The sequence below is a fragment of the Galleria mellonella genome, unplaced genomic scaffold (assembly GCF_026898425.1).
Source record: "Galleria mellonella isolate WM207_F2 unplaced genomic scaffold, CSIRO_AGI_GalMel_v1 utg33, whole genome shotgun sequence".
Classification (NCBI taxonomy): Eukaryota; Metazoa; Arthropoda; class Insecta; order Lepidoptera; family Pyralidae; genus Galleria; species Galleria mellonella.
This window is the reverse complement of record NW_026442079.1, coordinates 1-138788: the sequence shown is the minus strand read 5'-3', so window position 1 is coordinate 138788 and position 138788 is coordinate 1. Positions and strand designations below refer to the sequence as shown.

Sequence of the window (138788 nt, the reverse complement as noted above, 5' to 3'; positions counted from 1 at the left end):
GTATCATGTGTCACATTTTGTTAATTGATTAATAAAACTTTGACATTATTTTAATAATAAGAAGACAATATTTTAAATATGTAGACAGGTACCTAGTTCTTCCTAATAAGTAAATAGATAATAAATATCTTTTTTTTCCTACAACTACATACTGTAAAGAAACATTTCAATTTATTTAAATGAAATTTGGTACACAGGTAGGTGTACATGGGACACTTCATGTACTTACTAATCGACGCGAGCGAAACTGCGGTATTCAGCATGTCGTATTATAAATTCTACTACCCAATGTAAACCAAAATGTAATGTCTATGTCTGTTTATAGTATTGAAGTAGATATATTAACGATATAATCAGTTTTTACTTGATATCTATAAAAAACACACCTCATTAACACATCTCCCTAGTATAGCGCTAATACGGTCGTTTTTCCGAGATTTTCCCATAAAAAAAGACTTTAATTCGATTACGTGAATTTAGCACGCATATTATACTATACCCTGAATTAACAAACATGTAATGTAAGCTCATGTGCAAGATTTAAATATATATATTAATAAAATACAACCACACGTTATTCGCTGATAATAATAAATCTTCTTATAGGTAAAAGAATTTTTAAAGACATGTTTTTCAAAAATAGATAATATTTTCATAAGTAATTTTTGAGTTTACCCATTACAAACAAAAATCATAATTGTCCTCTTTATGATGTTAGTTTAGACTTTAAAGTTTGCAAAAATCTTTTCAAAAGTTTCATACTGAATCACTCCTAATCCACTGAACGGATTTTTAATGAAATTTAGTACATAATTAGGTTAGGTTAGGCCTAACTTTACACAGAATACTTTATATATTATACAGATAAGTAAAGAGATAGCATAATTATAGAGAAAAATATGTTCTAATAGACTAAATATAAGTCACTGTGCGGAACTATGTTCAATTATATATACTTGTAGATTCTAAGTACATATGTAGGTATTCTAAGTTGCATAATAATAACAAGTACATATACAAAATAGTAAAAGTTGTTATTTTTATGCCACTTAAAACACCTATTAAAAGATTATAAACATAAAACTTTGTGAATATATGTGGATATTACAAAATTTGCATCAAATTTAGTACACGAATGGTGTGGCTAGAGAACAATAAAACAGTATGTTACTTCGAAATGTATGTATTTGAACTAACCAAAAACAGTAAAAACGAAATATGTATCACAAAGAACATGAAAAAAAATATATAAAAATACAAATATGTATGTATAGAATCAGGCTCGCTATTCCAAGCAGCAAGCAACAGGTAGGTTATGCCTCCGTACATTGTAATGCCATAAAAGCTAAATGCCACGTACTTTTAGTGATAACAGAAATATATTTTTCGCCATTCCTTCCTTATTAAAAGATGAATATCATATCAAGTGTACAATTATTGGTATATGTTTATATTTACTAATAATATGATTAGATATATATTAGAATATCTTATAATAGCATCTTAATCTCATTTAACTTTTTATTATTAGATAACACTAAATATAAAATTCACACACATGTACGCCCGCGCGCACGCTTGCATTCATGCATGCGCGCACGCGTGCATGCACACACACGCACGCATTCACATACGCACAAAATCACGAAAATTCAATTCTAAATGCATATTATTCATAAGTAGAAGTACCAGAAGAAACTACTGACCTCGTGCAAACCAGTTGTACCCACTATTTTGTAGGTAAAACAACGTTACTTAATATTTGTCTAAAATCTAGTGGACACTACTTTAATATTATACGTACGTACGTACCTAGTTGTCGAAACCAAGATAAAGTAGAAAAACAAATATTATCTACTCTAGAACATAGCGAGCGTTGCCTTCGAAAAGTCTTCAAATATTATGATTGGCACATGTATGAATTAAACAATTGGAGTTTGTTCCAATAACAAAATAATTTATTTATTCTTTAAATAGATTTATTTATGCGATTTAGAAAATGCTTTTGGTAAATTGAAACTATTCGTGGTGAAACCCAAGATGTTTTTTTTATTAAAAACCATAAAAGTATTATTTCTTTACTGTGTTTAAAGAAATTTATTAACATCTCTCTACTACAATAAATAAATAAATACCTACTTGACTGCTGCGTTTGATATCATCAATACACTACTTTTTAACAATATTAAAAAATAACTTTTTGTTTTTTTTACAACTTAGAATGGCAAACAACCTGACGGCCCACCTGATGGAAAGTGATAACCGTTGCCTATAGACATGAGCAGTACCATGAACATAACAGAGTATACTGTTTCACCCATGATACCCCCCATGCGTTGCCATTCCTGAGGACTCAGGTGTTATTCCTCTGTACCCAGTAAATTCACGCCATATCCCACCCTTCAAACCGAAATACAGCCAAGCAAACACAATTGCTTCACGGTTGAAACACGAATGGGACATAACTATTAAATAATAAAGGAAGACAAAAGAGAATATAATTCATGAGTACATTGGGTGATTTAGCAGCTTAACACACCGCAAAAAAATAATCATATAAAAAAATAATCCAAACGATAAAATATTTGATAATGATAAGAATTATTTAAAAAATATTTAGTGTATATGAATAATTGTACATTTTTACGTAAAATATATAGAAAATTGAATCTTTAAAGATCTTTCTTCTTTTCTTCTTAAAAAAAATCTAATTACTACTGGCAAAACCCCCAAAGGAGAGGCCTATGTTTAGCAGTGGACAGTTAACGGCTGATATAATGTTGATGACCATAAATCTACACTCATATTCATCATTCATTTTTATACATATAAAATAAATGAATCTCGCATGTTTTTTTTTTAATATGTGAAAATGGAATGGTAATTCCGCCTGCGCTATCAGAATATGCTGGCTGGGTACTAGTGAGAGGTGATAAGTGAAGATGAAACATATCAGTTAGCCAGTCATGATGAATTCATCTAGAATTAATCACGATGGTTCCCATCGGGAACCGCGAGGAGGATGACCTGATGGAGTATATTGCTAGCAATAGAGCTGATACACCCCACTTTAATTAAACTAACAATTCCATCTCCCGTATGGTTATTATTATCACTATGCCATTTTAGGCACTTTTTTATACTAATAAAAGACAACAAGTGATATGAGCGTTGACTTCAAAAGTTAAATATAGTACCTGGCATTATCTTCTTACAGTTGGCTCTATGGGATTCTATTCATAGTAACAATAACATGAGATATTATTGTTACTATAAATAGAGTCTATTTGGGAATAAAAAATATTGCAATGAATCGAGTACACCTCTTTGAGGATTATTCATCCGCTAAACATGTTCAGTTATCTTTTTTTATTACGGCAATAGCAAATATTCAACACGTTAACTGCTGATAACCTGAGGACATCGCCGATACGATTCGTTATAACACAGTTATTCAAACTAGGTATTTAGTATTTAACGCAATTGGGCGTTAAACTATGAATAAACGAGACCCGTCTATTTATTTATACTATGTAAGCAATTACTTATTTATCTTTTAATTTATAAATTTCGTCGAGTATTTAATAGTAGTAATAGAGTACTTAGAAGAGTACCCTAAGAATATTGAAACAATGAGTTAAACATTGACAAAAGAAGGTTGGATAGTAGAACTGTCCATGAATGCAAAGAAAACAAATATTTTTACTAACTCGGATGCTATATGTGTGGATGATGGTAGCTTCAAATATATGACTCATTATGTCTACCTTAGACAAGTCATTTCTTTTAAAGACAAGACAGACAAAGAAACTAATAACCGTATTGCCAACGGATGGAAAAGTTACTGGTCCTTAAAAGAAATTATGAAGAAAATAAAACTAAAGCTCTCAATAGAAACAAAAACATTCAACACATGCATTCTTCCCTGTCTAACTTATAACTGCAGAACATGGGCTTTGAATAAAGAACATCATGAAGAACTACATCGACGCGAAGAGCCATGAAGACAAGCTTGTTAAGAATAAAAAGAAAAACCGTATCAAAAGTGAGGACATAAGGACCAAAACTGGACTGACTGACATTTTCCTACGAATAGATCAACAGTAATAGCGATGAACAGGTCACATATGACGTAGCAGTATGAATAAATGAAGCTTGGGAGTCACAGTTTGGTACCCATAGAATATTAAAAGAAAAGAGGCCGTCCTCAGAGACGCTGGGAGGATGAGCTAAAGTAAACAGCAGATCCATGCTTAAGAAGAGCTACACGAGATAGAAACTATTAGGAGTTGGTGAAAGACTTTACTACAAGAAACTCTATGCTACGTGATATATTATAATAAAAAAATTTAGCAGATTATTGCAAATAAAAGCTTCTTCATCTTTTATTTCATACGTTATTGTTTTGCCTATTTCGCCACATTCTCCGCGTCTGTTAACTATCCGTGTGGAAATCAATTATATCTCCAAGGACTTTGTCATTTAAATTTTCGTACAATACATAATTGTATTAATGTAATAAATAGCAATAGGAAGTGTTAGGAACATACAAATGAGTATGTATTTAGACAACTATAAATATACGTGTAATATACGAACATTAGAAAAGCAGCAAAGAAAAACAGCGATAAATCTGCTTTCTTTAAAACTATGTCAATTATAAAAATATAGAAATAAATAGATAAACACCTAAATTTCTTTATTATCTACTCCAAAAGATTACAATAGTAAATTTAGTAAAAACGCAAAATTACAAGAAAAGAATCACTCTTATCTGATTAATTTTCTTATCATTGGCTTTTGTACGTTACCGATTTTTTCCTAATCATAGCCTGCTGTTGGTGTTATTTATAGATGAAGTAAGTATTTCATGGAATAACATTATCACAAAATGTAGTGGTGTAGCAGTTTAATATATTTATAATAATAATTTATTTACGTAAAAACAAGGTATACTGATGCTTTTTAATATTTATAGAAATTGTTTCAAATTCTAATAAAAAAGTAAGAATGTATTCATAAAGAGGATTTTTTTTTGAGTGCATCAAGACCTTAATAGAATAATAACTCTTGTCGAAAAGCCATTTGTACAGTGTACTCTTAAATTGTTTCAGTATCTTTATATATAACCCAACCCATATTGTCTCACTTTTCGATGGTCACAAATTCGAAACCCGCACTTGCAAACATTTGTGTTCATGCCTATGTTCTTTGGATTCGGCTTGGTTTTTTCTACATATAATATATTCTGATAAATATATTCTATAAAACATATTTATCAATTGGCTAATATATTATCATTTATCCTATTCACTTAATTATTGTAGAAAGCAGTCGGATAAACAAAAATAAAGCAGATACAGGAACGCGGTTTGTCTGTCAGATAAATCCTACTGGAACAGTGGGTAGGTAAATAGCGTTAAATAATTACTCGTGGTCCTTTACCTTACTTTATATCGAATAACGTGTCCCCAAACTCACGCTGGGTGACTTCCTTGAACGACATATCAATATCAAATATACGTGTATATATATATATATATATGTATATATATATATATATATATATATATATATATATATATATATATATATATATATATATATATATATATATATATATACGTACAAATAATATTTTTAACAAGAAGAACAAAAATATTTTAAACTTATTTACTTAATAAGGGAAATTTTGAATGTGCCAGGTTTTGTTTGTTACATTTATTTAATATTCAAAACACTAAAACTATAAGCAATTCTGAGAATAAGATGTCTCATGCTCTTCTCTGCTTTGAGTACTCAACAACGCCGTAATCTAGATAACGCATCTCACTAGATTTAGTTAGTTACATTTATTTTATATTGAAAACACTAAAACTACGAGTGTAATCAATTCTGAGAATATTTATTCTCAGAATTGATTATATTTCTTATATATTATATATATTTCTTAGCTCTTCTCTGCTCTGTGTTTTCAATAATGCCGTAATCTAGATATCTCGCTACAAATGCTACAACATAAACATTTTCTCAAATGATTATTTTCAAATGTTTGTTGAACGTTTTTTATTTGTATTAATTTTGTCATCGATACCTTTGATTGCACAAACCGTCATTTTATTTATAATATGTAATCGTATTTACAATTAGTTTTTGTCCGCAACTTGTTCTCATGGATTTTCGAAGTAGGAAACTAATAAACTGATTGTAGATGTCGTATCAAGATTAAACATAAGCCATATTTTAAATTAGAGCTTCGGAAATATGATTATGTAAATCACATTCAATTTAACGCAGTAGTTTTTTCGTGATGTCGGAACAAATATACAGACAAACATTTTAAAAATTATTATTTTAGATTCTAATGTTTTTATTAAGAATTTTCATATATTTTTTTTATTAAATTACAGTTTTATTATTATTGTATAGATCATCATCATCATCTCAGCTATAGACATTATCGCTGAAATAAACTATATTAACCTTAGAACTTTCATACACCCTAAAAAGAGATTGTACATACCCAATATAAAACTTAGTGTTAGCAAACAACTTTTTTGATACTGATCGACTCTATTTAGATGTATTTAATCTATAAATGAATAAATTCGGTACCTATGTATGTAAATAAAAATCACAGTGTTTGTCTATGACTTTAAAATGTTTAATCTTCTATATATTTTTACATAATATGAATAGCGAACTCGCTTTAAGTCTCAAGTGTTTTGCTCGTCTACACAGTTTACAAGCATACAAGCTTAACTTGCTAATAATAGTGAAAGATTTTAATGCGATCTTTGAATAAATAATTAATATTGATGTTATTTTTTTTAATCGATGAGTATGGGCTGGTATCCCGGACTGCACTATCGGTATATGCTAACGGAGCCACAGCGACGAATGATAGGTGAAGATGATACCAGGTCTGTTGACTCATCGTGACGAATTCATCGATAATTAGAGGGGGGGGGGGAGGCGACAAGGCTAGACGCGCTAAAATATTATCTAATGTTTTACAAAAAATACCGGTGAGAAATAATAACATTATAAATATGAACGTTAGCAATATCGTTTATATATTTGTTACTCCATACCATTAAATGAAATATAGTATATACTAGTATCTTATCTTATATTATATTCGCATATGGGGTCAGCTAAGCTGTTGCACGTTGACCCATCGGGATCTTTTGTGCTTCCCCCTGCCTTATACCATCATTTCTACATAAGAGTAAATTATATCCTAATTTTTATCAATTTAACACATAGAATATTTTATAAACTAATTCACGCGGGCATAGCTAGTAAATAATGGTAATAACTAATATATTTTTTTTAATTAAAGCCCCATTTAAATATACATACGTACACATAAGTGTAAACTAATACATAATACATAACATACCGAATACACTGTAATTATTAATTCCTGTACATGTTGTACCTATTGATTGTTTAATTGCAGTATCTATTAAATTAACTTTCCGCCTTTGAAATTGAATATTTACTTACCACCTACCAAAGTCAATTACGAAAAGTACAGTAAAGGTTTGGCAACAATTTCAGGAGTGTTGTTTACGTTCGTTTCACTGGTCATGGTTGACCATTCTTCGTTTAATTGAGTGAAACGTGTTGGGAGCGGGGGGGGGGAGGCACGTGATGTATTTTCACCTCCGGGAGACGTTTAACCTAGTTACATTCCCGCTTCCCCCTAATGTTAGAGGTGCAAGTACCGCAATTAAGAATCATCTATTTTAGTTAGTGTATTTTATTTTCTTTCTCATTTCATCTTAAAATGAAAGCCGGTTTATTTTTTCATTGAAAAAACCTATTAGTAAGATGTTGCTGGCACACTAGCCAGTCAGAATTTCGTATATATTTAAATTATGTATACAAAATTCTTTTTTTTAATTATTTCCATTTCTTCTATAATATTTTTTTCGGAATATTTTTTTTGTACGTACAAAAATATCGTCAAACGTCGTTATGTTGTTATTGTTGTTGCTTTCTGGTCATGTTATATGCCCATTAATAATTTTATAAAATAAAAAAGATGAAATAGATCTAATTCTTAAATTTCTAAAATGATTGGATACTAAAACTAAGGTTTTCGAAGACATAAGAGATCTCTTAGTAACCTATTGTTCACATATTAATTAGTGCTTACATATTAAGAAATGTAATGTGGAGAAACAAACATATTTAATAATTATCTACAAAGGTAATGTATACTATTACCAAATCCCTTTTCCGTTATTATATTCCTCTGGTTATTATTTTCCAGACCAGAGAAAATTATTTTCCTCTGTGACCCTCTGGTCATAATTTTCTTTAGAACAACAACAATATGTTATGATATGCGTATAGATACAAGACGAAACAATTATTTGAATAAAAACTAAAACCGTATAAAAAATAATATCAACATATATATGAGGCCAGACTTAAATGTACATTATGGCCACAAAGAAGTTTCAATATTCCGAAAAGTATTTTCTAAAATTAGGTCAGCCAGAAAATAATTTGTAGTGAAAACTTAATTACGTCTCTAGCTGATTATTTAAAAAAACTCCATCATAATTTCATACAAACTTGTCGTACATAATTTAAGATTTTGTTCACCTAAAAAACATCGATTCGTGACAAAACCTGATTTAAAAACTAATCTATTAAACCGAATTTCATAAAATTCCTGTGGTGCCAATCTGAAAGTATACCCTTTCAGATAAAATCAATTTTCCAAATCTATTTATAAGTGACGGAGTTTAAGGTACGGATTTATAGGTACACTAGTAATTGGCTCCAACGGCCCTATTACAAGCATTATACCCTATTATGTCGACCTTCGCACAGTTTCCCTGGAAACCATCGTAGTTAAATCCTGGTGAATACAACACAAAGGGCTTACCGACTTGACTTCATCCTTACTTATCAACACTCGCTGGTACCCTGTCAGTATATACCAATAGAATATATATATATATATATATATATATATATATATATATATATATATATATATATACTTAAATTAATTTACGTAAGTAAGTATTCAAGTTCGTATCTCAGATTATTGACATTATGACATTACAATTGTGTACTTATATTTAGTTACCATTGCAAATGATATGTCTAAATTTTAAAATTATCATTTTTATAAGTAAATATAATATTGTACATTAATAATCAGCATAAATATTGCCTTATTAGTATTTTAATACCATTCTATGAATGTATTTATCCTGTATCCTTCCTTGTTTATTATAAAATTAATAAGCGATTATTTTAATAATATAACAGGCTAGACAGCTAAATTTTCAATTTATTCCTCATAAGTCCGAAAGTCTAGTCTCGAAAGTCCTTAATTTTAATATAGGTACACACAATAAATATTATCCACTAGTGCTAGTAGTTAGCAATATTACCAGAGTGAAAATATTTTGCGAATATACAAATTAATTAAAATAAAATTATTATTCAGAAAAATAAATGAAAAGTAAAAGGTAAAATAATTTATATCTACATTTAAATTGCATATTTTATTCCACCTAGAGTTTTCAATTCAGTCGTTGTAATTGAAAAAATTTTAATAAGTACATATATGTAGATATATAGCTCCTAACAAATATTTTGAAAAATATTTTTTTATAATTTTTTAATCAAATGGATAAAGTGATAAATAATTTAATTTAATTTTTTTAGTAATAAATATACTTAATTACTTGTACATATTGTATCGTTCCGTTTATCCTTATTATCACTAGTCCACTGGGATATCTAGCTGCGCATGTCAAGTGAGATGACGACAGTACATATAGATATTTTATTTTTACTTCTTTCGTATTCAAAGTTTTAATTGATCTATTGACTATAATAATAGTTAATATATTGACCCTTTTCATTAGATAAATCGATAACTTTTATACCATACCCAGTAAAATGAGATAAACCGCCTTCTCGAGAACCTTTTGCATATGGGCATAGCAATGACGAGAGACGAAAGCGAGGGATGCGGGGGAAATAGCTGCGAAGCGAGTACTGCAAATATTTATCAGTCGGTATTGTTTAACGATGGATGGTGCCAGTCGTGACTCAGCCGACGAATTGAACTGTCGTGTACGAGGCACCAAAAAACCTCTCTCAAGACGTTCGGAATTTATTATGGCAGCAATGTTGTGGTACGACGCTGATACTAACAGGATGTCTCCATCTTACAATAGGAACTATGGCTCCTATACTGCTGAAATGGTCGACCTGGATGACCAGCCCATAGTCAACGGGCCTCCTAATATGCCGACCATCAATAATTTGAGCGTCACCAGATCATCCCGCGTGCACTTCGGCCCCAAAATAACGAACGTGAATCAAACTGTTCACTCCACCGAAGTAATTAAAGGTAGGTAATTCCAAGAAATTTTTTCCTGTATTTTTTTAAATAGTTTTGTTTTAATTTTTTATGATACTTAGAATAGCAATCGCGCTACTTGAGGAAGTCTGATAATCAGGTGATCTTTGTGCTATCGAAATCGTGACCTTTTTAAACTTAACGATTGTTCCCCTTCTCATTTATCCTGTTCAGACATCAATAGTTAATTCGTAATATTTTTGACATGTTTATCCTTTATACCTTTCTTTATTAACGTTATTTGGACCAAACAATGTGGGATCAGTGTTGTAATATGGTATTAATAAAAGTATTGTGAATATATAAACTTAGTAGATATATTTTCTCGTGAACTAAACTACTTTTATTCCAAGTTTATGGACCAAATATATGTAACTACTGTACAATATTTATACGATTGTAAAATGTTTTTTTTAATAATTACACCCACTTATTATAATATTTTCATACCTATAACATATAAAAGAATCGGTTCGTGCCTACCCAGAATAAGAGCGGAACTTTCAGTTACACGAAGTGACATATTTAATTTAAAAGTAAATATGCGCCTTTTTAATTGATCAGCCCGTCTCTGGAATATATTCATAAACATCCAATATTCATGAATATTAATAACTTGGAAAAACCCTTCCGACGGCAATACTTCAGTTGGATTCGAACTGCTATCCGAGCAGTGTGTTTGTTCCCAATTATATCACGAAATAAATACTTGAAGAGACACAATATTTCTTAAAATTAAATATTTGATAAACATTTTCAACTACTTGTATCAAACAATTTATAATTTAGGATTCACAAATAAAAAGAATATAAAAATGGTTCTAGCTCCAAACGAAGCAGAACTTGTATTATTTGTAGATACTAAACAACTTACAGACATACTTAAATACTTTTTATATATAACTTTATATATAAAATACATAGAAAACACACAAACTAGTAAAAAATTCATGATTGTTTGTTTATTTTGTGCGAGAATTATACCTACTTGCTTAATGCAAATTATTGTAAAATCGAACTGTTTCAAGTACTAACTCGAATGCCTAATAGGTACTCAAATACTTGTGCAGATACTGGAGTACTCAATACTGATATTCCGAGTCAGGTGGATTTGATTACTGACGCGAATAATTAATGAAATATATACTGGAATAATACCTAATAGGTACTCACATAGTTGAGTACTCAATAGTGATGCACAGAATCAAAACAACGCGAGTACTGACTCAAATACTTAATAGGTACACAGATACTCAATTATCCAATAATGATGTCCTATGATATTGAATACTCAACAGTCATGTACCCAGTCAGGTTGACTCAAGTACTCATTTGAGTATTGACTCTAATACCTAATATTTACTCAGAAAGGGGGAAGGGAATTGTTAGTAATGCGGACTACCAGTTCCACTGCTAGCAGTATACCTTGTCATGTCGATCTGGTCGTGACATTGTTAAGGGAATCTGGACGTGGTCCCCCTAGAAACCATCGTGTTGAAGTCCAGACGAATTCATCACAGTAAGCTGACCAACCTGCCTTTTCATTCTCACCTATCATCCCTCACCGTTGCTCTGCCAGCGTATACCGTTAACGCAGCCAGGGTTAATATTCCATTATCTTACATTAAAAAAAAATAATTGCTCAGATGCTCAAATACTCAATAATGGTGTGCCGAGTTACGTTAACTCGAGTATTAACTTAAAAACCTACTGATTCCAGTACAAGATTCCATTACTGGCGGTACTGGAATAGTAAACGCATGTTTATTGTAAGTTTTGGTTCCTGTATCATGGGCACGTTTTTTTACGTAGATTTTCCTCTTGGTCTTCTACTTAGGTTTCATCGGGTATATCTTTTTTGTATCTAATTTAGCGAATAGCTGCTTTAGGTGTCTTTCTGCATAGAAACAATAAACATACTCGTCGCACGGCTGTTAGTATCGGTTGCTGGTCTGAATCCCCAAATTCGATGATGAAATTAGATTTTTTATTTAATGAGCACAAAAATATTCGAACCCGATAAAAGTTGATTTAATACATCATTTTTTTTGAGGTAAGCTTATATCTATAATAACTTAAAAATTAAATATATATATATTATTCTACATGAATACAGGATGCGAGTATTTGTAATACTCCAATACTAGTTACGTGTCTATCGTAAATATTTGTTTTAGTTTATTTCCTCTAATTACCAAAGAATTTTTTTTTAAATAAGTAATAATTCTTAATAATATCTTAAAAAAATAAGCTTCAAAAACCAATCAATTTCAATGGAATTCAAGTCCGTTGAAATTAGTTATGTACCGATGTAAGCCGACTCGAAAACTGATTCGAATGCTAATAGGCATTCATATACTCGAATTCCGATACTGTGTTAAAGTACTAACTCGAGTACCTAAATATACTCGAATACTCAATAGTGATGCTCAATAGTAAGCCAATTTCGGCAATTTGGCTTACTCGTGTACTGACTGGATTACTGTCTCGATTGCCTAATAGGTAGGTAATATTAAAATGGTGACTAAACTATGTACGTGCATGAAAGATATTTAAGAAAAATTTATACAGCGAATATTAGTAACACCATTAGATACCAGAACAGTGTTTATTTAGAAATTTTGTTTGTCAGTATATTTCTTAATTCCAACATTACACAAAAATTACTGCATCAAATTGAATGCGATTTTGACAGACGTATTCCTGAACACTGTATATTTTGATACGATATAAAGAACTAGTCTATTTCATTAGTTTTACTTCTGAGATCCACGCGTACAAAGTAGCTGACAAAAAATAGTCTTTATCACTTCAGAAATTAATCAAGTTAGATAAAATAACTATCGAATACTCGAATACAGTCAAGACCAACTTGGCCCACCACTAATTCAGATTGTCAGCTTAGCAAACATCGTTTAGGAATTATGTAGTTTTCTATATTATAGTTTAGGTGTAAGATGTTATTAATGTACACTTACTTATCCTTAAATAAATAAGAAAAGAAAAGCAAGAAATTTATAAGCTGACTTACTGATAGCGCATTCACTTGTTAAATTATTATGGAAAATACAATATTTTTCTAATTTTTCTGCATGTTTTTTAGGGAAAATAGTTTAGTTGTAAATGAAAGGATATTAGTTTGTGTGTTAAATTGGTCCGACAGAAAATTGAACCCGGAACCTCATTAGAAAAGCAATATACCTACCACTGTGTTACGTAGATCGTCAAAAATTAAATTAGTCCTGTGCTTACAAATTTTTTATTTTGTAAACGACTGCAAAATAGGAAATGTTTAAACATAACAATAACAATAGCTATTGGATTGTTTATTATTTGGTCTTTGTTTTATTTACACTAATTATGTACTTGAACCTGTTTATAGGAAGACCTTTCTACATTTTAACAAAACAAATTTGTTTTTCTTCTTTTAATTACCGAAGTTAGGTTCGTTTTCAAACTTCCTTATTTAAACAGTACCGTTCTATTTACAATTCGAAAAAAAATATCTTTATTCTTTGTTCTACCCAAAAATGGTAAAAGAATATATTTAATTTTAAAAGTAATGTACAAAGGCGAGCATATCTTTAATAAGAAATATCTCTCATCTTTACTGGTATAACGTTAAATTGCTACTACGTAAAAAAAAAGTATTTTCATGGTTTGTATCTTACAATGCGAACATACATGTCATTCCAAATTGTATTTACATAACTCTTAAGAGATCGACAAAATATAAAGGATTTACTAAACAGCTGTAAGTGTGCATAATTATCACATTCACATTTACAGATTCACATTCGCACATTGACATTCACACAGTCACATTCACACATTCATTTGCCAGGCGAGTTGGCAACCGCAGTTATGGCTTTGGTTATATTTAAAAAAAATACTGCTGCCAATCTCTCGACCATAAGCTTCCATTTTACAACACCCACTGGAAAGGAAAAGGTGGCCTATTCTATACTAAGACCACACACACATTCACATATTCATACATTCACGTATACATATTCATATATTCATATTCACAAATTGACATTCGAACATTTACATCCACGCATTCACATCCACACATTAACATCCTCTCATTCACATCCACACATTCACATCCACACATTCACATCCACACGTTCTCATTCACACATCCACATTCACATCCACACATTCACATCCACACATTCACATCCACACATTCACATCCACACATTCACATCCACACATTCACATTCACACATCCACATTCACACTTTCACATCCACACATTCATATCCACAGATGCACATCCTTACATTCACATCCACATATTCGCATCTACACGTTCACATCCACACATTTACATTCACACATCCACATTCACACTTTCACATCCACACATTCACATCCACACATTGACATCCTTACATTCATATCCACATATTCACATCCACACATTCACAATCACACATCCACATTCAAACATTCACTTCCACACGTTCACATCCACATATTCTCATTCACACATCTACATTCACACACTCATATTTACACATTCAAACTCACATATTTACATTTACTTTCACACATTCACATCCACATTCACATTCACATATTTCCTTATCTCCTACGTAACTTGCTATAAAATATGTCAACAATACACATTTTTTTTCCAAAAATATTTTTTTTTAGCATTTAGCCTAAATTTGTATTAATTTTACATTAGCTAGTTTATAGACAGATATACTATATATAGACAGACAATGGTTATAAAACAATGTATCCTCATTTAACAGACGTACCTACTTATTTATCAGCTAATTGAAGTAAATTTTTGTTATCGCAAGATAGACGCATGCATTGCAGTTTGCAGATTTTACTTGAGGTATGAGTATATCGTAATTCTAATTGGACTGCGCGTATTTGACCTTGGGCTAAATTTTCTAATAACAGAAAGTATATTTTAGCTTGACTATAACTTAATAAGCTTAACTATTTTTTTTTTTTTTACTTTTTCGGTTGAAAAAGTTTTCAACACATTTCGTCATTTATAATAGAAATAATATGTATGTTATTAATCCTGTTAATATTAATTTATTAATGTGGTAAATTTCTAATAATGCGCCACTACTGAAATATGCCCAAAAAAGAAGACAGCGCTTGAGCAGCTGAATTAAACTGGACGATTTTTAATGGAGTTTTATTTACAGATAGACCATCATATTCAAGATTGACACAAGATTTGTTTTATTATAGTTCATATGAGCAATACGGACATACACGTCGCTTATGATACAAAGGCAAAGGCGTTATCCTATATTCTTTATCAAAGAAGCGGTAATAGATGCGTAGTACTTACTCAAACCGCTTGACCGTCCACAGAGTCCTTTACAATTACATTGAATACTACAGTAGAAAAATTATGTAAAACAAAACTCTATATTACAGTCCGTCGCAACAATTATATTAATACCAAATTATAGTCTGTTTTCATAAAACTTAATGCAAAGGTAACCAAGTTTTATTAAAAACATTACAGAAATACTTTTTAAATGGAAGCAATTGAAAGATTCAACAAATTTTATACTGTGGACATTAGTAGTCTGATAGCTGGGTCGTTTATTAGTTTCCATTTTCATTCAATTCTATTACATAAAACAGATTATAATAATGCCTTGGTAATGTTTCAGGCCGTATACTAGGCCTCGAGTTGGTGTCAACTAACACTGCCCCACGACTCCGATGTACCGTTGCCGTCTTCGTGTGTTGGGCGCTCCTAGTCGCCTCTGCTCTTGCCTTCTGCATTTTGTATTTTGCATTGTACAAACACCAAACCCTTCTAGATATAGGTAAAAGACATGTTCTTTCATCATTCTGTATTGTACAATTATTAAAAATAATTACTAACAAGCTATTAATCAATATATATGACAAATTTATCCATTAACAATAATTATACCTGCAGTAAAAACGTTCATTTAGATTTATCTTCTTATAATACAGTAGAAAGTATAATATTCTACTCTTTTGTATAATATTGCACAAAAATATTTCTAATTTTCCACAAATTGTTATATTGAATTCTTAACAAATTTTACCCTTTTAAGGTACTTTCAAAAGTTTATTTATTGTGTTACATTACACATGTTCATCATAAACATAGTTACCTACTTCTGTATTTTAACAGAATAATTATAAACCTTACGTAATGAAATTCAAAATTTCATATACCCAGTGTTACTCAAAGGTGCCTCATTGTTATATGCAGGAATTACGTAGTCACGGATAACATAATACTATTATGAAGGATACATCAAAGCATACTTCTATAGTTATTTTGTAAAAGCTTTGTCTTTCTGAGATATTAATTTCACTAATAACACTCGCTTACTAACAAGTTAAACTTGCTTATAGTTGAACTACTTAAGTATCCTTTTAACTATGTACTTCAGACATATTAAAGGATATATATAATACATCAAAAGGACGTTCATTCTTAACAGCAGTATTTTTGTTGTTGAAACACAGATTTATTTAATTCTAGACAATTTTAACAATTCAAACATTCACTAACTTTATAAAATCAATTTTATAAGCAGTTATAGCTTTGACTTTTTCTTTCTAATTACTTTTTTCTAACTGATTGTCAGACAGGCTGAATATTATATTATTTTTAATTCTTACTTAAAATCAGATTTATTTGCAGTCATTACCTTAGGACATATAATAATTATTTAAATTTCAAATTAAATAAATTACTAAAATATTATATTGCTATTTTACAAGCACAAATCTTACATATAACGTTCTTCTGACTAGGTATAAAGGAGCCATGGTATCTTCGCCGTGACGATTGGCAGGCTATGCCCGCATATGAAATTGAATTTCTTCAATTGCCAGTCCAGTATGTACTTATAGGGCATTCAGCAAGCAATTACTGCACTGAAAAGTACTCCTGCATACAAAAAATGCTTGACATCCAACTAGACCATCTCCAGAGGGACTTTGGAGACATCGGTCCTAATTTCCTTTTGAGTGGCAACGGTCTACTCTTTGAAGGGAGAGGCGCAAATGTTATAGGCGCTATGGTCAAATCGTGGAACACTAAAATGATAAGCGTTATGTTTATGGGAGATTATAGAAAGGATCCGATTTCTGAAGCTCAATTCAACCATCTCAATATCCTTCTTGATGTTCTTCTGGAGAAAAATGTTTTACGCTCTGATTACACCATATATGGAAACTGTCAAGTCTCTACTCAAACTATAAGTCCAGGTCCAAACGTCATGAAGAACTTGCATTATTTAAAGCATTGGAACTCTTCGAACTCAAACTTATGTTTGCCAGGATGATGTAATTTTTATGATTATAATTAATATATAATCTTAGAATTTTATTATGAATATTTGAGAGATAAATCGCAAACATGCACAAGTTTGTACATCTGATATAACCATGTAACAGATGTTGTTTCTCTTTTGATTGGCAATGCCTATGAAAATAATATCCAGTAATCGAGACGCCATAGAAATAAAGGATTTACTTAATTTATCATACTTTTCGTGGAACAAGAAAATACTTATGGAATTAGGTAAGAAAATTGTCAAAGACTTCCAATGAGACTTGATTAACTTTCCCTATACCACTTGTATTGCAAAATATAATAAAAAGAATTGAATATAAACCATCCACAACTGTCATTTATAAATGTACAATATCTTATATGTATATATTCTACATATAATTTAAATAAAAAATATGTTTATATATGTATATTAACTTTTTTAATTATACATATATATAGATAATTCCTTTACTAGACCTTACTAAAGGGTTTTCAATAAGGACGGGTAGATGTTGAGACGGAATAAAACAAACTGTGTATGAAGTATTAAAGAAATAGATTTTTCTATTTTAAAGATCCATGTAAGCCATTATGTATGGAATATAATATCTTTCAAATAGCCGTCGCGGTTCCACATGGTAGCACAGATCCGAGTGGTTCAATTTTTAATGACTCTTAAGCATAAATTCAGGCCCGGACCAAAATCCGTACTAAACAATAACTTTTGTGGATATATTGCCAAATAAATAATTTAAATGAATTAATTAATAATGAATAAAAGATTGATCAACTACGGATGTAGATACGTAGATACTAAAACACATTTACTGCCTGAGAAAGTAAATTGGGTGCGATTGCCATTTTTTGTGACCTATCTAAGGGTTTGAATTGTGTGCATTGCTGAAAAAACCAGTTTTTTATAGTGTGAAGGACAATGTTTTAAACTTAATCAAATCATATTTATCAAACAAAAAAAGTTGAAGTAAATAGCGATACATCTAACGGGTGGCTTATGTCAATGGGTGTACCTCTGGGATCTATTTTTGAGCCATTCCTATTTTAAATTTAAATTAATGACCTCGCTTTTGTCATGTCATATATTGTTCGCAGATTCTTTGATTTTTTTATGTTGACATATAGACCAAAAATTATGGCTATGTAAATGCTGCTCTAAATAAAGATATTTTACATTTGAAAAATTGTAATTACAACCTTCGAGGACTTAATTGTAAATACATACTTTTTTAATGGAAAAGAAATGGGATGCTAACCCCGCCTGCGCTATCTGTGTGCATTGACAATATACCAGTGTCTACCCAGCGTCTACTCAGCTATTATTTCTCATACAGTATACTGACTGACTGACCCATACATTAACGCACTGCCGAAACCGCTGGATCTAGAATATTGAATTTTTGCAGATACTTATTTTATTAAGCGTAGCTGAAAAATAATAAAGAACATAATTTTGAAAATCTAACCCCTAAGAGAGTAAAACGAAGATTAAAAGGTCATATACAATTTCGTCGTTTAGAAGTAAGAGGCGCGAAATTTTAAATTAGCTCATGGTTTTATAAAAATATATAACATTTATTCGCTTTTAAAGAAATTACCCCTAAAAAGGGGTGAAATAAAAAATGTTTTTTTATAAGATTTTTATTATAAATGGACCTAAAAATACGAAACTTTAGTTTTAGACTTCTGATTAGATATAAATAAAATACAGTGTTTACGGAAATTTTGGAACTGGAGAAAGTAAATTTGTATGGAAATTTTGTTATTTTAATGCTAAGACGTGTGAAAGATAGTGATTTATATAAAAATTCGTACGCATATTTGTTAATTTTAAGTTAGGAAGGCGAAATTTGAATCTTGTCTTTTGCTAAGAAATAAAATGGCTTATCATTTTTTAAAATACTACTGAAGGTAAAGAGGATATCTCCAAATATGAATGATACATTATTACAAGTAATTAACAGTTGACTGGATTTGAGAAAAATAAATTCTGATTATATATTGAGTAAGTCAACTAAATACAAGGCAAACAAATAAACGCGTAATGTGATGGACGAACTCGTGGGCAACCACTATAATTCGTAGGCTGTAAGGGAAAAAATTATTCCCGCAAGCAAAGGTATAATATATATATATATATATATATATATATATATATATATATATATATATATATATATATATATATATATATATATATATATATATATATTAAATAGAAGGCCTTATGAATATAGCTATCTATAATGCGATAATATTATATTATCTATAGCTATGACTTATAATTGTGCTTTCGGTTGTCACTCTTAAGATTCTTTTAGTCTTTGAACGCTGAATATGATTCTAACCAACGCCACAATGTTGCGCATGGGTTTTCCCTTATTTCATAAATGAGTAGGTGCATATTTTATACTAAATTTGCACTATTTGTCATACGTACGTGGAATTAAGGTAGAAAAGTAGATTTATAACAAAAGGTTTCGATAACAGACAGATATGTCAACATTTGTTTCTCTCCAAAGAAGCATCATGGCCATTATAGCGTATTCGTAGCGTTATGACCTTGGTAAAATTAAAATCGTTAGCATCCTTTGACGAGAGTGCTCCATCAACGGAACTGAACTCTTTCGCCAAATAAACAACGATTGAAAAAGACAATAAATTTGAGATTCTACAATTTTCGTTTCACTAGATTTCTATATTAATATAATTTAGGTACACTGAAAATAGATTTTTAATTTTACGTATCATTAACGACTTTAAATCCATACTGTAGAGTTGACCAGAACCATAATACCATATTACTTCACCATCCCGCATTTTCTCAAATATAAAAAAACATTAATATTTACTAAACCTTTATAGGAAAGGTCTATATTCAGCAGTGGACTAGTGTCTGATATGATTATGATAGTTACTTACTAAATATTTCCCATTACGTACTAAGTAACAAATTAACAAGGTACCTTCTATTTAAATTCTAGACTTTAAATCATAAACTATATCCAAAGTCTAACATATAAATAAAAATTAATATAAATTAATATTGCATTCAATTTACTGCATAATCCAATAATCTATGACCTTATCACTGATGAACGCCTAATAATAAGATAATAGCGTTGGTGTAAGTCGAAATTAATGCTGTTCAGCACAATATAGGCGTAAATACAAATAATTTTAGATATCTTACCAATTAAGTTAATGCCATAAAAGTATATAGTAGTGTATTCACGCATATAATTTCCCATGTGTATGCGCCAAAGGGCCGTGTGGTCACGGTATAGAACAGGCCACCCCTTTCTTTTCCGTGGATGTTGTAAAACACGACTAAGGAACGGCGAGGAATGGGTAGCAATGCGGTTCCCAATCCGCCTGCCAAGCATGGCGACTATTGGCAAAACCCTCTTAAAGTTTATGTTCAGCAGTGGACGGTTAAGGGTTGATATGATAATAAACCAATATCGCCAAAACATACATTTACCAAAACGTACTTCAAATCCCGCATAGATTGAGTTAGTAACAAGATACAGTTGTCACTTGTATTTAAAATATTTTGTTTTACGGCTAAGGTGAACTGGGTCACTCGCCATCTTCGATGCTTACTATGTATGGTACCGGAACAAGAATGCCCGGTCAACCAATGATATTTAGACGAGGTCAGTCTACTGGTTGTACATTGTTTTTCAAAGGGGGTAGCGCGATAACGTTGATGTCAACCTGACATTGTATATTGTCATCAATGGGGACTGGTGTCCCCATTGATGACAATCCTTATTACTCTTTTTCATATTATGTTGCGTTGAAGCATATAAGAGTGAGCATTGCATGCTCTCACTGCGCTGGCTGTTGCTTACAAGTCGTGACATGAGCGCCGTCAGGTTTCCTCTGAAAGAGGCGTAACTGCATTCACACTACTATAAACTAATAAAATATAAATTTATACATATACGTTTTTAATACATTTAGACAGAAAACAGAACACGTAAAGTTCTATAAAAAGAGTAACTTAAAATATTCTTATACTTTTCTTTCCCGTCAGGGGGTTCTGGTCTCCCGTTACACCTACTGCCGGCGCCCATAAGTCATTACGTATTGAATGCAAGCCGTTACCGTACCAATGTAGTCATTATTAGTAAATCGATGGATACATTAGTGTTACCAGGATCAATAATTAATAATTGTATAATTATTTCAGCGTACCTTTATATTACAGATTTACCTATGTCAACGTATCTGTGCAATATTCTAAAGAGCACCACCCTTACAGAAAGGTTGTCATGCATCGTTGCAACCGTTGCTGTAATAATTTGTATTATTGTCCTCATAGTCTACGTGATGACCGGCTTTAAAACTGGATCAAATACTGTTGATGTCGGTTAGTATATCATTATTTTCAAAGGAGTTTAAAAAGATTATTATTAGAATTTTTCATTAAACTCCTTTTTGCACACAAAGTCTTTTTTTAAATTATTTTTTTCATTATATAAGGCATATTTTACAGCACCCCATGAATGGAATATCACGAAAGAGATGTGGTTGGCACATCCATATAATTATACGGAGACTACAAAGGAATTTCAACCAATAAAGCTTGTCATCATTCAGCACACGGTGAGCACCGAATGCCACAAATTCATCCGCTGCGCAGCTGAGATAAGAAACATTCAATCTTGGTACCTTCGAGAGTATAACTATGATATACCGTAAGTATTCTCACATATAACGGTTAACCGCCAATAATTCCGAACTAATATGGACAAAAGTTAATAAAATTTTAAATCGCGTAATTGCATCGCCTCGAGTTCCGGACATGAATTTAAGTTTCACAAAAGTCACAAAAATACCCTACTCGTAGTTCATGATAATGAAAATAAAAAGTAAGTTAATTGTTTGTAATATACATTTTAAATATGTTGATGTAAAAATTATTTCTCTATGTAATATAGAAAATAAGGGAGATGAGTTAGAAAAATGTCTATAGGAATTTTATGAATATCAGCTAGGAAGTATAACTGTCCAGATCTATAATATATTTTAATCTTTTAAGAACTTCTTTAAGGCGTGCACTTTTAGGCACATAAAGACACATAAGGGAGCATTTTATCCGCGGTGTATTTTTCCTTAACATTTATCTCATCTTTCTAAGTTTTTAAGTGCTTTTAAGATACAGAGGAATAACACCTGAGTCCTCAGGAATGGCAACGTATGGGGGGTATCACGAGCGAATCAGTATACTCTGTTATTTCCGTGATACTGCTCATGTCCATAGGCGACGGTTACCACTTCCCATCAGATGGGCCGTCAGCTTGTTTGTCATTCTAAATTATAAGTAATTATATATATACATTAAATAGACAGTAGGTTAGCCCCTTACCACATTTCAGCACATATGCTCGGCTTTCTTCCGTTCTCGTAATTGTAGTAACAGGCGACTAAGGGAACGTAATGGTCGAGGAATGTGCAGCAACGTCCATCTTAAAACATCACCAAAACGTAACTGCAGTTGCAAACCTGACTACTAAGCGTGGCAACAATTAGAAAAACTCCTCTTTTGGGAAAAGCCAATGTTCTGCAGTGGACAATTAAGACTAAAGTAATAAATAAAATGCTGTGCAGAATGTAAACATTCACAACAACTCAGAGGCGCCATAACCACATCGACAACACTCGACTAATATTTGCAACTTGGTTTATTTTCGATAGTGGTATACAATATTAGACAGCCTTTCGCGTTACATGATTAACCATGTAAACGATGATGATGACGATTACATGATTAACCATGTAAGCGTTACATGATAAACCATGTACCGCAGGTAGTGTGTACCTCCCACTAGATGGAGTGACGACCTGAAATGCGTTGCAGGGAGTCAGTGGATGCAGGTAGCTCAGGACTGTTCTTTATGGCTTTCTATGGGGGAGGCTTATGTCCAGCAATGGATGGATAATGGCTGAAATGATGATGTACCGCGGGACCGGTATTACCGCCAAACCATATCCGATAATAGATTAATGTGTATATATAGGCACTATTCAATATAGTAGTATAATATAGATATATTTGGCTACCTATATTCTTTCGCGTGAAACAGTTTATCACTATACTCCAGGTGCGATATTTACCCGTTTCTTCAGTCTAATGCATTGTTACCCAAACAGGAAAACCACTTATAAATTACTTAATTCATTTGTTTATTATAATGTATGCAATAGCATGTCGAGTGCGTGATTCACGGTTTTAATCATTGCTTATAGGTTTCTGAACAGATAATAAATTCAATTAACATTGACAACGCAATCCTGGGATTATTAAATTCAGAAACATTTTAAGGAGATCCTAAATGAGTTGAAATCTTAAAAAGTCCTAAACGTTTTGAAAAACGTTACCTTTAAACATCCTGTGTTTTAATTAGAGAAAATGAAATAGTGTCTCTGCTTGTGCTATTTGTGCACTCTGACGGAAAACCAGTAACGGATGGTAGGTGAGGATAATACAGCTTAATTAGCCCATCGTGACGAATTAAATAATTATTAACCAGAGGTACCACATAGAGAACGACATATCGCTAACAATGGGCCAATTGCACAAAATTACTAATAATCCCTTTTCCCCTCGACATTTTATCGGATAGAGCTATCAGAAAGTAAAACTTTTCAACCTCAATTATTTGGTGTCCGTCTTATCCACTCGATGCTTTGGTCAAATGAATTCAGACAATAGCTAACGTTATTCGATCTTTCATTATTCAAACTAACGTAGGAATCCTTTACATATTAATAAACACCTAGGCGATAGTTACTACTTGGCACCATCCTTGAAATGTGATAGTTGATTCATAGTACTTTTACGATGAAGAGGAAATTTTTGAGATCTTATAAACATTTCTTTTCAGATATAACTTTCTCGTTGGAAACGATGGTCGTATATATGAAGGACGCGGATGGGGCATTGTAGGAGCCCATACTAAGTTTTACAACCGTTGTTCAGTTGGCATTGGATTTATTGGTAAATATCTAATTAGTAAGTAGTAAGTACACTTAGGTACGATACAAAATTACATAGAAACTATATAAATATTTTTTTATTACTATATTAATAGCTATTGCAAGATATGGCCACTTCAACTTTATTTTTAATTCGATACCGATAATAATGATAACCTAATTCTGAATTTATCTATATCTACATTTATTATAAACAATGATTATAAAGAAGTACAATTTGTTCGTATCAATTTTAAATAAAAACATTATTTTTTCTCGGCAATCGTCTAACTGAATTCTTACTTTAAAAGAAGATGTTATATTATTTGAAACGCGGAATCATATCCTATATTGACACCTCAACATAGCGATTTCAACAGTCGTCAATTAATATGGGGCCAACACGGGAATAATTCTAAAAAAAAAAATGACCAAATCAGAGAGCCTACCATGAAATGTTTTCCGAAATTTCGGAGCCAAACGAAACACAAATTTGACGTTAAAATTACATAATACATGCCGTTTGAAAATATTAAAAATGTTAAAATATTGTTCTTTTAGACTTTTATGATAGGATGTATGAAGAACGAAATGTTAAACTTCATTTATTGGTCCGATTTTGGTATAAACAAAAACACGAAATAGAGTCCGAAATTTCGGAATTTCATTCATGGTAGACCCGCAGTTCACAAATGGTGACGTAGTTGCATATGTAAAAAACCTACAAAATATAGTCCCGTGAAATCCAATATCAATCAACAATATTCACGAAACTGGATCATTTCCCCGAAGGATTATCCAATCAACTACCACTTTTTAAAACATTCAAATTTCATAATAATAAAAACCGAATAAGATTAATTAAAAAAATGACAAAGAAAAATAATTATTGCGCCTTATACCAATCAATCATTCAAGTGATTGTTCTCTATATATATGTATATGAGCTTCTATACCTTAATATCAATATACCTTGATCATAAGATGTTTTTTAATTGTTTCCGTTCTTTTTATCGATGATTATCTATGGTTAGTTGACCAATCCTTATACTTATACCAATCCTTTAGTGTAGTCAATACAAGAGATAATAAAAGCAAGAATATTCAACAGGAAATATGAGACTCCCTCACAGTCAACTACAATGACACTAGACGCATCTCCAACAACACCACCATCTACTAATCAAGTCCATGCAAAAATCTCTAAAGAATTAAAAATGGCTAGAAAAGAGAGTGGAGCTAAATTTATATCCGCTTGGCAGGTAGTTGTCAACCCCCCTGCCAAGTGTGGCAACTACAGGCAAAACTCCCCTTATGAGGAAGACTTATGTCCTGTAGTAGACAGTTAACGGCTGAAATAATAATAATAATTCCACTTAATAGCTGGCTCCTGTTGCCAGTATCAAATCCCTCAAAGGCCCTGATTAAGAGCTTTCTAGAAAACTGCTTTAAGAAATTATTTTGAGTAAAAATAATATGTGTGTATATAACAAGGACCCTCATTGGACATTGCAAACTACACAAGCACGTTGCCCAACTAGGCAGATTTTATCCCAATGAGGAAGAAACGTCGCAGTTCTTAATGTATGGTCATAGTTCACTCATACATAAATAATATATCTCCTTCGGAAAACACTCTCAACATCCTGAAAAGATAAAAAAAATCACTACATAAAAATCGCTACTAATTCCTATCAATAATAGGAATTTTGATATACAAAAATCCTATTATTGATAGGAAATTAGCACCGAACTTTAAAAAAGGCGAGCACAAAAGATCATGCAAAGGTCGCAGTATCACAGGTTTTTCTGCCTGAAAAAGCCCGTCTTTCAATAATAACAGTAATTTATTCCACTTACGATATAGTAACCTTGTTTACTTTCTGTTCCAAATGATCTTGCATATAATCTAAATATTTCACCTGTTCCTGTGATTACAAAAATACTTATGTACAAATTATCTACGAGTAGATTTAATTAATATTGACAAATAGGAAGTAAATTTACTTTTTAAATTAATTTAAATTACTTTATTTTATGCAAACTATGAGACTGATTAAGAACAGTCTGTCTGGTATAAAAGAAAAACATAATTTGTACCTCCTACCAAGCTTGCCAACTACTGGCAAAACCCCACAATAGGGTTACAAAAGGCCTATGTTCAGCAGCGGACAGTTAACGGCTAATATAGTAAGGTATGGTATACCTATTTGTGTTCAGTTCAATTTAAACCGTTATTTCGTGTGTTGTATAACTATAAAAAATATAGATAACTAATATTACATTGATATTTAATTCTATATTGCCTTTTATTTGTCTTAAAACTACCTATGGTTAAAGTACAACATATGTCACATCAAGGTACACTAGTAATTCTATACCTTGATCAAAATACTCAGTTTCCACTCAATTAGTTGCTTTTTAAAATATCATCAGCGTAGTCTTCATATTTTTAATATTATAAATGTTTTAATAAAAAATGTGTCAAAATACAGCAGCTTACGGTTTTTGTTAATTTAATTATACTATTTATGCAGAATATATAAGGTGCCTTATTAAAATAAATATATACCCTTGTGTTAAGTCGCTAAGCATCCATTCTTCTCACTTTGTTCCCTTAACCTTATATCACCTTATACTCGTATCTAGTTAGGGTCGTATCCCTGTGAGATGGTCGCTAAGACAACCAGTCCTATGTTGAATTTTTGGCCATATTACCTTGAGTAAAGTGAGCGTGATTTCCCCCATTTATTAAAAAGAAAAAAAACTTAATTTCTTCTTCCTTATCTTTTTTAACCGACTTTTAAAAAGGCAGAGATTCTCAATTTTGTTATATTTAATTTTATTACCTCACAACTACATAATTTATTTTTATCTGAAACGATATCCTTTTAGATTGATCTCATAGAAATTTAATTAATATCTATTTAGTAGTTTAAGTAGTTTTTGGATCAAAATAATTGGTTATGCTGTAATTTATGTCGGTGTTTTTTTTTTGTACAAAATCTACTTGTTATTTCTGGCGTAACAAAACAATATTATTATTGTTGTATTGTACTGTGTAATAAAATCTGTTGTGTATTTTAGGTGACTACCGCGAGGACGCAGGCACTCAACACACGAAAGTTACACAACTGCAAGTGAACAGAACCTTGATGTTTTTGGAAGCGTCCGTTGAAGAAGGCCACCTTGATCCCAACTATGTTGTGATGGGCGCTAAGGACCTGCAAAGCACAGAGAGCCCCGGCGCAAATTTGTACAAAGCTATTCAACAATGGCCACACTATGACGACAACAAACGTTACAGGAATAAGACTTGTGAGGAAATTTGGGTAATGATGGTAGAAAATTATTAAATCCATACCTGCGTAAAGCTTATTAAATCTATATCATTTATCATATAGTTATGTATGTAGTCTTTAAGTCAATATCATTATTTGTTGTTCATTATTAAGAGCATGAATGATAAAAATGTAAAAAAAAAGATATACGTTAGTTGATATAAGATGTTATTATGTAATTGCATGTTTATTGATTCTATTTTAAGATAGTATTATAGATATTGCACATCGTGTGGTCCCGGCGTAGAATAGGCCACCCCACTATCCCGTGGGTGTCGTAAGAAGCGACTAAAGGGAATTTAATGGCCGAGGGATGGGCAGCAGCATCCCTTTTAAAACATCACCACAGCCTCACTGCGATTACCAGCCCACCTATCAAGCATGGCAAACTACTGGCAAAATCTCCCAATAGGGGAATACCAGTAGAACAATGTTTGACAGTGATGATGGTAGATATTTTACCAATATACTAAAGGTAGACTTCATACTAAAGTAATCTGCATGGTATCTCTACCCCACTCGTATCACTGCCGTGAAACAGCTGTGTTTGGTGGGATATGGCAGCAAAATTACAGGATACGGAGACATAACGTCGTAGTCCTTATGAATGGCAAGGTCAAGGAATCATACAATGGTTTCATAGTGTATTCTGTAATGTCTATGATGTTGGTTACGTCTATAGGCGACGGCTACCACTTTCCATCGGGTGGGCTATCAGTTTATTTCCCATTTTAAGTAGTATTAAAAAAAATATGATTAATTAATTTAATTTAATTTATAAAATAAACTAAATTAAAATTTAATTAATTTAATTTTTTATTTACAATTTTGAAACAAACTAAATTACGTTTTATTAAACCAGCTGAACTGTGGCTGTGTCAGTGTGTTCAATCTATTGTTACTTATTAACGTAAATATTTCTTTTTAACAAAATAAGTAATTTAAAAATAAGATAACGACCAATATAGACATCGGCAAATAACAAAATCATTAAAAGATACGGCAAGATATGAAATAAACCCAATAAGAAAAAAAAAATTATCGCACAGTCATACGAACACAAGTAAATTTTGTTCTAAAAAAAACCATTAACCATTGATATAATTTCTATCAGAATAATCTGAAAGTTCTTTCAGATAAAAAATAAATAAAATCGGTTTATAAATAATGAAATTCTGAGTTAATAATAAAAAAAAATATAATCTAATTGAGGTCCTCCAGCGCTATGAACCTACAAAGCACTAAGAAATACACAAGGCTATCGAAAATGGACTTACTAGTGTACCTCACCAGCCATCATAGGTCTAGGTACAAAACTGGCAAAACTTACTTGGAATATCAATTACCACATGAGTAATGCATTTATGTATATTATACCTTTTGAAGTAGTCAAGTAATTTTAAGTAAATGTTAGTAATGTTTAGTAATATTCATTCTCTTTTTTGGTTTTTTTTTTTTTGTAAACTCAACTTTTCTTTGAAAAGCAAAGCTGAGTTTCTTGCCCATTCTTCTCAGCGGTAATTGCATTGTGAATGGGCGGTAGAGTCAAATTATTAAATATTAATTATTTTTATTTATCTATTCTAAAAATTACAACTATGACATTATGACAATTTTAGATATACTTAGAGCATAAAAATATAAATATATTCTATTACATGTTATATAACTGTTGGTTCATATATACCTAAAAAAGAAAAAAAAAGTAGTAACAGTAAATCTATTTTTCGATGTTACATATCTAAGTATAGGTAATTGTTTTAATGTTTCAACGATTTTATTAAAAGCCGTGATAAGATTATTTATCGAATAAAACAAATGAGAAAAACACATTTTTGCAATCTTATAAGCAAATCGAGATACATATTTCGAAAAAAATAATTTAGAAAGCACTACATGAGCCATAGTGCTAACATTGTACAGAGCTGTTTGATAATAATCTTACTACAGCATAGAATAACTGTAGGTTAATTATATAAGAAAAGATATATAGGTTAAAAGAGTTCCCTAGTTTTAGAAGTTGCGTGTTTTTACGCAAGCGTTGATGTTGAGGTTCTGGGCTCGAACCTTGGCCTAAGCCGCCGTACACTGTCGAGGGATGATAGGTCAGTTTTAGTCAGAGACGATTGGTATTTTGATTACCAGGAAATGCGTGTGATGATCTTCGAGGCGATCTTTGAGATGGTTTTGGAGGTGTTCTCTGAGATGGTTTTTGAGGTGATCTTCGAAATAATTTAGAGGTGATTTCTGCGATGGTTTTTAGGTAATCTCTGAGATGGTTTATGAGGTGAACTTCGAAATAATTTAGAGGTGATCTCTGCGATGGTTTTTAGGTGATCTCTGAGATGGTTTATGAGGTGAACTTCGAAATAATTTAAAGGTGATCTCTGCGATGGTTTTTAGGTGATCTCTGAGATGGTTTATGAGGTGATCTTCGAGATGGTTTTTAGGTGATCTCTGAGATGGTTTATGAGGTGATCTTCGAGATGGTTTTTGATGTGATCTTTGATATGGTTTTTGAAGTGATCGTTGATGTGATCTTCGAAATAAATAAAGCAAGTGAAAAAAGCAGATGAGGGAGAGCATGACATCATTAAGGACGCTGGCATTTGTGGGCACGCGCTTTTGCGCATGCCGTTTTCGAGGCAATAGTAGTAGCGATAGTTTTCATGACTATGATAGATTATTGATGAGGCTCTCCTTCGGGATTAAGGTCCATGCAATGTGTTGCATTCCACAATTGATTGCTGTATGGATGTATTGATGAGGTCGTATTATGAACATCTAGATGGAACTAAAAAAGATAAGTGTGGGAAGATTATACTTCAATTAACTTCCATCTGTGTTGTGTGTTTTAAAAATAGGAATACTATAATTATTGGATTTGTTTGCTTATTCGAGTCCAACTAAATTACCTACGTATTAATTAAGCCAGTCAATCTTTGGCTGTACGTGTGTTCATTATTTAATTTAGTTGGATTCGAACAGTAAATAGAATATAAGTAATTATTTATACTATTCGAATTTAGCCAAATTATGTACGTTCTTATTAATCCAGCCAAACTGACTGTGCGTGTGTTCATTTAGTTAATTTCGTTGGATTCGAAGAGTAAAAATATTATAATACTTGAATATAAATATATAGATTATAAATTAAGGCAGCCGAACTGCGGCTGTGTGTGTTCCATATGTTTTTATTATTTGTTTTATTTGCTAAACAACTTCGACGTTTCTTTTTAACAAAAACAACAAATAATAAAAAAATATATGACAAGAAATATTGTAGTAACATAATGATCTCAGTAAAAGTCATACCAAGATTATTTAACGATAATAAAGCACTAACCAAAACAAAAAATCCGTTTTCGATTTTCCGTTGCAATTCGAACAGTAACATTATAAATGAAAAATATTCAATAGCAGAATTAACCAGTATATAGAGCATTATAAATAAGTGAAAGCGATGTAACATTTGAAAAAATTGAAAGCCAGATTTAAATAAAAAAGATCATGGATCACATTAAAAAGATAGTATTTAAAATAATAAAAGAATAATTTATTAACCTTTAGTAAACAAATGTCAATAGGAAGCCGGAGTGTGATCGAAATTATTGGCATTCTTTAAGGAATACTACAAGAGAAACTATTTTTTTTTTTTCTAAATAGACATTAGCTGGATATGAACAAAAAAATTTGTTGATTTACAACTCATGTTTTTCTAGAAAAATGTTTTGTTTCACGGATAGAACGCTCTTATAAGCATGTTCATATTATATTAATATCATCTCGTATTAAATATTACTACCAACATTTTATTCTAAAATATACTTAATTGATAAGTAGTAGTTAAGTACTTAATAAGCGCTACAACATTTTGTATTATATAACGCTGTGGATTGTTTTTGTTACCAGAGAATTAGATATAAATTACAACAATAGCTTCGTCAACCAAATCTGAATTTACGACCTCTTATACCAATGTAATAAACTATTAAACTACGACAATGCTCTCAAAAATAAAATAAAGGGAAATAAGGTTTAACAGCCAAAAACCTCGCCCCTCACTTCTGCAAGACCTTATAATGAAGCTAATTATAAATGAAAGATAACCTAAAATATATAACAATGCATTGCACGAGATTGCTTATTATTAGTTAGGCTTAACTTACAGTTGTAAAATGAAAATATATACTAATTATGGTAAATTTGGTTTGACCAAATAAACCAAATATAAATTTATGGTTTTCTATATAATAGAAACGATAAATGTATTCATAACAACGGATGCGATCCGAAATTATTCTATATAATACTATAAGTGTCAGCCTTTATCAAGAAATCTAGCTGTCAAACAGTATTGCCAAAGATGTGAGTAAAATCGAATTTGTGTTTTCTCGATATCAGGGATTTGATTTCTTTCAATCGATTCTATATGGAGTTTCTTGTACCGAAATAATCCTATTCAAATTTAGTGTTTTAGATTTTAACCTAATGAAATTGTTACCTACAATTCGGACAATATTAGCATTTGTACATATTAATATTTTGTACTTTATATCAGCATAATTTAAAATTATATAATTTTATGATATAAAAAATATGACCTACTTCAATCGTAATATAATTAATATGGAAACTAGGCATCCACATAAAAATAAATTCTATCGATTACAAAAAGATTCACAAAAATCCATTCAAAATTAGTATTGATATCGAGTAAAATACTTGCAAATAATCAGAGAAACAAGAAAAAGACATTTTCGTTACTCACATTTTTATTAGATATTTTTAACGAATTTGAGATTACTATATTTTTAACATTAATATTTTTATTAAATAAGAAAAACTATTAGCTATTGTGGCTATTATTTTTATTAAAATTAAATATTATTGAAAAAGTAAATTATTTTATTCAATGTTATAAAATAATAAAAGTAAATATTTTTAACACTAATTTTCAATATTTTTAACAAATAAGAGAAACAATATCTTTAATCAATATATTTTTTAACGACATCAAATAAAACTAAATTACATAAAACATATAAACGCAATAAGGCGCGTGTCAAGGACAAACATTCACTAGAATAAAAATTTTACTTAAATAGATTTCAGGCGTAATTTTGATTAAATCCAGGCTCTTTTCGGAATTGTATTAAATCAAAACGTACCAAAACCAAAACTCAGCGTATCACTAGGTATAGAAATGAGATTAAGTAAATTGTGCCAAGAAGTTTGCAGAATTTATGCACAAGTTTCTCCGCTGTTATTCGCATGGCTTTCTCATTCGGGACATAGCACTGCTAATATTTCAATAATTTTTTCATTGCACGTCACACCAGCTCTTGACGAAGGGTTACAAGTGGACGCTGCTTGCGTCAATTTTCGTAAGGCCTTTGATGCCATTGACCATGATTTTCGTCTGGAGAAACTCGCAGCAACTCGAAAATTATAGTAATTCTTTGCCAACAATTTATACAAAAGACAGCAGTACTTGGAATATAAGGAGCAAGTCTATGAGCCTTACTTCAAATTCTCTGAAGTAAGCCAAGGAAATACCTTCGAGGCCTGGAATTCATATTCATGATTAATAAAATATAGTAAAATGTCAGTCGGACTGCATTTGTCTTTTTCATTGTCATTGGAATTGCTGAAAAGTTTAAAACTATATTGCTTGTAGTACTTTGTTGATTTGGGATCTACCCTGGATGAGCATTGTTATAAAAATAAAATATTTTCATAAATAAAAGATGTTTTAAGATATTATTAATTATATATAAGATTTTAATATTATATTATTCAATATTTTAATTAATAAGAGAAATTATATTTTTAAAATTAATATTCAATATTGTTAACGAATTAGAGGAACAATATTTTTATTCAATATTTTTAAGAGAATTAGAGATAGTATATTTTTAACCCTAATATATATATACAACAAAAAAATAAACAATATTTTAAACTAAATATTAGTTAAACCATAAAAATTAACTTATGACGATTATTAAGTATTAACATTTAACGAATAAATAAATTCAACCATTACACCCAACTTTACACAGTAACATATGGTTGCCTATAAAAACGGCCGCAAGTAAATATAGCAGCATCTAGTTTTATTCTACATGATGGTGTTGTATAATAGTAATAGGGTCTAACTCCCTATAACCTGTATTACAAAGTGTGATAAAACCTCCACTAAACGTAAGTTTATTCTTTTTCCTATACGACATCATAAAAAATAATAATTCCCAACTGGCAGCCCTAGGTTGCGCCTAACCGATAGCAAGTAACCCGGATACATTGTATTTATTATATTTTAATTCATCTTTCATTTAAACAAGTTTTATAAAAAAATCTTATACCTGTAAAACTCTGCGCCGGAATCTTAGGTTATTTCATTTGTATAAATAAATGCATATGATGAATGTTTTATCTTTAATAAAAATAATACGTTTATCTACATTTTATAATAATTTGTAATGGCAATCTAACTCTCTGGATTACAAACTAACTTTCTGCAAATTTTCACCAAAATTAGTTACTATTTTTATATTTACTTTTTCCTTTGACAAGTATTGAAAGGAAATTATAAAGATAATGGATATGACATTCACATTTTGGTTTTAGATATGCATTCATCCTTGTTTCACTGTATAATTAGGTATAAAATAATGAAATAAGTAAATGTTATTCAGCATTTAATCATAGAATAATATTAATATAATTTCGGAATTCGTGATTATTTTATTATTGAATCAAAAATTATATTAATTACTTATAAGACTAATCGGTTACAGATCCTAACATGTTAGTTACTAAATCTTTTGATTTTTCATTAAACTTCAGTTAAGTATTACGTTACATTATTTTTTTTACGTATGAATTTATATTCATAAAAATAAAATTGTTGATTCTTTTTAAATAGGACAAATACTTTGTTATATTATTTTAAATATTCTATGAATATAACTAATAATACGAATTTCAATGTACACAGAGCGACAAAAGTTTACAAATCGAAAACCAATCAGAGGCCTCACCACATAGTACGTAATATATTATTCAAGGTAAATCTGTATAAATTGAATATTAAATGTTGTACATTGGTTAACACAACAGATTAGAATAGCCCGATCGATTTGGCCAATAGTCCGATAATCCAATTAAGGATTTTAGAGAGAGAAAATAAACAGAATATCCACTAAACGCTTTATTATTAGATATTAGTCAAATAGTAGCTATAGTAGTAGCAGTAGTAGTTGTTGTAATTAATCTAGTGGAATCAGTAGGTATAGGAGTAGATATAATTACACAACTCAACCTATCCCCTAACTAATCAGAGCTATACTGAAGAACAAACAGACATACTCAAATTAAATTTTTTGGGAATACATATTGAACATAATAAAAATCGGTAAAAAAACTTTTAAGTTAAACGGTTTTATTTTATGTGCACTGAAAACTACAAAATAAATAAATAGTTACTTACCTATCAACCTACGTAGGTGATCTCGGTCATTAATATCTCTGATGGTAGTGGTTGTCATAGCATGAACCATGTCAGCGGCCGAAAGGCAGTTCATGAGAGAACACTGACACCAGGGTTTGCTTGGTAGGTAAACTAAGCAGCCCACACTATAACAAGTAGGTATTTTGACCTTCTAGTTCAGAAATATTTTAGTACTAGGCAGAATAGCTTTTAGGCATATTAGACTAAAATAAAAACGTGGGGCCCATTAACTATTTCTGTATTACTTTCTACTATACTAAGTGTGGATTGCATTGACTTATTATAATCGTCATCATCATCATCCTAGCGGTTTATCCCGGTCGCATCCGAAACCTCATAGCTCCGGAGTCCAGGGTCCGCTGAATCGACTTACTATAATCGTTACTGGAGGTTTTGACCATCAATAACCAGCCGTTACGGCTTCACCAGCGAACGCTGAGCTCATGATCTACCAAAGTATAAGATATGCTCTGCTATAGGTATGATTTCAGAGGGGCCCCACGTTTTTATTTTAGTCTAATATGCCTAAAAGCTATTCTGCCTAGTACTAAAATATTTCTGAACTAGAAGGTCAAAATACCTACTTGTTATAGTGTGGGCTGCTTAGTTTACCTACCAAGCAAACCCTGGTGTCAGTGTTCTCTCATGAACTGCCTTTCGGCCGCTGACATGGTTCATGCTATGACAACCACTACCATCAGAGATATTAATGACCGAGATCACCTACGTAGGTTGATAGGTAAGTAACTATTTATTTATTTTGTAGTTTTCAGTGCACATAAAATAAAACCGTTTAACTTAAAAGTTTTTTTACCGATTTTTATTTTCTTGTTTTTAGTTTTTAGTAGTGAAATTGTTTACCGAATATTCCTCATTCTATTTAATTCATTCAGTGCATCATTATTACATGGTTTCTTACCTGAAAATTTAGTACAATCTAATTCCTCAATACATAGCCCTTCCAGAGACTTGACTCGACTTAGAGCCACGTACGCTTGTCCTTCCTCAAACCATTTTGAGCCCAAATATACCACTGCATGGTCGACGGTGCTGCCCTGCATTTTATGGACGGTGAATGCTCATGACAAAACTAAGGGCAACATCCTTTTTTCAGCCGTACCATAATTGAATTTTGCTGGAAACTGTATGGCTTTAAGGTAAATAACGTGCATGCCGTCTGTGCCAAAGTCAATTAAAACTGATGATATATCTGTTTCGTACATTTGGGTTCGACGGAACTGAGACCAAAAAATTTCTGTAATGTGGCCTATAGCGTCATTTACCAATCCTTTTGTAACGTCAATGTTGGGCCGCAACATTACTTTTGCACCTACAAATATTTCAAGTACTGATGGTAAGCCTCCAGTCTTATTTATATTTGTTGGTATTTTTTATTTATTGTTACCATGTTGTTCCCACAATTAAGGGGCATTTTGACGGTCGACCCCCCCCCCCTCGCAGTCCAGTAAAGGGGCAAGGCTTAATATACAACAAGATGCGCCCAATCTTGAGGGGGAAGCGCTTACGACATTACATTTTTATCCACCCTAATGGCATACAGTCCTCGGCACGTTTTAACCTATTACCTTAACTTGGGTGGTATAACTACCGCTTACTAACGAGGTATCTAATTACCTATTTTTTTTTATCTACCCCTCTAACGTCACACAATCTTAGACGCAACTGTTCTCGATACGACTAATCATGCCCCCACCTAATACGCCATTTTGTAACAGCGTCCATCTTGAATTTAAAATTTTGACATAATGACAGTATTCTGCAGTGTAGTCCTATTATTTGATACCCATATTGTGGTGGTTGTGGAAAAATATGTACCTAGTCCGCCATATGGGAACGGCGTCCATCTTGAATTTTAAATTTTGATATAATCATCGTGTTTTACTAGTGTAGCCCTTTCATTTGATACCCATATTGCGGGGGTTAAGGAAAAAAATATGTAATCCGCCATTTTGTATCGGCGGCCATCTTAGATTTATAATGTTATTGATTTTATTATATTGTATTGTCATCTAAATTAAATGTGTGTACCAAATTTCAGATCAATCTGACAACGGGAAGGTGCTTAAATTCCAATTTCTAATTTTGACCCAAATAAATAAATACCGTACAGGTCGAGCTAAATAAAACCGTTTAAAAATACTCAGCTCGATACAGCAAACATACTTGAATATTTTTTTTTTTAGAAATACATATTGTACATAGAAATACTCAAATCAATACGGTTAAACACATGAATATCATCCTTATCGTTTTGGTTTTCATCAATCAATTCTATGGTGTAGGCCTCCTTCAATCTTCTCCTTTTTAATCTATTTTAGGCAATCAAAGTCGAATAGTACCCCGTTAGTCACCAGGTCATCTTTCTATCACATCTATAGCCTCACTATGGGGTTTTTACAATCCCATGGTCTTCACTTCAGCACATATTTGCAATATGAATCAGGCTTCGAGCTAAATATTTTATAAACATAAAAGTTTATATTGTACAGCGATCGAATCTGCTACTATTGGAAGACATGTCATTGATTAAAAAGTGATACCACGAATCGAAATAGTTCAATATCCGCAATAATTGCTCTACTGCTCCACTAGACAAAGTGCAAACGAATCTATCGATAGAATCGCTTCGGTCAGCTCTCACATGAGAAGAACAAGACGCACGTCGCCACCCCATTCAGTCTAATGGGCTCACTAGTGATAACAATTCTGTCAATAGATTCATTTATACTTTGTCTAAAGCGGTTGGTTAGTTGGTTCTTCTTTTTCTGTACTTTGTCGCTCTGGTTAACTCTCTATATGTTATAGATGTAAGAAAAAAAATAAAAAAAAAGTAGAATCCTAATATATGTGTTAAATGTATGTTGAGTTTTTATTTTACTATAGTCATTATTAGGTACGTCTTATTACACAGACAATTAGAGAATTTAACAATCATAATTTTTTTGGTGCATGCCTATAACTATACTGTTTGAGTAAAACTATTAAATGTAAAAAAAAAAATAACTAAATACTGTTTGTTGATAAGCACAGAAGAATATTTAGAAGTCGAATCTATCTTCAAAAATTATCTGTGTTGCTACCTCTGTCCCACTCTGTTTAGGTCTTGAAGCAGATATATTTAATGAAATATGGCAGTAAAATTGTACGGAAACATAACTACTCCTAACATAACATCTCCTAACTACTTAAGGAGTAAATTCCAGTATCTTTTTGAAACTCACGAACGTAACCATCGTTTCAATAATACTCTCCAATTATCTTTCCCTTCTCACCGTAATGGTTACGTTTCAAACTCTTTTCTCCTACATTCTTCACGACTCTGGAACGCGCTTCCTGATTCCATTAAGAGACTACCGACTAAACCGTCTTTCAAAAAAAGCGTTCGCGCTCACTGTCTTACTTTATCCGAGCAGTAAGTGCTTTATATTATTCTCAATTTCGTGCATAAAGTATATAACATATATGTGTAAGTATATTTATTATTCATATATATTTATTTATTTGTATATGTAATTTTAATATGTATGTATATCAATAATTAGTAGTACCGCATTCAAGTATTCTGACACTTCCCTATGGTTGACTGGGAGAGAATGCTTTTAGCATTAAGTCCGCCATGTACACATATTTGTACTAATGAATAAATAAATAAATAAAAATAACATCATACTTCTGAGGTATGTCAATGTATAAGAGATACCAAGAGCATCTTAGTCTAATATGTGATATGTTTAGTTTAGTTTATAATATCTAAGGTTATTCATGTTTATATAAAATGCATCGGTTGCTTCTTTCCGTCAGATGGGCCGTCAGTTTCTTTGATGTTCTAAGTATTATAAAAAAAATTGTGATGAGTTGAATCGATTTATCTGCTTTTAATTAATTTATTAACTTTTTTAAATGGCAAAAAGAGGGCAAGGGGATGCTATATATAATAGTAACGCTCCATGTTTATGGAGATATAAGTAGTAAAACAGACAAAGTACATGAGACGATGCATGAGAGAATAATTGATATGTTAGAAGTGGTGGAACGAAGAAGAAAGGCTACTCGATTATTACTCATGATCCATTTACTAGTCCAGAAGTACTGATATAGAGTAAAAAACTTCTGAGGGAGGCAGCCAAGAATAGAGACTTATTTTGTCAAAGAGAGTAAAAGAATTTGTAAAAGAATTTGAATATGTGACTCCTAGACTACTCTGAATACGACTGAAACAGTGATCTAACCAAAACCGCAATTTTTCTCCTTCGCGCTTATGATGCGGATATGTCCGGACTACTAAAGATCAGAGAGAAATTCTGGGATAGAGTATGGGAAAGAAAATGAAAAGATTGTTATTATAGTTGACATTAATAGTTAGGTGGGAATTTTTAATGATAAATGTGAAAAGACTTTAGGAATATTTCAAGATAAAATAATGAATGAAAATGGTGATAGTTTATTAGAAGTATGCCTGGAAAGGAAACTTGTGGCAACTAATGCTTTCTTTATTTACAAACTGATTCATATATGTATATACATGGCAAAAACAATCTGAGAGAAGTATGATAACTTTTGTAATTAAGGATAAACGGTTGAGAACATAAGTGAAGGATCAAGAGCATCGTTGTACAAATGTCGGAACTGACCACTTTTTGGTAATATCAAAAATAAGTCTTATTATTAATGATATTACTAAATTATTATTTATTCAATAATGTCAACATGCCCCTAAGCTAGTGAATTTATTAAGTTAGTACTATAGTTGCTATATTTTGGGTGCATTGATTAGGGGAGACGAAAAGTGTGAGGGAGATATTGAAAGAACAGCAAAAAGGGAAACACTTGCCTTTCCATAATTCAAGGACTACTGACACCAACACTTGTGTATGGAAGCAAATCGTGGGTACGGCAAATGTAACATGAAAACCAAACAAACACTAAAGAGATGAGAACTCTGATAAATATATGTGGTGTTACTTTAAAAGTTAGAGTTAAAAATAACGTGATTAAAGAAAAGTATGGATTGAAAGACGATGTAGAGAAAGCGATGTGACGTAGCTTTGACTATTTAGAAGGAGAGTGTGGTGAAATAAGAATTATGTAGGAGATTTATCGCGCACAAATTAACGTTGATAAACTTGATGTTGGTAAAAAATGTCCTAAAACTGAAATGTCCTAAAATAGACGACATGCTGAAAAAAGGTAAAAAGGTTGATAAATATGCAAAAAGCAAAAAAAGATTGCTTCAATCAAAACATTCGTTTCATCAAAACAACGTTCCAATTTTTGTCCACCCCAACGGAAGTCAAGCGTGACATATATGAATGTATGCATGTAAGATTAACTTAAACCTGAGCAAATTTAATAAAGTTCTTTATATACTTACACGTTATATATATGAGCACATTAGTTTATATATTTGTGCATAATCAAGCTAGCCATGTTTTCAACATACAAAATTTTTGGATTGGTTGCTCAATAATACCTATTTCTAATAAAAATTTATGAGATACTAGCTGAATTTCACGCTTTCGCCCTCGAGGATCAGTTCATAAAGTATTTTGTGTGCTGAGTAAGGATATAACTTTCCTTGTATTAAATTTCATTCAAATCTTTTTAGTAGAACGAAGATAATAGCACAAAACCATTTCCTATTAATGCTAACTATTTTATAATAGTTGGAATTCGTGAAATTATAAGCTTCGTGTTATTTCTATCAGTTTTTAATTAATACACTACTTGTTGATCAACCAAATTGAAATAATAATACAAAAGCAAAGGTCATACTGCCCAACGACTTGTTGCGTTTACCGACATCCAACAATGCAAACTCTGTCTAATGCCGTATAGTATTAAAGTGCGTCATCATTTGTACGGTTGTGAATAAATACGGGTATTACCTGCGTAAGTGAACTCAACAAACTTTTTATTTTCACTGATACATTTGCACTTGTAAATACAAAATACTCAACGATAAATCGCAATGATATTGGACAATTATACCGTTACTGGTAAAAACATTTGCGTACTATTTTCAAAACAATTTTAGCTCCGATTTCAAGGACAGTTAAATTAGATACTAGCTCAAATTATTTCCTTTCACAAATCCTTTTGAGGCAGAAAGATGTAGAATTAAAATAAAAACAACTAGATCGCAATGAAGAAACGGGCCCTGATGTACCTACAAAATTGTTCTATAGACGATAAGCACAATGACTTCGTTAAATTCCCATTGTACATGTATATGAGCATCGTAATAAACAATTTAACGAGCACAAGTCCCGTGAGGATCGACTTAAGTAAATCATGTAATACTCTGATCTAAAATACTTTTAGGGTGGTGGAACCTGTTATAGCTTTGTATTCATGTGTCTCGCTCACACATCCAGCGCGTGTCTACTGCCATTATTCTGAAAGAATTGTGCTTCCGAGCGTACTTTTAAATTCAGAATATTCATTTATATGTACTTATATTCTTTATTGCAGTCAGAAATTCGGTAATAATATAAATTATTGCAAATAATGTGATCAAAGGTGAACAAACTTATCTCTAAAAGAGACCTCTTCCAGTTAACCGAACAGTGGTATAAAAAATCTTGAGTGAGCATCAGTAGTGCAATAAAGCATTGAAAACATATATTTAAATACTACTAATAATACATTTATACAAAAAAAAGCAATTATACTTACATAAATAATAATATGTAAATAAACAAACCTAAAAATACAAAATTCATAAATATTAAATGTATGCAAATTAAATATATCTGAACACAATGATGACGATCTTAATCATACTACAGCAGATAGGTAAAATAATTTTATTATTCTTTTATTTAGTCGAACATTAGTAGCCACTGATTTTTATTTGGATCCCGCAAAATAAGGACCTTCATCGTCAGATATCATCATCAAACATTATTATTCACCAATTCGTCTCGCTACGAGTACTTATTTGTTGCCAAGTATCCAGAACCAATTCAAGCAGAATACTTTGTGTCTGGATTACATAACATTATTACGAAGAAGACGATCGAGTAATCAAGATTAAACTAAATAAAATACAGAAAAAGGACCGATACATATGTGAGCTAAGTATAAGATAATCTACGTTAACATGGCACGCCCCTCCAACTTTATCATTCATAGTGTATGACCATATACAGACACAGTGCTCCGTTTGTATTTATGAGGAAACATCATCAATAGCGGTCCAGTAAGAGAGCATTAAAGGAACTTATTTTTCTTACAGTAGCTTTACGAAGGAGTCTCGTCAGGGTAACTTTTGAGGTAAGGCGGGGACGGAGGAGTATCAAACTACAAAACAAAAGACACAAGCTTGCGAGTTCACCGCTAAGAAAACCCCATTTGTTGTGGCCCCACAGCTCCAGGGCACGTCTCTTAACATCTCTAAAAGCATTGGGATCCTTGGTGTCGACATCTCTAGTGACGTACAGTTCCGTGGCCACCTCGAAGATAAGGTGAAGCTTAATAGAGCGAAGCATTACTTCACGCCGGATCAGCGATTAATGCTTTATAAATCGCAAATCCGCCCCCATATGGAGTATTGCTGTCACTTATGGGCGGGAGCACCTAGATACCAGCTTGAACCCTTCGACTCAGTGCAACGACGAGCTATGAGAATTGTTAATGATCCCAGGCTTGCAAGCGGTATCGAATCCTTAAGTCTTAGGAGAGATTTTGCCTTACTCTGTATGTCCTACTGCTTGTACAACGGATTGTGCTCAGAGGAATTATTCAATATGATGCCTACGACCATTTTCTATCATCGTACGGCTCGCCATCGACAGGGAGTTCACCCTCATACTCTACAGCCCAAATGGTCTCGTACAACGCGGTTTCAGAGAGGTTTTCTCCCACGAACGCTCAGGTTATGGAGTGAGCTCCCTGCCGAAGTTTTCCCAAGAGACTACAGCATGGGGTTCTTCAAAAGTGGGGTAAAGAGGTTTCATCAGGGTTGGCAACGCGCGCGTAATACCTCTGGTATTGCAGGCGTTCATAGGCTACGGTACCCGCTTACCATCAGGTGGGCCGTATGCTTGTTTGCCACCTCAGTCGTATGAAAAAATGGCGAATGTTAATATTTTTAATTTTCGGGTGCATTATGGGAAATTTCATGCAAAAATATTCTACTTTTTAAATTCATAACACAATTATTCAGAAACGATATTCGTATCAAAAATGTGAAAACAGGAATATTCAAATTGAGAATCTCCTCCTTTTAAAGTCGCTTAATAATTGCATACATTATTAAGGGCAGTTAATCATTGTACGAAAACTCCTTACACAGTGATATTATATTCTTGATCGAAACCTTGTAAATATTTTTACTCACACATATTTAATTCATTGAATTTTGGAGGTGCGTGTCGTGATATTGTAAACCTACAAACAAGGAATTACATAGAAGAAATGATAAAATAAAGACTGTAAATGATATCGTTGCCTGTATTCTTCTTATGCTAATATTATTAGCAAAAAGAGGACGTGAGATATACTGTAAGTTACTTTTTTTATCAATTCGTAGTAGGCTAGTGTATAAAAAATGCTTGATATGGTAAATATTTAACATTTTTTGTTGTCATGCTGAAAACATAATAAAATAATGAATGGTCGTATACACAATACTGTAACCACTATAGATACTTGAGTAAAAACAAAAATTTTATTTTCAACCTTATTACAATGTAAGAGAAGTAAATGTTACAACAGACGAAAGCAATGACAGTATTTTAAAACACCTCTTTCGTTAAATATAGCCTGAGTAGTGGTATACAAAATATTATTACCATTATACATCCTTGAGTTAAAATCAAAATTTTATTTTCAACCTTATTACAATGTAAAAAAAGTAAATGTTACAAATTTTTTGCTGCAAACGCCGATTTTTGCTCGTCAGAATTCTGAAATGTTAAAACTTCTCTATAGGTATAATGTAAAAAACTAACATAAATCTTATCTATTTAGCAGTTACCAGTACGAAATTTGCATTTACCTACTTTATACCATCCTACTATGTAATAATAACTGATTTAAAGCTTAGCTAATACAAAGTTTTAATTAATCAATTTTATTAATCAATTTTTAATTTCAGGTCATCACGAGCTTCATACGGAGATGATGCTGTAAGCTATGTGCAGCTTAAGCGCGATGGCAAATTATGTATTATAAAGTGCAAAATATGTCCCGAGCACAAAGTTCATGCAAAACTGTATAGGTGCATAGTTGTTGTTAATGAGGAAGATGAGACTGTGGACTGTGGTTGTAAGCATGCAATAGCATTTTTAATGTGGGTTTATCGCCGAAGCGAGGAGTCCTCATGCACATCTGTTGAATGCTACTGGAAAAAATCTAAATTATCAAGAGTTGGTAATACCATAAAATATATGACGGCCAAAGATTTATCTAAGGACACCCTTCTCATACTGTCAAACTCATCTGTTTTGCTGAAGTTTTTAGAAGAAGGAAAGAACAGGAAAATTGAGGATTGCGAACTCCTTAAGTATCAACCCACATACAATGCGAGTGTAATACAGGCTGGTTCAATGCATCAGCTTGTGTGGAAGTTTAAAGAGAAATGTGTAGATGATTTCTTAAAAATGTAAAGATATCTGCATCTTTAATAATAAAAGTTGAAGGGGAAACAAGGGAATAATCCAATAGCTCTCTTTGGCATGAGCTGCGGTATGGACGAATAACCACATCAAGAGCATTTAAAACCGCTGTAAAAAGAATAATGGTACACTTGTGTCTCTAATATTGGGGGCAAAAATACCTGATACTCCATCAATGAGACGTGGACGTATCTTAGAAGCTCAAGTAGACTGTGGAGGTAAAACTGAAAAAAAAATTAATAAGTGCGGACTAATATTAAATGCAGATTACCCGATGATTGCTAGTTCTCCAGATGGCATATTGAAAGATGGCTTAATTGAAATTAAATGCCCTAATAGTGAAAGAACTTATAAAAATTACATTAAAAATGGTGAAGCCACACAAAAGTATTATACTCAAATGCAAATATAAATGTATTAAACTGAAACGAGAAATTGTTTTTTGTGTGGCTGATCCTGATTATAGCCAAAATAAAGTGGTTGAGGTATTTCAATATAATCCAAAATATATTGAAAATAAAATCAAAAATTTGTTGGATTTTTGGAAAAACAATATTTATTCTTTATCATATAACAGTGTAGAACTAAAAACTAAAAATACAAAAAAATAAAATTGTTTTATTTTATTAATGAATCTTAGATAGATAGGTATATGTATAGGTAGATGCAGATGGTACATATAATGAAACATCACTATCAGACTGCTCTGCTTTGATAAATATATTGTAATTTTGCCGAGGCCCGACACAGGTCTTGAATTTATAATTTTCATTGGTTTGAATGGGGATGTGCAGACAGATATTTGTGATGGTTTCAAAAATGATACTGCCTTTTCTATTGATTTTATTTTAGTTTGGACAGCTTTACTTCTGAAATTGTGTGTTACTAATACTTGAACAAATTTATCTGCTGTCAGTGCAAACAAAGCTTCAGGTACATCCTCTTCCTGTAACTTTTTGAAAATCTAAAAATAAACACAATATGGTCATAATAATAATGTCTTAATACATGTTTCAAACTGCAAATCATTTGTTTTGTTTGTTACATACCTGAACTTGTTGAAGTATCCTTGATAGATGAACTTGATGTACTACTTATATTTTGTTCTGGTTCACTCTGTGATTGTTGACATTCTTTGTTTTTTCAACATATATGGTCATTTGATATCGCTGCATGTACGTTTCTTTCTATTTTCTTGGCATTCGAATTTCTTTGACATACAATCTGGCTTCATGCGCACTTGTGAGATTTTTCCCATAATACGATACTCCATATAATTAATCATATCATTTGGAAAATAAAACAATACAAAAAGTATAAATTATTTCATTTTTTCAACAAAAATAATGTTATAAATTTTAAAACACAAACATATTCAAGTCCTATCATTTTATAACTTATGGTTACATAACCTATAAATTTTACTTTATATTTACCAATAGATATATTAACTTGGCTTAATACTTACATCAAAATGTTCTTCAGAGAAATAGTGTTCAGTCATTTGATATATTAGAAGCATCTTGCCTACTTGCTATTTCTAACCACTTTTTACGTATTTGCTTATTGTTAGGAACGTATATGAATAATTTATTCGGTGTTTTTATCGTTGTGTTTTACATTGGGGCATTGCACAGTATTTATAATATGAGAGAATCATTATTTCTGAATAAAAACAATTGACTGTCATAAACAAATACAAATGTTTTACGAGGCGTGACGTCATTCAAAACGCCATGACAATCTTGGCCTTTTTCGATGTCAATTTTGAATTCATTACTAAAAACGCAAAATTCCTTGGTAAAATGGCTTTTTTTTTTAAATAATATATTTTTAGGGTAAATATATAAGCTATATTTTTAAACTCATTTCCAAATTTTGTCAACTAGCGTCTTAATAAAACATTGTTAAATTCATTTTAAGATAAAAAAAAAACTTGTACTGAACTTAACGTCAACTTGTGATATTAGTACAATGTGCACCTACTTACATAAATACCAGGTCACTCACACAACTTTTTATGTATGTGAGACTGGCCAGTTATAATTTATTTAAAAAAGTTATTTATAATTTATTTAAAAATATGATTACTTATATGTAAAAATAGGTACTTTATAAATTCAAAACTTCCCTCCACATTTTTTGCGAGCTTATTAAAATTACCGTGTCTCATTGAAAAATGGATTTGCGTCGAGAACATTTTCGCGCAATGATTTTTAATATTATATATATAATTATTATAATATTTATGTAAGTATGTGCCTTAGATTGTGTAGATAAAGTGTCTTTATACAAATGGTTTGATAAAAGTAGGTTAAATTTTTCTTATAATTGTGTGCATAGACTTAGTATATTGTTAAAATGGAAATATTTCAATAAAGATTTCCATTTAATTTATGTCAATCAAATACCACCACTTCCTTTCTCTATCCACGACCTCTTATTGCAAGGTGGTAGATCATAACATTTTATCATAAGGATTTTATAAGAGGGTACATTGATTGGTAACCCCGCTTGCGCTATCGATATATACTGGTGAGGCACCATTGAGAGATAGGTATGGGTGAAAATGGTATGGTAACCCCGCCTGCGCTAGCGGGATACGCTGGTCAGACAGATAGGTATAGACGAATGCAGTTGCATACAGTTGTCTCATCATGGTATATTTGAGAAACAAAGATCATAATAGGTATCCTTGCTTGATAGGGTCATTGCTAGAATAAATTTGTTATAGTCCATTACCAACAATTCCGTCGTTATTATTTATTAATTAACAGAAACAATTGAAGAATCCTAGAATGTTTTCGATTGATTATTTAAAGAATACTCTGTCTATGAAGTACGTTAATGATAGAATACATTGCATAATATATAAATCTATCATTAAAAACTATATCCCTAAATATTTTGCTTGGAATTACTTTTTTATTATCATAATCCATATTCTCTGTAAAAGCTTAATAATTTATTACATGATTAACGGTTAAGTTCTTAAGCAGAGCATTTTTATTTGCAATATTAACATATTTCGTGTTATGTAAACTCTTAAAAAAAATTGCTCGTCAATAATTATGAGTATTAAATTTTCTATACACTAGCCTGATGTATTTTTCGTCCTCTTTTTACTAATTATATTTGCGTAAGGAGAAAGAAGGCAGCCATATGATTTACAGTTTTTATTTTATCATTTCTTCTATGTAATTCCTTATTCTTAGATGCCAATCCCTAAATTAATCGATGTGTCAAGTTGATAGCTGTCATTGAGCAGCGACAGCAGGTTCCTTTCTCCCATTTCAGTCAGGGTATTGACACAAGAAAATTGCGAAATTTTTGCCTTACACAAAGATTGTTTTGTTTTTAAGCTCAACTTTAACTTTATCCATCTCATAGACTCAGTATGACGTACATTTTATAATCTAAAATCTATCTGCTTAATTTAGAAATGTTGAAATAATTTTTGTTTAATAAAAATTAAAAACATATCATGATGTCCGCAGCCGCACGTTTCCAAAAAAGAAACAAAGGAGAAAAATATAAATAAAATATATATAATAAGGCAGAACTTGTAAGAAAGGGAGGTACAAGAGTACAAGTTCTGTCTTTATATAAAGAATTTTTGTCATGAATTTAAAATGGGAATATGAAAGATATCGATCATCTATTAATTTAATGGAAATTTATGGACCTAATTTGCTCAAATTCTAATAATTATTCTAAAAATAGTAAAACCAAAACTAAAAGTAACGACACTTGGAAAAATAAATAATGATTAAATATGTACTATTTCTAAATATAAATAAAAGAACAGTGTCGCTAGAAAGTTTAGTAGTGATCCAGAACTAGTTTAGTCTGTTTCGATAGTTAATGGAAGGGTAATAAAGTTTTATCATAATTATCACAGAAATTTCAATTGAACAAATTGAAACCTTCATTCGATTGATTATATTTGACATTTGCAGACTGTTTTATAATCGGATCTTATTTGTTTGTTTACCCTAAGTTCTATTGAGACCAATCAGACGATAATCTGCCGTTTTTATAATGGTTTTCTTTATTGATAATGATTTAACATAATAATATAAAAGTTCATCACATCACAGAATACCATATTCACAGCAGAACTAAAGTCATTGTTACTCTATTATAAAAATTGAGCATATTAATTCAAGAAAAACTGACTGGTATTTCTCTGTATGTTGTATGACTACACTGCTTAAAGCACTGGCAACGAGTTTTTTTAAATGGTGACCCTGTACAAACAAAAGCAGTGCAAAGGTGATCCTGAAGTGACCGCCTCAAAATTGTTGTATAAAATCAATTAATGCAGGTGATATTATACATTGTGGTCTAATATGAAGACCTATTTTCAATGGTAAACTGTGGCTAGAATGATGATAAAGTTTATAATTGATAATAATAAAATTTCATAATACATTACGAAATAAAAATTTAGATATTAATCTACTGATAAAATTAATGTGGTGACATTAATGTCACACCATTAATTTTATAAATTAATTTACTTGCTTTCAGTTTCCTAATCCAAATTATGACAAATTTATAAGTGGAATTTTGTTCTCTTTACACAAAAAAAAAAAAAAACTTGTGGAAATGAAAGAAATTAAATTCCACCAAGGACCAATAATCATCAGCTAACACTGATGTGTGACTGTGTTATGTGACACAAGAGTGGCTGTTTTTGAGCCACTGTTATTCGACAATACAGGTATGTCGAATAAATAATAGAAAGCATTAAATGGTATAATCACATCATTTATTAATAAATTTAATCTTATTGCATGAACGATATAAGCTTAGGAATAACAGCTGGCAACGCTGGTGTATCTCTGCACCCAATAATAAATTGATACGATTATGTCCTGCGCAGATGAGAGACAATTTGTCTGCAAGCAATTTCTCTTTATGTTTGCCTTGTTGGTTCAGGCCTTTCTGTCCGATAGAAGACAATCTTCAGTGTACATTTAGTCACGCCATAAAATTATCTAAAATCGCATGCTACAACGAATACGGGCAAGAACAAACAATACCAATAGGGAAATTTCCGCATACAAGAAGTCCGACTTCTGCGCTGACATTTAAACAAGTGTGTACAAGCTGAGTTCGCGATACAAGCCGGCGACTGCAGCGAGTACAAAGCACTGGAGTTGATAAATCCTAAGTCCTTGATGGTACGGCAACAAAACGATCGCCTGTCGAATTTCGTGGTTTTCATACAAAAACGGTATGATCTATGGATATCACTATCAGGTAAGTAAATGATGATTGTACATGTTTTAGTGAGTACCAAGGTCGATGGAGTTCCTACACACACAACCTTCACATTTACAATTTGAGACAATGGGCCAATTCTAATTCGCCATTTCTTTAAAGCTATGTCTAAAATTAAAATTTCAAATCGATATCACAGCGAAATCTTTATTATAAGGACCAATACGAACTTATTTTCTAATAGATTTCAATGAAAATTATTACGCTTTTAGTTCATGATTGTCCAGAATTTTTTTAGAACTATCAAACTATAATATTAGATTAAGAAATAAGAGAAATGGCGCCTCAGAGCGTGGTGGGTTGGGGTAAAGGAAGTGCGATCTGATGGAGACAGGAACATGGATGTATAGTATACTATTACTTATATTAAAAATATATTACTTAACAATCTGTTCAATAGTAATAGTACAATTATTTGCAGTGTACTAACAATACCCAAGAAATCATTGTTAAGTCATTTGATGACATTTGAAAAACAAAGATCAATGTTTACGACCCCAGGATAACTAATGAATAGATATTGAAGCAATATTTCACATAAAAATAATGAAAAGCCACAAAAATTGACAGTGATTACAATCCTTAGCAGGGTGTCCTCTTAAAGCAGTCACTAGTGACTATCGCACTGTTCCAACTCAGTAAGCAAGAGTACATTATTTAGATTTTAAGTTGTGTATTATATAATAAAATATGCAAAGGCGAGATTTTTAAAGTAATGGCTCGCGAGAAACTCCACTTTTCAATATAATTATTGAAAATTATCTCATACATCACACGGCTTAAAGCCTAAATTTAAATGACAAGTTGCTCTGCCTGAGTGGTGCGGTTATGAGTAACTATTTCGCGATAAGAAATAATATACAAAACCGTCTACTTTCCTTCCTATATTGACAGCCACGGCCCGCCCAGCCGCCAGTCGCTAAACACATAGTGAAATGGACACCACTATTATTAAAAATCCTGATAGATAGATATATGAGGCGTTTGCAAAAATATAATTAATATGAAGTTACGCCCCGCGACCTTCACCGCACCAATCCACCTCGAAGGGAATTCATTCGCAAAAATTTTGATGTTTTATCACAAGTCTGAGTGAACTGTACAGGTGTTCTAAACATTTGGCGTTTGATCTATGTCTAATTCTTACATTCAGATGGAAAATTAAAAATAAACTCTTATGATTATTTCAAAATGTGTATTCAGAAAGGCTAACTTTTAAACATTTTTTTCTTACATTTTGGTATCCAACCAGAGGTTTTTTTAGGCACTGATTTAGTTCATTTCGTTATTGGTTTGCCAAATTCATAACTACAAGAAAAAAAGTGTGAGATGATTAATGATGAATATTCTAATATTTCTTTGTCAGATCTATTTCATTTTAGTCTGCCAAGATTTCAGTATAGTAGTAATCTGACAGTCACCGGGGTAAATGTTTAAGACTAGTAATATAATAATACCTATACCCGAAGATCCGGGACTTTCGTACGCTACAACATCAATTAACCAGATTATTATATTTTTACTATTACTATAATATGGTTACATGAACATATATATGTTACAGCAAACACAACTTGTTGTTTTTAAAGCACATAAGCATAAAACATTTGTTCAAAATTCCCGCCTTTTCTTTGGGTTTTTAAAGTAAGCATAATAATATTACACATCATATTTCCCAAACAAAACAATTGAACAAGAATTTAACACTAAAATAACAGCATATAATACCAGTGACTAATAAATTAATATTTTACAATGAATAGATACGATGTTTCTATATTTAGGTTCATAGTAAAAATGTATCGAGCAAAGCCCGCCTTGCCATAATTCAAGGAGTACATATTTTGAAATAACGCAAGAGGATTGAATTGTGAGGACGGACAGACCAACTTAGGTATAAAAAAAATCTATTAGCTGTTGGCTTTTTTTATTTCAGTGTTAAATTATTTTTCAATATCGATATATAGAAATCACATTCGCTACCAATTTTACACAAGTTATAATTAATTTTTTTAAAAATAATATACTTTGTTGTGAACAAGCATGTTATCACTTCATTATTAACTTTAGATGCATATGGCACAGGAAAATTAAATAAAAATAGAAAAAGTTGCTGCAGACTTGTCCATCTCGGAAAGTGGGGTCAAAGGAGTATCATAGTACCCTTATTCACACACTACCACATTCATTCATAACTTGGACAGTTTTTTATATGTCGAAAAATATATCACAACAAACAGAATTATTTCAGCTACTTCTTACAATTTGACAAAAACGGATTGTTTTTAAACCAACTGAATCTAGCATATGACCCCTCGTTCTGATGTGGACTATTTTTTACACCCATTTTAACTTAATAAACTAATGTCAAATTTCAGTAATTTTGCAGTAATTTTTCCCATTTCTTCTTTATTTCCCCATTATTTTTTATTGGTCAAGTAATGTGAAGTATATAAATTATTTATTTATTTGTTTAGTTAACCAAATACAAAAACATTGAATGTAATGGAATATCGGTACATATAGATATGTCATGACCAGATCGTAGAATTGATCACTTCATGATGTAGCCGATCATTTTATGAAATTGGTGTATTTCATGATATGCAAAATACCCACTGCCTATATCATGATATAGTCTAAACTAGTTTGCAATCAAATCGCAAAATAGTTACATTTTTGTTTTTGTTACACATCATAACGGCAGGCAATTAGATGTGCCAATTTAAGATAAAAGTGAAATGAAAGGTCGTTATTATTGATGTAAAAATCCATACATTGGTGAATGTAATCATTTTATGTGAAAACAAAAAAAATATTTTAAGCTTTTACTAAACGAAACCTAACCTAAACTACCTTTTTGACCACTAATACGAACAACAGATACTAAACATGCCTAAGGTTTATATCTATTTTTGTCTAATGTTAGGAAAGTCATTCAAATATTGTAGAAACTCTACAAATGGTCAAATACAACCAGTAGTCAGCCAATAGTGCCAGTAGTGCCGACCAGTAATCAGTTTTAGCTGGCCATATCATAAAATACAAACATTTCATGAAACGGTCAATCATATCAGCCAGATATAGTTATTAATTTACAGGCGAGATTACTATATCAAAGAAAATCAAACTATACACATTCCGTCCGTAATTAATACATGAGGTTACATGAATGTTCACAACATACAGTAAATTATAATAATCTAAAACCAATATCATTATTGTAATAAATATATTTTCAGTCTTTGGTTCCATCCCAGTGCATCGCATTGTTTTTATATAAATGCTTTATATCCGATTATTTTACAATAGCTAAGATACAATTTTGTTCATCTATACAAGTATAAATTTAGCTATCGTCACAATTATTAATTCTGGCGACACATATCAGATGAAGTGACCGTTAGGGAGTATTATGAACAAAATAATTATTATAAGACTAGCCGTGTCCTGTGCGGACCATATTTATTTATATATGTTAAACATTTTTATTGCACACGTATAATTTTCATAAATCACAGTATGTTCCGCATAAAGAGATCGACTAAACGTAACAAAAATCGTAACAAACATTTCATATAATGTACAACAATTCGACAGTAAACGGGACGCGAACGTACGCAGCGTAGTGGGCACGCTGCCACAATTCTAACCATTACAACTACGTTACACAAATATTTATATCACTTTGGGCGAAGCGATACTGATATTCAACATAGCTACAACACTTCATATGCTATGTGCCGACACGAAGGCAATCGTATTGAACTTGGCAGACCATAATAACATACGTAGCTCAGGAATGGTACAAACGGAATTTTGAACAATGTGCATACTTTCGCAACTTAAGTTGGTTTGATTATTTTGATATGTTATTTACGTTTCAATAAAAGCCTAAAGTTTGTGGATAACATTAATTTTATGGAACAGCAGAAAATATATTTTTTTTTTAATAATTGTTTGCGCTAGGTTAGATAAAATAACGGTTCTAAATGCTGGTTAGAGAAATTGATAATAATCAGTCTCACGTGAATACAATAAAAAAAATTTGAAAATCAAAAAAGTTACAGTTTCACCTACATAGGTATAAAATGTTGAGGCCTGGTATCACTAACACAGCTGGTCTCACTCTGCTAAAAGATCTGGAACAGAAATTGTAATAATAATTTATTACAATAGTTATTGATACCTAAGTAAATAAATATTATATATATTTAATAATATAAAATTAGGTTTCATACCAATAATATATAATCATAATTTATTAAGTTTAAATATTTTATGCATCTATCTAATGAATAGTAAATCCTATGATATCCTAGGCAACCTACGAGTAGACTGGTTTTTTTAACAAAGCATAATGGTTTACATTAACTCATCCATATATTGACCCAAAGTCTTAGTAATAATTCCAGACTGAAAAATTCAAGCGTAATCTTTGTACCAGCCATACGCCGTCTGATTCCCGCCATAGATGGGCCCACCCCTTTTTCCCGTGAGTGTCATAAGAGACGACTAAGGGAACTTGACGATCGAAGGATGAGTAGTGGTGTACCATAATGATTTAAACATTACCAAAAGCCTAACTGTGGTTGCCAACTCGCCGGCCAAGCATAGTAACTATTGGCAAAACCCCCTCATGGGTGCGGCCTATGTTCAACAGGGTACAAGTAAACAACTGATATGATGATTTGTACCAGCAATTGGTCGTCGGGGACGAAAGCCGCGACTGCCGTCGGGCCCGCGTGGTGGTCGGATCACGATCACGCGAGGACCAGCCGCTTCCTCCAAGGATGCGGTTCGCAGTCGCGACAGGAGCCGCTCTGGTCGCTCAGTTCTCGCCTTAGTAGGCGCCTTACTCCTGTCAATATAGATTTACCAAATTATTATATGTACTTAGTTAAACAGCATAGCTGGATCAGATTTTGTCTACTATCTGAAAGGGAAAATAAATCTTTAAATTTAATTATATTCTAGATTATAGATTGTTTCCAACCTCTTATTAAGTCTTAGTTCAGGTTTATTCGAATTTAGCATACATATAACTAGGTTTTTACTCACTATTTAATAAGCATGGATTTAAGTATGAGACCCAATTGAAAATACCATTACTAGACAGGGCATCTAGATAAAATAAACATAAAATTTTAAGTTAGACCTACAGAAATACAACTGTAAGAACTGATTCCAATTTAGTAGTTTTTGTGCGATGCTGGAACAAACAAATAGACAAAACTTCTATATTTTTTGTTGTTTTGGTATCTAATGGGTCTTACGACCCCTCATGTTAATCTTTCTTAAATATCTCCCATGTCTATATGTATAGATATCGTCTACATGCATTTTTATTATATTTGTAAGATAATTGCTAAATTTTATAGTAGTTGTACCTTTTTCAGATAATACTATGGTGTAATCATAACTCTTTATATTATTAAATTATGTAAAGTCCTGACAATTAATAAATTGTATATTATACCGTTCGTATCCTCGCAATAGATTAATTAGAAGGCAGAGAGTAATATTACTAAATGGGGATACTTCCCCGTGGTGCCTCTTGGAAGCCATCTCCTGGTTAATTCTTGTTGAATTAGTCACGATAGCCCAAATAACGTGACTGCATCCACACCTATCATCACTCAATGGTATCCCGCTAGCGTATACCTATAACGCAGGCGGGGTTACCATTTCATTTTCTCCCATTAAAAAAAAACCTGAAATTCCTGAGAACAGTCGTTTTGTGCCTCCGTACCCCGTAATTATACTGCTGTTTCCCCACCTCTCAAACCGTAATACAGCCATGCAATCATTATCACTTCTATACAGATATATTCTGGTGTATATACTAACCCGATTTTGACGACGTTGCAAGCCGACGACTTTCCGTTCCTAGGATTGGTGAGCATAACAAATTCGACTGTGTCGCCGGGCTGGAGATCAGAAGCGTTGCCGCGAACCTCAGACATGTGGAAAAACAGCCGCCGATTGTCTTCTGACTCTAGATACAAGAATCCGAACACGCCTGTGAACAATTTTTTTTTTTAATAAATTGTAATTTTTCAATTTTATATCTAGCCGTTATTTATTTAAACTTCAATATACAATTAGATAAGTGTATATATGGCAGACTTCACACCTAATGGCATTCTCCAGATTGCGTTGGTTTGGCCATTATGATTCTATTCAAATCTACTAAATAAAAGTTAATTTTAAACTTTTGTGTTGTTTACACATATTTAAAATACACTATCGGGACTTAACGCGATGACCAACACGGAAGTAAACTGAGAAATAAAACTCCTTGAATATGTTCATTTTTGTCGCAATGAAATAGGTACTAAATTGATAAAGAATATTTTAATACTTTGTAATAATATCTTTCCTTGCTTCCAACTCCACACTATTCACCATTTGTTTTTAATCAATTTACAGAGTGTGACATTAAGAAGAGCATTATTTCTATAATGTCTGATACAGTAGGTAGCGATTGCATCAGTCACACGATGATCATTCCGATTCTTGATGAAATATTGTCTATAATTTGCTTTATCCTAAACCGCTCCATTAAAACTTGTGTTTTTCCAAAATGTTAGAAAGAAGCACAAATTATTCCCATTCCAAAAAAGAACAATCCTCTGATTTGCGACCTATCTCAATCCTACTATTCCTTTCTAAAGTGCTTAAACGCCTTATTCATACTCAATTAACAAAATTTTTTACTCAAAACAACCTATTGAATCCTTATCAGTCTGGCTTTCGACCCGGTCATAGCACAGTAACAGCACTAGTCAAGATTACTGATGATAATCGATCGGGTATGGAACACGGCCAAATGACCATTCTCATGCTTCTAGATTTTAGCAATGCGTTCAATACCGTCGACTTTGATATCCTACTGGAACTTTTACGCTCTCTTAACGTATCTCCGCCTGTAGTTGAATAGTTTTGTGACTACTTGTGTGGACGCCGGCAGCGAGTACGAATTGCTGATATATCTTCATCTTGATGCGATACGTTTGCTGGTGTTCCGCAAGGTGGCGTCTTGTCTCCTCTCCTTTTTTCAGTTCTTATTAACTCAATATCTGACCAACAACCAATAACTTCTCTCTACTATCTACATGCAGATGATTTACAAATTTATACTCGGGCTTCTATAGATAATTTAAACGATGCTATCATTTTAACAAACAAGGATCTTAAACATATAAGTGATTGGAGTAAGGCTTTTGGACTGAAAATAAATCCTTCCAAATCTTAGGCAGTACTAGTAGATAGTTCTAAGTTAATACATAAGGTCGATCATTGAACACTAGTACCTATAAATTTTGGTAATGAGGTTATCTCCTTCAGTGCATTAGTGAAAGATCTAGGTATAATTATAGATAGTTCCCTTACTTGGCGGCCACAAATAGAATCTATCAGCAGGAAAGTTTTCGGATCTGTATGCTTACTTCGTAGACTACGTAATTTCCTTCCTACTGCTACCAAAATTGCGCTATCCCAATCTCTTTTACTCCCAATTCTTGATTATGCCGATACTTATGATCTGGATCTTGTGGAAGATCAACTTAACAAACTTAAGCGTCTTCAAAATGTTTTTATCAGGTTTATTTTCAATCTTAGAAAATATGATCACATTTCCGAGTTTCGCACTAAACCCAAGTGGCTTCCTATTCGTTTTCGCCGGAATACTCACATTCTTTCACTGCTCCACAATATCCTTTTTAACTCTTCTTTCCCTTGTTATCTAAAGAAACGGTTTGATTTTTTACATTCCGTCAGTTCTTTTAATCTAAGGTATTTTGAGGGACTCCAACTGAAGACTCCAATACACCATTCTAGTTTTTACGACAAATCGTTCACGGTGCAAGCTGTACAGCTGTGGAATAGTTTACCAGTTTCTATTCGAAACATAAAATGTCTACCTAGTTTTAGAACAAAACTTAAGGATTTTTATTTAAGTAAGTTATCATCCTCTTAATTTGTTTATTTGTTGGGTTAGCATACTTATTTCTTCAGATATATAAAAATTTATAACTTTGTTTCTTGATCTTCATCGTGCCTCCAATCAAACTGTTTATAATTACTCCTCTCCATTCAAAGGTTGCCTGGAAGAAATCGCTTTTAGCGATAAGGTCGCCCATTGTTTTCTCATTGTAATTATTTCTTGTAATTGTTTATATCTAGAATAAGTTTACTCTTGTAATCTTTTGGAGGAAACAATAAAGAGTATCTATCTATCTATAATAACAACTATTACACTTTTTACTGGTTCTCCGGTGGCTCCCTATTCAATAAAACCTCTTTAGTTTATGTGTGCTCAACTATGTAATCTTTCCATAAGTATATTTTGCTTCAAAATGACACTAAAATTAATTCTTTAAATTAAGAAATAAGTTTAGAGAGTGACACTTCAGAATTGGGACCAATAGATATTAAGACATACCTTTAATAGCATCAACTGTAGCACGGCGTTTCTTCCTTATTGGCACTATATTGGTAGCCCGCCCTTCCATATCTGCTTGGAAAGTGACCGGGTCGCCTACTTGCAATATTTCGCGTTTACAAGCCAGCCCCATGATTCCGAATTCGTACGTAGTCCCTGCGCCCTCAACTTGTATCATTCCTGTGAATGAACATATTTTATTATAAATATTACATTTTATTGCTTGCGTGTATAAATAAAAGCTTTTTTTTTTTTTAATAAAGACAGTGCAAAGAAGTACAAATATTAGAAATAAAAGTATGTGATCGAAAATATTTTAAGTTTCCTTTTATAATCTCTCGTAGATCGCCTTATATTTATTTCACATATAAGATCAAATCAATATTTGTCATAGTAGGATACATTGTGGGAAATTAAAGAAGTTAATGTCGTTAATTAAATTTTTTAAATTTTTATTGTAAAGATAAAAAAAATATAATGTGTTTCCACCATTGACACAAATCATATAATCACAGCAAATTGGCATGCTTAAAATCAGTTCACCACAATCACTTTGATGAACAGCCGCTCGCGTTGTTTCTAACAAGTCAAAAAGTTGTTGTTGTAGTATGAAAAGCATCCATACTCGACAATTTTTTTTAAAACGTATCTCATGCGTGCTCAATTGGATTGCAATCTGACGATACAGCAAGCAACAATAGAACGTTGATGCGAACATCGACAAGAGTACGTGTTACGACTCTAGCCGTGTGTAGACGTGCATTGTCGTGCATTACTCAAATCTCCCAACTGCCTTCGCAACGGGATAATCACGTCTGAAACAATCTACTCCGCATAAATCTGAGCATTGAGGATCTGTCTACGTTTAACAAAGCTAGTATTTCCGCAGATCCAAATACTTGCCAAAAACATTTTATTCTCCCTCCATATGAATGAACTTCCTAACAAAATTTCAAACGTTATTGACGTCCAGAGGTCCTCCAAACTCGAGTATGTCTTGTATCCGACCTCATTACAAAACAAGATTCATTAGAAAAGCAAACAGATCGCCAGTCTTCGTCCTCCCAATTTTTGTGTTCGCAAGCCCATTGTTAATGAATCCTATGGATGCAAGGTGCTATAGATGGAGCTCTCATCAGCCTTCGGAAACGCAGACCCACTTTACATAAACAATTTCAGATAGTTTGGTCGCTTATTGACAAGCCTGAAGAGCTGTGGAACCTTGTAGGCAATATCATGGCGATCATAGTACGATTCCGTCGTGCAATATTTTGAATGTACCAGTTCTGTCTGCGAGAGATGATGCGAGATCGTCCTCGATGTCGCTCGGCTACGCTTCTTGTAATACGATACGTCCAAGCTTATGTGTAGTGCCAATAACGACAGGCACAATCCGTTGCCTAGAACCAGATTGCTACATTCCGATGGCTCTCATCTTCTCTTCTCATGTCAAATGATATCGTTGCTCCATATCAATGCATTTTTTTTTTCAGTTCCGATGTAAAAATTGTAATGGTTTTATCGCTCTTACACACTTTTATAATCATCTTTATTGACAATTGTCATTTTTAATCAAAATTTAAGGAAAATTCTTTATTCAAATAGTGAAATTAAAACTTAAAAAGAATCAATAACGATCCAAACAAGTTACAATAATAATTCTAAATTGCGGCGATATAACTATTGTTCACGGTAAACAATTTGCATAAAACTAAGGACTAATGACTGAGCAAAATTCGCTATTGTATATAAAGATGTCTTTTTCTGTTTATTAACACGTAAAGGACAGGATGAAACTGCTCTCTTTCCTAGTTTCCGGGATTTTTTAAAGGGAATTAAATAAACATGAATGTATGAATTTAAAGCATTGTAATTACAATGAAAATTTATTAAATTCAATTATATTTCCCATAATATTTCATAACAGTATTTATAAAAGTGTTTAGTATTTTTGAGCAAATGATATACAGTAAAACATTTACCTTTATGCATTGGAAAAAGGTAAATCTACGGGGCTCATCTGTTAAGTATTAATTGACATGAACATCATGTAAACTTACTTTTAAGTTAACATTTATCTTTGGCTTACATTACATGTATGTTTAGGGAATTATAAACCTAATTTGCTCACCAGAATATTGTGGCTGATCAGGGTTAAGAGCTCGCAGTGTTCTAGTCACAGTACCGTTTAGAGTCGGCTCCAGGGGTTTTGCGATGTGTATAGTACCCTTAGGCAGGACACGAACAAGTTCTGCACTAGCACACCCGCCTCCCGAACCGTTGATTCTGCCTAGCATGTACTCCACTTCAGTACCGAGCTCTAGTCCATCAGGATTGCCATCCAAGTTACTGAAATTTAAAATCAAAGTAAAAAATATGATCAAAACAAACTGCTAAACTTGCTATGCTGGACAAAGATATAACTATGCGAGAGCAATTACTATATTGGTTATATGATCTGGCTACAACACCAGAAGAGTCTCATAACGGCTCTAAAGAAATATTAATATTAAACTGACTAGTTTTGACAAATTACCCAATGATACAATGTTTCTTGTATTTTAACTAGCATTTCTAGATTTATTAGTATCTAAAAATCGCTATGCAATATTTGTTTGCTATACACGGATCAAGTAGCTCAAGATTTTTTGTAACAAAATATAAGATCAATGCTCAGCATTGAACAATTAATTTTATAAGTTGAAAAACTGATAATATTATTATTACGTATACCTAAATATTATTACAGTTAGTTATATATCTCATTACTATTAAAATATGGCACGACTATAGTACGGATTAGTTTAGGCATTAAACAATAAATATAATTATCGCCAGGTGATTTAAGTGCACGTTTTCCATTAATATGTTAATACAGTGAACGCTGTATATAAGCGACTCATTTGAACCAATTTCAATAAAAAAAGTTTCTTATTAGAAAAAGTTGCTTACAAGGAAAAATGGAGTATAAAAATACTTACCGTCTGAAAAATATTTTAACTTATTTCTTTTACTAACTAAGCTGAGTAGAATAAATAAAATATAAAGAATGTTGCTTATATAGAACATTCACTGTATATTAATAATTGTATAAAAATACACTTATCAATGTGTACTGTAAGAATTATTAGTTACACAATACTATTCCATTACAACAGAAACATCCATAAAAACAGAGACATATTAGGCTCTAAGTTACACGCCGTATAAATAACCCAGTTTTGAACGGGCGATAGACAGAACTTCAAAAATAATACTATATATAGCTTATATTACTCGCTGATGTTATAACTTTATATAGATGAAGGAATTTTTAAAATCGATAAAGTAGTTTTCTAATTTAATATATTTCCTCTTTATAATATTAGTATAGATTAGCGTATTTCATTTTAATTTGTTCGGCAATCTGCGTATTACGTTCACCACAATAACAATCTACAGATGTCTCCGTTCAATATTACATTTCCTACGACGCTGAATATAATCTTGTCAAAAGGTTAACCTATCACAAGAGAACACATAAGCGCTCAGCATATATTTATTAACTGAAGAGACATCAATCTAATTAAAAATATTTCGCAAAGCTTTTGCAACACAAAAATCAACAATATGCTTTTTATATTAAGCTTTTTAGAACTACATTATATAAAATAGATAATATAAAATATGACGAAGTAAAAGTTTAGTATTTAGATTGCACATAAAGAGCTGTAACATCAAACAGCACTGTCCATTTCGAATATATTACAACTTTTACTTTAAAATTGGTATGAAGAAATAACATCTTAGTCCTCAAGAATGGCAACGAATGAGGGGTAATTTATTTTGCAATGTGTGTAGTGTTGTTTATGTATATAAGCGACGGTTACCACTTTCCATCAGGTGGACGGTCATCTTGTTTGCCATTCTAAGTTGCATAATATATATATATATATATATATATATATATATATACACATATATATACACATATATATGTATATATATATACACACATATATATGTATATATATATACACACATATATATGTATATATATATATATATATATAATAAGTAGTAGCAGTGCAATAAGCATTGCATTGACTAAAGAATGATGTTTACAAATATTTAATCAATTGTGAATACAAGTGTTTTTATTATCACATGACTTTGCTCTGAATATCAATAGAAAAACACATAGACTATAAAAGATTTTTTTTTAATGTTTTATTATTACATCTCGCTAAATGAGAAATTTTGACATTTAACATAAAAATAGTATAGTTTTTGTCATTGTTTTACTATGAAAAACACGATAACATAAAATGTTTTGACCTAAATAGGCAAGGAAACAAATCAGCTTTGTTGACACTGATTTTTGCTTACATTGTAAACTTTATTTAATGTTGTATTAGGTAATAAAACTTCGCGAATATGCCAATTTTATATACTATAATAAAACAAGCATCATATATCAAAATCACGCCGTTCGCATTTGCTTTCATAAGTACAGTTTCAAATTTTATTGCATTGACAACACAAATTAAAACAGAATGTAACATTGTAATATATTATCTAACTGATAAAAAAGACTAGTAACATTGTGTATTTTAGATGTGTACTATGCTATGTATATATACACAGACGCTATGAAAGATACTCACCTAAAATGAAAGAAGACTTCTTTAGTATGATCTGAAGTTTCGATGAAGCCAAATCCATCCTTCAGAGCGGCAATGAAGCCCTGCATGATGGCGCGAGAGTTTGCCGCTCCGTTACTCGAGTTGCCATTTGTCAGACTATGCTGAATTTGCACTGACATAGCAACCAGTGCTTTTGTTCGCTTCACCTGTAATCAATGCACAATATTTACTTAAGATTTCATTATTCATATTGCAAGTTTATTGTTTCCTTACAAATTTACCCAAAGAATCAGTTCGCGCACATAATCACATTAGCATAATGGGTATATAAACGTTTTCAATTATTCGTTCATATTTCTCAAAAAAGTATATATGAGAATGCTATTATATAAGAACAATGAGAAGATTTAAAAAAAAGCAAAAACCATATTAGAAATTTTGTCTGTCTATCCGTATGTTCCAGAATAACGCAAAAACTGCACCCAATCGAATGCGGTTTTCAAAGTTGTGTTCCTGAAAGTAACTTAAAATCTGTTGTCGGAAGTTATCTATTTGAAATCTACGAGTACGAAATAGGTGACAAAAAACTAGTACTATGATATTAAAGTATCACATACCTGATATATATCAAACATAACTTTATCTCCGACACGAGGCAACATCTTTGATTCACATTTTTTAGCCATAAAAGAGATTGTTTTCTTCGACCCATTAATTTGGCATGTGATTAATCCATTAAATTCCTGTGCAACAACAATATTTATAAAGTCATAATTGTTTCTGGCAGATACTCATGACCTTCAGGTCATGAGTATCTGCCTGAACGAATTAAAGAAATAAATGCACTATCACACTTCTGTTCGTAGAACATATGTTCTTATACAACACAAATTTATATGTAAAAAAGAATAATACCTGTTACGTAATAAATTAATGTAATTAAATTTTACATAATTTAAATATTATGGAATTATCATATTCTACACAGCATTTCGACGTTTAACCACAAATACAATTACAATATTAGTATAATGTCAGGAAAACTGATATAATACTAATATTATAATCATGAAAGTTTGTAAAGATGTATATCTATTACTTTAATTCTCGTTTAAACTGCTAAATGATAAATTTTTGTCTATTTATTTATTTAAGGACAATCAAAACTTACATCAACTTAAAATAAGTTAATATTATCAAGTGCTGCCTTAATTATAGGTTTAGTTGGAGATATTGGTATTTAAACATCGATATTAGAAAAACCATTACATTCCAAAATTAAGATTAGGAAGATGGACACAGAATAATTTGTTTATATAACTTGAAATTGCAAATCTTCGTATATTAAAACAAAAAAAAAAACTACTTTTTTCACTACTTACACCAGGTGTAGCTCTAGAGGGACTGGATAATGAGTTGAACAGCTGCGCCTCTTTGGTGACCACACCGCGAACACCGCGCTCAATGAGCGTCTCAAATTGAACAGTACCAGGTGGAAGGTGCTTAATACGTATTGCCGACTGACGGGTGTTCATATTAGAGAAAGTTGCTACTGGATCCACGGTAAATTCAACCTGGCAATATATATACAAGACTGTCAATAAAGAATAAAACACAACATTATTTGTTTTCACATATGACACGTACATAATATTATCATACGTAAATTAAATTAGCAAACATTAAGGGGTCATAATGAAAACAATTATTAATTATAGTACATAGGTGTAGAAGCAGGTGTCGTATGGATGGATAGGGATCTCCTACACCGATATATAGTGGTATGTTAAAAATTAAAAATAAAGAAAACGTATACATAAGCACCAAAACATTAAAATATTTATTTATCATTAGACTCTATTATTTTATTTACCACAATAGTGGCAAATAAGCATACAATCGGATGGTAAACGATTATCGTAACCTATAAACGCCGTCAACAGCAGGGTTAACGCTTACATTACCGACCCTAGAGAAACCTTATAAAGCCCTTTCTGAAGAACCCTTGCTTCAAATTGATGAAACTAATTACATTAATGTACACAAGTTAACTATATAAATAAATAATATTAAAAGTGGCAAACTAAATGTAACGATAAGATAGGCTAGTTTCATCTATTATGTTATATTAAGGGTCGGCAACGCTCACATGAAACCGCTGGTGTTGCAAGCGTCTATAGACTACAGTGACCGTTTACCATCAGACGGGCGATATGCTTGTTTACCACCTTTATGGTATAACATATATCAATTCAAATATGAATTTTTGGTTCCAAGTCTAGAACCAAAAATTTCCAAAAAGGTCCATTTGAGTTTTAATATTAAGTTATTTTCTTACTTAGCGACTTACCTCATCACCCACACTAAGTTTGTGTCCTAAACGAAGAACTTCAGCAAAATGAAAGAACATATTCTGTTCTCTATCAACACAGCGAATGAAACCAAAACCATCTCTCAGCGAACACACCACGCCTTGCTCCCTTCTATTATCAAACAAATATTTACAATTGTATTTGTAATGCATTGTCACACATAGTGCATCAAATAACAGAATAGATTTAAATGAAAATCAATTAACTGATTGCCCACTTATCTTGATACGATACCATCTACAAGTGGTTTATTTTAAATTCTAATTAGAAATAGTCATAATACTGTATACCTACGAGGTTCATTTGAAAAGTTCTTAGCCTAACATAATAATGAAACCACACGATTTTGAGTTTATTTTTATTTTTCAACATACTCTCCTCCGAGCTCAAAACACTTTTTCCATCGACCCGGTAAGGCTTCGATACCCGTTTTAAAAAAATCTTCGTCTAACTCCTCAAAATTAGCGTCCACGGTGGCTATGATCTCTACATTTGAAAAAAATGTTTACCACCTAAAAATTTTTTCAGTATTGGGAACAGATAAAAGTCGGACGGTGCTAAATCCAGTGAATATGGGGGATGAGGTAACAATTCGAAGCCACATTGATGGATTTCTGCTATGGATTGCACAAAGGTGCGAATACGCGCATTGTCCTGATGAAACAAGACTTTTCATCTCAATAAACCTGAATGTTTTTCTTTGATTTCTTCTCTCAAACGACGCAACAGGTTGCAATAGTAATCGGAGTTTATTATTTCACCCTTAAATAATCCACGAAAATTATACCCTTTGCATCCCAAAAAACGGATGCCATGACTTTGCCCGCCGATAAAACCACCTTTGCCTTCTTTGGGGTGGGCGATCCTGCTCTTTTCCATTGTTTCCACTGTGCTTTTGTCTCGGGTGTATTGTGGTGAACCCAGGTTACATCCATGGTTATAAATCTTTCAACAAATTCTATTGGGTCAGCTTCATATAACTCTAAACAGTCGCGAGAAGTTGTGAGTCGGTTGCGTTTTTGTTCCACTGAAAGCAGTCGCGGTACCCACCGCGCAGACACCTTAGAGAATTCAAGTTCAGTAGTAATTATATGATGTGTTCGCTCAGATGAGATGCCTACAGTCTTAGCTATATCCTCGACAGTCAATCTTCGATCAGATAAAATTAAATCACAGATTTTTTTCTTTGTTTTGATCAGTGGAAGCAGTCGAAGGCCGGCCACTACGGGGCTCATCTTGAATGGTCTCACGACCACGTTTAAACTCTGCCACCTAGTTTTTAACAGTCGCATACGAAGGAGCGGACTCACCCAAAGTAGCAGACATGTCTTCATGATAAACCTTTCAAATTCAGGTATTTTATTACTGCACGATGTTCAATTTTATCCATTTTCAAAAATAGCTCTGACTTGACTTACGGTATCACGTGTAAACGAACAATGAGTTACTGTGAATAAACTAAACTGTGCATACTTGTTGCTAAATAATGTAACTACAAAATGAGGGTAGTTATAAAAAAACCAATGACTTTAACCATGTTAGGCTAAGAACTTTTCAAATAATCCTCGTACTTATTGGTATGATTCCTATTTTCACATTTCAATCGTATGAAGTCGCGGCAAAAATTAGTTTAAAAAGCATAACATAATATTATACAATAATGAAAGAGATAACACAAATAGCGCGTATCAAATCTCACACAACCATACTAAAACGTTTTGTATAATTGTTATCGCTCGAATTGCTTCAATCTGATGGGGAGCTTCCGCGGCTGTTTGATTAAAAAGAGCAGCTATCGTCAATGAAACCATAAACAATTGTAATACTATATAAAGTAGTATTTTCAATGATACCGCTAGTACTTCTTTCACAGTACGCACAGATTCTACGTCTACATTTAAAGCTGACCTAGACACGTCTAGACCGCGAGCCGAAGAGATAAATTACAAGAGTTTATGAAATAAGAATTTCTTAAATTGTAAATTACCAATTTCTGCATTGATCTCTTGATAGAATTTTGTATATTATTTATTTATTAAGATTCACCTATATCTTTCTGAATTTTTACGTTATTTAATTGTTAACATAAAAATACTTAAAAATCTCTTACAGGCGAACACCACATGCGCACATTATTAACAATGAAAAGTAACCGTAATGATAAACAGTGCAATAGTATATATCTAAGATTTTCTTTAATAAGTGATGTCTGCTATTAATGGATCCGAAATTGATGTCAATCAGAAACGTTATTTTTTATAATTAATAATAAAGGACTTACCGCTCTCCAGAGACATTGAAAGATTCATCAAGCAAAGAAATATTTGTAGCTCGTTTCAACTGGTCCCGTCTATCTGTAGCAACTTGGAATTGAACCCAGTCACCGTGACGTAAAGTGAACTCGCCACACTGGTCTTTATCGCCAAAAGGTACCTTTGCCAATAATCTTTGTATTAAAATCTTTTTAGTACTAATATTTATCACTTAAAGGAAAATCTAATAAATCTATATTCATAATTTAACCAGTAGATTTTGTGGTTATTTATTATTTTTAATAATTATTAGCAAGCAGTCAAAATTTATTCTCAATCAAGCCAATATGTACCCCATGAAAATTACATTACGTAATATTTGTAACACAGCACCATAGGCACTTGATAATTTAATTTACTATATGAAGTTACAAATTTCATTAGTTTAAATTTTTATATTCATAGTCATATATGTTACCAGGAACTTACAAAATTTGCATGTATACATTGCATCTGACAGTGAATTATAATATTCTAAATACTAACCTCTACTTCAGAGTGGTCAGCAGCGCGATATCTGATTCTGCCTGGCAATGGATCATTTTGAGGCACACGAACCATGGTACCCTTTTCCAAAGGCTTCAGCACTTGTCCACGCATAATCTCAGGACTTACATCCTCAAACACCACAGAACCACTTGGTAATTTTGTAATATTGCAAGCGACTTCTTTACCCTGTTTCACAGAAAAACCAGTATGAAATCAGCTAATATTATTATACCTGCTTCTTGCAGTTTGAATGTACATTATAAAAAAAACTACTTCTATTATAAAGGTGAAAGTTTGTAAGGAAACTCACTTACATGGTTAACTTAGTTTAAAATATTACTTTATATATATATATATATATATATATATATAATAAGCAAAACAAAATAAAATTACTTGTAAAAATCAAGCAATTTAAGTTAATTATATTAAATAAATATAATAAAGTATATATAATGAATATAAAAAAATAAATATAAAAATAATCTACTCACATTTCTTGTTTGTATGATAAATTCTACATCATCTCCCAACATCAATTCCTCTTTAGTTTTAGCTTCAGAATAATGAAAAAATATTTCTTTTACAACATCTGCTCTCTCTATAAATCCAAAGTTTTCTTTCATAGAACATATAACACCATGATATTTTACTGGGTGCACAGGATTTTCAAAGCGGACATGGCAAGCACCAAGAGTACCCCTGAAATCATATACATGTATACTCTCTAAGCATCCAAACATTTGAGCGCTTTTGTAATGCTTACTAATATCATAAATATGAAAGTGAGTTTGTTGCCTCTACTACTAATCTTAATGGCTAAACCAATCACCCTAAAATTTACCAAGTATTATTTGGAATGAAGGACATAAGTTACTTTTTATCCCAGTCCTATGGACAAAATTATGGGGAAAAGTTAATAGTATAAACTATTATATGAACATGAAAATGAATACTACTAATAATAATACTAATATTGAAAGTTGTTGTGGGTAAATAGATACGCTGTAACTATTTACCCACAACAATTTTCAATATTTTTCACTGCATAATTAAATTTATGTTTCTAAGAGAACCTTTGATAAGTTGACTGGAAGTGAATGCCTTTTGTTTACATGTAGTCAATAAATAATAAATAAGTAAAACATATTCATACATTTACACATATTTTGCTCTCCTATCATATTATGATGATAAAATTGTACAAAATCAGTATATTACAAAACCGCCCAATAAAATAAGTCACTTCAATTCAATACAAAAATTATATTACCTTTGATTAGTTGCAATTTGAAAACTAACAGCGTCCCCAGTATGTAGTGTTACATTTCCCTCAACATCGTCCTTAGTGTAAGGCAAGAAGAAACATTCGCCACGGTTCTCGTAGGAAATTCTCCCAGTGTTGTCACCAGAACCCTCTCCTTTAACTTCTGTTGTAACAGTGCCCGTAACACGAGCTTCACTCAATACCTGTGTATAAATTTATATATTTTTATTAATATACCCAAACAGGATTAAACTTTTACTCACAAAAAAAAATCAAATACTAAATAAACATATTTTTGAGTATAAACAGGAAATGTCCAATAGTTGACAGATTTTTTTGTATGTTTGCAATAATATTACCAATTATAAACTGATTCTGGTTATTATTTTTTTTCATTAAAAAATTTTACTTTAAACAATGTCCCATATTAATGTTGGTAAGATTGAAATTAATATCTTTTTGAGTATAATAATAAACATTAAGCATTTGCACATTAAATTAAATTTTTAGAATAAAAAACTATAAATCAGTAACATTATGCTTAGATACTAAACAATTTAATCATAATTATTTAAACAGCTATTAAAGTCAATGAATAACCTACCACTTCAGGTGCAATCTTGGTTACATTTGATGCAATTGGTTTGCCAGTACGTCTATCATAAGTCATTTCAAATTCAACAGGATCACCAATTTTCAGATGTTCAATGTTTCCAGTGAATTGACTAAAGTGAAAGAACAATCGAGCTTGCCTTTCACAGCATTGTATAAATCCATAGGAGTGCTAAAATTTTAAACAAACTGTTACCATACTATTTTGTACAATCATGTGTAAGAAATAAACAATTATAAATTAAATTCTGTGTCACAATAAAAAGCACAGATCTAGTAAAAAGCACTAAAAGAAAGTAATATTTAAGTTTGTTCACAAATATAGTGGAACAATAAAAAATACTCTTACAAGACTAAGCAATTTTATATGAAACAAAATTGGATGTTTAAAAGTAGGAGAAAGATTCACTTGCTTTGTGTAACTTCACATTAAAATAATTAGAATGATAAATAAACAATACCATGGACATTACAAAGTACAGCATCACCCATGATACCCTTCATGTGTTGTCATTTCTGAGGAGTAAGGTCTTACGCCACATAATTTAGCCTAGCTGAAGAGAAGGTATTGTTAGTAATGGGAACTATCAGACACATTACTAGCAATACACCCTACCAAGTCAACAACCTTAGGCCTCCTCCCCCCAACCATTGTGTTGAATTCCAGATGTGTTTTTCACAATGGGCTAATTGACCTGCTTCTGCATCCTCACTTATCATACCTCACCAGCATATGAATTTAGTATAGGTGGTTTCCATACTATTATCACACATTAAAAAACCATGACCTAGTCCAATTCTAACCTAGTAGGATAATTAATTCATTGATTAACATGTGAAAGTGATAGGGAATAGCTAGTTCAAAAATAAATTAATCAAGAACTATAAAGTATATAAATATTATATAAAAATAATATTTATACACTATAGTATCACCCCTGAGATATTTTAATTCCAAATAATTTATGATTTAAGCAGATAAAGTAAAAACAGCATAAATTTATATTGTTTTATATTAATTCATAACCACAAACACTCAACAAAGTATTGTTCAATAGTTATTAAGTAGCACAGCCATAATTTTGTTTTTAAAATATATAGGTATAAAAGTTATTAATAAATTGATAAACAAAATATAACATACCAATAATTTTTCAATAATGCCTGTCTCTCTAATAGGTGGATGGTTCACAGAATCATATTGGGATGCAGTGTTGTTAGATCCTGATGAGAAGACCCCAACAGAATCACCAATAGGACACCCATCCATATTATAATTATTCATAGGGAACCGGTTACCTCCACTTGTCTTATTGACACTATTGAAATTATCTCTTGGTGAACTCGGGTACTCGCTGCTATAAGTACCTTTTAATAAAACAAAATTCTTACAATCTCTTAATATATAAATACTGAAGGTGTTTACACTACAAAAAGATAAATCAGTCATGTTACCATTGCGGTATGCCTGTTTAGCTTGCATGGTAGGATGCTGAAGGTCAAGTATGTCTTGCAAAGGTGACTGGTGTGAATCTGGCGGCTGGAACATTTTCCACTGAGGATTACTGGACATTGTATCTTGATTTATTTTTTTCTTTAATGTAGGTAGAATATCGCAGTATTAAGTATATATCACAGAAAATCGTGTGGTGTTAAAATTTCTATTATAGGTATCAGTAATTTTTTTTTTAAATCAAAAATCACATTTTTTTTAGTCTTTGTGTTCACAGGAACACTATTGAGTCTATAACGCAAAAATCACAATTTATTCACCAAAACTACTATTGTTGAAAATAAAACTACATAAATGTTACACTAGATCCTCAGATGTCTTCAATGCTTGCTGAGTCGGAGCTCTGGAGTACATTAGAATAATTGGTGGTGGAGGTAGGTAAATGTATTATTTTGTTACTATCTATTCTATTCGATAATTCCGATATTCACAAGCTGCAATAGAGACTTCGGTTAATATAAAGATAAATACGTAAAAACGATTTTAAATCAATGCTAAATAGTTACAATGTATGTAGATTACAACAAAGCATCGCGGCGAATTATTGTTCTACATTTTATTATTGCTATCTAGGTAGATATCGGCCGCCCCAGCAGTACGATCTGGGAAATTATAACGCCGTGCGAAAGGGCTCTGATTGTCGAATACTTTAATTAAGGCAAATAACATATCACATACGATACTACACACTGGTTACTAATTTTGACCGGAGTTAATCATGTATATTTTGAAGCAAATGAATACAAAACGATGAAATTATCAATTCTCACCACGACACAGCATAGCACTGACGACATACCGCCATATTGAATGTCAACATTATCATTTTGTTCCGGCCATACGAACTGTAAAATTGAGTCCAAAATACTTACGAATATCATTCATGATTTATACAGGAATTAAACTTACCCAGACTCGAAGGATGATTTGGATTTAAAAAAAATTATTAAAATTTTTTAAATTAATTATTAAGCTGCAATAAGTTTGAGTCTTCCTGCTTCGATGGCTATTGTTTAAGTGAACAGGCCAAATATTATACTATTAAAGAAGGTAGAAGCAAAATAAAATAATATTTCTTACTATAATTTATTTATTCGTAAAATATTTTACAAAAGTTACGAGGGTAGACATCAACTTCTGTCAACAAGATTTTTACTTTGAAGTTAGAAATTCTGAATAGCTAGTAATTATTATCGAATGAAATTATTCATGTTTTATTATAAGTCCAATGTTTAATTCTTAATATTAATTTTACGTATAAATAATAACGGACATATTTTAAGTAGAAAAGAAAGAAAACTCGTAATTTGTTTTATGGCAATATTGTCGGTTAAATGTCACTGTCACTAATTCTGCCATTGTCACTTAACGATAGTGTTGACATCATCGAAAAAGCAATATGTACAGTAAATATTGTGGGTATAATCAAAATTAGCAGGAAACAGTTTGAAGAAGCCGAAGTGTTTTCTGGATTTCTTGAATTTAATTTTCTTTTTAATTATATAAGGATTATTCTAATTTATATATGCGAATTTAAATCATCTTTATTCAAATAGACTTATATACAATCACTTTTAAATTTTTATTTTTTAAATCTATTGCAGGGTTCGGAAAGTTGTTATCTGTTAGGAAGAGCCCGCGAGAAACTCAACAGACACTTACTCTTTTAAATGTCTGTTAACATTATGTGTATTTATTAAAAAGCCCGTGCATGATCGACTAACACCATGCACGTTTGTCATTAAAGTAATCATTTAAAGTATAATAGGCTTTGTTAAATAAGTGTTTTTAACCACAATTTTAAATTTATTTTTATGGTGTTCAATTATTTTTGGTGGCGTTTATTTTTGTGGTACTTCAGAAACATGACATTTTTATAACAATATGCTGCTGCAATAAATTCTGCCCCTGGAAACTATCATGATTAATTCCAGATGAATTCATCATGATGGGCTAACTGGCCTGTTTTCATCTTAATCGATCACCCTTCACTGGTATCCTGCCAGCGTAACCCGTTAGCGCAGGCGGGGTTACCATTGCATTTTCATCCAATAAATACGACGATGAGAAAAATCCTGTGTCGTCTGCAAAGAGAGCGAGCATGACGTTCCGTTCAAAGGCCAGTGTAAAAGGCTGACTTTTAAGGACTAGGACGTCATTAGTATACAACACGTAAGTCGGGGAGATGCAGCTACCTTGTGGAACTCTGGCGGCCACTAGGCGGGTGTCGGAGCAAGCGTCCTCCACCGAAACGAAGAACCTACGGCCCCTGAGGAACGACGCCACTAGTCGCACATAGGCGGGCGGTGTGCTGGTATTCTTGGAAATTATGACGTGTATGGTTAATACTTCCTTCTTTTTATAATGGTCCCCATCCTTGACTGTTTAATTTACAATTTCCCACACACACACAATACTTTAAGGCCTTTGGGCTCGAATAGTATTTTTGTTTGAGTATTCTTAATTAGAATATTCATATAGCTTTTTCACAAAATATTCAGTCCTCTCAGCCTTTTTAGATATAAGTTCTGCCTATGATACTGTTATAACTTCTATTGTAATAACTACAGGTTCTAAATGTACCGGTAATGCTTTCTAATTTCATTATTAATATTTTATCAGAAAAAAAAGACAATACAGGATCTGTTCTCAGTCCCATTTTATTCAATATACACACCAAGAACCAGGAATGATTATTCCTTGATAAATCCGTCAAAATTTTATAGTATACTGACGATTTCTTAGTATATTTTATTGCGAAGTCCGTAAAATCTGCTTCTGCCAAATTATCTAATTAATTTAATTTGTTAAAAACGTGATTAGATGCAAATGGTCTTAATTTTTGTGCAACTAAAATAATAATAAAATAAACGAATGTAGTTTTGTCCACAACAATAAGATCACCACAACAAATTAAAGTTCTTTATGATACCACCTCTTTCTACCACATCTTTATGATTACCAGAGGGAGACTTTGTACAAAAATCGATTGCTTGGGTACTTACTGTCCCATTCGTGTTTCAACCGTGAAGCAGTTGTGTTTGCATGGCTGTGTTTTGGTTTGAAGGGTGGGATATGGCGTGAATTTACTGGGTGCAGAGGAATAACACCTGAGTCCTCAGGAATGGCAACGCATGAAGGGTATCAGGGGCGAAACAGTATACTCTGTTATTTCCATGGTAGTGCTCATGTCTATAGGCGACGGTTACCACTTTCCATCAGGTGGACCGTCAGCTTGTTTGCCATTCTAAGTAGTATTAAAAAAAAAATATAACTCGTACATTCCTATAAGAACTGAAATTAAATTTTTAGGTATCGTGCTAGATAATAAATTAATAGGTCTATCCAACTGTAATTATATTTCCACAAAAATGTGAGCGTAATCTTAACATTCTTAAGTGCCTTGTTGAATTGTGACGAGGAGCACCTCCCTTTTCACTAAAACTTGTGTATAGGAAGTATTCTTGATTATAGAACTTTTTTTGTTAGCACCAGGATTCTAGATTAGGTAGAATCTAGGTTCATTTGCTTTTAAGAAATTGGATTTAATCCAATCCAAGGCCTTGAGGATTATCTCTGGAACAATGAAATCAAATCTAATCAATACTTTACAGATCAAAATCGGTGATCCACCTTTAGATTTAAGAAGACAATATCTATCCGATCGCTTCTTTTTTAGTTGTTTACTGTTGTGTTTGATTATCTAATCATCAGCTTAATTTAAAGTTATCTCAACTACATCTCTTTATTAATTCATTATCTTATTGAAACCATAAAAAACCTCCGTGTTTAATAAAAAGCTTCATAAATATAAATCCATACAATCTCTCTCATAAGAACTAAATAACTTACTCAAAGAAGTATATTAATTAAAATATAAAAATATTTTTGTACTAAATCGGTGATGTGACCGCGCGGTTTATATAAAAACATTACTTTTAAGTATCCATTATGTCCACTGTCCCGACATTATAATACAGAAAGTGACAATTCTTGCTTTTTTGAAGAGCGATTTGAAGTTTAAATTTTGTATAAGTTTGTGACACGAGATTTTAACTTTTTAAAAATTAGGCTGTATAATTATACTTAGTCTACTAACTAATTACATTGAATAAAAATTCAAGTTTGAGTAATTATTAGTAGATTTACAGAAAGTCCAATAATATATATATTTATCTATGATGACATGGCATGTCTCTCTAAAGTCCAAATAATTAAAAATGTAAGTATAATAACAATATTTACAAGGTTTCGATCAAGGAATATAATTATCCTCTGGCTAGACCGCTATTGAAGACGTTTTCTTACAAACATACATTGAAATAAAAAGTTGGAGGGCCTTGCCATGTTAAGGTGAATAATCTATACGTGTGTCTATATCTATATGTATAATCTATATATATGTATAATGGAAAATATTATGAACTTGCCGTGATCGTCGTTTCTTCTCATTGTTATGATTACATCCGAAAGTATTCTTTAGGGAGCGTACGGTGCTTTACATCATAGCGTCTATATCATATATTGAAATTTATCGAATCCGTAGAGTCTGTTAATCTACATAGTAATTAATTTATCAATAATTAATCAAAAATGCCGCATTCGGTAGTTTTGTTCGAACAGTGCTTGTAATTACCATTGTTTAATAATAATTCAAACTGAAAATTTTAAAGTCACATAAAAGATTATAACGAAATTTAAATATCAGCAAGTTTAAAATAGTTGAAGACATGTAGAACTGTTAGTATATTCCAAGCTAATTATTGTATCTCGTTACTTAAATCAATAGAAATCTTTGTTTTTAAGTATAATACACCTCCACCAACAATAAACGAAATGGATCGTTTCCACTAAAGTTAAGGTATCAGAAAAATTTTTAGTTTTAGTTCAAAAATATACCTTTGAATAACTCATAACCATAAAAAAAATTGTTACGATTTTTCAGTTTTGATACCATACCTAGGAACTATCGACATACATATGCTTTTTGGGTCAAGTTGTTCAATTTTATGAACCATCATATCAGTCTTTAAATTGTCCATTGCTGAATATAAGCCACCCCTTTGGTGGATTTTGTTAGTTGACACGCTTAGCAGGTGGATTAACAACTGCAGTTAGACTTTGGAAATGTTTTAAGAGGGATGCTGCTGCCCATCCCTCGCCTTTTCTTAATCACCTCTAATGCACCCACCCACGGGAAAGGAAGGAGTGGCGTATTCTATGCCCGATCCACACGCCCTACTACGCTCATGGAGACATAAAGGACTAATAGTAAGGCTAAAGTGTCAGGGAGCACCATGTGAAGATCAAGTTGACAGGGCATATTATTGGTAATGGGGCCAAATCCCCGTTACTAACAATTCCATCCCCTTATTCATTTATTTAGTTCTCACCACAAACAGTTAAGGACTGAGACAGACAATAAGGGAACTGGTGCCTGTACTAGGCGTTAAATCTGTATTAGATCACCAGAACTTCGAACAAATTATACTAAGATACAGATTATATGATACAGATTTGCACCGACAAGAGGAAACTCCTAAATGGAAAGAAAGAAAGACAGGTTATAAAAAGTTTTCACAAAAAAGGTGATGGTGAGTACATAAAAATCCAAATACAGTGCGTTTACACAATAAAGTTTAACTCAACATGTGTTAGGATTAATAACAATGTATTAAAATATAAGCAAAAAATGTGTGACATGATTGTATGTTATAGAATGTATGTTCGTTCGGTGTATATGTATGTAAGTCTGATGCGCGTGTGTGAGTGTGTGTGTGTGTGTGTGTAAGTGGTTTTACATTAATATATTTTTAAATTACCTACCTATTTTAAAGCTAGTTTTAAAGAATTTTTGTTTTATCATAATTTTGTTTTTGAAGCCAATTTTTAACTGATTTTTTGCACTTGTAATAAGTTAGAGAATATATATAAATTAGATTATACAATTTATTATAAAAAAAGGGGGCAAGATAAGAAAAAATATTTGACAGAAAGTTTTCTTACAAACAGTGCTTTCAATAACAAGATGATTACTTTTTTCCATAAAAGATCAAAATCGGCTTAGGCTTTAATGACGCTAAAAATATACGCTGGCGGGGGAACCAGCGAGAGATGATAAAGGAAGGTCAGTTAGCCCATTGTGATGAACACACCTGATACTAACAATTTCTCCCTCCCCAAGACAATAAGGATTAAGGTCCGTGGGTCATCGTGGGTTCAAAAAAGTATCATCATCTTCCTACCCTTATCCCAATTTATTTGGGGTCGGCGTAATATGTTTTTTATCCATATTAAAAAAAGATTTGGCTATCTAAAAGAAAATGATAACTGTAATCTGTAGACTGTAGACAATCCCGATGCGCTACCATTCTTGAAGACTGGTGTAAAATGCTTTCGTACCCTGAAATTCTACTGCAATATCCCACTATTTAAATCAACACACATCCATGCCTATATATATATATATATATATATATATATATATATATATATATATATATATATATATATATATATATATATATATATATTAGTAACGGAAGCAATGCTTTCAAATTCTGAACCGATTTGAATAATAGTTTTCATAATCGATAATTAAATGCTCTCGTGTTGGCTAAGTTCATATTTTGTTTCGATTTAGATATGTTTTATTTTACTTTTAATTATTTTATTTACTTACCCTTTTGTTGAGAGGACTGTAGATCCCAAGTAATAATTTCTACATGCTTGGACGTGTTTATAAAGGATATTTTTATTATTTAGTGCAATAAAACTACGAACTGCTGAAAACAAAAACCTGGCGATTATTTGCATTATTGATTATCTTTTGCAAGTATGCATTTTTATACAATTCATTACAATGGTAAACCAGCTAACGGCCACCTGATAAAAAGTGGTAACTATTACCTAGAGACACAAGAAACACCTTACGCTGTGATGCACAGGACATCCCTCATACGTCGCCATTTCTAAGTATCAAGACGTTACCTGCGTATCATATATTTTTCAGTAATATGCTACTCTTTCAACAAAATGTAAAAAATTAGGCAACTCGTTTTATATACTTGTTTATGACAATGAAACTAGTTATGAAAATGAATAATAATTTCGCCAGGTAGGTCTTTACAGATAGGATGAAATTTTGACAAAGATTCCAAGTAAAAACCCTAACAAGGTAAAAGACTTTGGTTGCGCCTTTCCCTGTTGTATGTATAAAAGTTTATGGATGCAGGGACTCTTCAATAACTCGTTTATTGTTACTGATATTTATTATGACTATTCGTTTGCTAATTACACGTATATCGAGAGCGAGTGAGTGAAGTTCTTGTCCATCACCGCAGTAGCAGACCGTCGAAGTCTCACTTCGCTCCGGTAACGTTTTATCCCTTTTGCTCAATAGATGGCACCAATAGCCGTTCTAATTTCTTTGAAATCGCAAACTTCTTGTGAGTCATATGATAATAAGTTATTATATACCAAATTGCTAACCTTTTTTATGCAATTTAGAATAGCACACAAATCGTTAGCTCACTTGACAATAAGTGGTTATCGTCGCTCATATACATAGTTCCATGGACGTCATAGAATTCACGCTGACGTCCATAGTATTCTTATGAGTTCCCGAAAATTAATATGTTGCTTCAGTAGCCTGTAATTTCACTGCTATCACCCATCGAGTTTAATCGCAGCCATGCTAGCTCTTCGTCTTGACGGAGTGGAACAGAGATATTTACTTAAGCAGACGACTTTTATTATCTGTCTTACCTATGTCTTCATGAGAGTTTGTCATATAACTCATTTTCCAGGCCGGCAGCAATATCGCTATTTTGATTGTTCGAATAGAGGCACAGTAAACAGGAGCCAGCGAAGTCGACCTCCTCACGATTCCCCCTAGAAACCATCGTGGTTCATTCATATGGAATTCGTCGCGATGGACTAACTGACCAGCTTTCATCCTCACCTATCATTTCTCACTGGTGCTCCGTCAGTGTTTACCGATAGCCCAGGCGAGGTTACCATTTCATTTTCACCCATAAAAAGACCATCTGTCTTGATGAAGTGAAACACAAATAATACTAACTGAGGTTATGTTCAAGTAAACAATGCCTACGTCTTCTAAACTTTATGACCTAAAATTTTAAACACGTAGATAGGTAGATATCTAATCTTTAGCAGAGATAACAATGTATGTTCAATACTGTACAAGTCAGAACTAATAAATGTGAAATTGAATTTATCTAACTAATCAACTAATCATTATGTAATTTGGCATGATTACTATTTGAGACTGATGGCATAGGCTACTTTTTACCTCAGTGACGTGCAGGAAGTTATAAGCACAATTAATGACCGTATGTGGTTTATCAAGTACTATAACTAACGTACTAGACCTATTTTTGCTGAGGTCATGGGATCTTGCGATCTCGATGATCAAGTAGATACCTACATCGTAACGATGGTCAAACATCCATAAATGGGGGGAACTACTTGTTAGTAATAGATTCTAACAGCCCCATTACTGCAATACACCCACCCTATTAGGTTGACCTTCACGCGGTTACCCCTGAAAACAGTCGTGGTTAATTCCTGTTGAATTCATCACGCTGGGCCAACTGCCCTGCTTTCATCGTCACCTATCAGCTATCACTGGTGCCTCGTCAGCTTATACCGATAGCGCAGACGGGTTTACCATTCCATTTTCACCCATTCAAAAAAGACATCCTTAGGTCATCACAGTCTAAAAAATTCACTGTATATAACTGTAGTAATAACACTATAACGTAAGTGAGTTTATTCATTTCTTTGTTACCTCTTAGTCTCAGCATCTTGAATCACCAATTTAGAAGAATTCTCGCAGTACTTGGGATGCAGTAAGTTAGGACTACCTAGCCTACTGCATCCCATTATAGGTCCTAATCCCAGTTGAAGGACTAACATTTATTCCGATGACGGGGACAAATTCACGTGTTTATACTAATACTGCGGGGGAAGGGGATGTTAGTAATGGAGAGATTAGTCTCCATTGCTATCATAATGCCCTGTCAGGTCGACCTCCACGCGGTTCCTCCTAGAAACCATCGTAACTGTCGTTGAATTTACTAACTTACCTGCTTTATTCCTTATTTATTTCTCATTTCTCACTGATGTACCACCAGTGTGGCGCAAGCAGGGTTAACATTCCAATTTCATGTATAGTACTGCATTACTGCTACAACTACACCTATCCCCCGATTTACACGGTAGATACGTTCCTGAGAAAATCGTGTAAATCGAAAATTTTAAATTTTCAATTCAAACCCGTGTAAATTGAAAAGCTTGCAGAAAATGCATAATTTTGCTATTTAACAGTTGTGATTTTTTTCAATATTTTTACGTGTACACAGAAATAAAAATAAAAATTTTCATTTGTTCTAATAGTTCTTATTGTAGCTTCGTTCATGTTATATGATTTTGCAACATCTACTACTCTATCTCCCTTTCGTAAGCGATCCAAAATTTCGATTTTAGTTTCTAAGGAAATAACTTTTCTTTTAACTTCTTTCGACATTATAAGCCTATAATTTTTTTTTAATTTATGTTAATTTATAAAAATCTTAATTATGCACTCACTTGTAATTTACGAATATGAAAAATTAAATCTTTCTGACACTGTGAAACTTTCATTCAAATACAATTTTCCGTAGATAAAACTTTAATTTTATGCGAAGAAATACAGACACAGTGTGCATGTGCAGCAAGTCAGCACATAAGCTCGGGATTCCCCGTGAGTTGTGTACACAGCGCACGTGTTCAAACATTTAGTAGAGTGCGATAAAAACAAAAAAAAACTTATTTGGAAAACCGTGTAAAAGCGAAAACGTGTAAAACAAGTATCGTGTAAATCGGGGGATAGGTGTACTAGAAATAGTAAAAATCAGAAATACGGGAATGACATAATGGGGACTGGCGACTAGTGCTAGCAATTTAACCTGTCAGATCGACCTCCATGCGATCTCTTCTGGAAACCATCGAGCCAATTGATCTGCTTTCATCCTTACGTATTATTCCTCGTTGGTATTCCGGCAGTATAAACCATATTAGCGATAGTGCAGTTACCATTCCATTATCGGAAGGAAAGGGGATAGTTAATAGTGGGTACTACTGACCCTCCAGCCTCGACCTCCAGCCTGTTTCCTCTGGAAGTCAACATAGTTATTTTTTTTTTATACAACTTAGAATGGCAAACAAGCTGACGGCCCACTTGATGGAAAGTGGTAACCGTCGCCTATAGACCTTAGAGCCCTGGACATAACAGAGTATACTGTTTCGCCCATGATACCCCCCATGCGTTGGCATTCCTGAGGACTCAGGTGTTATTTCTCTGTACCCTGTAAATTCACTGCCCTTCAAACCGAAACACAGCTATGAAAACAACTGCTTCATGGTAGAAACACGAATGCGACAGAGTTGACCAAGCAAACGGCTTTTGTACAAAGTCCCCCTCTGCTACTTTCTTTAAGTTTTACGCAATAATATACATAAAGGGTATCATGGGCGAAACAGTGTACTCTGTTATGTCCATGGTACTGCTCATGGTTATATGCGACGGTTACCACTTACCATCAGATGGGCCGTCAGCTTGTTTGCCATTCTAAGTTACATAAAAAAAGTTAAAGAAAACTCACTTGGTTTATCTGTAGCAGCATATATTCGTGATATTTTAAATACTTTGTTATCTTAAGGGTAACGAAGTACTTAAAAGGTAAGGGTGTAATTCTTTCCACAAATCCCTACACGTACTTTTTTTAATTAATTAAACCTAACTTTAAATTATGTCAGTCAGTCGTGAAAAAAAAAACACAGATCATAGACTTAATCTATGATTAAAAGTGACATGACTGTTATCGTTAATAAAAATAAACAATTAAAGAGGATTTTAATTTATTTAATGATAGTAACCCAGATGTGCCTTTGCTTTCAAAACATAATAACTAGTAATTACAAAACACTACAATGAGTTCTTTAAACTAACCTAACTAATTATAGGTAAATATATACACCAGATAAGTATTTATGTAGGTACACATAGTTTGTTTCAATAGGTATTAATGAAAATGTAGACAAAAATTGGGTAATTGATTGTATAATTTCAACAGACTTGGATACGTTTTCATTAAGTTCTTTTGAAACAAATGCACACCAAATCTCATATAAAAATATAAGAAAACTAAAAAAAAAACAATCGTTTTATAGAATGTTATGAGATTTCATATGATATCTCAAATTAAGCAAAGTTTTTTAAGGCCACATATCATTAAATATACTGTTCTGTCTGACTGAAGATTCTGTCTTACTGTAGATATATTAAATAGGTAATTTATTATTATCTTTTACTAAAACTACAGAACGCGGAGACATATTGACGCAATCGAATTGAGATCAAATCGAAATCATATATTATAGACGTCAAATGGACGTTACCTTATTTATACCTTTTATTCAACGTCTGTTCCATATGGTTTCGATTTTTTTCCTTATTCTATTACGTCAAGTTATCCTTACAGTTAATAGCACATTATAGATTTTGATAAAGGTGTTACTTTACGATAGTCCATATTACTGGATAATTGATATTAAGAAAACAAAAACAAAAACCAGCAGTACGCATACTAATGTGTAGTGGAATTAAACAAAAGTATTTTAATCAACTAATCAAATTATTATTAGATTTGTTAATCGTATTTTTTATTGTACTGTAGTTTTAGGAACTTGAATTAAATAATTACCCATTTAACATTACCTCCGTGTATTCTCACCGTTTTACTCTGAGTAATCCTTTCATACTTAGCCACGAATTAAACACTGGACTATTAATTAAAAATAATAATAATGGGTATGTGAATAATAGTTCGTCGGTTTTTTTAATATACTAGTATAAAACCTTAAATTACAGATATAATGCAAAGATAGCGCCTGACCTATCTACATATACGCAGCAAAAGAGCTGTGAAAAGAAAAATGTAATAAGAATTTTATTGAAATCGTAAATTGTGTTACTGTATCTCAAAAACCAACTTTTCAGGATGCATATTTACATAAAATAACAGATATCACTTAGTCTAACACTACAAAATTCACAGTTAATATACAAGAAGCCTAAGTTAGATTGTGCGCTGAAATCCATGCAAATCTTTACTAATATTACTATTTAGTATTTTTTTTAAAAGTTTCCCGTTTCTTCGTACGTAAGTTTCGTGCCTTACAAATTGTAATTACCTGTAGTGTGTTAGAGTTTGATCATCTGTAAACTGCAGGTAATAATAAATAAATAAATTTAGATAGTGTTTAGCGCAAAGATAACCACCCGTTGTGTAGCAAGAACTGTTCTTTAAACATGAACATGCAAAAAATGAGTGGAAGTAAAATAAACATTTAATAACAAATTCGCTTTTAAAACAAATCTGTAACGGCATAAAACAGTATTTGATGTTATTAAAATAATACAGTATCCACAGTAAAATAATTCGGGACGCAAGAATGCTATGAACTATTTAGAATACCATATTTTTATTTTTGTATATATTTTTGATTTTTATATAATACATATGTAATAAATAATATATAGATATGAACGCCTACAAACACCAACTGTGTTAGTTGGTATGTACACTAACACCAATATCAAAGTGTATTCACTTGGTTAAGTTGTAAGCGAACCCCGTGCGAATCCGGGGCGGGTCGTGACCCGCACAATGTAGAAACTGATGTAGTGTCATAATCACTATCACTTCATAATACAAAACAAAGTCCTCCGCCGCGTCTATCTGCCTGTATGTTGGCGATGATCTCCAAAACTACTAAATACATTTTCATACGATTTTTATTTGTGTACACAGTGATTCCTCGATACGGTTTTGTGTAAATTAGTTAAAATATAAGGATGATTATCTTATGAATAAAGTGTTTTTGATGACCCATCATCGAAAACACTGCCTGTTCCATTTGAGATAAAACAATGTATGATAGGATTCTATCTCTATTATAGATCTACGTAAAAAGTCCGGGATGACATATGTTTATCTTTTGAAGACATATATATATATATATATATATTTGTTTTTACCCATTCATTAATAACCGCTATAAAGCGCGCTTATCTAAATCGACTACAGGTAAATTAGATCAAGTTCTTGCGTCACCTCGCTACATGGTAGGTACGCAATGACCTACCATGTACGCGGATTTCTACCGCGACTTCAAATTCCCCACGATCAAGCAATTCATAAAATAGTGTCGACACTACTTCGTTGCCAAAATTTGACAACCCTCCTCTCCTTCTTTCGCAAAATTTCGACACGCACACAAGCACACTCGCAAAAAGGACACCTTCCCTGCCGGCGGAGACGACGCCCCCATCACGCCGTTCCTGCAGCGTCAGATACGTATCTTAGCACATCTCGTCCACACCTCCCCCCTTAAATATAACCGACCTTCAATTCCTCGACAGGGTTCGTAGTACGGCAACCTAATCTAGGATCTGAATCGCTCTGATGACCTTGGGCATACGCCATAACCCATCGGTAACAGTTGACACTTTGTCGCTCCCCTCTTGCGGTCTTGGAATGCCTTCCACACACGTATCTATTCTGCAAAGGAATTGTTAGTAATGCGGACTACCAGTCGCATTGCTAAAAATATACCATGTCAAGTCGACCTCCACGTGGTACCCCCTGTAAACCATTGTGTAGAATTCCTGGTGTATTCATTACGATGGCCTAACTGGCCTGCCTTTTCATTTCATCTATCATCAATTACTGGTGCCCCGACAGCGTATACCGTTAGAGCATGCGGGGTTACCATTACATTAAAAAAAGTACGCATTCTATGAAGCTGTATAAGTCATCAGCGGATAACACATTTAAAGGCTCGCGCCGTAACTCTGCCAACCGGATATGATATATATTAAATGGTGTAGTGTAAAAGGTAATTACAATTATTTAATTTGATAAGGACAAAGTTTTCATTTAAATAGTTTCGAAAGCTCCACATAATTTGTATTCATTTTTTAAATACAAAAATTGCTAAAGAAAGCTTTCTGTATAATATAGATACATGCCCTCGCTTTTTTTGACCCCAATAAAGAGAAACACTTCTACTATACTACATACATCATATTGTTATATCTTAAACGGATTAGACAGCTTGATCGATGAACGCTCTCAGGCGGTTTAATGTTTTCCGACATTTTTAACAATCATCGTTATATTTCAATCAATTTCTACAAATCCTAACCAAATACATAATTAAATCTACCTAAGGAATTCCTCCATTGATAAATGAATATAGCATAAAAATTCGTTGAGTAGTTTTTAAGATTATCGCGAATATACAGACAGACGCGGGGGGGATTTTAGTTTTATAAGTAATTTTCTTTTTTTATTTATTTTCACCATAAAAACCAAATTCACAACTAAATGAAATATCATTATTGTTATTTTTTTTTTAATATTCTTTTTTTATAATTATGATAATTTCATTAACAGATTTTCAAACCTTGAATTAAAAAAAGTATTGTATTGGAAAACCACGAAAATTAATTACATTATGTGCTTACTGGATCGATTATATTGGATCCTTGAGAAAACCGTTGCACTTGCCTTTGTATGAATGTGTAGTATTTTTTTTTTTATTTATTAAACGCGTATATTATAGTTTATACTGATTTTTTTATTTCAGCTAGTTTTATTATAATCTCACCTGATCTTAATTGACGATGAGATCTAAAATGTTACACGCACACTCAAATGAAGCCTATACACTCTAGCATTATAAAACCCCATCTTCATTCGGCGTGTTTGTTTTTAGATCACGCCGGAAGAGAATTCCACTCCTTGATTGTTCGTATAAGAAACGACGAAATCAACACTACCAAGCACTTAGTTTTATCGTTCAATAGGTAGAATGTCAACCGTATAAGGATGAAAAAATCCCTGCGCCTCATTGATAGGATACTAGGTACAATACCAATAAACAAACCATCATACGGCGAATAACGAAACTATGGAACTTCTTAATAATAAGTGCCTCATCTTCTATGAATCTTTTTGCACGTCGATCAATAGAGCCCAGAGTATTAAACTGATATTGAGCAGATCCATACCACAACTGAGGAAAATACTCCATGCAAGACCGGACTTTTGCTTGGTAAAGTGTTAAAAGTTGTCCAGACGTGAAGTGACAGAGGGCATTTGGTAATGCTTGTTGACGCACCAAGCATTATCAAACGCTCGCTGGATATCCAAGGTGAGCATAACGGCTATGCCTTAACTTTAACGTTATCACTAATTTTTTAAGGCATTTGACAGTGCATCTTCGGTGCCTCGCTTTGGAATAGCTTGGAGCTTGGAAAAGCTATATGGATTTGGCTGCAAGGAGCCTTTGTTTATAAAATACTAAAGCAGTTAACTTTTCCCATAAGAGGAAGGGGACCTTTAAATAAGTATAACAGTTATTACCAGCCTTTGGGATAATTTTAATGAATGCTTTCTTCCAAATTAAAGGAAAATAGCTTACAAAAAGATATTAATTGAATACGGCCAACAAAGATGTCTCGATGGATTTCATGTGTTTTTTGGTAGATGTCCACTGTAAACCCGTCCGTTCGGGCTACTTTCTTAGGTTTTATAACTATCAGTGTTTTATAATATAATTCGTATTTTGTGAATGAAGTTTTTTTATTCAACAACTATGGGAAACAAGCAGACATGTAACCTCCATGCGGTGCCATTATTGAGGACTAAGGTGTAAATTCACTGTCATATCCCATCCTTCAAACCGAAACACAGCCATGCGAACACAACTGTTTCACGGTCGAAATACGAATGGGACAGACGTATGCAAGCAAATAACTTTTAAACAAAGTCTCTCTACTTATTTGTTTATTTGTGATTGGTTTACTTTTTATTAATGAATTTATTCCTTTATCTTATTGCATTATTTGAGTGTCATTAGATGAATCGTCTATTAGGAAGAATGTATCAGCTAGGAGTGACAGACTCATTAGATGATTCCATTTTCATCTGTAAGCAGGTTTACACGTATGTTTTTCGCACTTCTCTTCGAGATCCTATAGCTTCTTTCTCACATTATTTATTTTTCTTCTCCTATACAGAACTTTTCCAATTATGGTTACTAGCTTTTACACAAGACTTTGTCCGCATGACTGAGATATATTCACTAACCAGGAGAAAAAATAGCCTATAACATCTCCAGGGTCCTATCTATCTCTATACCAAGATTCTGCAATTACGTGAAAGCGAAACAAATAAATTCACTTTCGCAATATTAATATTATTTGAGGTCAGCAATTGTTCTTTAATATTATTCTGTTTTATTTTGCAGATGATGGGGATGATGAGGATGTATACAATAAGCTATTAGAGTTCAGCCTTTAATTTTTCTATTATCTTTCTGGTTTTGTTTTGAGTTTGAGGTTTCTAAGTCTTGGTGTTTTTGAATATTTGAGATTGCATTTGGATTTATATTTTTTGCTGTTTGTTGGACTTTCACGGTTTCCTGGAACATGGTCGAATTTGCATTTGCTATACTGTAAGTACGTGTTGAGGTGGAGTTAGCGTATCAGTTTAATAATTTCTGTGTAAACCAATAGCAAAAGTCATCAGTATATGATCAAAGAGAGAGCAAAGTATTGGATTCCCATGCCAGTCTGTAATCTGAGAAGGTGGACGGAGCAAGTTATAATATCAATGATGCTGGGTTAGTGTTACCCTTGTCAATAAACATATAATGTTGACTGTGTATCTTCATGTAATACTTTCATGTTTAGTCGGAAGATAATATATATAAGACGAAAGTCTTTAACATCATCTGTATCGCATCCAACGACTAATGGCGTTAATGTTTCCAATAATAATAAAGTTTGATGTATCTATAGAACAATAATTGTTAGCACCTAGATAATGGAATCTTCAATATTAAAAGTCTTGTCCAAATAGACGTCAATAAACGCAAAACGGCAATATCTTATTTTTATGGCGACTACATTTTGAATTGTCTACTCCGGGTTTTCAATTATTTCGATTTCAGGATTTAAAACTGCAACAACAGATCTAACTAGTTGACCATTATTTGTGAGAAGTTTTCAAACGACTCTGTTTTTCCAATAATTTTTAGACGGTCCTGTGTTGGGTGGGCGTCATGCGCTCTATCTGTGTCGTTGTGCTTAGCAATACTAATATTATAAATATAGCGGCAATATTAATAATATAGCGGCATTTCTAGCTGCTTGCTTTTTGCACTCTTCCTATGTGGTCGTTTTGAATTGCAGCTCATGGTAACTTTTTATTTTGGTGACTCGATTTAAACCTATACTTATTAATGTTGACACTATTTATGACCTGCTTTATTACGTCATCGCCGTTTTGACGTGGATCTACAGATTTCAAGAATATTTCAAAGTTTGGTCTGGCAGTGAAAACTGCGTAACTACGCGGCCGCTTATACTTTTTTCGTTTGAGGAAATGGGTGGTCTGATTTATTTATCATGGGAGCATACCATCTAAGGCTTACGTTATCCTTGGACTTAATAGTTTTAATTCCAAGCTTAAGCAGGCTATATATAGGGCAAAATAATGTTTTAAATAGAACCGATCTTGGGGTACCTTGGCACTGGTATCTACAAGGTCTGACGAGCAATCGCCGATGACAACTCTTATTGATCGTCCTTTGCAAAAGTTACGTAATCAGGTTCTCGGAAATTGAGAAAGAAGAAAGCGTTTCAATAAAAATGGTTATGCCAAACCTTGTCAAATGCAGTGAGAGAATTGTTAATTCCCTTTACTACCTACCCCTAAGTAGTAATGGGAATTAACAATCCCATTGCTAGCAATATACCCTATTAGGTCGACTTCCATGCAGTTCTTCCTGGAAAATATTGGGATTGATTTATTGTCATAATAGGCCAACTAACCTGCTTCATCGCCACCTATTATCCCTCACTGATGTCCTGGCAATGTATATCGTTAACGTAGACGGAGTTGCCATTCCATTATCATTTACTAAAAAAAATAAACCCTGTCAAATGCCTTAGAAACGTACAGAGATACAGCGAGAGCCTCATCGTGTCTCTCAATTGCTTCTCCCCAAAGGTGAACTCTAGAACACTAAAAGATCTTCTGGTCACACTTTTAAACATTGCGGATTTTTTACAAAGACATTCATGTCAAAATCTTTAATAATCGATTTATATATAAGTTATCAAATTGTGTGAAACACGGCCACATCAACTAATATTGTAAAAAGCAATCTTTGTAATGTAAAAAAAGGCCAGGTTCGACATAAATTGGAAAAAGCAGTACGATTTTGCTTTTTACAAATTAGATGTTAAGAATTAGCGGTGCTCGAGTTAAATAAAAAGAAGCCATCTAAGGATGGGTATCTAATTTAATGAGATTGTTCTTTATTCATTTATTCTTTAGCACATGTATGTGTACAAGGCGGACTTCATACTAAAAGTATTTATTGATTTATATTTATTTGCATTCTCCCCCAATCAACCTTAAGGAAGTGTCGGAATACACGAATACGGTACTAGTAATAATTGATATACATATAAAGTAAAAATTAAATATATAAACAAATAAATATATATATATATATATATATATATAAATTATTACTATTAAACACTAGAACGCACTTTCGCTTGACATAAGTTCTACTCTAAGCAAACTAGCTTTTAAACGTAAATTGTGCTCCTATTTCTAAAAAAAATCTTTCCCTTTAAACTTAATTGTGCTGGTTACTGTTTAAATCATAGATTGTTATTTGCTCTTCCATTACAGTTAATTGTTTAATATAGTAGTATTTTATGTATTTATTTATGTATGTATTTATTATACGTACATATTTATTTAATATATTGTGTATGTTTATATTAGTCTAATAATAAGTTTATAATATATGAATATATCAAGTATTGCTTTATTTTTCCTCTTTAATAATGCACCGCATACTTATTTCTCGGTCTGCCCAATGGTTGACTGGTAGAAAACACCATCCAATGTTAAGTCCGCCAAATGTACGTAGAATTTTACTGTGCATTAAAGTTTAAATCAATAAATAAAATATAAACAACAAATATACTTACACATATATAAGATATACTTCACACGAAGCTGAGAATAATAATTGGTACTTACTGTTCGGATAAAGCATTGAAGTAAGTATAAACTTTTCTTTTTTTGAAAGACGGTTGTCGGGAGTCTCTTAATAGAATCAGGGAACACGTTCCAGAGCCGTGAAGAGTTTAAGATAATTTTAAAAGAAACTAGTACGATAAGAGTAGATAGAGAGTTGGAGAGTATCGCAGGAACTTAGGGTACGGTCGATAGCTTGAAAAAGATACTGGAAACTGCTGCTTAAGTACCTGGGAGACTACAGGTTTCGAAAAAGATTAAAAAGGGTACAGAGAGTCCTAATATTTCTGCGTTGACGAATGGTAAATCATTTGAGCTAAGACCAATAGAAAAATATTATATAAGGTTAAAGATAAAGCGTGTGGCTTGGTTGACGAGACGGTCCAGCTTTTTTAAAAGATTTCATTGTGATCAGGATAACATGCATCAGCATAATCAATAATAAGAAAAATTAGGGCATGAACAAGACTAATTTTTGTAGCGGTAGGCAAAAAGTTCTTAAAGCGGCATAAGATGCGCAGAGTAGCAACAACTGAGCGGCTCACCTCCGCAACTTGATGTGACCAGCTGAGTGTTGAATCTATGTAAAGGCCAAGATCTTTAACGCTAGTTTTCAAGTGTATATCTAAATTATATATGATTGTCCCTATTTGTTAACATTCAGTTAAACTAGTTGTTTAAAACTGCCAATCAAAATTGTCTGACACTTAGAAGGGTTAACAACTAATTCATATTTTGACGACCATACCAGAATGTTATTTAGATCAATATTAATATTCGCTACAGCTTGATTGAGATCATCTACAGTAGTTTGAGTATATGTCTGAAGATCATCTGCTTTAAAATGGTAATGGCAGCCAAGAACAAGAGAAAGAAGATTAATAAAACAAAACTGTAAAAGTTAATACACATCATGTAGCTTCTCTTATATATTATTATAGAAATACAGATTAATCGCATAAATATTGAAAGGAGGCTAACCTCAAAATAGTAATTTATGTAATTTATCAGAACAGCACTTCGATAGCCCTTCATCCACAGGTAATTACTAATAAATAAATTTAGCAATTAATAAATACTATAAGATCGCTTCGCTTTATTACGATTACTTTCTAATGGCTAGATGCGTTAAATGTACTTTTTTCTAACAAACAGCACACCTAAAGATTAAAAAGCACTCTGCAGTGGCAACTATAATTTTTATTGCTCGCTAATAATTTTTAATCCCAAGTGCAAAAATTTCCTTACGTCGTAAACATACCATTTAAACGCTAATATAATGCATATATAATATGAATAGAACCAGTTTAAGACAAATGTGAATAGACTATTTTTGGGCCCGCGAGCTGCATCTCAGACCATATCATCGCTTTTTATCAGGTGAGATCGTGATCAATAGAGGGACCTTATAATAGTAAAAAAAGTCATGACACATTTCGATTCGCTCACACAGAGTCTTTGTTCTTTTCTATATCATTACTCACACATAGCACCACTTTCGAACCAGCCGTATAAAGAAAATAAGAGAAAAAAATCTCAACACTTCAGTTTAACAACGGCTCCCATTTTCAACATTTTTACTGCGTTATTTCAACTCTTTTTTAAACTGGCATTTATTTGGATACATAGATAAAAATAACATCTTGCTTTTTAATACTTAAAGTAATAAACAAGCTGATGGCTGATGTGCAGTGATAACCGTCGCTTATAAAATAATAAATATAATAAAAATATATAGTCACCTATAAATACACAAATGATAAACAAAATTATCTGTAGATACGCTTTCGTTGCTATAGCTTAACATACAACATTTGTTATCTTATTCTATTTCAAAGTGATTCTCTCTGTATAGATGTATTAACTATTTTTCTAGGCAATTTCTAATATATAATTAATAATATATCTAAGTGTACAAAATCTTATGTATTATATTAATACAATACAATACAGTATACTAATATATTAAATGGGCAAGTGGTTATCTTAAATTATAAAATAATCTACCCAAATAACTGAAAAGTATAAATAAGATTTACACAAAGTCCAAACGAAGGCACCACCAACGTATGTAAACATTTTCAATCCATAACCAAAAACCTGTATTTTATTATAACATCCACTTTTCCATAATACCGATGTCCATTTCCCCTATTTTTAATTACTGGTTCTATTTACTTGGCTTGTTCGCTTTGTTTTTGTCAGAAATAAGCTACATCACCTGGCTGACTTCTGTATTATTGTAGTTTCTAAGAAATATGCTATTTTACATAAAGCAACTATGTATAAAAACGTTTCAAGTATAAAAATTCATGTAACAAGCAACGATTTAAAGAATTTTGTGGTATACAAAAATAGTTAATGCTGTACTTATAATAATAATATATAGCAAAACATCCATAGATTAATAAATAAACAATGTGCAAGCATTGACAGAAAAATAAGAGTTATATACTCGGTATGTACTTTTCTTCATCTGGCTGGTATATGAATTGCATGCAAAAGTTTATTTCATTTGATTAAATTTGATATTTACTAAGTCTTTTTTATATTGCTTTTTAATATTGCATTCAAATGGAAATGTTTAAAGTATGTCATCTTCATCATCATATCAGCTGTTTGCCGTTCACAACTGAACATAGGCCTCCCCCATAGACTGCCATAAAGAACGGCCCTGTACCTCCTGCATCCATTAACAACCTGCAATGTATTTGAGGTCGTCACTCTATCTAGTGGAGGGTCACCCTACACTGTTTACCCGTATGGAGTCGTCACTCAAAAGCCTTCCTTTTCCAAAACATGTAATTAAGTGAAAAATGCTAGATCCTATTTTTCTAATTTAAGTTTTATTCATATGTAAAAATAATTAATTACAACTTATTTATACTCCCACCAAATTTATTAGGTGTATGACATACTTGTCTATCTCGCTGTAACAAGTATGTTATGTTTTCTTTATTCTTCTTTTATATTACTAATCTATAAATTTTATAATCGAATACAAAACTAGAAAAGAATTATTACACTATAACATTCATAACATGATTCTTTCACTTTTTAGATGCTTTTGGTAATACATCAATATCTTCTCCTATCAATGTTATAATGCGAAAGTTTGTAAGCATGGATGCTGGAATACTCTTTCACCCAAAAACTATTGAATGGATTTGAACAAAGTTTAGCACACAATTAGTTTATATCATGACTTAGAACATGTTAGAATACTGTATGCACATAACGATTCAGGCAGCCAAAGCCGCGCGATACAGCTAGTTGTTAAAGATTGCAGGATCGTGAAATCCATTAATTCGCATTTAGTAATAGCACATACTAGTATATCATGTGGTTTGTATTACGACGATGCCAGAATTTTAATAAATATCGCAGTATTCGCACTCACGCTCGCTGGCTGCGAACATGATGGGCGACGATTCGTGGGCGCAGTATGCCTGCAATGGTATAAAGGTGTGACTTCACTTATCTCGAGATGGGCTAAGGGAAATTCATTTCGCTTTAGCTTGCATACAACTTATGTGAGCTAAGCACAGCTATGCAAATTAGATTAGGTTATTAGTGTGAACTAGATGTGTAATAGTTTACCAAAACTATTATGGTAAAAAGAAAACCATTGAGAATTAAATATAAAATAGCTCTGATGCAACTCTATTAATAAATTAGAATTTTATTACAAAAAATAACACTAGTTATTATAAATTGAAAAGTAAAATACCAAACCGATCTTGATGAAATTTATGTACGACCAATCTGAAAGTATAAATCTTACAGATAAAAAAAATATCCAATTCCGTATACAAATGTCGGAGTTCAGAAGTAATGAACATAAAAAAAACAACTGACATCCTCCACCTTTTTTGAAGTCGGTTGAAAATTTACTTTTTATAGATCCTTAGAACAAACAATTCATTGTAAAATAAAATTTTAATTTTAAATATAGAGAATGGTGTTTCTGTGTTGACTGCATTGTCGTGAGTGACTCCGAGGCAGTGTCTTGTAGTTAAAGTGAATTGAAATACATTAAAAAATAAATAAACAAACTTCAAAAAAGATGATAGAAAAACAAATAACTAAATATAAATTGATTACCTATTATAAACTAATACGTACTAATTAAAAAAGTATATGTGCTACATACTGATTTGTTTGAAGTCGTAATCCTCTTTTGAAGTTGGTGTAAAAAATCGCAGCAGCTGTGCGCACTAAGCTAAACAAAGTTCGAATCGTACAGGTATAAGTGTAGTCTTAACTTCAGTCTCTTGTTATATTATAGATTTATATTATACTAGCTTTTCAACCACTGCATCGTACGCGTGGATTTCAGAAGTAGGTATAAATAGTAAAGAAGTACAAATGAGTCAACTTCTAGATGGAGGATCAAGATGAAACTATGTCATTAACTAGATTTTAAGTTAGACTATTAGAAATACAACTGTAAAAATCGCATCCAAATTGGTGTAGTAGTTTTTACGTTGTGCCGGGACAAAATATACTAACATAACAGCATACAAAATTTCTAAAAATATTGTTTTAGCATCTATTGGTCTTATAAAGACATCCCATGTTATTTTTTTTTTAAATATCTTCCAAGTACCTACCAGACATCGTCTAGTTACAATTTGATTATATTAGTAAGACTTTACACCGACTCGACACCTTAGATCTGGAGGGAAAAGTATTGTTAATAATGGGATCTAACAGCGCCATAACAATATACCCTAAAAGTTAGACTTTCACGCGAATCCCCCTTGAAAACTTTCGTGGTTAATTTTGAAATCGTCGCAATGAACTGAGTTACTTTTATCGAACCTAAAATCTCTCATGGTGCACTGCAAGTGTATACCGATAACATAAACGGGATTACCATTCCATCGTCATCCATTAAAAATAAAACACCTTAATTCTGTATACAAAAATAACCTAACTAATACTTCTGTATAATGAGTCCGTAACATGAACCTATATATGATCATAACCTTCTTAACTCCTGAAAAAATATAATCGCCCAGCTTAAAATAATATATATAAAATATATAATACATATAAAATTCATTAAATACTTAATAGTATTAGAGCTTGAAATCTAATAATTTTAGAAATTAAGCTATTTCGCTCAAATTGGTACTAAAACCATAGACAAAACAGTAAAATTTTTAAAAGTTTGTAATAAGACCCTGGATACCGACAAAAAAGGGAAGACTTGAGAAAAGGTACGTAGATTTTATTCTACAAAAAATAACCGACTTCAATCGTAAAAATCCGTAATTAAATTTAACTTCGTAAAAATTAAACTACTGAACGGATTTTGATCAAATTTCTATGGTACCAATGTGAAAGTATATCCTTTCAGATAGAAAAGAACTTTCCATATTGGTTTATATTTATTTATTAGACTGGTTAGTGACGTTCATACATTAAAAAAAAAGATGATAACCTCTTCCTTTTTTGAAGTCAGTTGCAAAAGGATTGAAAGGAAACGAGTTAAATCTTTGTTCAATAATAGGATAGTATAGACATATAACAATTAAATATCATTTTAATGGAAAGAAAATATATTAAATGACAGTCTTCGTAATTTATTTAATAAACTACTAACACGTGTATAAAATTTTCAAAATATCTTGTTCTAATTAACAAACAAAAATTGACGTCTAATCTCAAGTAATGAAAAGATATATATTTATGCAATAAAAGGACACTGGTGGAAATACGTATAGAAGCATATTATGAATCGTCTGATATAGATTTTGAAGAAACTGGCATAGATAAAAAAAATCTATAAGGCCAATTTGTATCAAAGGCAGTTTTTTTTCTTACTTTAATAATTTACACATTTAAAAAATATAAATAGAATTGTTAATTCTATTTATATTTTTTAATAGGCATTATTAGTTTTACAGATTATTTAAACAGAATTGCTAGCAGTTTAAGAGTAGAAACCATGTAATGCCACGGCAAGAACACAATGTCACGGACGGCAAAGACTAGAACGTATACTTTACACAGTTTCTGTGTTCTTAAACCTACCTATCTACTACATCATTATATAAAAATATTTAAATAAATAGCCCTCCCTTATCGTCATATTTATCCTGGTTAACTGCTTTATCATTTTAAATATTCATATACATAGAATCACAAAAAAAAAGACTGGATTTATAGTCTCGTACAAAAATTAATATTAACCATAATTAAAAACAAGTTATTAAAACGGACATACATGCCAGAATCATAAAAGTGAACCATAAGGTATTAATTTTGGGTCAGTAAAATTGATTAAAAAATTTAGAACATTCTAATGATTTTGATTCAAACCGCTTTAACTAAATATCGACATTTGCAAAACGGTGTCCACAGAGTGTCTGGAGCCCGTAAGTCCGATGAAAATCAGCTCTTAAGTGACCTCACAGTTTAAAAACTCACATATTATTTTATTTTATTGTATATTATATTAAATTTATCTATTAAATATTACTATTTCATCTCGGTTTCTATTACATTCTTGTTACTGCAAGTCTTTTTTGCATGGGATAAGTATTTATAAATTATACTTATACCCAAAATATAAAAACTTATTTTTTCGCATTAAATACAATATTTGAAAATTTATATAGACATTGAGAAATTTGACAGCAAAGTTATTGGTTAGTTGCATAAATTATTGCTTAGTTGGAATAAGTGAATGCACAAATTCATTGTATATGTTTTTTTTATAAATAGAAGGTTTGTTTTCTTTCTAATTTCTCAACGACATACCATTTATATGCAGAAACAATATTATATATTAAAAAAAGATCACTCCTTGTCGCTTAAAATGGGATATATTACACTGCCACATATATAGAATTAAATAAATATGATTCACATTAAATGTGATCTCATTGGGTTATGCCTAAATTACAGATTAATTAATTAATTAATTATATTTTTCTAATAGTGAAAGTATATCATTAGCTCAGTATATTGAATATTATTCAACATATTAGATACTGCAATATACCCATAAAACATAAGAGCAAGCACTTTTCGTAAATATACACCAGACAGTTGTTCTTGTTTTCTTGTGTTTTAGTGTATACTGCCTGTGTTGGACACACAGGCAGTATACACTATTTATAAATTGCTAGTAAGTTCTCTACATCTACTCATTTACATATAAAATTGCAATTTGGTATGTAAAGTGCTACTTTAGCTATTTATCATAGTGTCACTGAAACTCAAATTTCCATTAAAACCATAACATTAGTCAGTTCTAAACTGTCAGAAATTAATAATAGTAAAAATAAAACATCAACGACTAATTATTTCATCAATATGTTATACATATTTACATAACCATCATGCCAAATGCTCCGTTTTAAACTGATCTCTTTCACTTCCTCCACAGTCATCAAGCTATTCATACAAGAGCGGTGGTAACAAGTACTTTTAATTCGGCTCTTCATCAGCCTATTTGGTTGAGATATTTCATCCTAAGGCGACCACTAACGACTTCTCTATTCATGCTCGATCTCTTTTATAATTCATTTCATTAATATAATTCTTTCATCCATCCTCTCTAAATAACCAAACCAACACAACCATCAATCAATATATTATATATTTTATATAAAAGATAATATCGACTACCCTGTACGTAATAGAAGCATCGCTGGGGATTTATCACAGAATACTACTCAAATAAAATTATTACACAAATAGTAATGCACTTACAGGAACATTAAACCATTCTATTCTAATCTAAAAATTACAGTAACCACCAATATCACTTTAGCTTTATGTGCACGCACGTATCACGGATTCTACCCGACTGATTGAACACAAATAATGTAAAATACAATGTATTTAGGTGTGTATTTGTAAATGACAAATATGTATTTGTTATGCAAAACTCAGGTATATACGATACAAAATCGCGTGAAAGCGATAATATCCTTACGACTTGAGTGAATATAATAATCACACTAAATATAGAGTATATGTGATTTATTTCTCGTCATGCAACTTTTTCATCCGTCCATGCGTCTGTCACAACGTTACGTAGAATTAACAAAAAAAAAAATTACATTATAACATATCCTATGTTATTTTAAAACCAATCAGAAAACATGGAAAAGTTCCCCTTATGTACGTAGTTCGCGACACGATAATCATAAATAATTAGTTTATAAAGCTATCTGTAAATATCACGGATAAAGGAAAACAACGTTTCTGACTAAAATTTTTTAAGAAATAAACTCAGTTATACAATTTAATTTTAAACCATATTATAGCTCAAAGAAATTCTTAATTACAATAGTAATTGTTAGCAGTTTATTTCATGTAAGAAACAATATGGCTGCGTACATTTAAATAATAATCTCAGACTCTCATGTACGTGTATGTATGTGTACATATTGATGTAATGATATGTATACATCTATAAACACACATACAGTATACGGATCACTCATATATATTTTTATCTAAAAAAATTATATACATGTAAGGAACTCTCAACGAGTGAGTTGAATTAAAGTTTTATTTATCGTATTCCCAAAAAACCGATAACCAAAATGAACTGAACGAATTTTTTCATACATCTCTTTGTAAACAATGACGGTCATCATTCATAGATATTTTTCCATCTGACAAACAACAAACAATCTGACAAACCTCAATCTCAATCTAAATCCTCAATTTACGTCTAACATTTAAATAGTTTAAATTAAATTAACATTTTTAAATAGCATCTCCTACACACTATTTCAGTTATTATACATTTAACGAGGTAGATAATAGTGAATATTGTCTTTCATTTCTAAATATCAGATCAGTCCATAAATTCGTGCGCATTTTTTGGTAAATTTTTAAATTATATATAAATACACACACACATTTTAACATTTTAATCAATTATACGAGAGCTGCCTTTTAAATTGTATCATTTGAAATATCTATTTCACGGTATGTCATTTAGGATCTTCGAGGATTAGCTGCCGCACGACTTCGACATTCTTTTGCGACATGGCGGTTTTTGGATGACCTTCACGTGGCTTGTCACTGATATTAGAGTGTCCACGTTAAAATTCTAAATACCAGCGATCTACAGTCCTAAGACATGGGCCATGCATCACTAAACACAGAAGCGATCTCCTCAAAGCACTGAAGTCGCGATAATTCCCTTTGAAAGTTGTAGAAAATTATGGCATGCAAATTTTCCTTAGATATTTTCATTTTTACAACTGACAAAGGTGACACCTTTGAATAGACGATACAATAAAACAATTCGACCAATCTGAAAACATTATTTTGTTTTCGAAATCTAAATTTAAAAATATGAAAATGCCATATTTTTTTTTTTATAATCGTGGGAGGTTGGCAAACGTCACGACTTAAAAGGCAGCCCTTGTAAACGGGTGATTATTATTAAATAAGAATTATTAATTCTTATTTATTATATAAATTAATTAAGCCTTCATTAATGAATAACATTAGTAAATAAACATTTTAAATTACAAAATGAAAGCTGTCAAGTAGCTTCTTAATCTAATCTTAACCATTAATAGATTTATTTTTAAAATCAGTCTTTTTTGCTAAAAATACAAAATGTCTATTACTTGTCATAATAGACAAATTTAAACAACAGTCGCAAAGCAAACGCTCAGCACAATGTCATATATCAAAAGATAGAAACATTGTATAGTATGTATAAAAATAATGCTTACAAATATTTTTATTATCACACCTGTGTACATTCAGGCACTCGTATCACTATTGCTGTAGGTGTCCGGACCCGATAGCATGACTTTTAATACTGCGGTGAGCCAATTCTTCTTTTTTGATAACTTAGCTATATTCTCATCTAGCGCCTTTGTGGATTTTAGTAAAGCATCCCTTTTCGCCAGTTGTTGCTGATACCTGAAAAATAACAGCGCCAACAAATACTTCATAATTTGCATTATCACATCAATGTACATTCAAGTAACAAATTAGTCAAATACAAATACAAGACAGTACTATATTTTTAACATATATTATGAAGTCATTAACATATGTTATGAAGTTTTAGGGCAAATTGGCTGCGACACACGGACGGGCAAACAGGCACGAGAGTAATCCAATAAAGATTGCATTTTTTCCTTCTTAAGTATAGAACCTTAAGTATTGTTCTTATATTGAAAATATTTTGCTAATTTATTATTAAATTATTCTTATTATTTAATGTTTAGTTATAAAGCTGAAAATTAAATCATAGAAATCGAATTTGATAATAAAATTAACTAAACTATGTACTATTTCAATAGAATTTAATAAAAATATAATTAAAAATTGTTTAAATAATCACAGAAACTTTTAGTAACAAATCGAAACATCAAATAAATTAATCGATTTTTCATTTGTACTACTATCTGACAATATGCCTGTCTTATGCTCGGGTCGTTTATTCGTTTATGTACATTTCCATTAAATTTAATTGAAGCGAACCATATAATTAAAAACTGAATAATTTAAAAGTACCTTATTTTATAAACTTCACAACCGAGACATTCCTCTGGTGTAGGTTCATTATCAAACACTACGGTAGCAGGCACTGAAATTAAATGAACAATTTATACTCGTCAAGCTATATTATTAAAGATGCTACTAATAATAAATATACTATAAAAGATATGAATAAATTTTAGTTTCTTTTTAAGATACTTTAAATAGAAAACACTGACTAATCCAAGTAATAGAAAGTGGTAACCATCGTCTATAAATATGAACAGCACCACAAACACCTCAGAGTGCACTATGATGCCATTGGTACCTCTAAAGAGTTGCCATTGTTGAGGATTACAGTACGTTATGTCTGCGCACCCTGTATTGTCATTGCCATAGGGTGGGAATCCTTCACATAGAAACATAGCCATGTGAGCATACCTGCTTCATAGTAAAGACGTGGCAAGAACAGAGGAATACATGCAAGTGACTTTTAAGTATGCTATACTTGCTAATCCTTATTAATATTATAAATGTAAAAGTGAGTCCGTTTCTTCATTTGTTACCTGTTCGCAACTTTACGGCTTAACCAATTACTATAAAATTTGGTATACACATACTACATACTAAATAAATATGAAAGAGTTTATTTATTACAGCTTGGAGAGTGAATGGCTCAACCAATTTTTATTAAATTTGGCACCCACATTGTAGTTAAGATGGAGAATGATATACTCATAGCCTACGTTATATTCTAGTGACGCAAGCAAAATCATGATTAAAAACTAGTATCGAAATTTATTTTTTACAATCCACAAGGTCAAATGATGGATTTAGTATCGATACAATAAAACAACACTAAGAAATAATGAAAATTTGCTTACAAAATTTATAAATATATAAACTAAGTCCTTCTTTTGGAAGTAGTTTATAAATAAATGACGTATTGCGTATTTTAGGTAGTGTTTAAGTAATCAGATATAAAACAGTTTACTATATTGCCCATGAATGCAGCCGGGATGGCAGATTGTTGGTACAAACGTAAGCACAAAATACGCATCTTAAAACCAAACTAACAATACGATATGCAATACTCAATATTATAATATACTCTAACCGACTATATTTACTTAACACGTCAATATCCTTGTTTTCTTATCTCGCTCTGACATATATGTTATTATGTTTTTTCTCTTTTACATTGCCCATCCACATATATATTTTAAAATCAACAAGACGATTTTAAAAAATATATAAAAACTTGTTTTTACAAATGTTTTAAAGAAACTTATTAAGAATAAGTACAGCATTGAACAACATCTTAAGTTACAGTTAGGTACAAAAAAAAGTACCCCATACCCATCTGCCATAAACTAACACGGAAATAAACCGCAAAAAATTCAGGGTCTCACTACACAGGTACACTGATTTCCCTACTTTTGTTAGCTTGCTTTATGTCTTAACAATATACACGGGCATTTTGTGATCGGTTTTCAATAAATGCTTGTAAAAGGGCATTCATGTTCATTCTTGTCATCCTCTTCAAATGTTTTCATTAGATATTTGGGTTACGGGTATTCAGATTAATAATATAATTAGAACAGAAGTAGAATACATCACAAATGCTAAATCTTCTTATGATACTAATTTGCTAAAACATGAAGTCGTCAAAGAAATTAATGTGAAATACAATGATTGGCATAAAATATTCACTGATGGAGCAAAGTCTACGGGTGGGTTAGGCGCAGCGTTTTGTGATTTAAGTAAAAATCATTTCGGTTGCTTTAAAATCAATTGTAATATGTCTATTATGTCAGCGGAATTAATTGCAATTTTAGAAGCATTGATATATATCTCATCTATCATAAATGTTAAGAAATGTGTAATTTTATCAGATTGTAAGAGCGGATTACAACACTTAATTTATTGTGCATCTGGAAAAAGAGGAATTCCTATTGCTTACAAAATTTTAGAACTCATTCATAAATTAAACCTAAGCAAAATTGATCTAATACTGCAATGGATTCCAGCACACGTTGGTTTACGGGGCAATGAAGAAGCAGATCGTTTAGCTAAACTGGGCATAGAGAAAGGTAGGGAACATCAGTCATTACCACATTTTACTGATTATATATCTAAATTCAAAAATCAATGTCAAAAAGATTGGAAAGAATATTTTAACGAAATTTCAAAAGAAAAAGGCATTTGGTACAAAACTATTCAGGCTGAACCACCACATATTCCTTGGTTTTGTGGAATTAAAATCAATAGGTACTGTATTAAATTAGCTGTTCGTTTACGTTCTGGTCATTATCCATCAAAAAAATTTGCACATATGATGGGAAAGTCCTTGTCACCCCATTGTCAAACTTGTAGTACCATCGATGATGTGCATCATATTCTATTAGAGTGTCGTATTAACACGAAGGAAAGAGAAGAATTCATGCGCCACTTTAACTTAAATAAGTTGAATGTTGGTCTTATTCAAACTATGTTAGCTGAACTTAAACCAGAAATTTTTGAACATCTCTGTAAATTATCGATGCCCATTAATTCTTCTCTTTCCGCGTCTAGGGAAGGTAGATAAAGTTTTGTTGGAGAAATCAGTTCAGGGTACAATAGGACTGATATACCTGAAGAAGGTAAAAGCCCTTAAAATATTAAAAAAAAAAAAAAAAAAAAAAAAATGTAAAAGTGAATCCGTTTCTTCATTTGTTACCTGTTCGCAACCTTACAGCTTAACCAATTACTATAAAATTTGGTATACACATACTAAATAAATATGAAAGAGTTTATTTATTACAGCTTGGAGAATGAATAGCTCAACCAATTTTTATTAAATTTGGCACCCACATTGTATGAATGAATGAATGAGTATACTTTATTTGCATTATACAATATAGGAAATAAACAAGACAATTTACAAACATACCGATACAATTGTATAAGTACAGTAAAGCTTGTAGTTAAGATGGAGAATGATATACTCATAGCCTACGTTATATTCTAGTGACGCAAGCAAAATCGTGATTAAAAATTAGTATCGAAATTTATTTTTTACAATCCACAAGGTCAAATGATGGATTTAGTATCGATACAATAAAACAACACTAAAAAATAATGAAAATTTGCTTACAAAATTTATAAATATATAAACTAAGTCCTTCTTTTGGAAGTAGTTTATAAATAAATGACCATTGCGTATTTTAGGTAGTGTTTAAGTAATCAGATATAAAACAGTTTACTAACGCCGATCCATCGTATTGCCCATGAATGCAGCCGGGATGGCAGATTGTTGGTACAAACGTAAGCACAAAATACCCATCTCAAAACCAAACTAACAATACGATATGCAATACTCAATATTATAATATACTCTAACCGACTATATTTACTTAACACGTCAATATCCTTGTTTTCTTATCTCACTCTGACATATATGTTATTATGTTTTCTCTCTTTTACATTGCCCATCCACATATATACTTTAAAATCTAAGTTTAAAATGTCTATAGCTACAAGACGATTTTAAAAAATATATAAAAGCTTATTTTTACAAATGTTTTAAAGAAACTTATTAAGAATAAGTACAGCATTGGTACATCTTAAGTTGCAGTCAGGTACAAAAAAAAGTAGCCCATACCCATAGCCATAAACTAACAGGGAAATAAACCGCAAAAAATTCAGGGTCTCACTACACAGGTACACTGATTTCCCTACTTTTGTTAGCTTGCTTTATGTCTTAACAATACACACGGGCATTTTGTGATCGGTTTTCAATAAATGCTTGTAAAAGGGCTTAAGGCTGCTTACCTTCTACCAGAACGCAGCTTTAGAGATGATTTAGACGTAGTTAACATTAACATAAAGATAGTATAAGATAAAAGAATATAATAATAATACCTACCGCTTTCTGAACATTCCCGGCTCAGTTCAGAAATGGAAGATGACGGTGTGCTTGATGACTGGTACTCATCCTGAGGATGTTTTCCATTCACACTTGATTGCGGAATGTTCAATAAAGGTACTGGAGGAATGGCCCCACTGAAATGGCAAAGAAAAATAACAATTCATGATATTAATAATATAAGTTGCTAGTATATTATATATGAATTTTAAGTTCATATACATATATACTAGCAACCCAACCCAGACTCGGAAGATTAATATGAGATTCTCAAAATTTTATGATGTTTCGGCCCATGTTTCTTTGTTAAAAATATTCAGATTTACTGGTAAAACCATCCTTAAAATTGTATATGTGCGATTAAATACCTAAGGGGAAGGGGGTTAATAACATATATTTCGAATTTTATATACCTCGTATGTAAGTCTGGAGGTGAGTTGGCATATACAGGCTGTACAGTTTCACGCGGTGGGCCTGTAAATAAAATGTATTAATACTCTAAAAACTAAAAATAGTAATTTTAGTCATAATTGATTAACAACTATTTGAATTAAAATTATAATTAAGAGAAAAAAATTATGGTAAATGTTTTAAAATTCAAGTCGCTTCATAATAATAAAATTTTACACTATCAAACAGAAAAGACATTTTAAAATAAATACAAAAAGTATCTCTACATGTATTTAAAACAAAAAAGCAGTTACAAATTCAGAAATAACCATGATAGGAATTTTAAGGCTAATAACATAGTTGTATATAGTTTTAATATTAAACAATCCATTTTAATGTTTATTGTTTAAATGAAAGGGTTTACATTCACAATTCTCTTCAACAAACTGTAAACGAAGTAGATAAAAAAAAAACTCTTACCTCCTGGAATACATTGTGGTCGCACTATATTTATATCTTTTAAGTGGCTCAATGTATGAGGTGGCAAAATACCAGTCCTAAAAAAATTTTCTTTCTCAAATGTGGTAGCATGTACGAAAAAACATAGGAGTCTTTTGCATTTTCCATTTGCAAAGTCGCGACAAAACTTGTAGACCCCATTGAGTTGGTCTAAATCTAATTCGTGAGCATAAATACAAGCTTCTCCCCTTTTACAACATCCTCTTACAAAGTCTTTACACATAATTTTCTTTCTTTTATTTGGTTTTAACTCCATTGAATATTCTTTCATATGCCCATTTTCTGTTTTTTCCTCCGAATTTAACTCATATGAGTCATCCTCGACTTCAGTTTTGAAAGTAAAGTTAGTGGGACTGTCTGGTGGTGGGGAATATGGTGGTAACGGTGGCTGTATGTTTGCCTTATTGCCATTTTCTGTAGTTTTATTAGAAGAAGACTCAGCAGTGCCATTTGATGCAGATGCTATCTTATCCTCCTCAAACTTTGATTTTAAATACTTCTTCATGTGTTTAAAATTTGGTGATGGCTTAAATTTTATATACTTAGCATCTCCTGATGACTTTTCCGAACCTGAATTAAAATAAAACCAGATGAATTATGAATTAAACTCAGATGCCAAGGATAACATATATACATATCGTGGAGTCAATAAATGAACACAGTTAAGTGACTTTCTCAGGTCTTTATTGTAACTATGGGCTATTAAAATTTTTTTTCTTATCAGATATAATTGAGAATTGACTTGTATTAATTTAAATTTAATAGGTTGGTGTAGTTTTCTAAAAAAAAACATTCATAAATGTGTGAATTTGCCCTATAGATAAATGGTGTACCCTAATTACTAATGTCTGACCGAACTTTCCGTTTCGGTTTCGGCCAGAAATTTCATTCAAAATAAGAAGAAAATTCTTTCTCAGTACTTACTAAAACATATATAGCAAGCAAAGTATCCTAAACTTGAAAAATGTCTAAAATATGGATAAAACAAGAACAGAATAAAAATAATCCTGTAAGCAGCCCTCTATTAATAAGGGCGGATTCGACCAAATGAGAACAAATTTTATTCTTAAAGTGCTAGTTATTCGAGAATAAATTAATTTTACGTTTTACCGATTACAATTCTAAGATTAAGGAATCTTATGCTATCAAATGCGTGTGGTGATTTCTATACGTAGGTACAATTAAGTACTAGTAATCTTATATTATAGTGGGCCTCCACTAAACTTAACAGTAACTCTCTCTCATGTTGTAGACAATTTGAACCAGTTTCCGTTTATCTTCAGCCATTTTCTTACAAAATAAGTACAAAAATGTAGATACACTACGTGGTTGTCAGTTGCATTGACAAAATGTCACTTGATATGTGGTCCCGGGATAGAATAGGCCCCCACTTCCTTTACCGTGTGCGTCGTAAGAGGTGACTGAGAGAACTACATGCCTGAGGAATGTAAGCAGCAGTGTACCATATCAACCATTAATTGTTTATTATTGAACATAAGCCCCACCCTATTGGCCCTTACAAGGCTATTAGCTACAATTATTATTGTTAAAACTTGTATCATAGCAATGCAATTGAAATATTGAATTAATTGTATCTATTAGAAGGAAGTTGGAACTCAGGTCTACTACCCAAATTTTGGGTTGATAGAAGATACTCTACTTAAACACTTAAAAACTAATAAATACAACAAAATCTCAAACTTTCTAATCTGTCCACAAATTAAGACTAAAATAAGTTAGTTTTTTTATGATAAACATTGTTGTTTGCTAACAAACAAGAGACCAGATTATAATTTACTCTTTCCAAGCTACTAACATAAGATTTATAGAAGTTTGCCGTGCTTTAAAACATATGATAGCAAAGAACATACATATTATAAATTCTACATTAAAAAGTTATAGAAAGTGGAAGAAAATTTCGTGTGTGTTGTATAAATACAATCAATTCAAAATAAAATTTCGATCAGCATTTGTACAACCCAAAATTTTATACATAAGGTTTTGAACTTAAGTATTTATAGATAGCCCAACGCAAGTAATACACATACTGTTAAATATTCCTAGCCTAAAAATAAAAGCCTACAAAAACAAAAAAGTATATTAAAAATATACATACTTGTTTCCTTTGACATGTTAATTTTTACTCAAAGCACTATTCAAAAGTCTTCTTGTAACTCGGAATTAAGTCTGATAAATAAAACGTCGTAGATATATAAATGACCGTCATAGCAAACGTAAGCGACCATTACATGAAAGCGTCAAAGATAGTGATGGGATTCGAGTTGCTTTTCACTCGAGTGACTCGAGTAGTTTTTATATTACTTGCACTCGAGTTAAATTTTTGACGACTCGAGTTTCGAGTGACTCGAGTCGACTCGAATTACAAGTGACTCGAATTGACTCGTACCACTCGAGTGGTTTTTACCGAGCCGAGTGAGAAATTCAAATTGTGACAAGTTTACCCGCGGTAGCAGGAAACTTTTAAGAGAGAAAATTCTTCTTGATGCTTATCATACCGCATGCACTATAATTGTAGATATTCTACATTTAGTTGAACATACGGCTGCTACAACAGATTTATGGACTTCTGACAATAATAAAGCATACCTAACTATTACAATACTTAGTTGAGGTTTTATTTATGTTACTTTTAAAAATAGAACTTATTTATTTTTCTTGTTATGTCAATGAGTATTTTGTTTATTAGAGAAAAGTCATTATTTTTAAAAACATCTATCTAATATATATCTTTATTCAGTATCTTATATTTTTATTGTTTTATCCAACGAACCCTTCACACTTATAATTCAAAACTTTTTTCGCAAACTATTACTACTAGAGAGGTTACGGAGAAACATTCTTCTATCATTTTAGCAAGTGTGCTGAAGTCGATATTATCGAAGCCGTTTGGTAGGGGAAAAATTGATCAATCCATTTTTTTAAAGTAGTTATTACACCAATCTCAGTTAAATTTGTTACCTCATTAAAAATATACATAAATTGTGTAAGAACATAATAAAACTATTCATATTTCGATTTCATGAAAGTTCCTTGTTAGAATAAATTAAATTGAATTAGAACTTATTAGTAGTAGATTATAATATTTTAATTTGACTGATAGTTGATACAAGAGGTTTCTTGATTATGTATGACAGGTTTAGTTTGAAGGAAAAATCTATTTTTTACATTTTGTTTAGATTTTTTTTTTTTTTTTTGAGAAAATGAATACACATTTTCTATGTAAAATTAAAACTGTTTTATTCGTTTTAAAATTTTGGTCACTCGAGTTTTATATTCCAAGTGACTCGAGTCAATAAAAATCGCTCGAGTTTTATCTTCACTCGAGTGGCATTCGAGTGAGTAACTTATCAGTACCGAGTGACTCGAGTGAAAAAAAATCACTCGAGTCCCATCACTAGTCAAAGAGTATATACTCAAGGGGAAAGAGAACGCACTTCATTCAAGCTACGTAAACCGACTTGGTCAAAAATATCTGACCAATCTACACAAAAATCTTCATTTTCCTGTTATGTTGGCCAGTCTGATGTTCAAAATGGAAACAAAATGTTATAATTATACTATAGTTTGACAGTTGAAACGGGCAAAAATATATTAATTTTATGACAAATTGCTACAGATGGGCAAAGCACCGGGTTTAAACCCGGTGCTTTGGTAAAAACCCAATAAACACCCATAAACTCCCATAATCACCCAAAAAAATAGGTTTTTACGTATTTTTTTGAAAATATGTAAGTAATACCAATAAATTATTTTTATAAATTGTATTGATCAATTCTACAATATTAAATAAAACGTTAACTAATAATATTTCAGGAAATTTTAAAAATCTATATATAATAAAATGAAAGTAATTAATTTTCAGTGTTTTCATGTTGCAGTTGATCAACATGTTGGCCTTTTGCTTCCCGTAGATACTTTAAAATTTCTTCATAACACCTCGTTCGCACACATGGCCGTATATATTTAAATTCTTGAGCCACTAACAGTCCGAAATACTCATTTCTTTTATCCTCTTCTCCATAAATTAAGCATTTAGAACAGTTTGTTTCTTCTTTCAGTAAATTTTCTTTTACTTTATCCTCGTTTTTTTTCTTTGTTGCGACGACGCTGGGTAAATCATCTGGACACTGGGTCTCACTATCGCCAAATATATTTGGAGATCGGCTTCGGCTACGGCTTGGCAGACATTTTTTTCTTTCTACAATTTTAAATTAAATTTATTAGAATAAATGCTTCGAACACACGCGATCTAAGTACCTTTTGTGTTTATTATACCTTACCTACCTAGGTATAAAAAGAGTACTTACGTAGATTTTCTTTTATTAACTGTTTTATACGAAGATCTTGATCTCTCAAATTAGCATCCATTTTACTTCCAGTGATTATCAACTAAATTAATAATCCACAAAGTATTAAATAACGTTTTTATGAAATATTTAGCACAAAAACAATACCCTTTAAATATCGATCGTCAGTAACTGTGGCTGACTTACCTATATTCTAGCAAGCAGGACTGCCAGATGTGAAGGGGAAATCCCCAATAAATTGTTGCATGTGACTGATGATGTGAGCATGTTCGTTTCATAATAAAAATGTTGCCAGGTAACCAAAAAGTCGTATGTTTTTGTGCGAATTACGATCATAATCTTTACGATCGTACATTAAAAAATAGACAAATAATAGTATGAGTACGATTTAAATCGTATATCTCTCAACCCTGCTAGCAAGACAGCGACAAAATCACGTTGCATAACAATGTAGCCCAAGCTTATATCTTATGAAATATACGGAAGAGATACGGACTTAGAAAAAACAGAAATGTTGTTCTTTGTGGAAGTCATTGATGAAATTCTATGTATTTTAGCCCGCAAACTTTCTTCAAACAAAAACAGCGCCATCTAGTATCGAGTTCTGTAATTATCTCTTTGTTTATGGATTTGAAGTAAGACCGCCACGCATGCAATACATTATGACTGGGGATTCCCCTATTCGTCGACGCTGAATATGAGGCGACGACAATCACTGTCAAACGTGTTCACTATTACTCTGACTCTGGTAACGTGACTTCCTGGTAACGTGTTAGGTAGGAAAAGCAGTAAAAAAGTGCATATTAAGGGAGCAGATTTGAAATAATATTTATACTTAACAAGAAATAATTAAAGGTAAGTGGATTTTTGAATGATACAATTATATCATGATCACTTAACAATTTTAACTTAAAATTAGATGTATTATTACAAGCTTTTATTTAGCTTGCGTTATGTAAATAAAAGTATGTAGGTATGTTCGTATGTTGATGCAATTATCCTCAATCCTCAACCGACTGGGATAAAATTTTCCATACACGTTTATTTTGGATGATAGTGCATAGTTAGCTGAGAGTCGTCATTGGATAATAATGGTGGATAGCCTAAGATGTGTACTAGATATTTATTTTTAACATAATATGCGTAAGTACCTAATCGAATTAAAGAAGTTGCTGAGAAAAATACAGAACAATACGATAATAAACTAGCGTCTGCGTTTAATCCTCCGAGGAGATGTAATTTTACAAAGGTTTTTTGTATTTATTTTATTATTTTTTTAATAAATTTATTGTAAATAACAAGAAATAATCATTGTAAAAAAATAGGCACTCTATTGTTGAATTTTCGTCAGACCAACTAATCATCGTTCATTTTTTTAGGTTCAATGGGGAGACCTAAAGATTTACGCATATGGGAGCACTACCGTACTTTACCAAACAAGTCTGTTTCTTGCAAGCTTTGTAATAAGGTCTACAAATTCAGTAATGCTGCCAAAATGCTTCAACATCTTATCACTTGTCCAAAATCTCCAGAAACATTAAAAGACTCTATGAAACTTATAAAAGATAGCTCGTCCAAAACCAAAATGTCTGGACTGTCAGAGATAGAGACAAATGATTCTTTTATAAGCCCCTCGTCGTCTGCTAACACTACAATAAATGCTGAGTTTCAAGACACCGATGATCATATAAAAACAGAATTAGCGAGAGCTATATTTGTAACAGGGACGCCATTATCGATGGTGCAACATCCTTTATGGATACAATTTTTCGAAAAATTGCAACCAAAATTTAAAATACCTTCACGTAAAGCTTTAGCGACAAAATACTTAGATAAAATATATAGAGAAATGCGTTTTGAGTTAAATGAGGAACTAAATGCTTGTAGTTACTTACACCTTCAGTGCGATGGCTGGTCTAATTTAAGAAATGAAGGAATAATAAACTTTCTTATATCAAAACCTCAACCTGCATACGTTAAAAGTTTGAATACAGAAAGTAATCCTCACACTAGTGAATACCTTAGCCAAGAAGTTGAAAAGGTAATGAAAGTGTATGGAGCAAATAAGTTTCTTGTACTTATTAGCGATAACGCTAGAAATATACAAAAGGCATTCGAATTAACAAAACTCAAATATCCACATGTTGTTCCTCTCGGTTGCTGTGCACATATCCTTAACTTGTTGTGCCAAGATATTGTAAAGATACAAGAAGTAACTGTGTTTATTATGCAAGCCATAAATATAATAAAAACTGTTAAAAGGAGTCAACGATTAAGTTCCTTGTTGATAAAATCAAGGCAGGGTGAAGATTCTACACAAACACTAAAATTGCCTTGTGCTACAAGATGGGGAAGTCATGTTACTTCGTTAAAAAGTTTGAAAGCAAATAAGATAGCTTTGCAAATATTAACAGTTAGAGAAGATGTGGTAATTTCAAGAGATATTAAAGATTTAATTCTAAGTGATGATTTCTGGACGAAGACAGGGGAATGTATAAGTATTTTGGAACCAGTCACTGAAAGCATATTTTACTTAGAGAGCGACCAGAATCGTTTGCATCGCACATACATTACATTTAGAGATGTACAAGCTAAGATACGTTTTGCATTAAATGAGATTTCGACATTGAGCGAAGAAAGCAAACAGCAGATTCTAACATCAGTATCTTCAAGATGCAATATGGCAATGAGGCCAATACATTTTGCAGCATATATTCTAGACCCCAGGACTCTAGGAGTCGAACTTACTCAAGAGGAAGAACTTAAGGGTATGGAGTTTATCTACAATTTAAGCCAACACTTAAGTTTGTCAAATGTAATGGCAGATTTGGCGTGTTATAAAGCTAAAGAAAACTTTTGGGCCAGAGGATTTGTATGGAGCTCATTAGATAGCATTGAGCCCCTAATATGGTGGAAAGGTATTTGTGGTTCCACTGAGTTAAGCAAAGTAGCGATTCGTATTCTATCAGCTCCCTGTACTTCGGCAGCCACTGAGCGTTCCTTTAGTATCCAAGGCTACATACATAATAACAAAAGAAATCGACTTACAACTGAAAGAACTGAAAAAATTTCATTCATTTGTTATAACTGGAATCTTAAACATAAAGCTGAATGCGAGGACATTCAGTTTAATGAAGAAAATACCTTAGAAGCTTTCATTGAGCAAGTAAATGAACATAACAGTTTAGACGAAATAGAGCCTATCGAACCTATACAATTCATCGCTTGTAATAACTCTGAATCTGACAGTGATTGACTGTAGTTTTACATTTTACTTTCATCTCTTTCTTAATAAACTCAAAATCAAATTAAAAGTTTTTTATTCTGTAGGCTGCATAATAATATTGTCTATGTCCAGTATAGTGGACGTCTTGCGGCTGAGATGACGATGATGAAGTACAAAATCATAAACACCCAAAAATTTGGGTGTTTATGGGGTTTAAACCCAATAAACCCAAAACACCCGGTTTTTACCCACCAGACTTTAAACCCACCCAGGTGGATTGCCCATCTCTAATTCCACCAAAATAAAGCACTCCACTTCTGAAATAAAATGGTCTCTTTACTTTTTTCTAATAATCTTAGCCTATTAAGTCTATATGGACGATATTTTATTTACCAGATCAGACTCTGTTACTCGTGGCAATAAAACTTTTGAATAGTACTTTGAGTAACAGTTAATATTTTAAAGGAGACAAGTATGTATATTTTTAATATACTTTGTTACTTTTTAGGCTTTTATTTTTTAACTAAGAATATTTAATGTTGTGTGTATTCTTTGCTTTGGGCTATTTATAAATTCATAATTTTTGTTCCGACTGAATTTTAATTGTATATTAGACTACACAAACAAAATTAATAAATATATCCTTTTCTATTACATATCTTAAAGCATAATAAACTTCTATATAATTTATGTTGGCTTCTTTTGGTACCATTGGCATCACAGTGGACTTTGTGATGTCTGCGGTGCTGAATGTCTCGCCTATGTTTACCACTTTCTATTAGGTGGACCATCAGTGTTTGCTATTCGAAGAATCACAAAAAGAAACTCAAATTTATTTACAGTTTTTTTTTGTAGTATGTTTGCAGTGTCTTCAATAACACAGCTTTGTAAATTGTACATTTAATTCCAGTGGCTCCCACAGTAATCTTTGATGATGAAAACATTAATCCTGTACCAGAAGAATGTCTCACTTCTGAAGTTTATAAAATAAGGTACAGTAAGACCCCACTTAATGCTGTTTTGGTTTAGTGCTCTTTTGTTTCTACCTGGGGATTCCTGAAATTGTTGCAGCTCTAGGTTTCTAAATATGTACATAACATATCGGAAACAGTGTAGTTGCGTTTCTTGTTTGGTGCTACACAAAAATATTGATAGTAGTGATATCAAAGAAGAGCAAAAATAATTTTTGATGGCATTTGCAGAAAGGAGTTTGACCACTTTAATTGAGATTATGTACCAACTTGTGAAAATAATCAAAATTTTGACAATTCAAAAGCTAGACACGGTGTTGTAGATGCTTCATCCACTTATTAACAACTTCTAACAGCCTTCTAACTTCTAGGAATGTCTTGCTATAAATAAAGGTTACAAACGAAAAAGACGAACTGTGTTTAGAAAAATGTTTTTAAGTGTTAAAATAAAATTGTTTTTTAATCGTGACGTCTGCCAAAATAAACTAATTCATATCTCTCGAGAAAGATAAAATGTAAAAGCATCAAAATTAAATTTTTTCTAAAAATACCTATGCTGTTGTATGATGACTGTTCTGTACCAAAGATTAAAGAACATACTAAAGATTTCTAAGAAAAACTATACAATATAATATTGTAATATCATAATACGTTACTTTGTTATATATTTATACAGTAATATGTTATAGTTATCTGTTAGTATATAGATAGAGTTGGCCATGTGGTTCCGGTATAGAATAGGCCACCCCTTCCTTTCCCATGGGTGTCATAAAAGCCGACTAAAGAGAGCAGGGGATGGGCAAAAGCGTCCCTCTTAAAACATCTCTAAAGCCTGACTGTGGTTGCTAATCCGCCTACCAAGCGTGGCAACTATTGGCGAAACCTCCCCAAGGGGTAGGCTTATGTTCAGTAGTGCTATTCTCTAAGCAAACAGCCTAGACATCAGCCTTGACGCAGCGATGAAATATTGAAATGGTATTCACTAATTCTTAAGACGCGACACTAGCGCCCAAAGACGAGCTCAAAGACGAGCGGCATAAACGGGAACTACTCAAGGCTGTGCGATTTGACATTTTGCCATAGTATTTGGTATTCACTAACAAAAATCAGCCTCGCCTTCGCCGACAGCCTAGCCTACAGCCTCGATTTCTTATGTCAAACTCAAAAGCTTTGTTTTCTACGCTGTTTGCATAGTATTCATCTAATATATTTATTTGTTTCTTGAATTCTGTGATTATTAATTGTATTGAAATTATCAATTTGTGTTTAAAAACGATTGCTGCCCGTTTATGTGTAATGACCCATTTGTTGAAAGAAGCTAAAATAGAAAATGATTGTAAGAAATGCCGACAATCAACAACTTTATGTGATGTGGATTATATTCATCATTACCGACTTTCTGAAGAATTAATCAATATGTTAGAAAAAGAATTGTCACCATGTATGCCTGTTCCAGAGAGTTGTTAAAGCTAAAGGTTTGTAACTTAAATTTTATTAATTGATGGTATTAGGTACATAAATAAATTTAAAGCAGGAAAAAGAATACTTTGCAGTGATTGTGTGCACTTGTTTATTTTATTGAGACAAGCTTAATTGTGTCAGCAGATGTTTGTGTAGGGAACAACTAGCTAGTTAATAATGGTGTGTAACAAGTATTCTAGTATGCATAATAATACTTCTGGTGTTACAAATATTCATGGATCATGGTAACCGTTTCCCATTAGGTGATCCATAAGCTTAGTGGCCTCTGGTTTTGTATAAAAATAACTATGTCTAATATGTTAGAAAGAAACCAACTTAGTTAAACATGTAGTAAATTATTAATTCATGTCAATTAATTTTTGTTAAATTAGACCACTAAATTTAGCATTCAGGTTGAAACTATTATAAAAAATTGTTTCAAAATCATAGTTTTAAAAAACATGACACACATAAATTCAGGATTGGCTATGTGGCTAATTAAAAATAATTAACATTACTTGTTTTTTTTCAGGTGATTTTGAAACTCATTTAGTAGCATGACACAAACCCTTGGACAGCCACAATAATAGTAGTGTATTGCTGTATTGTTTGTGATATGCTGATAATATGATGCAGTTACATCATCTATACAAAATGAAGAAGCACAAAAGAAAATTTTGTAGTCTGAAAATAAGCTAGCTATACTTTTTGTACTTATATCTTAAAACTATTTTCAAATACTTTTTTATTGTTACATTTTTGTCTACCTGTGAATTAAAATTAATATTATATTATGTTGTAAATGTATATTTTAATTTAAAATTATTATAATTAATTCATATTATAACTAGTATGGAGTAAGAAATTAAAAAAAATATTCATTAAAAATTATTTATTTGAAATTGAAACAAGTTTATAATTATAAAATTTTATTGTAATTGTGTTTTTATTTGAAAATTATATAAGATGAAACTTATATTTCAAAATTACTAATGACTATTAAATGACATAATTTAATCTTATATTTTCAATAATGAACTTGATTTAACTAATAATTCCAATAACTCTTGTTATGTTTGGCAGTGTATATTTTTAGAAATGTATTATTGTAAAATCTATTAGTATTTTAAAAACCAAAATTGAGGTTTCTCCCCTTCTTCACAATGGATGGTAGAATCATAAAGAATTACCATTTATAATATTTTAAATTTAATTGAATAAAAATTATTTGACATTTTTTTAAAAAAATTTTAATTAAATCGTACAATGGCTGACTTTAATTTAGTCATATCTCATTCATTAGCTATAAGATATGAACTAGTGTTGTCTGATTCTCTATCAAAATTTGTTCTGTCTCTACTCGGTGCTCTTCAGTGGCAACAAATCTTTGTGAGACTACTCTCTTTCTAGTTGAGGCTGCTATTGTGAAGGAGATAAGTGTCATCGGGATACTGTCAGTCAAATGACGGCGTGGACCTAAAAATAACAATAAGACCAATTAGACACATAATTCTAAAATTATAAATTAGTTATTTATTTAAGATACTCCACAAAAATATAATTAATCCTTTTTTCTGTTCGTGTATGTCCTGTCACAAGCCATGTCTGATTCTTTATATAATCCATCAGCATCTCCGACTACTTTGCGAAGGGACCTCATTTCATGGCATATTACGAGATATGCATTTATTTTAGTTACTAAAAATATAACCTTAAAAACAATACAAGTAAATAAAAAGCACATTTTACTTACGTATTTGATAGATACATCCAAACTTATAAAAAGTTGGTAAAGTTACGTTAATTTTATTAATTATTTTTAAAAGAGAATAAACAAATACAAAAAGTGCGCCTCTGGAATGTTAAGTACAAGGAATATAATACTCTTTACGTACCTACGTATAAGTGTTATTTGTTTATTTTACGGCAATGGAAGCAAGGGTATTCAAACAAATCTTAACTTTAAAAAACAAAATCAAATGTTTGATGTATAAATTTATGTTTATTTTATATAATATTTATTTAAATAACATTCTAAACTGAATAAAACATTCCATTTGTCAATAAAATATTATATTTCTACAGTTATCGGTTTCATTTTACGGTTTTTGTTGCAAGCCCTATCTCGTCCGTGCGCACAGCCTCGAGTTATCACAGCCTACAGTTCGTCGATGAGGTTTGACACGTTAGTGAATACCAATTACCGCAGCGCTGTAGCCACGGTCGTTCGCAAGGCTGATCAGCCTAGAGCTCGTCGGCGGGCGCAGCGTTGCGGTAGATTTTTAGTGAATAGCATTGCAGCAGTGGACAGTTAAAGGCTGAAGGATTTTAATGGAATTTAAGGTCTGTTAATATTTAAGAAGTAACAGAATCGTTTAATAGTATCAGATGGTGAGATAAACAACAGTTAGCAACTTATAACTAACCAAAAGAACACTAACGGTACACCAAAAAATAAGTAAAGAAATATGAAGGTCCCAACCTGGTTGATCTCCATGGGACGGCGGACCAATATGCCTCTGAATTTACAAATATAATAAATAAAATAATTCGAGTTTATCTCACACTTGTCCGGGTTTTTTTTTTTTTATACAATCTGTATATTTATGAACTCATATTGGTAAATGCTAAAATGTGTAACATATATGCCAATGTAATATATAATTATTGAACGTGTATGACATTACTTTACTGTATTTATATTTATCTAATTTGTTACATAAACGTACGATTATGTAACAAATTAGATGTTGTCGATTGATAATGCAAATAATTACGTATTTGTTTGCACTATTATTTTTCAGTTAACAAAATGCGTTTGACGAAAATATTGCTAAGTTATTAAAAGAGAAAAATTGGCTCACTGCAGTACTAAATCATGTTGCCGGGTTCAGACACCTACAACAATACTGACACGAATGCTTGAATTTCCACCAGAGTGATAATAAAAATTATTTGTATTATTTTTATCCATACTAAGGGTTAGGTTAGTAGGTTTCTTGACAGTCTGCGGGGAAAGCATTTTATGATTTGCAAATGTTTATTCTATTGCTTATGATACTGATATATACTCGTATTATATGCGATACGATGGAGAAGGGATGTTTTGTACGATGTATTGATTGACAGAATTTATAACTGCTGTTTTAAATATATGAATACAAACTTTTTGGAGTTATTTTATAATGTATTCTGTTGGATAGTTTTAAATTTTATACACAATACATCACATCACATTAGAAACCTTTAAAATTATCAGTGTTTCTATACTATATTATGCATGTATTATACATATAAACCTTCCTCTTGAATTACTCTATCTATTAAAAAACCGCTTCAAAATCCGTTGCGTACTTTTAAAGATTTAAGCATACATAGGGACGGACAGACAGCGACTTTGTTTTATACTATGTAGTGATACTAGCATAAGAATAATTTATTAATAGGATACTAGTTTATAATTGTTTATAATAAAAAAATAGCCATAGTATTATATAAAAATATTGTTGAGTAGGTATTCGTATTATCATGCTATGTTACGGAAGCGTTTTCACAATTTCTTAATATTTCTTAAATGGCTTTGGAAAATATTTACAATTTTTTTTTATAAAGTCAGATCAAATAATCTTAACATAGAGGATTTTGTACAAATTTAATCACAGAACATACATTATTATTACTCCATAAAAATTCTATTATTACTCATTACAACAATTATAGGTCATATTTTCTCTAAAAAATCTTTTAATAATCTTGATTACATTGTTAATAAATTTTGATGCACAAAGCTGTATCACAAAAAGAAACAAACTTATATACAGCTCACCTATCGTAGAATACTTATTGTCAGCTTCTTTATTGACAGTTTCACAAGTATAAATTGTTCATTTAATTTCAGAAGCTGCCCCCATAGAGTTTGTTAGACAATTTAAACCATAGCAATGTCTACGTTGTGGAATTTGTAAAATAAGGTATTTCAAATTCTTTATTCGATTTTTAATTATATTGTTTGTTTCAATAGAACATAATGACAATATAAACAAAGGAATAGTTGAACCTACAATATCACAGTTTGCTGAAGTCCGTCAGTTTTCACAATTCTTGATTATATTTTTATACTACTAAAGTATTATAGTCTACTAAAGTATTTAGTATATTTTTTATTAATTTAATTACATATTATACAGACTGTAAGGGACATGCTGGCAAAAACTGAAACTGAAATCAGATCATTATTCCGAACTGAAAACCAATGGAAATTCTTATGTAATCTATGATATTTTATCATAATATAAAGAAATAATAATATTTTTAGTGAAATACCAAAAAAAAGCAATGTATTATTCGTATTAAAATTCTACACCGAGATTCACGGAATCAGAGGGCCTACCATGAAATATTTTTCGAAATTTCGGGGACTAACGAAATAGAAATTTGATGTTAAAATTACATAATACATGCCGTTTAAAATTTTAAAAATGTTAAAATATCGTTCCTCTGGACTGTTACGATAGGATTTATGATGAATGAAATGTTAAGCTCCATTTACTGGGTCTATTTCGTAACGAACAAAAACACGAAATTGAGTCCGAAAATTCGGAATATCATTTCATGGTAGACCACCAGCTGTTTGAGATCAACGCCACAGACGTACGAAAAATACTGAAGGAGAAGCGGCCATTGTGGGTATTCATCTGAATCACCTGTTTTCGTTATGGCCAACCTGTCCCTTCCACCCTGTAGATTGATTAAGAGATTGATATGTTGAGTATAAGAATAATATAAATAAGTGAATTTTGTTTTATATTGTGTAATAATGTGTTTTTATATAATAGTTATATGTATGTGTTGAATTATATGTGTATTAATTATTACATCGCATAAAAATTTAAATAAAAATATGTGGTTTCATTTCATTCTTTCATCCCAATTTATTGAATCCCAATCTTTAATTATTATATTGTATATAATACTTGAATTATACATATTGCTGGTCACATAATTAACATAAGAGTGAACTGTATAATAATTTGGTAATAATTTTTACATTAAAAATAATTCCACTGTGTCTGGGAGGCAGTAGGGAGTAAAACAATATCTACCGGACTAGTATTTTGTAACGTTTGAATAGAAAAAGGAAGTAATATTACCGCCAAGATAACAACTTACCTACCCGTATATTGCCAACACCTAACATTGTATACGGGGGGGGGGGGGAGGGATTGTTAGTAATGGTGACTGCCAGTCCCATAGCAATAAACCCTGCCATGTCGATCTCCCCGTGGAAATCTCCTCCCCTGGATACTATCGTGTTAAATGCCAGGTGTATCTATCACGATGGGCTACTAACTGGTCTACCTTTTCATTCTCATCTATCATCCATCACTGGTGCTCCGCCAGCGTATACCGTTAGCGCAGGCGGGGTTACCATTCTATTATTATCCACTAAAAACATTGCATACGATCCTTATTGATAACTACTAGCCGAGTTTTGCATGCCTGCCTGCCTAAATAAGGTACGAACGAACCATGAATGAAAAATTTGTCCATGATAATGAAACTATCGATAAAATCGCTTCGGTCAGCGTCCATATGAGAAGGAACAGGACAGCGCATGTTAATGTGGATTAACAATTCTGTCAATAAATTACTTTGTCTAGGGGGGCTGTTTATAATATAAGATGAAAATGGTATCTCTGTGTAAATTATATATTTTTATTATATTATAATATAATAAAAATATATAATTTATTCAAACAAATGTAATAATAAGTATGAATAGTGATTTTTTTATGAATCTACCGCCCAGTTCGGACTGCAATTTCAGCTGAGAAGAACAGGCAAAAATATAGCTGTTGATTTTTTCAAATAAGTCTCTATCACAAACTTCGTATTGATAAAAAGAAAAAAATATATAATTAAAAAGCTACCAAGCTACAATCAATGTGTTCTTGAACAGACCAGTCACTACTTGAAGCACCATGGATGAACCAGTCATCATTGTGTTTAACTATAACCTAGGGAGCCTAACGAACCGGCCAACGACGACGCCGACACCAGCGTGGTGGGCATTCAATAGACCCTTTCATTACAAAATTAAAATGTTAATTTTATAATTAATTTAATAACTTTGTGAATTTTTTCAAATACTATACAGATCAGTTAAATAACAAAAAAATCATCATTTTAAAAGATAAATAATTTAAATTTGTATCTCCTGTCACTGAACAATCTTCAATTTTACTTACTAGTAGAACAACGATGAGCTTTTTTTTTCAAAATTCTTAAGGATGGTTCTTCTTATGCAGTTGGATATCGTTTTCAAACCATAATCGTTTTCAAGTCTATGTCTTTATAAGAAAACTAGTTGACCCCGTAAACGTTGTTTTACCACTTATTGCGAAATATAAAAGTCGCGATTAAAATACAGATTTTAATCGCGACTTTTATATTTCGCAATTATTTTTATTGATTACAGGTTGATCGTAAAACGATGAAAATTTAAAGTATCAATGCTAAATTATAATAAAATAAAAATAAAAAAATTGTCAAAAAAATTAAAAAAAATATTTTGGGGTGGGTCACCGTTATCACTTACGGGTATTAAAAATAGATGTTAGCCGATTCTCAGATCTACCCAATATGCACACAAAATTTCATAAATATCGGTAAAGCCGTTTCGGAGGACTTTGGTAACAAACACCGTGACACGAGAATTTTATATATAAGATACATCAGTTTAATCAGCATTAAAATGTTATTTTTGGATTATATTTATCTATCTCAGTATTTTTTTTTTATTTTGTTTAGGACATGAGTTGCGCCTGTTAATTGGTACTTGAGTATCAATTTACATAAATAGTAAATTGTATAACATAAAAATCCAACTTCAATTATGATAAAATCAGTTATTTTGATTTAAAAACTAAACTAGTAAAACGATTTTAATAAAATTTTCATAGGACCAATCTGCAAGTAAGTTTTCAGATAAAGAAAGAATTTCTAAATAGGTTACCAATTGACGGAGTTGTGATGTAACAAATATAAAAAAATACAGCTGAATTGAGAACCAAAAAAAAATTTATTCTCAATAAAGTTTTTGAAGTCAGATGAGAATTATTTTGTTATGGGTAAAAATGGAATTGTAACCCGTCTGTGTTAAATTATTATTAAAAATTTAGGTGTGCATAATATCGGTATCGCGGGGAGAGAAGGGACTGTTAGTAATGGGAATTAGTAGCCCCATCGCTAGCAATATACTAATATTAGGTTGATCTCCTCGTGCTTCCCCCTGGAAACCATCGTGATTGATTTATTGTTAGATTCGTCACGGTGGGCCAACTGACCTGCTTTATTCTCACCTATCATCTGTCATTGGTGCTCCGCCAGTGTATACCAATAGCACAGGCGGGTATACCATTCCATTACCGACCATTAAAAAAATATCGGTATTATAATAATATCTATATATTGAGTTCCCTTCGACATTAATGGCGGAAAAATGGTTTCTATTTATTTTCAAATCTTGCGTACAGGTCGGATATTCACTTCAATTGGGTTATTCATTTTTATATTGTATATTTCTGGGGTGGCTAACTTAATTATACCTAAGATTTACTATTTGGTGACGAAAGTCTGTGCGATCTATCAATTACATACTTCTTAAAATCTCAAATGAAACGGTTCAATACACAATTATGCAATATATTGTGAAATATTTTTTTTTATTAAGAGGTACAGATGGGCAAAGCACCGGGTTTAAACCCGGTGCTTTGGTAAAAACCCAATAAACACCCATAAACTCCCATAATCACCCAAAAAAATAGGTTTTTACGTATTTTTTTGAAAATATGTAAGTAATACCAATAAATTATTTTTATAAATTGTATTGATCAATTCTACAATATTAAATAAAACGTTAACTAATAATATTTCAGGAAATTTTAAAAATCTATATATAATAAAATGAAAGTAATTAATTTTCAGTGTTTTCATGTTGCAGTTGATCAACATGTTGGCCTTTTGCTTCCCGTAGATACTTTAAAATTTCTTCATAACACCTCGTTCGCACACATGGCCGTATATATTTAAATTCTTGAGCCACTAACAGTCCGAAATACTCATTTCTTTTATCCTCTTCTCCATAAATTAAGCATTTAGAACAGTTTGTTTCTTCTTTCAGTAAATTTTCTTTTACTTTATCCTCGTTTTTTTCTTTGTTGCGACGACGCTGGGTAAATCATCTGGACACTGGGTCTCACTATCGCCAAATATATTTGGAGATCGGCTTCGGCTACGGCTTGGCAGACATTTTTTTCTTTCTACAATTTTAAATTAAATTTATTAGAATAAATGCTTCGAACACACGCGATCTAAGTACCTTTTGTGTTTATTATACCTTACCTACCTAGGTATAAAAAGAGTACTTACGTAGATTTTCTTTTATTAACTGTTTTATACGAAGATCTTGATCTCTCAAATTAGCATCCATTTTACTTCCAGTGATTATCAACTAAATTAATAATCCACAAAGTATTAAATAACGTTTTTATGAAATATTTAGCACAAAAACAATACCCTTTAAATATCGATCGTCAGTAACTGTGGCTGACTTACCTATATTCTAGCAAGCAGGACTGCCAGATGTGAAGGGGAAATCCCCAATAAATTGTTGCATGTGACTGATGATGTGAGCATGTTCGTTTCATAATAAAAATGTTGCCAGGTAACCAAAAAGTCGTATGTTTTTGTGCGAATTACGATCATAATCTTTACGATCGTACATTAAAAAATAGACAAATAATAGTATGAGTACGATTTAAATCGTATATCTCTCAACCCTGCTAGCAAGACAGCGACAAAATCACGTTGCATAACAATGTAGCCCAAGCTTATATCTTATGAAATATACGGAAGAGATACGGACTTAGAAAAAACAGAAATGTTGTTCTTTGTGGAAGTCATTGATGAAATTCTATGTATTTTAGCCCGCAAACTTTCTTCAAACAAAAACAGCGCCATCTAGTATCGAGTTCTGTAATTATCTCTTTGTTTATGGATTTGAAGTAAGACCGCCACGCATGCAATACATTATGACTGGGGATTCCCCTATTCGTCGACGCTGAATATGAGGCGACGACAATCACTGTCAAACGTGTTCACTATTACTCTGACTCTGGTAACGTGACTTCCTGGTAACGTGTTAGGTAGGAAAAGCAGTAAAAAAGTGCATATTAAGGGAGCAGATTTGAAATAATATTTATACTTAACAAGAAATAATTAAAGGTAAGTGGATTTTTGAATGATACAATTATATCATGATCACTTAACAATTTTAACTTAAAATTAGATGTATTATTACAAGCTTTTATTTAGCTTGCGTTATGTAAATAAAAGTATGTAGGTATGTTCGTATGTTGATGCAATTATCCTCAATCCTCAACCGACTGGGATAAAATTTTCCATACACGTTTATTTTGGATGATAGTGCATAGTTAGCTGAGAGTCGTCATTGGATAATAATGGTGGATAGCCTAAGATGTGTACTAGATATTTATTTTTAACATAATATGCGTAAGTACCTAATCGAATTAAAGAAGTTGCTGAGAAAAATACAGAACAATACGATAATAAACTAGCGTCTGCGTTTAATCCTCCGAGGAGATGTAATTTTACAAAGGTTTTTTGTATTTATTTTATTATTTTTTTAATAAATTTATTGTAAATAACAAGAAATAATCATTGTAAAAAAATAGGCACTCTATTGTTGAATTTTCGTCAGACCAACTAATCATCGTTCATTTTTTTAGGTTCAATGGGGAGACCTAAAGATTTACGCATATGGGAGCACTACCGTACTTTACCAAACAAGTCTGTTTCTTGCAAGCTTTGTAATAAGGTCTACAAATTCAGTAATGCTGCCAAAATGCTTCAACATCTTATCACTTGTCCAAAATCTCCAGAAACATTAAAAGACTCTATGAAACTTATAAAAGATAGCTCGTCCAAAACCAAAATGTCTGGACTGTCAGAGATAGAGACAAATGATTCTTTTATAAGCCCCTCGTCGTCTGCTAACACTACAATAAATGCTGAGTTTCAAGACACCGATGATCATATAAAAACAGAATTAGCGAGAGCTATATTTGTAACAGGGACGCCATTATCGATGGTGCAACATCCTTTATGGATACAATTTTTCGAAAAATTGCAACCAAAATTTAAAATACCTTCACGTAAAGCTTTAGCGACAAAATACTTAGATAAAATATATAGAGAAATGCGTTTTGAGTTAAATGAGGAACTAAATGCTTGTAGTTACTTACACCTTCAGTGCGATGGCTGGTCTAATTTAAGAAATGAAGGAATAATAAACTTTCTTATATCAAAACCTCAACCTGCATACGTTAAAAGTTTGAATACAGAAAGTAATCCTCACACTAGTGAATACCTTAGCCAAGAAGTTGAAAAGGTAATGAAAGTGTATGGAGCAAATAAGTTTCTTGTACTTATTAGCGATAACGCTAGAAATATACAAAAGGCATTCGAATTAACAAAACTCAAATATCCACATGTTGTTCCTCTCGGTTGCTGTGCACATATCCTTAACTTGTTGTGCCAAGATATTGTAAAGATACAAGAAGTAACTGTGTTTATTATGCAAGCCATAAATATAATAAAAACTGTTAAAAGGAGTCAACGATTAAGTTCCTTGTTGATAAAATCAAGGCAGGGTGAAGATTCTACACAAACACTAAAATTGCCTTGTGCTACAAGATGGGGAAGTCATGTTACTTCGTTAAAAAGTTTGAAAGCAAATAAGATAGCTTTGCAAATATTAACAGTTAGAGAAGATGTGGTAATTTCAAGAGATATTAAAGATTTAATTCTAAGTGATGATTTCTGGACGAAGACAGGGGAATGTATAAGTATTTTGGAACCAGTCACTGAAAGCATATTTTACTTAGAGAGCGACCAGAATCGTTTGCATCGCACATACATTACATTTAGAGATGTACAAGCTAAGATACGTTTTGCATTAAATGAGATTTCGACATTGAGCGAAGAAAGCAAACAGCAGATTCTAACATCAGTATCTTCAAGATGCAATATGGCAATGAGGCCAATACATTTTGCAGCATATATTCTAGACCCCAGGACTCTAGGAGTCGAACTTACTCAAGAGGAAGAACTTAAGGGTATGGAGTTTATCTACAATTTAAGCCAACACTTAAGTTTGTCAAATGTAATGGCAGATTTGGCGTGTTATAAAGCTAAAGAAAACTTTTGGGCCAGAGGATTTGTATGGAGCTCATTAGATAGCATTGAGCCCCTAATATGGTGGAAAGGTATTTGTGGTTCCACTGAGTTAAGCAAAGTAGCGATTCGTATTCTATCAGCTCCCTGTACTTCGGCAGCCACTGAGCGTTCCTTTAGTATCCAAGGCTACATACATAATAACAAAAGAAATCGACTTACAACTGAAAGAACTGAAAAAATTTCATTCATTTGTTATAACTGGAATCTTAAACATAAAGCTGAATGCGAGGACATTCAGTTTAATGAAGAAAATACCTTAGAAGCTTTCATTGAGCAAGTAAATGAACATAACAGTTTAGACGAAATAGAGCCTATCGAACCTATACAATTCATCGCTTGTAATAACTCTGAATCTGACAGTGATTGACTGTAGTTTTACATTTTACTTTCATCTCTTTCTTAATAAACTCAAAATCAAATTAAAAGTTTTTTATTCTGTAGGCTGCATAATAATATTGTCTATGTCCAGTATAGTGGACGTCTTGCGGCTGAGATGACGATGATGAAGTACAAAATCATAAACACCCAAAAATTTGGGTGTTTATGGGGTTTAAACCCAATAAACCCAAAACACCCGGTTTTTACCCACCAGACTTTAAACCCACCCAGGTGGATTGCCCATCTCTATTAAGAGGTAAAACTGAAAATAATTTTTAGTAACTATTTATTTATTTTAATATGAGTATTGCCTCTGAGCATCTTCCGCTAGATTAACAAAATATTATATATTTTGTCTTGCTATGATAGACATTGTATTCAAAATATTCTTATATGTTATCCACCTCTACTATCATCATCATCATATCAGCCTTTAACTGACCACTGCTGAACATAAGATTTCCCCTTGGGTCGGGGGGGGGGGGGGGGTTACCCGCAGTTACCATGGTTGGCAGGTGGATTCGAACACTATAAACTGTTTTACAAGGAAACTGTATTTCCAAATGAACGGAGTTGTAAACTTAGCGCTTAACATACATTTTACTACGTAAAGCTTGCTTACGGACGAATCACTGTTTTGATTTATCAAAACCATTCATTATTACGAACTATTTGTACATATGTCGATTTACTGTTATCTGTCCACTTAACACTTAAGTTGGTAACACTATTAACTGTCTGAAACGAATCTAATTGTTTTTTACTATAAACACTGCACTAAAAATCCATTATTAATATATTTGTATATGTAGCGGCGATATAGTCGTCAGGAGCAAAAAGGGAATAAAGACAAAAAATTATAATGAATTATTACAATGTTGTAAAAAACATACACCCACTCGCCAGTTCGGAAATCAATTGCGTTAATTGTTTGAAATTCAAGTCATTCCGAAGTCCGGTGTGGTGCCGGTGGACGCCGATATTGACGCTGCTCGCGCCGCCACGCCGGTGTACGAGCAGCGAGTGGCTACTCAGGTGGGTCTTCAAATAGGGGTGGCGGGGGGCAGACCGCTAGGACGGGAGAGATCCATCTCGGAGGAATCGGCGCGCATTATGTCGCGGGGGGTTGAGCCAGAGACTCGGGCGTTCTGGATATGAGGATGTAGGGTGGTGAGGGAATGACACACATATAGTGGGATAGGCGTCTTGTACGCAGAGCCCGCGGAGATTGGGTATTTTTCCTTTGTTATAACCCGAATACGCGGTTTCGGCGGGGGTCTTTTTGCGCGGGGATTGAGCGTGAGAGCGAGGGTGAGGAAAAGACAGATGCCTTTCCGCACATTCTCTTGTCGTCGTGCGTCACGTTAGTCGATGACGCCGACGACGACGAGGTGGTAGGTACGGCGCGCTTGGTCGCGCCGGAGAGGGGTCGAGCGGAAATTGGCGAGATGAACGCCGGTGAGGGGGACCGGGGGTACCCCAAGACGCGGCAATCACAGGTATTCGCCATGGGATCCTGGACGATCTGGTCGACCCTCCGGCGAATGACTGACTAGAGCGGGGTCCAAGGCCTAATGCTGACGGAGGGATAATCACAGATTTAGAGGGATCAAAGAGATCCCTCTTAAGAATGAGACGAGCGGGGGCGCGGCGAGGGCGTCCCCGCTGCGACATTATGTCGTCGTAAGTAAGGTAAGTGGGGGGGAAACGCTGCGAGGAGGACGGTGAGGGAAGGTATTGACGAGATGCTGATGGAGTGCCAAGGGACAGACGATTTCATCAAAAAATAACTGCCCTTGGCTCGTGGCTCCCGGCTGCGTCTGCGGTCGAAGTAGACGGAGTTTCCGCAGGTTAAAAACGCGGGGCGTGTGCGGAGTTGTAGCGCGGAGTTGCGGCGCGCAACAGGTTGCTATATGTCAAAAGATAAAAACTTAATAGTATGGATAAAAATAATTAATTATTACACCAGTCTAAAGTCAAGCACTCGTGTTATGACTTTTAGTCTGCGGTGAAACAATCATCATCATCATATCAGCCTTTAACCATCCACTGATGAACATAGGCCTCCCCCTTGGGGGCTTTTGCCAGTAGATGCCACGCTTGGCAGGCGGATTGACAACCGCAGTTAGGCTTTTGATGATGTTTAAAGAGGAACTCTGCTACCTATCGTAGCAACTACTGGCAAAGCGATCCGGACTCGGTTCACACGGGTAGATAGAATTTTCGAATATATAACTATGTTACTCACGAATAACGTAGCCTTTTTATGTGAAAATCGTTAGAGTAATTTCGCGTTTATGCATTATAATCAACTTTTTCCTCTATAATATTAGTATAACTTAGGCAAATATATAAATGTGAAAAGGAGTTTATTTCTTTTTTACCAATTAGCGCCTAAGTAGGTAGTATAGATAAAAAAATTAAGCACTTACCGTCTTCTGCACATTCGCGTTTCAATTAAGACTTGGAGGAAGACGCTGTGGCTGACTCCTGGTACAGATCCTAAGAATGTTTTGTATTCACATTTCACAGAATTTTCTATATTATCAGTAATATTTTTTAAGGTTACCCATTACAAACGAATAGAATCTTCCCTCTTTATATTACTTTAGCATTAAAAAAATGATAAGTTTAGGAATTTTAAAAAAGATTATCAATTCTTCTGTATTTTTTTTTAAACTACAGTACGCAATTACGTCGACAATTCAAAACCATTTTAATAGATTTTACAATTGACGGCAGCTTCTGTATCTATTGCGAGATGGTCAGTTGCAAATGTTGTACTAAGGATGAATAGTAAATTATAGAATTAAACCGAAATAGACAACAGACTTAAAACTAAGAATCTATTTAAGCTATAAAACAGAAATTACACAAATACATAATCAACATAATTTGTTGAGTCTCCCGCAACTGTGTTAATATGGGAAACTAAAATTTGTTGGCATTTTGATCCATGTTTGTTTGTTAAAATTATTCATATTCCATATGTTTATTTCTATTCCATAATGCTACAATAGGTAGTGAGTATTATGAATCATGATGGGCGCAGCAAGTAGCAATTGAAGAGATGGTCTTAATGTATGTTTTACATAATTAAAGACTGTGTCCAACAAAAAAACGGACTTCAATTGTAACAAAACCATTTATTTTGATTTAAAAACTAAACTACTGCACCGATTTTGATAAAATTTCTGTGGACTATATGTATATGTATGTATATTTTCAGATAAAAACAATAATTTTCCTAATTGGCTGTGCACTAATAAGTAACAAACATTAAAAATTTAACTGAATTGGGAGCCGTCTGTTTTTGAAGTCGGTTGAAAAACAAATTTGATTCGTTTTATTTTATACAACATCAGTAATAAATTTTATTGTAGTTTATATTTATATAAAATAATATATTAATAATTAGGATACTATAATAATTTTGTATTATTTTTATTAATAATTTAATAAACTATTTATTTTTTTAATATTATGGTACAGCACTTATTAATTTTATTACAGTTTATCAGAAAAATACTTATTTACGTTGTAATAGAATTTATTTATTAATAGTTTTATAAATTTGTTTTTAATTAATTATTAGAAAATTTCAAAATCACAGAAAACATGTTCTATTAGCATTCAGTTTATATTAATGCGAAACACCTTAAGACTATTTCAATTGTATTAAATGTGTAAAGTTTTGTCAATTTTTATATTTTTTATTGGAATTATAAGAGGGCTAGGCGAATGCGTTGAAAGTCTAAATCGGGGAATATTAACTTGTTTTTGAGTCGTACATAATAATTAGATTTTACACTTTCTTTTTTATTGTATAAGTCAGGATATTTGTGAACAAATTTACAGTTTTTTAGAATATACAGTACATGGAAGAAGTAATATTTTAATTTTTTATAAAGTAAGATTTACAGATATCTGTTTGTTTTTTGTTTGCAAATAATTTTAGCTTTTTTTGGGGATTAAAATGCTAGACCAGTCAACGCTATTTTCCCAAGCATTAATCCCGTAGCTCAGGCATGAGTAAACGTAAGCATAACCTCATCAAAAACATAAATGTGAAAAGGAGCTAAATTCAATATTACGAATATGCGACGGGGGAAAGGGATTGTTAGTGATGGAGACTGAAAATCCCATTGCTAGCAATATACCCAACCAGGTCAACCTCCTCGCGGTCCTAGAAACTATCATGGTTATTTTGTGATGAATTCATCATGATGGGCTAACTGGCCTGTTTTCATTCTCATCTATCACCCTTCACTGGTACTCCGCCAGCGTATTCCATTAGCTCAGGCAGGATTAGCATTCCATTTTCACCCATCAAAAAACAAAAAAAAAATATGCAACGTTTCTACTCCGCCGAAACAATAATTGAGATTTATAGGGGTACCAAGTTTAATGTAGAAAGTCTTAAAATTTGCAAAATATCAAAACATGCAACAGTATAAAATAAATTTATATAACAATTTCTTGTTTCCTGGTACTATTTCCATGTCTGCTATTTAATAGATTTCGTAAATTTTAATAGACAATTATTACCACAATGTGTTAATTTCACTTGGAATGTAATTTAAGCTCAAGTTTTGGCTTGAGTAGTTTTAATCAAAAAAATCAAAAGTTTTTTCTAACATTTGATGTTTTAAGTAACGTGTGTATAATATCAATCCAACAGTATGAGTACAGTACAAAGAGGTCGTACACTAACTTGCGTGTGACTTAATGAAAATTAGAAAAAAATAAAAATAAAGCCTGTACATAAAAACTAGCTAGAAGTTCACTTTTCTTCTTATAGGGCTCCCAGTTCATGTTTGTGTTAATATTTAAAATAAGCAAACTCGTTTACTACTTTTAAATTTATACTATTAAAACTGAAATTAATATCCAACGACTTTCTTCTAGTACAGATGAAGTCATCAATTGTGTTTTGCAAAAGTTTAATTCAAGGTTATGTTGAATGTGGATGACATTGGATTATATTATTTAAAATAATTCTTAATTTTTAAGATATATTCCGACAAGAAGTGAAAAGAGATAAGTCGTCTGTCTTTATTATTTTAGGAAAGTCTTTTATCACATAAAAGACTAAAATAAAAGGCATCAAAGTATTTAAAATATATATATATATATTAGTTAATTTTAACTATAATAAAAAGATAATTAATACCTATACAATAGGTTTTATGTTTTAGTACGGTGGTCGATGAAGCTATATTAATGTATATTTAGAATTTTATATACCATGCGTATAAATCAGAAGGTATCTTTGCATATACAGACTCTATATTTTCACGCGATGGACCTGTAATAAAAATTAAGTGTATTAAAGCTCAGAAATTAAAATTAGCAATTTATGTTTTTATAATTTGTAAATCATAAATTAGAAATGATAGAAGAAAAAATTATGGTAATGGTTTTTAATTCCCTTGACAATAACAATATTTCATATTTCTTCTTTAAATGAAAGTGTTTACATTCACAATTCCTTTCAAAAAACTGTAAACAAAGGAAATAAAAAATCTTACCTACTCGAATACATTACGGGCGCCTTACATTTCTTTCTTTCAAGTGTCTCAGAGTATGAGGTGGCAAAAAACCAGTTCTAAAGTAATTTTCTCTCTCAAATATGGTAGCATGAACGAAAATACAAAACTTTCTGTAACAATTTCCTTTTACATAATCGCGACAAAACTTGTAGACTCCATTCAGTTGTTTTAAATCTAGTTCATGGGAATAAATACAATCATTTCCCCTTCTGCAAATTCCTCGAATGAAGTCCTTACACATGATTTTTTTGATTTTTCTGTATTAATCTTGATTGAATATTTTTTGGTATAACCATTTTTTGTTTTTTCAATCGAGTTTAACTCATATGGTCCAGTGTTGCCTTCAGTTTCGAGAGTACTGTTAATGGAATTACCTGGTGGAGGGGTGTACGGGATTAATCGTGGCTGTGCATTTGCCTTTTCATTATTACTATTTTCATTCGAGGGAAGCTCATCATCGATGCATAATACATACGCTGTCTTAACTGCCTCATCAAACATTGATTGTAAATATTCCATCATGTGTATTGAATTTGGTGATAGCGTTTCTGAAGACATTTTCGAACCTGAATAAAAAAAAAAAATAAGCTCGTGAGAGTTCAACTTACATATCGAGGGTTCCATATATAATCGATTTCTTTTATATTTAATTATTATTATTATTTTGAATAAAAAAATATTTAAATATGTAGGACTAGGAATGTGATAAAATGACTGTATCTATTATCATTTTCCTGTATAAATGTATATATTTATTGCGTTTTTTTGTATCAAATAGACGCTTAACAATTAATATTTTATTACAATTCGGTAATCCGTATTTTGAGCCATAACTGTACTTAAAAATCAGATAGCATAACTATGTTTGTTTTTAAACGTTATTGATAATTACTCAAAAATATTATCATAAAATAATTACGACGATTAGTACGATTTGGAATGTACAAAAAACCCTTTACTATGATATCCCACTTAACCTGCGCTATCGGTATATGCAGGTAGCACCAGTGAAAGATGACAGGCGAAGACGAATACATTTCAGTAAGCCCGGCATGATGGAATTATCAAGAATGGACTTTATAGGCAATCAACCTGGCGACAAGCCACCTACTACCCTACACTTACTTTATTATTTTTTATTAGGGGATTAGTTGTCCCATTGCTAGCAATATACCGTATCAGGTCGACCTTCATGTGGTCCCCCCGAAAAACATGCTGAATTCCAACTGTATTCATCACGATGGGCTAATTAACCTGCCTTTTAATCCTCATCTAACATCCTTCACTCGTAGCCAACATTGGACTATCATCCATAAAAAAATATCAGGAATAAATCACGATGGTTGCCAGAAGGGACCACACGAAGGTCGGCCTGATCTTACCATTATGTCCCACTAAACATCATCCAGCGAGTCACCAAAAAGATATATCATTTACATCACGCCGAAATAGGAGTGACTTTGTACTATAGCGGGTAGAAATTATTTTGTTAAATATTATCCACCTGTTCCATATATCCATATGTTACCACCTACCTTAGTTTCTTCTGATGATATCTCTCCAACGAAATAATTTTGAAATAATTCTCGAACTGATAACGATGTGATCACAACGTCTAACTGGGGTGGTGATGTAGTAAGGTTTGAAAGTAGTGCATGGTTGTCGATCTATAACCGTTTCGTTTAATAAAAATCGACATTTGAAAGGTAGATATTAAACTACCTTCAAATGTCAAAAATGATTCTAGATACTTTGATGATAAAACATTCTGTAAAAACTGTTGGCGAAGTGGAAAATTGCACGATATTTGTTGTCAATATTATTTTTTCAAATATTATGTATTAATATAAATCTCAAGACTGCCACTTTAGAGCGATTTAGAAATTAAAGTAATATCATGAATTATTTCTATCTATTGCTATTTGATCATGTATGGCGCTATTTGTCAGAATTATGTAGCAATCGTCCTTCGTAATCGTAATAACATTTTTTTATTTAGCAATTACTAGCGAAGTGTTTTCACAGTATTTATAAGGAATCCTTTCCTCGGTATAACCGTACCGTGTTTTTTTTCTTATGGATGATAATGGCATGGTATCTCCGCCTCCGCTATCGGTATACACTGGCGGGGCACCAGTAAGGGATGATAGGTGAGGATAAAGCAGGTCAGTTGGCCCACCGTGACAAATCTATCAATAAATCAATTACGAGTTTCCAGAGGGAACCACGAGGAGGTTAACCCTGACAAGGTATATTGCTAGCAATGGTGCTACTAATCCTCATTACTAACAATTCCTTCTCCTCCCACTGTACCGTGTAAGTGTAGGGTAGTAGGTGGTTTGTCGCCAGGTTGATTGCCTATAAAGTAACAATGTGTAAAGATTGCACGTTTACACTTTGTGATCGATTGGTAATTTTAAAAGTAACATAATAACTTTCTGATCACAGAATTAATATGTATATACTATAACTATTACTGATATTGTGCCATTGTGTGTGATATTGTGTGCATAAAATATACGGCGGCAAATTATTAAAAAAGAAGTATTTATTTTTCACCATAAACTGGGAAAATCCACTGGTTGCTCTGATTAATCTAAATCATTCTGCAGAGGCAGCATCAACGTATATTATTGTTTGCTTGCTATAATTAAGCTTTAATTATTATATAATACAAATGATATTCAAAATTAAAATATTATCGTGCAATTTTCGCCTATCGCAGTTTGCATGATCGTAGTCAAGATGCTGAGCAGTTCATCTTTGTCCGTAAATTTTGTATGGAAGTTGGTAGTATGTTAGTATCATAGATATACACGACACGTCACAAACAAAAAACCATCCTATTCTTAAATTATATAGATACAGGTTGGCAACTTTTTACAAAGATTTCGGAATTTAATTAATAGACCATATCGTGTATAGCTCGTTGTATTCAGGCCTAAGAACAAGGAATTACTTAGAAGGAATGATAAAATAAAAACTGTAAATCATATGGTTGCTTACATTCTTCTTATGCAAATATAATTGGTAAAAAGAGGACGAAAGATATACCATCAGTTGCTATTGTTATCAATTCATAGCAGGCTAGTGTATAGAAAATATTATACAGCCGTATAATCCTACCAAATTCAGATACAACCTGCTTGCATACGTTTTACATAAACTGGTGTGGAATATATAATCTAGTACATACAGATACTTTTTCTTTATCGTGATATTGGTGTAAAATAACATTTTATCAATACGTCTGTGTCTGGTAATGAATCAAAATGTTATAAATAAGGTAAAAATTACCTACCCTGATGGAGATGAGTTTTCTAAGACGCCTAATATCATTTCCAGTAAGTATATATATATATATATATAATTTATTGCACTAGTTAATATATTTTTTTTTGATGGGTGAAAATGGTATGAGTAACCCCGCCCGCGCTAACGGGATACGCTGGCGGAGCACCAGTGAAGGGTGATAGATGAGAATGAAAACAGGCCAGTTAGCCCATCATGATGAATTCATCAGGAATTAACCATGATAGTTTCAGGGAGAACCGTGAGGAGGTCGACCTGGTTGGATATATTGCTAGCAATGGGATTTTCAGTCTCCATTACTAACAATCCCTTTCCCCTAGTTAATATATTTATTGTTTATTTTACAAAAGATACATAAAAAAAATAAAGTTTTTGCAACATATATTGATCAAAAGTCAATACAAAATCATTTTGGATATTCAAGTCACTTAATTTAATAATATCATAACAAGAAGACAATTGATCTACTGTTTTTTCCATTAAACCTTATGAAGCAGAGCCTAATGTCATTTAAGGACATTCTGAAAGCTTGTGATGTAAAAAGACATGTTTTGTTTGATGAAGTTTTAAAAGAAACTTCATTTACAAATATTGATATTCTAGTATTAAATACCAAACCTTAATTTAGGAGTGTGAGTGTCACACCATGTCAGCTGTCATTTTGAAAATATTTTAAGGGTATAGTACATCACTGCAGCGGCCAGCAACTGAGGCATTGATGGACGAACGTACAAATGTGGGCCGAGGCATAGCCGAGGGACACATACGTGAGTCCATCAATGCCTAGTTGTGGCCAAGGCTTGTATAGTACTTTTCTCAAACAATGCGCGGAAATCAAAACACAATTTTTTACTTTTTAAGTTCAATGACGAATAAGGAACAATAATAATTTTCACGCGCCATAATATTCTTTGTTTTTTTTTTCAATAAACAGCTTTCTTTGCAAACCAGTTCGAAATTTAAATAAAACCTTGTATTAATTACCTTCTTGGTAGCCATATTTCAAAGTAAAAGGTCATTCCATTTTTAAATTACAGGACAGATATGAGCTTACATAGTAATTTATCTGGGCGCAAAGCACGACAGATATGGATTTTCATACAACTTTTGTAGGCCTTTGCCCGCATGTATTTTGGCCAGTACGGCAATTTTGATTTATCTCGAAGAAGATTGTCAAAATAATACATTTCCAAGCATGTTTGAGAAAAATACAATTATAGCCTAATAGTATATTTCCTATTTATTTACTACAGTTGTTCCATGGTTGTGTAGCAGATATTGAATTTTGAATTTCTATTTCAAAATTGGGACTTTATGTGAAGAAAATGTAATGAACTTGACTAGAGTTTATTAATTATTTTGAAATCTAAGTATTTATATTGTATTATATGAATTTATACAAATTGTGAAAATGATATACTTAGAGAATTCATGTATAAAATAGGTAAGTTTTACTATAAACATGAAACTTTAATATTTCAGATGTGTTCTGCACTGGAGGAACTATGATAATCCACAAGCACTGCAGTGTGCTGGACTTCAGCAACAATCTTGAACTTTTAAGTAGTAATGTTAAGTAATGTCTATAAATGCCAA

General features: G+C 32.0%; 5 protein-coding genes, 3 long non-coding RNA genes and 1 pseudogene across 18 annotated transcripts; 5 read left to right on the top strand and 4 right to left on the bottom strand.

Annotated features, from left to right (window-relative positions):
• The first annotated feature begins 10041 nt into the window (after positions 1-10041).
• LOC113518540 (peptidoglycan-recognition protein SC2-like) lies at positions 10042-38465 on the top strand. 5 transcript variants are annotated; one of them, XM_026903544.3, is made up of 6 exons: positions 10049-10396; positions 16072-16230; positions 21958-22119; positions 22246-22447; positions 24638-24750; positions 27816-38465. In XM_026903544.3, exons 1-6 carry the CDS (start codon positions 10072-10074, stop codon positions 28082-28084), a joined length of 1230 nt encoding a protein of 409 aa, XP_026759345.2. In that variant the 5' UTR covers positions 10049-10071; the 3' UTR covers positions 28085-38465. The 5 variants fall into 5 exon arrangements, 4 of the variants coding, with proteins under 4 accessions (XP_026759339.1, XP_026759345.2, XP_026759322.2 ...); XR_008253044.1 differs by lacking the exon at positions 16072-16230 and having other exon boundaries at positions 10050-10396; positions 21940-22119; positions 27816-30496; positions 30544-38465; XM_026903521.3 differs by lacking the exon at positions 16072-16230 and having other exon boundaries at positions 10050-10396; positions 21940-22119.
• A 6230-nt stretch (positions 38466-44695) lies between these two features.
• LOC113517216 (uncharacterized) lies at positions 44696-46251 on the top strand (annotated as a pseudogene).
• A 3727-nt stretch (positions 46252-49978) lies between these two features.
• LOC113520944 (cold shock domain-containing protein E1) lies at positions 49979-73003 on the bottom strand. 5 transcript variants are annotated; one of them, XM_026906386.3, is made up of 17 exons: positions 72922-73003; positions 72094-72585; positions 71783-72006; positions 70631-70810; positions 70033-70229; positions 69254-69461; positions 68757-68945; positions 68240-68391; positions 65937-66069; positions 64969-65160; positions 64204-64329; positions 63608-63792; positions 61093-61310; positions 58962-59141; positions 56366-56537; positions 55213-55376; positions 49979-54657 (listed from the first exon to the last, which is right to left on the bottom strand). In XM_026906386.3, exons 2-17 carry the CDS (start codon positions 72209-72211, stop codon positions 54641-54643), a joined length of 2655 nt encoding a protein of 884 aa, XP_026762187.1. In that variant the 5' UTR covers positions 72212-72585; positions 72922-73003; the 3' UTR covers positions 49979-54640. The 5 variants fall into 5 exon arrangements, with proteins under 5 accessions (XP_026762187.1, XP_026762210.1, XP_026762180.1 ...); XM_026906409.3 differs by having other exon boundaries at positions 72094-72494; positions 72922-72975; XM_026906379.3 differs by having other exon boundaries at positions 72658-72967.
• Positions 73004-83062: 10059 nt separating this feature from the next.
• On the bottom strand, positions 83063-108914 carry LOC128201038 (uncharacterized). Of its 3 annotated transcripts, none has more exons than XM_052896510.1 (7): positions 108762-108914; positions 106607-107215; positions 106150-106210; positions 105737-105873; positions 101866-101938; positions 101073-101265; positions 83063-94799 (listed from the first exon to the last, which is right to left on the bottom strand). In XM_052896510.1, exons 1-6 carry the CDS (start codon positions 108775-108777, stop codon positions 101103-101105), a joined length of 1059 nt encoding a protein of 352 aa, XP_052752470.1. In that variant the 5' UTR covers positions 108778-108914; the 3' UTR covers positions 83063-94799; positions 101073-101102. The 3 variants fall into 3 exon arrangements, with proteins under 3 accessions (XP_052752470.1, XP_052752468.1, XP_052752469.1); XM_052896508.1 differs by having other exon boundaries at positions 101093-101265; XM_052896509.1 differs by lacking the exon at positions 83063-94799 and having other exon boundaries at positions 96886-101265.
• Positions 108915-110331: 1417 nt separating this feature from the next.
• LOC128201048 (uncharacterized) lies at positions 110332-114494 on the top strand. Its single transcript, XM_052896583.1, has 2 exons — positions 110332-111828; positions 112353-114494. Exon 2 carries the CDS (start codon positions 112358-112360, stop codon positions 114227-114229), a length of 1872 nt encoding a protein of 623 aa, XP_052752543.1. The 5' UTR covers positions 110332-111828; positions 112353-112357; the 3' UTR covers positions 114230-114494.
• A 1-nt stretch (position 114495) lies between these two features.
• On the top strand, positions 114496-121536 carry LOC113521127 (uncharacterized). Its single transcript, XR_003402367.3, has 3 exons — positions 114496-114671; positions 115110-115191; positions 119436-121536. It is a non-coding gene; the product is annotated as an uncharacterized LOC113521127 (long non-coding RNA).
• Positions 117890-118518, bottom strand: LOC128201049 (uncharacterized). Its single transcript, XR_008253045.1, has 2 exons — positions 118385-118518; positions 117890-118107 (listed from the first exon to the last, which is right to left on the bottom strand). It is a non-coding gene; the product is annotated as an uncharacterized LOC128201049 (long non-coding RNA).
• A 3318-nt stretch (positions 121537-124854) lies between the features above and the next one.
• On the top strand, positions 124855-128573 carry LOC128201081 (uncharacterized). The gene is made up of 2 exons (XM_052896717.1): positions 124855-125916; positions 126441-128573. The coding sequence occupies exon 2, from the start codon at positions 126446-126448 to the stop codon at positions 128315-128317; it is 1872 nt and encodes a 623-aa protein (XP_052752677.1). The 5' UTR covers positions 124855-125916; positions 126441-126445; the 3' UTR covers positions 128318-128573.
• Positions 128574-133486: 4913 nt separating this feature from the next.
• Positions 133487-135861, bottom strand: LOC128201043 (uncharacterized). Its single transcript, XR_008253041.1, has 3 exons — positions 135416-135861; positions 133860-134446; positions 133487-133636 (listed from the first exon to the last, which is right to left on the bottom strand). It is a non-coding gene; the product is annotated as an uncharacterized LOC128201043 (long non-coding RNA).
• Positions 135862-138788: the final 2927 nt, after the last annotated feature.

Excerpts from the sequence above, each read along its gene's own strand:
- LOC113518540 (XM_026903544.3), top strand. The coding sequence starts at position 10,072 with ATGGATGGTGCCAGTCGTGACTCAGCCGACGAATTGAACTGTCGTGTA. Across the intron at positions 10,397-16,071 it reads CTCCACCGAAGTAATTAAAG|GCCGTATACTAGGCCTCGAG; the intron begins GTAGGTAATTCC and ends GTAATGTTTCAG. Across the intron at positions 24,751-27,815 it reads AGTTGGCATTGGATTTATTG|GTGACTACCGCGAGGACGCA; the intron begins GTAAATATCTAA and ends TGTGTATTTTAG.
- LOC113520944 (XM_026906386.3), bottom strand. The coding sequence starts at position 72,211 with ATGTCCAGTAATCCTCAGTGGAAAATGTTCCAGCCGCCAGATTCACAC. Across the intron at positions 63,793-64,203 it reads TTATGTTTGATATATATCAG|GTGAAGCGAACAAAAGCACT; the intron begins GTATGTGATACT and ends CATTGATTACAG. Across the intron at positions 61,311-63,607 it reads GAAGTCTTCTTTCATTTTAG|TAACTTGGATGGCAATCCTG; the intron begins GTGAGTATCTTT and ends TTTAAATTTCAG.
- LOC128201038 (XM_052896510.1), bottom strand. Across the intron at positions 106,211-106,606 it reads ACCACAATGTATTCCAGGAG|GCCCACCGCGTGAAACTGTA; the intron begins GTAAGAGTTTTT and ends TTTTATTTACAG. Across the intron at positions 101,266-101,865 it reads TGTGAAGTTTATAAAATAAG|GTATCAGCAACAACTGGCGA; the intron begins GTACTTTTAAAT and ends GTTATTTTTCAG.
- LOC128201048 (XM_052896583.1), top strand. The coding sequence starts at position 112,358 with ATGGGGAGACCTAAAGATTTACGCATATGGGAGCACTACCGTACTTTA.
- LOC128201081 (XM_052896717.1), top strand. The coding sequence starts at position 126,446 with ATGGGGAGACCTAAAGATTTACGCATATGGGAGCACTACCGTACTTTA.